General features: G+C 45.9%; 3 protein-coding genes and 1 pseudogene across 3 annotated transcripts; all 4 read left to right on the top strand.

The window, feature by feature from the left end:
- Window positions 1–42,196: 42,196 nt before the first annotated feature.
- On the top strand, window positions 42,197–43,938 carry Slc18a3 (solute carrier family 18 member A3). The gene has a single exon (XM_090347044.1). It carries the CDS (start codon window positions 42,197–42,199, stop codon window positions 43,799–43,801), a length of 1,605 nt encoding a protein of 534 aa, XP_090203170.1. The 3' UTR covers window positions 43,802–43,938.
- A 4,075-nt stretch (window positions 43,939–48,013) lies between these two features.
- On the top strand, window positions 48,014–97,876 carry Chat (choline O-acetyltransferase). The gene is given in 15 exon segments (XM_090347043.1): window positions 48,014–48,079; window positions 51,667–51,858; window positions 52,464–52,582; window positions 54,865–54,918; window positions 56,410–56,590; window positions 59,009–59,186; window positions 78,344–78,513; window positions 81,591–81,691; window positions 82,684–82,812; window positions 86,067–86,189; window positions 88,095–88,236; window positions 88,390–88,452; window positions 95,036–95,173; window positions 97,594–97,833; window positions 97,835–97,876. Coding segments are annotated over 15 exon segments (1,938 nt in total).
- A 6,643-nt stretch (window positions 97,877–104,519) lies between these two features.
- LOC150054474 (putative RNA-binding protein EIF1AD pseudogene) lies at window positions 104,520–105,010 on the top strand (annotated as a pseudogene).
- Window positions 105,011–107,231: 2,221 nt separating this feature from the next.
- C15H10orf53 (chromosome 15 C10orf53 homolog) lies at window positions 107,232–125,671 on the top strand. Its single transcript, XM_090347042.1, has 3 exons — window positions 107,232–107,429; window positions 123,786–123,905; window positions 125,348–125,671. The coding sequence occupies exons 1-3, from the start codon at window positions 107,333–107,335 to the stop codon at window positions 125,410–125,412; spliced, it is 282 nt and encodes a 93-aa protein (XP_090203168.1). The 5' UTR covers window positions 107,232–107,332; the 3' UTR covers window positions 125,413–125,671.
- Window positions 125,672–130,510: the final 4,839 nt, after the last annotated feature.

The following is a 130,510-nucleotide window of genomic DNA, read 5'->3' as shown; positions in this document are numbered from 1 at the left end:
TTCAGGAGTTGTTCTTTTGAACGTGGTCATTTCTTTGACCACAAGCCAATTCAATGTATCTTGTGTTACTTCTTTGAGGATTTCATCCAGTGTAATTGATACTGGATTTTGCCATTGAGCTTCCTATGGCTTAGTTCGATCTGCTAAGATCGTTTTTATATAAGCGGGGAATTGTATTTTCCCCCCTGCACCTTCAGTGTATCTGCTTTTATTTCAGCGTGGTGCTTCATCAAGTACAACGGAGACTGAACTACCATTGTCATTACTCTATCTAGTATGATTTGTTCTGTGTAAACCTGGTCATTTCTTCTACCACAAGTAACTTCAATGTATCTCGTTTCACTTCCTGGAGGTTTTCACAGAGTGTCATGGATACTGGATTTTGCTGTTGCACTCCATACGGCATTGCTCTTTTTGCTAAGAACCTTCTTGTCTAGGCGGGGTATTTTATTCTTCCTCTTTCAAATTCAGTGTACCTGCTTTTAATTCGTCGTGGTGTCTGAGCACGTACAACGAACAGTCCACTCCCACAACGACATGGCTCTATCTGCTAGCTGTTCGGTTAACGTGGTCGTTTATGCTTTCCACAAGCAACTTAAACGTATCTGGTTTTACTTCTTGGAGGATTTCGTCCAGTGTAATGGATACTGTATTTTGCCGTTGAACCTCCTATGGCATTGCTCTTTCTGCCGAGTACCCTGTTGTCTAATCGGGTTATTTTATACTTCCTCGTTGAACTTCAGTGTACCTGCTTTTATTTCTGCGTGGTGCTTCATCCAGTACAACCGAGACAGTCCTACCACTCATATAGCTCTATCTACTAAGAGCTGTTCTGTGTATGCATGGTCATTTCTTCTACCACAAGCAACTTCAATGTATCTGGTTTTAGTTCTTGGACGTTTTCATCCAGTGTAATGTTTACTGGATTTGCCGTTCAAATTTCTACAGCATTGCTCTTTCTGCTAAGAACCTATTTGCTAAGTGGGGAATTATATGCTTCCTCGTTCAAATTCAGTGCACCAGCTTTTATTTCGTCGTGGTCTCGGAGCAGGTACAAGGGAGACTGTACTTCCACCGAGATTGCTCAATCTCCTAGAGTTGTTCTTTTGAACGTGGTCATTTCTTTGACCAGAGGCAACTTCAATGTATCTTGTGTTACTTCTTCGAGGATTTCATCCAGTGTAATTGATACTGGATTTTGCCGTTGAACTTCCTATGGCATAGTTCGATCTGCTAAGATCGTTTTTATATAAGCGGATAATTTTATTTTCCCCCCTGCACCTTCAGTGTATCTGCTTTTTTTTCAGCGTGGTGCTTCATCTTGTACAACGGAGACCGAACTACCATTGACAATGCTCTATCTAGTATGATTTGTTCTGCGTAAACCTGGTCATTTCTTCTACCACAAGTAACTTCAATGTATCTCATTTCACTTCCTGGATGTTTTCATAGAGTGTCATGGACACTAGATTTTGCCGGTACAGTCAATACGGCATTGCTCTTTCTGCTAGGAAACTTCTTGTGTAAGCGGGGTATTTTCTTCTTCCTCGTTCAACTTCAGTGTACCTGCTTTAATTTCTGCGTGGTCTCTGAGCAAGTACAATGGGGACTCTACTGCCTCCGGCAGTGCTCTATCTGCTAGGAGTTGTTCGGTTAACGTGGTCGTTCATTGTCCCCTAAGCAGCTTCAAGGTGTTTGCTTTTACTTCTTGGAGGATTTCATCCAGTGTAATGGATACTGTATTTTGCCGCTGAACCTCCTACGGCATTGCTCTTTCTGCCGAGGACCCTGTTGTCTAATCGGGTTATTTTATACTTCCTCGTTCAACTTCAGTGTACCTGCTTTTATTTCTGTGTGGTGCTTCATCAAGTACAACCAAGATAGTAGTAGCACTCATATAGCTCTATCTACTAAGAGTTGTTCTGTGTATGCGTGGTCAGGAGTTGTTCTTTTGAACGTGGTCATTTCTTGACCACAAGCCAATTCAATGTATCTTGTGTTACTTCTTTGAGGATTTCATCCAGTGTAATTGATACTGGATTTTGCCATTGAGCTTCCTACGGCATAGTTCGATCTGCTAAGATCGTTTTTATATAAGCGGGGAATTGTATTTTCCCCCGTGCACCTTCAGTGTATCTGCTTTTATTTCAGCGTGGTGCTTCATCAAGTACAACGGAGACTGAACTACCATTGACATTGCTCTATCTAGTATGATTTGTTCTGTGTAAACCTGGTCATTTCTTCTACCACAAGTAACTTCAATGTATCTCGTTTCACTTCCTGGAGGTTTTCACAGAGTGTCATGGATACTGGATTTTGCTGTTGCACTCCCTACGGCATTGCTCTTTCTGCTAAGAACTTTCTTGTCTAAGCGGGGTATTTTATTCTTCCTCTTTCAAATTCAGTGTACCTGCTTTTAATTCGTCGTGGTGTCTGAGCACGTACAACGAACAGTCCACTCCCACAACGACATGGCTCTATCTGCTAGGAGTTGTTCGGTTAACGTGGTCGTTTATGCTTCCCACAAGCAACTTAAATGCATCTGGTTTTACTTCTTGGAAGATTTCATCCTGTGTAATGGATACTGTATTTTGCGGTTGAACCTCCTACGACATTGCTCTTTCTTCTGAGGACCCTCTTGTCTCATCGGGATATTCTAACCTTCCTTGTTCAACTTCAGTGTACCTGCTTTTATTTCTGCATGGTGCTTCATCCAGTACAACCGAGAGAGTAGTAGCACTCATATAGCTCCATCTACTAAGAGTTGTTCTGTGTATGCGTGGTCATGAGGGATAGGATGAGGGTGAGGGTGAGGGTTAGGGTTAGGGTGAGGATGAGGGTCAGTTACACTGAAGGATAGGGTTAAGTTTAGGGTTAGCGTTAGGTTTAGGGTTAGGGTTAAGGTTATGTTTATGGTTAGGGTTGGGGCTAGGACTAGGGTTAGGTTTAGGGTTAGGATAAGTTTTATGGTTAGGGACCCCTAGGGTTAGGGTTAGGGTTAGTGTTAGCAGTTAGTAGTTATGTTTAGGGTTTGGCTTAGGGTTAGGTTTAGGGTTAGGGTGAGGGTGAGGGATAGGGTTACTGTGATGGCGAGGTTGAGGTTCAGGGTTAGTGTGAGAGTGAGGGTTAGGATTATTTTTAGGTATAGGGTTTGGGTTAGTGTTAGTGTTAAGGTGAGGGTGAGGGTGAGGCTGAGGGTGAGGGTTAGGGTTATGATTTAGGTGAAGGTGAGGTTTTGGTTCAGTGTTAGGGTGAGGGTTAGGATTAAGGTTAGGGTGAAGGTGAGAATTAGGGTGAGTTTTTTGGGTTAGGGTTAGGGTTAGGTTGAGGGAGAGGGTGAGGGTGTCAGTTAGGGTAAGGGTGAGGTTTAGTTTTAGGGTGAGGTTTAGGGTGATGGTGAGGTGAGGGTTAGGATGAGGGGGAGGGATAGGGTTAAGGTTATGTATAGGTTTAGAGTTTGGGGTAGCATTACTGTTAGGGTTAGGTTTAGTGTTAGCATGAGGGCGAGGGTTAGAGTGAGGGAGAAGGTGAGGGTTAGGGTGAGCTTTAGGGCTAGGGTTATGGTTAGGGTTAGGGTTAGGATTAGGCACCCTTAGGGTTAGGTTTAGGGTTAGAGTTAAGGTTAGGGTTAGCATTAGGTTTAGGGTAGGGTTAGGTTTATGGTTAGGGTTAGATCTAGGTGTTGGGTTAGGGTTAGGATTTGTGTTTGGGTTAGGGTTACGTATAGGGTTAAGTCTAGGGCAATGTTTAGGGTTTGGGTTAGGGTTAGGGCTAGGTTTAGGTTTGGGTTTAGGGTGAGGGTTACAGTGAGGGTGAGGTTTAGTTTTAGGGTTAGGGTTAGGGTGAGGGTGAGGGTGAGTGTGTTGGTTAGGGTTAGGTGGATTGTGAGGGTGTCGGTGAGGGTGGGGGATAGTGTTATGGTTAGGGGTAGGGTGAGGGTGAGGGTTAGGGTTAGGGTTATGTTTAGTTTTAGGTTTAGGGTTTGGGTGAGGGTTAGGTTTAGGGTTACGGTTAGGGTAAGAGTTAGGTTGAGGGTTAGGGTTGGTGTGAGGTTTAGAGTTAGGGTGAGGTTTAGTGTGATAGAGTTAGGGTGAGTGTTAGCGTGAGGGTTAGGGTTAGGGTTAGTGTGCGGGTTAAGGTTAGGGTGAGGTTTAGGGTGATAGTTAGGGTTAGGGCAAGGGTTAGGGTTAGGGTTCGGGTTAGGGTGTGGGTTAGGGTGAGTGTAAGGGTTAGGGTTAGGGTTACAGTGAAGGTTAGGTTTAGGGTTAGGGTTAGGATTAGAGTTAGGGTTATGTATAGGGTTAGGGCTAGGGTTAGGGTTAGGGTGAGGGTTAGGGTTAGGTTTATGGTGAAGTTTAGGGTTAGGGTTAGGGGTATGTTTAGGATTAGGTTTAGGGTTAGAGTTAAGGTTATGTATTGGGTTAGGTCGAGGGCTAGGTTTAGTGTTTGGTTTAGGGTTAGGGTAAGGTTTAGCGTTAGGGTTAGGGTTAGGTTTAAGGTTAAGGATTAGTTTTAGGGTGAGGGTGAGGGTGAAGGTTAGGGTTAGGGTGAGGGTTAGGGTGAGAGTGAGGTTTAGTTTTAGGGTTAGGGTGAGGGTGAAGGTGATGGTTAGGGTTAGGTGGAGTGTGAGGGTGAGTGTGAGTGTGAGGGATAGTGTTAGGTTTAGAGTTAGGGTGAGGGTGAGGGTTAGGGTTAGCGTTAGAGTGAGAGTGAGGGTGAGGGTTAGTATAAATGTGATGGTGAGGGTTAGGGTGAGGTTTAGGGTGATAGGGTTAGCGTGAGTGTTAGGGTTAGAGTTAGGGTTAGGGTGAGGTTTAGGGTTAGGGTTAGGTTTAGGGTGAGGATGAGGGTTACGTTTAGGGTTAGGGTTAGGTTTAGGGTGAGGGTTAGTGTGAGCGTTAGGGTGAGTGTTAGGGTTAGGGTTAAGGTTAGGGTTAGGGTTAAGATGAAGGTTAGGGTGAGGTTAAGGATTAGGGTTAGGGTTAGGGTGAGATTGAGGGTTAGGGTAGGGTAAGGGTTAGGGTTAGGGTTAGGATGAGGTTTAGGGTGAGGGTTAGGTTTAGAGTTAGTGTGAGGGTTAGGGGGAGTTTTACCATGTCGGTTAGGGTTAGGGTTAGTTTTAGTTTTAAGGTTAGGGTTAGGGTTAGGTTGAGAGTTAAGGTGAGAGTTAGGGTTAGGATGAGGTTTAGGTTTAGGGTTAGGGTTAGGATTACGGTAATGGTTTAGGTTAGGGTTAGGGTTAGGGTTAGGGTTAGGTTTTGGGTAAGGGTTAGGGTTAGGGTTGGGGTTAGTGTCAGGGTTTGGGTGATGGTCAGGGTGAGGCTGAGGGTGAGGGTGACGGTTAGGTTTAGGATTAGGGTTAGGGTTTGGGGTAAGGTTACGGTTAGTGTTAAAGTGAGGGTTAGAGTGAGGGTTAGGGGTAGGGTTAGCCTTATGGTTAGGGTAAGGGTTAGGGTTAGGGTGAGAGTTGGTTACGTTTAGGGTGAGTGCTAGAATTAGGGTTAGGGTTAAGGTGAGAGTGAAGGTGAGGGTGAGAGTGAGGATTATTGTTAGCGTTTCGGCTAGGGTTAGGGTTAGGGTTAGGAGTAGGATTAGGGTGAGGGTGAGGGTGAGTTTTAGGGTTAGGGTTAGGGTGAGGATGAGGATGAGGATTAGGGTGAGTGTTAGGGTTAGGATTAGGCTTAGGGTTAGGGTTAGGGTGAGAGTGAGAGTGAGGGTTAGGGTGAGGTTGAGTGTTATCGTTACGGTTAGGTTTAGGGTTAGGGTTAGAGTTAGGGTGAGGGATAGGGTGAGGGTGAGGGTTAGGGTTAGGGTTAGGGTTAGGGTGAGGGTGAGGGTTCGAAATAGGGTTAGTTACACTTAAGGATAGGGTGAAGGTTAGGGTTAGCGTTAGGTTTAGGGTTAGGGTTAGAGTTAGGGTTATGTTTATGGTTAGGGTTGGGGCTAGGACTAGGGTTAGGTTTAGGGTTAGGATAAGTTTTAGGGTTAGGGACCCCTAGGGTTAGGGTTAGGGTTAGGGTTAGTGTTAGCAGTTAGTAGTTATGTTTAGGGTTTGGCTTAGGGTTAGGTTTAGGGTTAGGGTGAGGGTGAGGGATAGGGTTACTGTGAGGGTGAGGTTGAGTGTCAGGGTTAGTGTGAGAGTGAGGGTTAGGATTAGGTTTAGGTATAGGGTTTGGGTTAGTGTTAGTGTTAGTGTTAAGGTGAGGGTGAGGGTGAGGGTGAGGGTGAGGGTTAGGGTTTAGGTGAGGGTGATGGTGAAGGTGAGGTTTTGGTTCAGTGTTAGGGTGAGGGTTAGGATTAGAGTTAGGGTGAGGGTGAGAATTAGGGTGAGTTTTTTTAGTTAGGGTTAGGGTTAGGGTTAGGTTGAGGGAGAGGGTGAGGGTGTCAGTTAGGGTAAGGATGAGTGTGAGGGTTAGGTTGAAGGTTAGGGTTAGGTTTAGTGTGAGGGTTAGGGTTAGGGTTAGGTATAGGGTGAGGGTTCGGTGAGATTAGGGTTAGGGTTAGGGTGAGGGTGAGGGTAAGGGTAAGGTTTAGTGTTAGGGTTAGGGTTAGGGTGAGGGTGAGAGTGAGGGTTAGAGATAGGGTGAGGGGTGAGGGTTAGGGTTAGGGTTAGGGTTAGGGTTAGGTTGAGGGTGAGGGTGAGGTTTAGGGTTAGGGTTAGGATTAGGGTGTGTGTGAGGGTGAGGTTTAGGGCTGGGCTAGGGTTAGGGTTAGGTTGAGGACTAGAGTGAGGGTTAGGGTGAGGGTTTGGGTTACTTTAGGTTTAGGGTTAGGGACACTTAGAGTTAGGTTTAGGGTTAGGGTTAAGGTTAGGGATAGCGTTAGGGTTAAGGTTAGGGTTAGGGTTATTCATAGGGTTTGGGCTAGGGTTAGGTTTAGGGTTTGGGTTAGGGTTAGGGTTAGGATAAGGGTGAGGGTGAGGGTGAGGGTTAGGTTAAGGGTTAGGGTTAGGTTTAGCGTGAGAGTGAGGCTTACGGTTAGGGTTAAGGTTGGGGTAGGGTTTGGGTTATGTTTATGGTTAGGGTTAGGGTTAGGATTACCGTGAGGGTTAGGTTTAGGATTAGAGTTAGGGTTAGTGTTAGGGTGAGTGTTAGGTTGAGGGTTAGGGTTTTGGTTAGGGTTAGGTTGAGGGTTAGGGTTACGGTGAGATTTAGGTTGATTGTTAGAGTTAGGGTGAGAGTTAGGGTGCGGGTTAGGGTTAGGGTTAGGGTGAGGGTTAGAGTTAGGGTGAGAGTTGGTTAGCTTTAGGGTGAGGGCTAGGGTTAGGGTTAGTGTTAGGGTTAAGGTTTCGCTTAGGGTTAGGGTTAGGGTTATGGTTAGGGTTAGGGTTATGTTGAGGATGATGGTATAGGTTAGAGTTAGGGTTAGGTTTTGGGTTAGGTTTAGGGTGAGGGAGAGGATTATGGTGTGGATTAAGGTTAGGATTAGGGTTAGGGTTTGAGTTAGGGTTAGGGTTAGGATTAGCGTGAGGGTGAGGTTTAGGGTGAGGGTCAGGGTTAGACTTAGACTTAGGGTTAGGTTTAGGAGAGTTATGGTTAGGGTTACAATTAGGGTTAGGGTTAGGGTGAGGGTGAGGGTTAGGATGCCGTTTATTGTTAGGGTTAGGGTTAGGGTTAGGGTTGGCATGAGGGTTAGGGTTAGGGTGAGGTTTAGTTTTAGGGTTAGGGTTAGGGTGATGGTGAGGTGAGGGTTAGGGTGATGGGGAGGTGGAGAGGGAGGGATAGGCTTAGGGTTATGTATAGGTTTAGAGTTTGGGGTAGCGTTACTGTTAGGGTTAGGTTTACTGTTAGCGTGAGGGCAAGGGTTAGAGTGAGGGAGAAGGTGAGGGTTAGGGTTAGGATTAGGGTTAGGGTTAGGGTGAGCTTTAGAGTTAGGGTTATGGTTAGGGTTAGGGTAGGATTAGGGACCCTTAGGGTTAGGTTTAGGGTTAGGGTTAAGATTAGGGTTAGCATTAGGTTTAGGGTAGGGTTAGGTTTATGGTTAGGGTTAGGTCTAGGTGTAGGGTTAGGTCTAGGTGTAGGGTTAGGGTTAGGGTTAGGATTTGTGTTTGGGTTAGGGTTACGTATAGGGTTAATGCTAGGGCTAGGTTTAGGGTTTGCGTTAGGGTTAGGGCTAGGTTCAGGTTTGGGTTTAGGGTGAGGGTTAGAGTGAGGGTGAGGTTTAGTGTTAGGGTTAGGGTTAGGGTTAGGGTGAAGGTGAGTGTGTTGGTTAAGGTTAGGTGGGTGGTGAGGGTGTTGGTGAGGGTGAGGGATAGTGTTATGGTTAGGGATAGGGTGAAGGGGAGGGTGAGAGTTAGGGTTATGTTTAGTTTTAGGTTTAGGGTTTGGGTGAGGGTTAGGTTTAGGGTTACGGTTAGGGTGAGGGTTAGGTTGAGGGTTAGGGTTGGAGTGAGGGTTAGAGTTAGGGTGAGGTTTAGTGTGATAGTTAGAGTTAGGGTGAGGATTAGCGTGAGGGTTAGGGTTAGGGCTAGCGTGCAGGTTAGGTTTAGGGTTTGGGTTAGGGCTAGGGTTAGGGTTAGGGTTGGGGTTGGGGCTAGGGCTAGGGTTAGGGGTAGGGTTAGGGTTAGTGTTAGGGTTAGGGTTAATGTTAGGGCTAAGGCTAGGGTTAGTATTAGGGTTAGGGCTAGGGATAGGGATAGGGTGAGAGTTAGGGATAGAGTTACGGCTAGGGCTAGGGTTAGGGTTAGGTTTAGGGCTAGGGCTAGGGTTAGGGTTAGGGTTAGGGTTAGGATTAGGTTTGGGGGAAGGGTTAGGGGTAGGGTTAGGGTTAGGGTTAGGGCTAGGGTTTGGGTTAGGGTTTGCGTTAGGTTTAGGGGTAGGGGTAGGGGTAGGGGTAGGGTTAAGGTTAAGATTAGATTTAGGGTTAGGGGTAGGGGTAGGTTTAGGGATAGGGCTAGGGCGAGGGCTAGGGTTAGGGTTAGGGTTAGGGCTACGGCTAGGGTTAGGTTTAGGGTTAGGGTTGGGGCTAGGGCTAGGGTTAGGGTTAGGGGTAGGGTTAGGGTTATGGTTAGGGTTAGGGGTAGGGGTAGGGTTAGGGTTAGGCTTAGGTTTAGAGGTAGGGTTAGGGTTAGGGTTAGAGGTAGGGTTAGGGGTAGTGTTAGGGTTAGGGTTAGGGTTAGGTTTAGGGGTAGGGTTAGGGTTAGGTTTAGGGGTAGGGGTAGGGTTAGGAGTAGGGTTAGTGTTAGGGTTAGGGTTAGGGGTAGGGGTAGGGTTAGGGTTAGGTGTAGGGGTAGGTTTAGGAGTAGGATAGGGTTAGGGGTAGGGTTATGGTTAGGGTTAGGGCTAGGGGTAGGGTTAGGGTTAAGGTTATGGTTAGGGGTAGGGGTAGGGGTAGGGTTATGGTTAGGGTTAGGGTTATGGTTAGGGGTAAGGTTAGGGTTAGGGTTAGGGGCAGAGTTACTGTTAGGGGTAGGGTTAGGTTTAGGGTTAAGGTTAAAGTTAAGGGTAGAGTTAGGGGTAGGGGTAGGGGTAGGGTTAGGGGTAGGTGTAGGGGTAAGGGTAGGGGTAGGGTTAGGGTAAGGGTTAGTGTTAGGGTTGGGGTTAGGGTTAGGGGTAGGGTTAGGTTAGGTTTAGGGGTAGGGGTAGGGGTAGGGGTAGGTGTAGGGTTAAGGTTAGGGTTAGGATTAGGGTTAGGGATAGAGTTAGGTTTAGGGTTAGGGTTAGGGGTAGGGTTAGGGTTAGGGTTAGGATTAGGGTTAGGGTTAGCATTAGTGCTAGGGCTAGGGTTAGGTTTAGGGTTAGGGTTAGGGTTAGGGTTAGCGGTAGGTTTAGGGTTATGGTTAGGGTTAGGGGAAGGGTTACGGGTAGGGGTAGGGTTAGGGTTAGTGTTAGGGGTAGGAGTAGGGATAGGGTTTGGGTTAGGGTTAGGGTTAGGTTTAGGGTTAGGGGTAAGGTTAGGATTGGGGTTAGGTTTAGGGTTAGGGGTAGGTTTAGGGGTAGGGGTAGGGGTAGGGTTAGGGTTTTAGGATTAGGGATAGGGTTAGGGTTAGGGGTAGTGGTAGGGTTAGTGTTAGGGGTAGGGGTAGAGTTAGGGTTAGGGTTAGGGTTAGGGTTATGGTTAGGGTTAGGGTTAGGGTTGGGGTTAGGTTTAGGGTTAGGGGTAGGTTTAGGGTTATGGTTAGGTTTAGGGTTAGGGTTAGGTGTAGGGGTAGGGTTAGGAGTAGGATAGGGTTAGGGGTAGGGTTATGGTTAGGGTTAGGGCTAGGGGTAGGGTTAGGGTTAAGGTTATGGTTAGGGGTAGGGTTAGGGGTAGGGTTATGGTTAGGGTTAGGGTTATGGTTAGGGGTAGGGTTAGGGTTAGGGTTAGGGGCAGAGTTACTGTTAGTGATAGGGTTAGATTTAGGGGTAGGGTTAGGTTTAGGGTTAAGGTTAAAGTTAAGGGTAGAGTTAGGGATAGGGGTAGGGGCAGGGTTAGGGTTAGGGTTAGGGCTAGGGCTAGGGTTCGGGTTAGGGTTAGGGTTAGCATTAGTGTTAGGGTTTTAGGGTTAGGGTTAGTGTTAGGGGTAGGGTTAGGGGTAGGGGTAGAGTTTTAGGAATAGGGTTAGGGGTAGGGGTAGAGTTAGGGTTAGGGGCAGAGTTACTGTTAGGGTTGGGTTAGGTTTAGGGGTAGGGTTAGGTTTAGGGTTAAGGTTAAAGTTAAGGATAGGGTTAGGGGTAGGGGTAGGGGTAGGGGTAGGGGTAGGGGTAGGGGTAAAGGTAGGGGTAGGGGTAGGGTAAGGGTTAGTGTTAGGGTTGGGGTTAGGGTTAGGTGTAGGGTTAGGTTAGGTTTAGGGGTAGGGTTAGGGGTAGGGGTAGGGGTAGGGGTAGCATTACGGTTAGGGGTAGGATTAGGTTTAGGGATAGAGTTAGGGTTAGGGTTAGGGTCAGGGGTAGGGTTAGGGTTAAGGTTAGGGTTAGGGTTAGGATTAGGGTAGGGTTAGGGTTAGGATTAGGGTTAGGGTTAGAGTTAGGGCTAGGGCTAGGGTTAGGCTTAGGATTAGGGTTAGGGTTAGGGATAGGGGTAGAGGTAGGTTTAGGGTTATGGTTAGGGTTAGGGTTAGGGTTAGGGGTAGGGTTAGGGTTATGGTTAGTGTTAGAGGTAGGGTTAGGTGTAGGGGTAGGGGTAGGGTTACAGTTAGGGGTAGGTTTAGAGTTAGGGTTAGGGTTAGGGATAGGGTTAGGGGTAGGGGTAGGGTTAGGGTTAGGTTAGGGTTAGGGGTAGGGTTAGGGTTAGGGGTAGGTTTAGGTTTAGGGTTAGGGATAGCGTTAGGGCTAGGGCTAGGGTTAGGTTTAGGGTTAGGGTCAGGCATAGGTGTAGGGGTAGGGTTAGGTTTAGGGCTATGGTTAGGGTTAAGTTTAGGGTTAGGGGTAGAGTTAGGTTTAGGGTTAGTGTTAGGGCTAGGGTTAGGTGTAGGGGTAGGGTTAGAGTTACGGTTAGGGTTAGGGTTACAGTTAAGGTTAGGGTTAGGGGTAGCGTTAGGGTTAGGGGTAGGGTTAGGGGTAGGGTTAGGGGTAGGGTTAGTTTTAGGGGTAGGTTTAGGGTAAGGGTTAGGGTTAGGGTTAGGTGTAGGGTTAGAGGTAGGGTTAGGGGTAGCGTTAGGGTTAGGGTTAGGGGTAGGGGTAGGAGTAGGGTTAGGGTTTGGGTTAGGGTTAGGCTTAGGTGTTGGGGTAGGGGTAGGGTTAGGGTTGAGGTTAAGTTTAAGGTTGGGGTAGTTTTAGGGTTAGGGTTAGGGGTAGGAGTAGGGGTAGGGGTAGGGGTAGGGTTAGGATTTTAGAATTAGGGATAGGGTTAGGGTTAGGGGTAGGTGTAGGGTTAGGGTTAGGGTTAGGGGTAGAGTTAGGGTTAGGGTTAGGGTTATGGTTATGGTTAGGGGTAGGGTTAGGGTTGGAGTTAGGTTTAGGGTTAGGGGTAGGTTTAGGGTTAGGGTTAGGGGTAGGGGTAGGGGTAGGGGTCTGGTTAGGGTTGTAGAATTAGGGTTAGGGTTAGGGTTAGTGGTATGGGTAGGGTTAGGGTTAGGATTAGGGGTAGAGTTACTGTTAAGGCTAAGGTTAAGGTTAGGGTTAGGGCTAGGGCTAGGGATAGGGTTAGGTTTAGGGTTCGGGTTAGGGCTAGGGTTAGGGTTAGGGTTAGGGTTAGGATTAGTGTTAGGGTTTTAAGGTTATGGTTAGGGTTAGGATTAGGGGTAGGGTTAGGGGTAGGGGTAGGGTTAGGGTTAGGGTTTGGGGCAGAGTTACTGTTAGGGGTAGGGTTAAGTTTAGGGGTAGGGGTAGGTTCAGGGTTAAGGTTAAAGTTAAGGGTAGGGTTAGGGTTAGGGGTAGGGGTAGGGTTAGGGGTAGGGGTAAAGGTAGGGGTAGGGTTAAGGTAACGGTTAGTGTTAGGGTTGGGGTTAGGTTTAGGGGTAGGGTTAGGTTAGGTTTAGGGGTAGGGTTCGGGGTAGGGGTAGGGGTAGGGGTAGCATTAGGGTTAGGGATAGGATTAGGTTTAGGGATAGAGTTAGGGTTAGGGTCAGGGGTAGGGTTAGGGTTAGGGGTAGGAGTAGGGGTAGGGGTAGGGCTATGGTTAGGTTAGGGGTAGTGTTAGGTTTAGGGTTAAGGTTAATGTTAAGGATAGGGTTAGGGGTAGGGGTAGGGGTAGGGGTAGGGTTAGGGGTAGGGGTAAGGGTAGGGTTTTAGGATTAGGGTTATGTTTAGGGGTAGGGGTAGGATTAGGGTTAGGGTTAGGGTTAGGTGCAGAGTTACTGTTAGGGGTAGGGTTAGGTTTAGGGGTAGGGTTAGGTTAAGGGTTAAAGTTAAAGTTAAGGGTAGGATTAGGGTTAGGGGTAGGGGTACGGTTAGGGGTAGGGGTAAAGGTAGGGGTAGGGGTAGGGTAAGGGTTAGTGGTAGGGTTTGGGTTAGGAGTAGGGGTAGGGTTAGGTTAGGTTTAGGGGTAGAGTTTGGGTTAAGGATAGGGGTAGGGGTAGGGGTATGGGTAGCATTAGGGTTAGGGTTAGGGTTAGGGTTAGGGATAGAGTTAGGGTTAGGGTTAGGGTCAGGGGTAGGGTTAGGGTTAGGGATAGGATTAGGGTTAGGGTTAGGGTTAGGATTAGGGTTAGGGTTTGGGTTAGGGCTAGGGCTAGGGTTAGGTTTAGGGTTAGGGTTAGGGTTAGGTGTAGGGGTAGGTTTAGGGTTATGGTTAGGGGTAGGGGTAGGGTTTGGGGTAGGGGTAGGGTTAGGGTTAGTGGTAGGGGTAGGGTTAGGTGTAGGGGTAGGGTTTGTGTTACAGTTAGGGGTAGGGTTAGAGTTAGGGTTAGGGTTAGGGATGCGGTTAGGGTTAGGGGTAGGGTTAGGCTTAGGTTAGGGTTAGGGTTAGTGGTAGGGGTAGGTTTAGGGTTAGGGTTAGGGTTAGGCTTAGGGTTAGGGCTAGGGCTAGGGTTAGGTTTAGGGTTAGGGTTAGGGTTAGGTTAAGGGCTAGGGCTAAGGTTAGGTTAGGGTTAGTGTTAGGGGTAGGTTAGGTGTAGGGGTAGGGTTAGAGTTACGGTTAGGTTTAGGGTTACAGTTAGGGTTAGGGTTATGGGTAGAGTAAGGGTTAGGGGTAGGGTTAGGGTTAGGGTTAGGGGTAGGGTTAGGGTTAGGGGTAGGTTTAGGTTTAGGGTTAGGGTTAGGTGTAGGGTTAGAGTTAGGGGTAGGGGTAGTGTTAGGGTTAGGGTTAGGGGTAGGGGTAGGAGTAGGGTTAGGGTTTGGGTTAGGGTTAGGGGTAGGGTTAGGGTTAGGGGTAGGTTTAGGGTTAGGGTTCGGGTTAGGGGTAGGGTTAGGGGTAGGGTTTTAGGATTAGGGATAGGGTTAGTATTAGGGGTAGGTGTACAGTTAGGGTTAGGGTTAGGGGTAGAGTTAGGGTTTGGGTTAGGGTTAGGGTTATGGTTAGGGGTAGGGTTAGGTTTAGGGTTAGGGGTAGGTTTAGGGGTAGGTTTAGGGTTAGGGTTAGATTTAGGGTTAGGGTTAGGGGTAGGGGTAGGGTTAGGGTTTTAGAATTAGGGTTAGGGTTAGGGTTAGGGGTAAAGTTAAAGTTAGGGCTAGGTTTAGGGATAGGGTTAGGGCTAGGGCTAGGGATGGGGTTAGGGTTAGGGTTAGGGCTTGGGCTAGGGTTAGGGTTAGGGTTAGGGTTAGGATTAGTGTTAGGGTTTTAGGGTTATGGTTAGGGTTATGGTTAGGGGTAGAGTTAGGGGTAGGGGTAGGGTTTTAAGATTAGGGTTAGGGTTAGGGGTAGGGGTAGGGTTAGGGTTAGGGTTAGGGGCAGAGTTACTGTTAGCGGTAGGGGTAGGTTTAGTGGTAGGGTTAGATTTAGGTTAAGGTTAAAGTTAAGGGTAGGGTTAGGGTTAGGGGTAGGGGTAGGGTTAGCGGTAGGGGTAAAGGTAGGGGTAGGGTTAGGGTAAGGCTTAGTGTTAGGGTTGGGGTTAGGGTTAGGGGTAGGGTTAGGTTAGGTTTAGGGGTAGAGTTAGGGTTAGGGGTAGGGGTAGGGGTAGGAGTAGCATTAGGATTAGGGTTAGGATTAGGGTTAGGGATAGAGTTAGGGTTAGGCTTAGGGACAGGGGTAGGGTTAGGGTGAGGGTTAGTGTTAGGGGTAGGGTTAGTTGTAGGGGTAGGTGTTGGGAGCCAGAGTGGAATCAAACTGTACCTTGACTTGCATCAGACGATGGCTATATTGTCTTATTGCTTTCTGGCCCTATTCTATGTAAATGACCTGAGAATTACCATATGAATGTAACACCTGGAGGTTCCCTGGGAGAGGAGGAGGGAAGAAGGGGGAGTGGAAAATAAACGCGGCAGTCTCGGCAGTCTTTGCCTGGACTGCGGACATCCCGGACCCGGTGTGTCTGTCTCTCTCTTTTTCTTCCTAGTCCTTGTCCCCTATTTCAGGAACCCCAATCTGCGAACCCTGGTTTGCTGCCGGTTGGCCCCGGCATCTGGCGCCCGAACAGGGACCCTGAAAATCTGGGACGAAGGTGAAGGACCCCTCCCTGTGGTGAGTAACACATCGTAGGACTATTAAGAGAGTATAGTCAGGAGTAAAAATTATGGGTCAAGCTAATAGCCATGGGTTATTTCTACCGATCTTAACAGGCCTATTTGAAGTCCACGGAACGTGGGTGGAAAAATGGGTGCTTCAGAGCTTCCTACAGTTTGTCGAGGAGGCATGCCCGAGGTCTATAGAGGAGGAATTCCAAAAAGCCTGGCAGCGGATAGGAAAAAGAATTCAAGATTATTATGATGTATATGGCCCCGAAAAGACCCCAGTAGAGGCTACTACTGTATGGAATTTAGTAAGTGAATACATAGATCCTCTACATGAAGATGCTGAACTTAATCTTGAATTAAGGGAACTTTATGAGTTAAAGGACCCTTCTGAAGAACCTGAGGCTGAGCCATATGCCGCAGCCCAAGAGAGTCTAAGTGAGATCTTGAAAAGGGAACAACAACCAGTAGATATTGAGTATCAGAATTCAGGTTTGAATACCAAGGAGGAAAGTTATGATGAGTCATTGGAGGGCCGGGTGGCTACGATAGAGAAGAAGTTAGAAGAAATGCTACACCTTCTATCGAAAATGGGGACAGAGCAGAGAGCCCCCCCAGAAGTAGGAAAGAAATATGACCCTCAGGCCACTATGGTGTCTGATTCTAAACCTTACCCCTCACACCCACCGCCTCCGGCTGCAGCCTTACGGCCTCAATCCCTTTTTCAACCTTTAGGCAAGCCTAAAGGCCCTAGCAACAAGTCCCTTTTAACAGGCACTACAACCAGGCACAGTGCATCGCAATTAAACCTGACTCAGGCTGCTAGAGAGAGGGAAGGTATTTCAGGGCCTCGATGCTTCCCTAGTTCAGTTGATCATGATGAACAAGTATACCATCAACCTGTTCCTGTTAAACTATTAAAGGATTTAAAAAATGCCTGCTCCCAATATGGGCCAACTGCCCCTTTTACTCAAGTAATATTGGAGGCCGCATGTGTTGGTATTGCATGCCCAAATGACTGGAAGCGGCTTGCCAGAGCATGCCTTAGTGCAGGAGAGTACTTATTATGGGAGACAGAGTTCACTGCACAGTGTCGGGCTAAAATTGAAACAAATAGGTCTAAGAACCTGCCTTACACTGTTGATCAGTTGTTAGGAGAGGGAACCTATAAAAACACCGAAGATCAATTGGGTTATGCAAAGGAGGCCTATTTACAAATAAATGCTGCGGCGAGAGAGGCTTGGAAAAAGTTATGCAATTCCAATCGTACAAAAAATCTAGTAGAAGTTAAACAGGGACCGAATGAACCTTATCTAGAATTTTTGTCTCGATGAATGGAGACTGCAGACTGCCTAGTACAAGATGAGAATGCAAGGAAGAGTATAGTTAGACACATAGCCTATGAAAATGCCAACGCCACCTGTCAGGCGGCTATCAGACCCCATAGGAATAAGGGAGGAATCACGGACTTTATTTCACTGTGTGCTGATATTGGACCCTCCCATGTACAAGGCCTTACTTTAGCTGCCGCTCCTCAAGGAAAGACTGTTACTGAGTCTCTAAAATATAGAGGTCAGCAGCATTCTCGGGATGCTAGACCCCCAGGGCGTTGCTTTTCTTGTGGACAAATAGGACATTGGATGACGCAATGCCCACGCTTGGCCAGGCAAAAGAGAGAAAAATCACCTGGCACATGTCCACGCTGTGGTAAAGGGAAGCACTGGGCTAAAGATTGCAAGTCAGCAACAAATCGCAATGGCCGCCCGTATTTGGGAAACTGGAGAAGGGGCCAGCCCCTGGCACCACAAAACCATGGGGCAGTCCCTCCCTCTTCTCGGCCACAAGTGCATCTTCTAACAACCCCCCAAGATCAGTCTCCGGCCTCCTCCGTGCCACCCCAGGCAGTGCAGGATTGGACCTCTGTTCCTCCACCTGCTCAGTATTGAGCCCAGAGATGGGGACACAAGCTCTCCCCACGGGGGTCTTCGGCCCCCTTCCCCCGGGAGTGGCTGGATTGCTGTTAGGGCGAAGTAGCTCAGCCCTTAAAGGGATACAGATTACACCTGGCAAAATTGACCAGGATTTTACTGGAGAAATCAAAGTTATGGCCTCTGCCCCGAAACACGTGATATCGATCCCAGCCGGTCAAAAATTAGCACAATTAATACTTGTGCCTTTACCTCCCGGGGAGACTGCTAATTCCCCATGTGGACAGAGAGGATTTAGATCTTCTGATATCTATTGGGTACAAAGCATAAAACAAGAGAGGCCTGAGATGACTATATTTATACAAGAAAAGCCCTTTAAAGGAATATTAGACACTGGAGCAGATGTGTCTGTGATATCTAAAAAACATTGGCCAGCCCAATGGCGCCTGACAACCTCTATGACTTCCCTACAGGGGGTTGGGCAAGCAACTGACCCACAGCAGAGCAGTGCGATCCTTGTTTGGAGAGATGAGGAAGGGCACTCTGGTCATTTTCAGCCATTTGTCTTGGATCATCTGCCAATTAATTTATGGGGTCGTGATATCATGGAAAAAATGGGAGTGTATATGTTTAGTCCTAGTGCTGCGGTCACTAAGCAGTTACTTGATCAAGGCCTCCTCCCCTTTAGGGGACTAGGCCGAGCAGCACAGGGGGAGCTAGAGCCACTCCAACCCCAGTCTCACCCTACGAGACAAGGATTAGGGTATTCTCTAACGGGGGCTGTAGTTTGTCCTGCCCCTCATGCCGATCCCATAAATTGGCTCTCTGAACAACCGGTATGGGTCGAACAGTGGCCTCTTTCACTAGAAAAGATCATTGCAGTACAGCAGCTGGTACAGGAACAGCTGGACTTGGGACATGTGGCCCCTTCTAACTCGCCATGGAATTCTCCAGTTTTTGTTATAAAGAAAAAATCAGGTAAATGGAGGCTGTTACAGGATTTGAGAAAAGTCAACGCCACTATGGAACTGATGGGGGCCCTACAGCCTGGCTTGCCTTCACCCATGGCAATCCCAAAGGATACTTATAAGATTATTATAGATTTGAAGGATTGTTTCTATACTATACCCCTGGCGCCTCAAGACTGTAAGCGCTTTGCCTTCAGCGTCCCCTCTGTTAATTTTAAAGAACCCATGAAGCGATATTACTGGCTTGTGCTCCCACAGGGCATGGCAAATAGCCCAACTTTATGTCAAAGTTTTGTAGCTAGAGCCATTTCTTCCACTCGTGAAAAATTTTCTTCTGTTTATATTGTTCATTATATGGATGACATCTTGTTGGCTTGTTCTGACCCTATCGTCATACGACAAGCCTTTGGACAACTAAAGCAAGATCTGAGCCTCTTTGGCCTTATAATAGCAGCTGAAAAGGTTCAGGAACACCCCCCTTTTACATATCTAGGCCATATATTAGGCCCACACTATTTTAAAAGCCAAAAAATACAATTAAAAACTTCACACTTAAGAACTCTTCATGATTTTCAGCAATTCTTAGGAGATATAAATTGGCTTCGGCCTTATCTAAAGCTCTCCACAGGAGAGTTAAAACCCCTCTTTGATCTCTTAAAAGGAGATACCAACCCTACATCCTTGCGCGAATTAAATCCTGATGCCAGGAGGGCCATCCAAATTGTAGAAAAGGCAATTTCCCAGCAACAAGTGACCTATTGTGACTATTCTAAACCATGGGGAGTTTACATTTTAGCTACTTCTCACTCCCCAACTGCTGTATTGTGGCAGGATGGCCCACTTTTATGGCTTTATCTACCATCAACACCCGGCAAAGTGCTGACCCCCTACTACGAATTGGTAGCTAATCTGATACATATGTGCCGAGTGGATTCCTGTAAATATTTAGGTCAGGAACCTCATTTTATCTGTGTCCCATATAATCTACAACAACAAGATTGGCTATTCGCCCATTGCGATTCTTGGGCCATTGCTTGGGCCAATTATACGGGGAAAATTTTGCATCACTACCCGTCTAACAAACTTCTCCAATTTGCTGCGTGTCATACGTTTCTATTTCCTTCCATAGTACAGGCCTCGCCTTTATCTTCTGCTGCTTTGGTATTTACAGATGGATCCTCTAATGGAACGGCTGCTTTGACCATTAATGGGAAAACTCAATCTTGGGTTACGGGTTTTTCCTCCACCCAAGAGGGGGAATTAGAGGCTGTTTTACAAGCACTCGTCCTGTTACAAGACGAGCCCTTTAACTTATACTCAGACAGTCAATATATAATTCGTGCTCTTCAAGTCATAGAAACTGTTCCCTTTATTGGAACTACTAACTCCAATATTCAGACCCAATTTCGCCAAGTACAAACTTTGCTTTGTTCTCGCAACCACCCCTGTTTTTTTGGCTTTGTTCGAGCTCACACTAATCTTCCTGGCCCTTTAAGTGAGGGCAATGCGGTTACTGACTCCGCCACCAGAGTTTACTTAACTCAGGTTGAACTTGCTAAGCAGTCACATGCCATCCATCATCAAAACAGTCGAGCCTTGCACCGACAGTTTAAATTATCTAGAGAAGCAGCATGACAAATAGTTAAGACTTGCTCCAACTGTGTCCCTTTTTCACCAGCCCCCCATTTAGGCATAAATCCATGAGGACTGCTTTCTAATCACATTTGGCAGATGGATGTCACACATGTTCCATCATTTGGCCGATTAAAATATGTTCATGTTACTGTAGATACTTATTCTAATTTTATCTTGGCCACCCCCCTTGCTGGGGAAGCCACTAAACATTGTATCTCTCACTGCATTCGATGCTTTGCTGAGATGGGGATTCCCTCGCAAATAAAAACAGATAATGGCCCTGGCTATGCAAGCCGAGCATTTCAATCCTTCTGCCATTCCTATAATATCACTCATATTACAGGCATTCCTTACAATCCTCAAGGTCAAGGCATCGTGGAGAGAGCTAATGGATTATTAAAACATCAAATTGCTAAAATACAGAAAGGAGAGTCATATCCCGCTACCCCTGTGAATATACTTAATCGTGCTTTATTTGTTTTAAATTTTTTGAATTTGGATTCAAATAATTTATCTGCTGCTCAGCGATTCTGGGAAAAAAGAGCGCAGCGTCCTTTTGCCTTAGTAAAATGGAAGGATCCCCTAACTGGTGCTTGGCATGGACCCGATCCTGTTCTAACCTGGGGTCGAGGGCATGTATGTGTTTTTTCACAAGGAGAAAATGACGCCCGCTGGCTGCCTGAACGCTGCGTTCGGATCGTGGAGAGTGACAGTGGCCATCCAAGCAGCGACTCACTGGGCCTACACCCCCAACCCTCCAGTGGTGCATCCTGCGACGTGGGAAGGACCTGAGTTATTTGTGCATGTCAATCGGGACTGCTACTGATCCACTTGTTCCACACATTCATATGAGCTGTGTTTCTCCTCCTTTTACTATTATGTAGGGACCTTTTAACATATTTATTGACTCTACACAATTTAATATGTGACATTATTTTGTCTTTACCAGCCCTCTTCTTAATAACCTTTTTTGTAAAAGATGCCCAGGTGAAAAGCAAAGGCCTCCAGAGGTAAGTAGAAGTCGGCCGACCCCCTTGTATGTCTGCGTTTTATTTTATTTTATTTTTGTTTGTTTGTTTGAAAAGGTGCACTGTGGGCCTAAAACAGAGGCCTGGGTGGTCAAGGGACGCCTTGACCCCCCCTCCCCTTCTGAGTTTCTTGTCGATAACAAGGCATACCTGAGAGTCCCACCAGCAAGACATGTCTAAATCTAAAAATAACTGTTTGGTGAAAACATTCATTTGAGCTCATGTTTTTTGTGTTAAGTGTATCTGATTGAGTCCAATTTTCTTGTTATATGTCAATGTCTGATTATTTAAAAGTCTCCGTTTCTCTGTCTTGTTCGTGTTACATATTTTTTCTTGTCCAGTTTTGTCTTTAAAATTGGTACCATTTCTAAGTATGGATCCTTATGGTTTTTCTGTGCGTACTCAAGCACACATCCTTGTTATTTATTTGAACATTTCTGGGCCTAGCATGGCCGCTCCCCCATGTCTGCAGTTGTGACAAGCCCTGGAAAAATAAATTCCAGCTAAGTTGCCTTGCAAAAAGTTTTGTTTTGAACCTGGTTCTCACCTGTAAGAGTAAAATTGGCAAAACTCTCTTGACACAAACTTCCGGAAAACGAACGGCCGATATTAATTTTGCGCGCTTTATGATCTTTGAGTATGAATGTGTGTGAATGAGTGAGTGAACATGTTCAAGGTTAAATTGTCAGCATGCTGTATAAAACAATGGTTGAGCTCATTTGAAACAAAGGCAATTGGGTAAATCTAAGTCTAAACTTCAAGAAAATTATTATGCTTGAATGTTTCCTATGTCTTAAAAGTATTATTGCATTGTTTTAAAGAAAAACTGGTAAAAAGTATTTTTCTAAAGATCCTGAAATCTGCATTTTAAAAAATCTGGTATTGCAATACATACAGCTGTTTACATTGTAAACATTGTATCCTGTTCAGCACAGAGGTGTTAGGGAATTTGGGATTTATTACTTTAAGTTAAAGTTTGGAAACATGTATTAGAGATTTAAATGTAAAATTGTTCATTAACGTCAGAAATTTTGCCTGTCCTTTCTTGCAAACTGACACTAGAAATCTGATGGTAAAATGTGGATAATGTGACTAGTATTTTAAAGGAATGTTTAAAGGTTTATCTCCATGCTATTGGGTGTATTAAAAAAAAAAAAAAGGAGAGGAAACTAAGTCCAGACTTAGACTTTTGGTGCACTGATGTCTATAGTTCTTGAATTAGGAAAAAACTGTTATTTGAGTTTAAACTGTTGTTGGAGTTCTAGACAGTAATCTAAACTGCAAAAGAGCCCTTTTTTCTAAAAGGCAAGAGGAGTGCCTTGAGCCTTAGGGGGCCTGAAGGCAGAAGGAGTTCTTTGTGCCCTTAAAGGTTTTTCAATTGCAAATAAAGGCTAAGGTGTTAATTGTTTAAGCCAGTATCAGTAAAAGTTATTAAGAACATTGGAAATGGGTTTCTAAACAATATTTGAAAGTGAAGTTGTCTTAAATGTTTAAAGGAAGAGAAAAAAGGAAAATTAGGACTACCAAAGTAATTGCTTAATTGCTATTTCAGCTTGCTCTTGTAAGTTACCTTATAGCAACTTCCAGCTAGCCCATGGAGAAGGACAGCAATCCTTATTCAGATGTAACTTTGGCTTTTACCAGGTTCTAGGTAAGCTCATGCTGAGAGACTATTTCTGTGTTGACCACCTTGTTGCTTTAATTGGGAGTAACGTGGCCTTTTGTAGGACTCATTGATCTGAAAGCCACAGCTTTGAGCCTGCCCGGGCAAAGCAAAGTCCCTGTGAGACTATGGTGTCTAATCTGCCAGCAGGATGCTAGGACAGAGTTGTTTTGGAGCTTGAAGTGGCAGAGTGCTAGCTCTGAGCTGAAAAGCTGGGGGGAAGCACTCAAGCACCAAGCCCGGGACTCATAGTGGTAGGGTGCTAGCCTTGAGCTGGAGAGCTGAGAGACAGTACCCAGGCCCCGAGTTCAAGTACAGCAACCAACAAAGTGAAATGCCAATGGCATGTTTATCCCTGTGTGGAGAGACACTACTGGGACACGAAAGCCTCTGCTTGGATGGCAGAGATGGTGTCAGATCTTAGTCACTTGTGCTTGGCCAATCAAATTAATCAGAGCTGGGAGGTCATAGAATAGTTTGTAAGCATGCCTTACTAATGCCCGTGCCTTTCATAACTGGGCAGGAACTTGTCAATCTTCTGTGATAGCGGGTAGTTTAAAGTCCTAATTGAGTAAAATTTTTATTTTTTATTTTTGACACCAGCCATAAATTCAGGAAAAGTTTGTGGATCTGAGGCTTGTGTCTCTATTAATCTGTTTAGATCTGACAACTGAAGCATTGTTAAGGTTGCAGAAATTTAGTTCCCCAGACAATCAAGAAAAAGCCTTTGCAAATGGGTGCTAGGTAGGCTGCGCTGTTGTGGCCAAGGATGGTTTGTGCAGTTGTTGAATGTCAAGTATGATCTCTAGTTTGGAGTAGATTGTTGTTCCTGGTGTCTAATCCTTGCAACCCCTTGATAAAACAGGCTGGGCTTCTTAAGGTCCCTGGTCAAGCGTGGAGACGGCGCCCCTGAGTCAGCTTGAAGAAGTCACGGAAGTTGAATCTCCGCCCATCAAATCCCCGTTGGACCAAGGGACCAAAGTCATTTTTGGAAAATGTGACAGGATAAATTAGGGGTATAGAAAAGAGTAAAAATTGCACTTGTGTTTCTTTTAAAATAAAAAACGGGGGACATGTTGGGAGCCAGAGTGGAATCAAACTGTACCTTGACTTGCATCAGAGGATGGCTTTATTGTCTTATTGCTTTCTGGCCCTATTCTATGTAAATGACCTGAGAATTACCATATGAATGTAACACCTGGAGGTTCCCTGGGTCAGGAGGAGGGAAGAAGGGGGAGTGGAAAATAAACGCGGCAGTCTCGGCAGTCTTTGCCTGGACTGCGGACATCCCGGACCCGGTGTGTCTGTCTCTCTTCTTTTTCTTCCTAGTCCTTGTCCCCTATTTCAGGAACCCCAATTTGCGAACCCTGGTTTGCTGCCGGTTGGCCCCGGCACTAGCAGAGATTTACAATAGAACAAAACCTAGATACATAAGACCATATAGTATGACGCTAAATGTAAGAACCTCCAGGATATAGAAACAAAAGCCATACAATGAGTGATTGTTGTCCTTGATGTACTATTTTATCTCTCATCTCTTTTACTGTCCCTTGGTTATCTCATATTGTTACAATATTTCACCTTGTTAGCTGATATATTTTATATATGCTTAATTGGTTGTTTGAAATAGGAGAGGGAAGGGGGAAATCAAGTTGCGGGGGAGGGAAATGGGAAACAGGACATGAGAAAGGATATCAATATTTGTGAAGTAATGTACCTTCTATCTGATGAATATAATGTAACCCTTTTATTAATTACAATAAAAATATATGAAAAAAATTCATGTCAATATTTTGTGGCCTGGGGTGGGGACGGGGGGGTGGGGCATGGCCCACCTGCCAGGAGAAAATCAAGGTGGCTGGGGACTGGGTGAAGAATCACATAATAGAGTGAATTTTTCATTTGGCGTTGATTTGGATTTTGTTGTTGTTGTTTTTGGTTTGGATTGGTTTGGTTTTTGCCAGTCCTGGGGCTTGAACTCAAGGCCTGAGCACTGTCCTTGGGCTTTCCTCAAGTGAGCACTCTACCACTTGAGCCACAGCACAACTGCTGGCTTTTTCTGTGTAATTGATACTGAGGAATCAAACCCAGGGTTTTATACATGCTAGGCAAGCACTCTATCACTAAACCATATTCCTAATCTGTTGTTGAGTGATAGGGAAGTTTCTGGTCCTAGATCTTCCAGGAATAATCATGCCAAACTCTAATCTCTGGGTGCTTATGATCCCAGAGAACAAGGTTTCCTCCTTTTCCTTCAAAGGTGGTGGGCTGATGGGTGTAGAACCTGTCCGTGCACTTGAAACCTAGTCCTGAGCTACCAAGCTGGGTCTGGCTCATATAGACGTCCAATCCTCTCACTGGCACAGAAATACCAAAGATTTCTTGTGATTCTTATGGCTCCAGAACCATCTCTGGCAGTCAGTGGCCAAATTTCACCTGAAATGACATGAGTCAACTTGTGGTCTTAATGGAGCTTGCAAAAAAATAGGATAGTTGTACATCTCTCTGCTGCAAATATTACTTAATTTGATCATGGGATGTTACCAAGGCCCTGAGGGGAGCCATAAAAGATATACTCTATGTGATACAGTATATTCCCACCAACTGGTTAACCCCAAAAGATCACAGGTTTTCTACTCTGAGAGCCAAGAGGACCTGGACATCAGGCATGAACTGCCTGCATCTATGGTACTCCTTATGAGGTGCTCAACAGGACCTGTGATGCTGTGTCATGCTGAGCAAAGGCACAAGGCGAGTGAGTACTCAGGACACCAGCATTGACCAGGCCTCCACTTGTGTGAAGAATCATGTGATCAGGCTATATTGAAGGTGTTACGCCCATGGGAGCCCCATCTTTGGCATCAGGTGCAGGGCTTGGAGCATGAAGGGGAAAGTTACAGAGCCAAGTTAGTTTGGCCTTGCTCTGAAGTGGGAGAGACAGGAGGCATGCCAGATCCAGGCCGGGGCAGCTGAGGGCAGGCAGTGGGATGAAGGTACCACCTCCAGGATGGTTATAGGAAAGGGGAACCCCATAAGGACTAGAAGAACTAGAAATGCCCGAGGAAGCCTGAAGGCTGGAGAGAAGGCAGAATGCACAGGAGTCCTGGAAGTAGAGAATGGCACAGAGCCATAATCCTTACTGCTGGTGTCCTGAGTACTCACTCGCCTTGTGCCTTTGCTCAGCATGACACAGCATCACAGGTCCTGTTGAGCACCTCATAAGGAGTACCATAGATGGTACAGGAATGAGCCTCTACTGAGATCAGCCTGCCTACGACCCTCTTACTACCACCCACGACTGCAGGCCAGTGGTGATCGACACTTCAAAAATGAGGACCCGTGCTCTTTCAGATTTGTACTCCTGCGTCCCCAGCGCCTGGCACTGCACCTGGCATATATGGGATAGGCAATAGGAAGCAGCCCACTCTGAAGGCTCTCACAGGGAGCAAAGTGCCCAGGTCCTAGATCCTGTCCTCATTGACATCCAGACATATGAAATCATCTCTAAGCTGGGTACCAGTGGTTCACACCTATGATCCTAGCTACTTGGAAGGCTGAGATATGAGGATCATGATTCAAAGTCAGCCTGGACATGAAAGTCCATAAGATTCTTATCTCCAATTAACCACCCAAAAGCTGGAAGTGGAGCTTTGGTTCAAATGGTAGAGACTACACTTGAGTGAAAAAGCTCAGAGACAATGCCCAGGCCCTCAGTTCAAACTTCTGGACTGGCACAATCTCTCTCTCTCTCTCTCTCTCTCTCTCTCTCTCTCTCTCTCTCTCTCTCTCTCTCTCTCTCTCTCTCTCTGTCTGTCTGTCTCTCTGTCTCTCTGTCTCTCTCTGTCACTCTCTGTCTCTCTCTCTGTCTCTCTCTCTCACACACACACACACATACACACATACACACACACACACACACACAGTGACATCTGTCTCCCAAACTCCTGATAACATGTGGGGGGGCACTAAAGAAATGGCCGTCCCACATTGAACATGGGGATGTGCCAGACACCCCTGGCAGACCCCAACTGCTAAGACTGAACATCTAGGTCAAGTTGGACAACAAGGTTTGACCCATGCTTGTCTGAACAGGCCAGGGGAGCCTCCTGATTGGTTCTAGAGTTCCAGATGGTGACACGATGGGGACTTGGAGACAGAGACCCACAGCATAACTCAGGGAAGATCACCTGGAGCCATGGATTAAGATGTAAACATGAGAAAACTTACAAGAAGGAATAGGAAACATACTAGGCCTCCTTAGTACAGGTCAAAACTTTCTTAATAAGGACCAAGAAACACAACAAATCAGAGAAAGGCTGGATAAATGGGACTGCATTAAACTGCAGAGCTTCTGTATGGCAAAGGACATAGCTAGTAAATTAATTAGGAAGCCTACAGAATGGGAAAAGATCTTCACTAACCATACAACAGACAATCTCCAAAGTAACAACCATCCCATCAAAAGATGGGCCAAAGATTTAAAGAGTCTTCTCTGAAGAAGAAATAAGAATGGCCTATAGACACATGAAGAAATGCTCCACATCTCTGGTCATAAAAGAAATGCAAATCAAAACAACTCTAAGATTCCACCTCACTCCAGTTAGAAGGGCCAGGATCAGGAAAACAAATAATAACAGATGCTGGAGGGGATGTGGCCAGGAGAGATCACTACTACACTGTTGGTGGGAGTGCAAACTCGTTCAACCACTATGGAAAGCAGTGTGGCAGTGCCTCAAAAGGCTAAACATAGAACCTCGTTCAACCACTATGGAAAGCAGTGTGGCAGTGCCTCAAAAGGCTAAACATAGAACTCCCCTATGATCCAGCAATTCCACTACTTGGCATTTACCCAATCGTCCAGAAACAAGGACATACTAAATCCACTAGCACAACGATGTTCATTGTAGCACTATTTACCATAGCAAAGATATGGAACCAACCCAGATGTCCCTCAGTTGATGAGTGGATCAACAAGATGTGGTATTTGTACACAATGGAATTCTATGCTGCTATCAGAAAGAATGACATCTCCCCATTTGTAAGGAAATGTAAAGACTTAGGAAAAATCATACTAAGTGAAGTAAGCCAGACTCAAAGGAACATAGGCTCAATGGTTTCCCTCATTTGCCATAATCAGTAGAAACCTTGGTCTCTCCTAGCAGAGATTTGCAATAGAGTAAAACCTAGATACATAAGGCCATATAGTATGATGCTAAATGAAAGGACCTCTAGGATATAGAAACAAAAGCCATATAATGAGTGATTGTTGTCCTTAATGTACTATGTTATCTCTCATCTCTTTTACTGTTCCTTGGTTATCTCATATTGTTACAGTATTTCACTTTGTTACCTGATATATCGCATATATATGTATTTGGTTATTTGAAATTGGATAGGGAAGGGGGGAAAACAAGATGAGGGGTGAGGGTGGGGGGGAGGGAAATGGGGACCAAGACATGAGAAAGGGTATCAATGTGTGTGAATTAATGCACCTTCTATCTGACAAATATAATGTAACCCTTCTATTAATTACAATAAAAATATATGAAAAAAAGAAAAAAAAGATGTAAACATGATCTTCTTTGAGTGTCAAGAAGAAACAGGCCAGGTGCTGGTGGCTCATGCCTTTCGTCCTAGCTACTCAGGATACTGCAATCTGAGGATCACACTTCAACACCAGCCTGATCAGGTGAATCTAAAAGACTCTGGTATCTAATTAACCAGCAAAAAAAAGCCAGAAGTGGAGTTGTGGCTCAAGTGGTTGAGGAAAAAAGCCAGTGAGAGAGTGAAGCTTTGAATTCAAGCCCCCAAATGGGCCAAAACAACAAACAAACAAACAAACAAAACCAAAAAAAAACAGAATAATTGTGATGCAGCTTATTAAGCTGCGTTTACAGTGAGTGTCAAGCTGGTTCTTGGTGACATATACATACCTCCCTCAGAATAGAGCATGTGGTCCCAGTCCAGGTAGCTAGCTAGGGCATTTGTAACAGCAGGTGCTGTTTCTTGACTTGAACTCCTTAGAGGTCATCTGGTAGACTGTATGACCTAGAACGATGTCATCAGACCAGGACTATAGAGTCTGTTGTAGACTCCCTTGTGGAGCATTCAGTCCACGAAGTTATTGACTTAGAAAGCCTCTGCTGTCCCTTGGTGGAAAGGAGAACAGCAGGGCTGCATCCTGGAGAGAACTTGTCAGCCATTCCCAGCTAGGGAATACCACCACTGAGTATGGCCTACACATCAAAAGGGCTGCCAACTGGCCATCTATGGTTAAGCAAAGAGAATAACACAAGGGTTACATGTTAGGAAATTTTACTAAGGATACTGTCCCAGATTCAGGATGATTGTGCCAGTCCTGGAGCTTACACTCAGGACCTGGGTGCTGTCCCTGAGCTTTTGTGCTCAAGACTAGTGCTCTATCACTGGACACACAGTTTCACTTACAGCTTTTTGCTGGCTAATTGAAAATTCATAGTCTTCTAGATTTTCTTGTTGGGGATTGCCTTTGAAACTCAGTCCTCAGATCTCAGCCTCCTGAGTAGCTAGGGTTACAAGTGTGAGCCACCACTAAAAAGGGAGCCCAGCTTAAAAAGGTAGGAATGTTTTAATATCTCATATAAACCTAAATGCCCTCTAGAAGCCTGGCCTTGGATCCCACTGTACCCACTGTGAAAGGTGCTTCTTTAAGGGAAGAAGAAGATGAAGCAGAAGAAAGGAGGCGGAGGAGGAGGAAGAGATCAGCAGAAGATGGCAGCAGTTCAGGGATTCAACAAAATCTAAATGCACCAGTTCTAAAAACAAACTATGTATAGATTCAACCTCATGCGATAATCTGCATTTACTCTGCAAATGAAAATTACGCCCTTTTAAGCACATTTTACTGTTTCATTCTATTATGACCACTTGTATATTTTTCCTGCAATAGAATTTCTTCATGGAAAAATTTTACCCAAATTGTTTTGATGGAATGGAAAGCTTGTCCTAGTTTCAAGCACTTGTTTAGTGTTCAGCAAAATTGCCTGCCTGGAGAAGTCTTACGTATTTGGGGTTTATTTCTAAGATTTTTTACAATTTCATTTTGAAGATCGCATGATTTTTTGACATTTTCAACTGATAACTTTATATTAATCTCTTATATGTTGTTGAGTTTTCCAAAAATATCTCTAATGATTATTTTGTGCAGAGTATTTGCACAAAAAGATGATTTCTGAAAATAGGGATTTATGTTTTTGTTTTGTTTTTATTGTTTTTAACATTTTGGATGTGAATTAGTCAGATATTTCATTTCTGTGACTCAAAGGCCTGACAGAAACCACTTTAATGAGGAAGGAATAATTTTTGCTCATGGTCTGAGTTCAAAGATTCTTCCAAAACTCTAGATACTCTCTTAAGTGTGACCCTTACAAGATTAAAAAAATAATTTATACACTTCTAACTTATAACACATATTTCCCCACTACAAATAAAATGAAGGAGGATCAAGGGAATAACAAGGAAGAGTCAGACCAAACATAGATTGAAACCCAGCAGAGAAAACATTACATTTTTTAGCCTCATGTCTGATATCTGTAACATAGATGTCATGATGGCAGCTCAAAAGATTTGGGGCTGCTATACTTTGTCTTTTGCAACTCACATATCCTCTCTCTTCATCTGGTTCCCACAATTCCCTATGGCTTTTGTTGGGAGATGTTACATGTTTGTAGCACACTGGGTTTTCCTTTGTACCTGAAAACTTTGCACTCTTAGCTTTGTTACTTGGGCTGCCTGAAGGGATCCTGCCTTTTCTGCTTAATTGTTTGTCTCCAAGGCTTTCCTTTGAAATCTTGGGGGAAGCCCTCCAATCTCCACAATTTTTGCATTTTTCATTCTTGCCAAAGAAGCATCAAATGGATGACTCTAAGGTCTCACACCAGCTCAAGCTGTTGCTATGCCTCCTTGAGAAAACAATTCAATTGTATTGCATATATATCTTATTAAAAGTTACTTATAATTACAGAAGAAGGAGAAGAAGATGGAGGAGGAGGGAAGAAGGAGAGGAGGAGGAGGAGGAGGAGGAGGAGGAGGAGGAGAAGAAGGACAGGAGGAGGAAGCAGAGGAGGAGGAGGAGGAGGAGGAGGAGCAGGAGGAGGAGGAGAAGGAGGAGAGGAGGAAGAAATGAACAAACAAGATAGCAAGTTAGTTAATTGGGAATTTTTGCCACCATAGATATATAGGTAGATAGGTAGGTAGATAGATAGATATAGATAGATAGATAGATAGATAGATAGATAGATAGATAGATAGATAGATAGATAGATAGATAGATAGGTGATGTGTGTGTTTGTGTGGGTATCTGGGGTCTGGGTGCTGTCCCTGAGCTTCTGTGCTCAAGGCTAGTGCTCTACCACTTTGAGACATAGCTCCACTTCCAGTTTTCTGGTGGTTAATTATGGATAAGAGTCTAAAGATCTCTCCTGCTCCAGCTGGCTTTGAACTGAGATTATCAGATCTCAGCCTCCTGAGTCTCTAGGATTACAAGTGTAAGTCACCAGAGCCCAGCAGTGTGCCATCTTATTTAATTACTGCTCTTTGGTGACAACTGAAGTGGGCATGACGCTCTTTCAGGCCCCACTGATGCAAAGTCCACCCTCCCCCTCCTCAGCATGCCTGAACCCCTCATCTCAGGTTCCTTGCAACCTTCACACACCAAGCATTGACTGTGGTGTCATTGCCTCATCACCAGGATGTCTGCACAGGCCCAAGAACCTTCTCAGACCCTCTTACTTAAACCCTACCTCCACTTGGTGCCAGTGGATCACACCTATAATCCTAACTACTTAAGAATCTGAGACCTGGGGATTATAGTTCTAAGCCAGCTTGAGCATGAGAGTCAGTGAGACTCTTATTTCCAATAATCACCAAAAAGCCAGAAGTGGAGCTGTGGCTCAAGTGCCAAGTAGCTTTGAATAAAACAGCTCAGGAACAATGCAAAAGGCCTGAATTCAAGCCCTGAGACTAGTGCATGTGCACACACACATATATGTACATAAATAAAACTCCACCTCCAGTGTGTGTGTCCTATCTGACATTCAATGTAGCTTCCATGAACTGTTTGTGAACCTGTCTGTAAACCTCGTCATTTGCAGTCTCCAAGAGGCATGAGTAGGACACAAAGTTGAATCTCAGATGGAAAGAGGAGAGAATGTACCCACTCAGGCTTTGGGGGTGGGGTGGGAGTGGGGAAAAGACTACATGAGAGTAGGGAGCCTCTGTGTCTGAGTTTGGTTGGCAGTGAATTCCAGAGTCCTGGGGTGGCAGGGGATAGCATTCAGCCTCATCAAGGAACTGTTGAATTAATACAGAAGGAAGATGGGTTGTACGTAGCATTTCACATAGTGATGAGAACCTCTACGTTAGAGGGGTTGGCACATGGACATGTGTGGCTCACACCAACCCAGACAGCTCCCAGCCTGGCACCTAGCAGCATGTGAGGAGCCCTAGTAGGGGTGGTGCAGACACTCAAGCCTAGCTGAGCTTATGAATTTTACTCCAGGAAATTGAAATTTGAAATCAGAGTCTGACTAATTTAACAACTCTGTTGTGTGCCTACTCTGGGCAAGATTCATGTTTTTAAAAGTTGACTCTGGCCAGGCACTAGTGGCTCATGCCACTAGCTACTAGTAATCCAAGCTACTCGGGAGGCTGAGACCTGAGGATCATGGTTCAAAGCCAGCCTGGCCAGAAAAGTCCGTGCAACTCTTATCTCCAATTAATCATCAAAAAATCTGGAAGTGGAGCTGTGACTCAAGTGGAAAAGCACTAAGCTAGAGTGCCCAATGCCCTAAATTCAAATGCCAGGACTGCTATATACCCCCCCACACACACATACGCACACACACGCACGCACACACACACACACACACACACACACACACACACACACATGCGCGTGTGTAAGTTGACTCTGAGCAGTTTTGGAGGTCATGGCTTAGTAGGGTGATGTCAACATCACTACCAGGGGAACTACCAGTCAACACTGCTACAATCACTCCATCAAGAGCTAAGAAAGGTCTCTACCTTGTCCTTTGTCTGCTTGTCCTTTGTGTCAGGGATGGACAGTCCTTAGGACTTGGGGACAATAGCAGCATCCATCCTGCATGGACTGTGGGAGTAGGGGTGGAGGTTATGGAAAGGACAAGGCTTTGAAGTCACAGAAGAATCACAGCCAAGAACCAAAGCCACGTGCCAAGCAGTTGAGCACCCAAGAGTGAACCAGTGGCCTTGGCATATGAGTTCACTTCTTTCTGCAGATCTTTAATTAATAAAATGGACCAGACAGGACCTATGTCCAAGGATGTGAAAAGATAGAAAGTTACTAATGTAATAGCTGGCACTGGGCCGAGACTGTAATTGTGATTGCTCCTGGCCTCTCTGTCCACCACCACAGCCTAGAAAAGGGCAGACAGACTGCAACCACACAAGACAGATTGTTACTGAAACCAGCTGGCCACAGACTGCGGTTTCTGCAGCCCACAGCTCTGCAGGGAGGCTGGTGAGTGTAGAAGGCAGGCGCTGCAAAGCTTGACTTTGCCACTAGAGGGCAGCTCCTCCTTGCAGCTTCACCATCCACTTCCACACACTGAAGCCTATTTTCAGAGGCTTCCAGGCAGATGATCTTGACTATCACTTGTTACCACCAACCATGTGCTTGGAGGAGATGGTCACCATATACCCATTGAGAGTGACTGGCTCCACCATAGCGCCTCCATCATATTGTCACAGAAGTGTGGCCTGGACCACACCACACAATACGGTAACCCATTCCAAAGCCACAGGGCAGATGGCTCCTCCTCCCAAGGCAGTCTCCTGCCAGGACCCTCTCACAGTTCCTGTCATACTGCCAGTTCCTGGCATACTGGGGGGGTACGTGTTAAGGTGGAGCTTAAACCCAGGACCAGAGCACTGTCAAGGACCAACATTTTTACTCAAGGTTGGTACTCTACCACTTGAGTCTACTTTTATTTTTACCTTTTCTGGTTAATTGGAGATAAAAGACTCAGAAACTTTTCTGCTTGGTGTGGTTTTGATCTTAGCCTCCTAGGTAGCTAGGATTACAGGTAAGCATCACCAGCACCTGGCATCAAACCTATACTTTTAAAGTCTGATAATGGAAGTAGCTGGTTAATCACATTTCCAATCACTGCAGGCCTCAATTTGAAGGAGGGATGGCTGGTAGTATTCATCTATCTTCCTGGCTTTCTCAACAAAATGAACTCTGACAGTAAACTGCAGTCTCCCTTCAATACCTTCGCCTGCCTGTTTTGGGGGCTCTCCCAGGGGCTCAGGACCACATCAACTTCCCATTAAAGGCTTCCCACTAAAGGCAGGCTTTTCAAAACTAACCAACAAGCCAGGTGTATGCCTATAATCCTAATCTAGGCAGGAAGCTGAGATCTGAGGACCACAGTCCAAAACCAGTCAAGGGCAGGAAAGTCTATGAGGCTCTTATCTCCAATTAACCAGTTAAAAGCCAGAAGTGGAGCTATGGCTCAAAGTGGTAGAGTGTTAGCCTTGGGAGGTAGTCTTGATAAAACTTGACAACAACTTCCATTCTGCCACCATCTCTTCATAGAGTACAAGCCAGGGACCCAACTCCACACCCTGAGCCAGGCTTCTATTGTTCAGCACCTCACCCTGGCCTTGTCCACACACCAGTTTTGTGGATGTGAATAAGGTTTAGAGATCTACTAGTACAAAGTCAGCATTAGAAACTTGCAAAGGAAGGATATATTGTAGACCCAAAACATTTGGGTAAATTTTCTCAAGTTTAAAGAGACAGAATCAAATCTAGATATCACATTAGTCCACAGTGATGGATGGATGAGAGAGGACCTTTCATGTCAAGCTAAAGGACTTGGACTCTCTCCCACTGCTGATGAAGATGCTCTGAAGGGTTTTAATTGATGCAGTAACCTCACCTCTACACTAATTTATCTTGCCCAGTAAGTACAAGTCTTCAGATGTAGTGAAGAAGTAGCAATAATTTTCATCTCAGTGGACAATTCTGGAGCAAAGATATTCCTTTTTAAAATGTGAAGAATGCTTCCAACTCAGAAAGAAAAGAGTGATGATCTAATTTAAAGACAAGCAAACAAGCAGAAATAAAGAAACAAGAGAAACAAAGAAACATGCAATTTACATACACACACAAAGGGAAGGAGGAGGGTGGAGGGGGAAATAGATGGGGGAGGGGAGGGAAACAAATGGCCAATAAACATATGAAAAGATCCGCAGCCAATTAAGCTACTAAGTGTTTGAAATGACTGAGGATACAAGTTTTCTCCCTTTATCTGAGCCAAGAGGAAATGGCAGTGTTGGAACGGGCAGGGGTATACATTTATGCAACTACTCCAGAAGGCAATTTCAAAACTTCTTTTAAAATGTGCAATACATTGAGATTGTTGAGCCTGTGATTGTGAGTTGTTGTGAATGACTTGGGGAAGCAGCTCACACAAGTGCAACATTGTAAACCCTGCAAATCAGAAATAACCCAGATGTCCATCCATAAACAGAATGGGAAATACTGGGCTGTCCATCAACAAACAACAACAAAACTCCACTACACAGCGGCTAAGAAAATCCTCAACTGTTGTTTATTCTGTGTGTACCAGTGCTGGTGTTCCAACCCACAGGCTAGCACTCTATCACTTGAGACAAAGCTCCACTTCTGGCTCTCCTCCCCTCCCCCCCACCCCATTAATTAAGCCTCACAGACTTTTCTGCTCAGGCCAGCTTGTAACTGAGCTCCCCAAACCTCAACCTCCTGAGTAATTAGGATTACAGGCATAAAACAATTCAGTCATTTTTTAAATACACTTAAGTGGTTATAATGTTGAATGGAGAAAGAGAGCACTTCAAAAGTATGCATATATACACACATGTAACATGTACATTAAAATATACCTGATTAAACATAATGATAGTTAAATTTCATCTGAGCTCATATTTGTATATATGAAAAAGTTCAGTAATGGCTTGTAAAACAGTTACATTGGTAGAGGGGACCAAACAACTAAACATCATCATGCTCTAATTTCCATGAGAGAATGCATTTCAATGTTACTCATGTGATGAATTTTTATTTTAATAAATGCAGAGATGAATTTGAACTGATAGACCAGTTCCCATGCAAACTACCACTGCTGATGCCATGAAGAATGTGCAACAAGCAAACACAGACTTTGTATCTGAGAAATCCCCAGGCCCAATGGGAAGATAGGTCCAAGGACATGTGGAATAAATTCCACAGAACTAGAGAACCCAACAGGATTTGGAGATTGAGGATGCTGTTCATGTATGTTCATGTATGTTAGGATCAAGGGGAGGTGGAGCCAGGCAGGACACAAGAGAACACTGATTCATAGGTGGGCAGGTGGGAGCTCTGAAGCATGTTAGGGGAAACTACAATATTCAGGAGAGGGGAAAGGGGAGCCAAGCAGCAGGCTGAGATGACTAAAACCTTGTATAGAACTTTGTGGAGTAAACAAGCTTGGTAGCCATGTAAAGCCAGGTGACAGTTTCAGAGACAGAGGCAGAGTCTGGATTGGGATAGGCAAGGTGTGGTCTCAGAAGATGGAGATTCCTGGATAGGGATGGGAAGGGGTAGAGGGGCGGAAGGGGATTTTCAGGCCCTGATTCCAGCCAGTGATTCAGAATAAGTGTCTCCAAGTCAGAAGGACAGCAGCAGGTGGGAGCTGCAGAGAGGGGCTGGAGGTCCTGTTAGTGCAGGACAGGAGCCACCATCCTTGTTTCCTCATTCTGTTTTGTACAAGGCAGGCTTGAGCCCTCTGGACTAGCTAGACAAGGACAGCCAGGCAGGCACGTAGGCCTCTGGCTTCCAGCCATCAGACTCACAGGTTTATGTAAAAGGCCGACCCAAGCCACTCTGTTCCTTTGGCTCTGAGGCTATATGACTGTTGAAGCCTTAATTAATTAAGTGCACACAGGCAACAGGGAGTGGGGCCTGAGCAAACTGCTCCCGGGCCCTGCCCAGTGCTGGAATCCAGATGCTCATGAGCTTCATTTTCCAATGAAGCCTACACTGAAGTGCTCCCAGAAGAAACAAAGAATAAGGCACCCTGCTTCCCTGAAGCCTTCATTACACCAACCAGTTTGGTTGATGAGCCTGTCACCTCTCAGAAAGATGTCTCCAAGAAGGGACAAATGAAGAAGCTCTGATGGATGTGGACCCATGACCTTCTTAGAAATGAGGTCAGGTCAGACTGGTATCCCCTTCCATCTCCCACCCCAGAGCTCTCCATAGGTGCACATCAGACATCCTTGTCCATACACTGGTGCAGGACATCTGTCCTTCTGCCCCCTTCCCAAACTCCATGTGCCAGGATTGTAGTGTCACCACCAAGCTCCCCTGTAATGCTAGTCTGGTGTGAAATAGCCTTTGTTCTTTCCTATCAGACTGCACTAGCTGTATCCACTGAATAAAACAAGAGGAAAACTTGAGTCCTCCAAATCGCCAGCCCAACTCCAGCTATAAAAAGTTTCACTTAGGGCCGGGAGTTTGGCCTAGAGGTAGAGTGCTTGCCTAGCATGCACGAAGCTCTGGGTTCGATTCTTCTGTGCCACATACATAGAAAAAAGCTGAAAGTGGTGCTGAGGCTCAAGTTCTAGCCTTAAGAAAATTCAAGGACAGGCCAGGAGTTTGGCCTAGTGGTAGAGTGCTTGCCTAGCATGCATGAAGACCCGGGTTCGATTCCTTGGTACCACATACATAGCAAAAAAGTCGGAAGTGGTGCTGAGGCTGGTAGAGCTCTAGCCTTGAGAAAGACCAAGGACAGTGCTCAGGCCCTGAGCCCAAGCCCAGGACTGGCAAAAAAAAAAAGAAAGAAAGAAAATTCAAGGACAGTGCTTAAGCCCAGGACTGGCAAAAAAACAACAACAACAAAAATTTCTCCTAAGAGCCAGGAGCGGTGGCTCATGCCTATAATCCTAGTAGGAGGCTGAGATCTGAGGATCAAGGCTCAAAGCCAGCCTGGGCACAGAAGCACCTGAGACTCTTATCTCTGCTTAACCTCTAGAAAACAGGAAGAGGGGCTTGGCTCAAGGGTAGGGTGGTATCCTTAAGCTGAAGAGCTCAGGGACAGCTCCCAAGCCCAGGGGTAGAGTGGTAGCCTTGAGCTGAAGAGCTCAGGGACAGTGCCCAGGCTCAATGCAAGCCCCATGACCCCCCCCCAAAAAAAAAGTTTTTCCTAAGGATTACATAGAGTCACGTGTCCCATATATCCAGAACAGTAATGGTGGCAGAAACTTGTCCCCTTGTACTCTTCAGCTTCTGCAGCAGAACAGCAATAGCAGCAAAGAAGCAGATGCTGGAGATAGATGGCCTGTACTAGAATTTTTGCCAACAGCTTGTGAACTCTCTGCTAATGAAAAATTTCCTTAACCTCCATGACCTTGAGCTTGAACTCAGAGACTCTTAATTTCACTTGATGTTTTTTTCTCAAGACTGATTCTCTGCCACTTGAGTCATGCCTCCACTTCTAGATTTTTGCTGGTTACTTGGGCATAAGATTCTCACAAACTTTCCTGCTTGGGTCAGCTTTGAACTTTGATCCTTAGATCTCAGCCTCCAGAGTAGCTAGGATTACAGGTGTGAGCACCGGCACCTGGCTTGATGAGAGGATTAAGTGAGGTGATATTTGTAAAAGGCATAAAGCAGTGCCTGGCACAGTGTAAGTCCCTCTGTGTGCCTAACAACTTCCTTCCTTTATGCATTCAACTTATACTGATTACCAGCTATGTTATCTTGTACCAATAATTGAGAGAGGAGAAACAAAATGTCTTTGTTTTCTTCCATAGGGTTGAATAGGAAGTTATGCTCAGATGGAGGCATCTTGGAAAAGGAAGCCAGGGTGGGAGAAGACAGGGGGTGAGGTGCCTTGGAAGCTGGCTTGCAAGCAGCAGACCTAGAGGCCAGTACCTCGGACAGCTCCCCTCCAACCTAGGAAAGGAGGCAAGCCCTGCCAAAGCTCAGGGAGGCTCTTCCAGAGCCTTCTTTTCAACCTTGCTGAAAGGTTGGGGAGTAGGGGGGTGATTCCTTCTGATAGGGAAGATGAGAGATGAAATGAAATTTAGTGTCCCTGAGAGCTTATGAGGGAGCCAGCCAGGGAGTGCCTTCTCTCTTGGATGTTTATCATCCCAATCCCCTGTACTGTCAGGGTATGCTACCCTCCTGCAAATGGAGGGCACACATATGATGAGGTGCAGGAAATATGGGGGCAGCATAGGGCCACATGGCAGGTCCCACAGCCTGGGTTTACATCCAGGTTCCGAGGTTGGTCTCTCAGGAAAGTGACACAGTTCTCATCACAGCCAGTTTGCTAGCAGCAGGGGAATAGCACCTAGCTGTACTAGGATGGAGGAAGATGTAATTCAACAGCACTGTAATGCTCCTGGCACAGAACTAGAGCTTAATAAATGAGTGTTCTTTCTGCCCAATAGGGATGTGAATAGGAGGATATTAGGTATGAGCGGGAGGGAGTGGGGGGCTTCTCTTCACTCTTGTGAGCCAATATATGAGCCAGAGAGCTGAGAAGGGGGATCTGCACCTTTATGGCAAGTAGAAAGCTCTTCTAGAAGATTCCATTGTTCTTCAGCCATTAGGAAACTGCTTTCCTACCTCCTATTTTTCAGACAGGTCAACAACATATGCAGAAACAATCACTTTTCTGCAATCTATCCTTTTCAGTGTCTCAGAAGGAGAGAGTCAGGAAAACCCAGTCTAAAACTCAAGAGCCAGGCAGGTGACATATACATGTGACTCTATGGCGGGGGGGGGGGGGGGGAGGGGGCTGACACTAAAGGCTAAAGTGCTCATGTGTGGGGGTGGGGTATCTGAGTCAGACAAAATTTAATTCTCCTACACTCCAAAGAGTCCTTCCTCTCTCAGTTACTAGATAGGCTCCCTAAGGAGAGGTCCAGAGGAGGGATGGTGACTTACCCAAGGTCATGCAGGTCCTGTCACCATATTTGACTCTTTCCCTCTCTTGGATGGAACATGTAAGCCACATTAGAGCGTGTGCAGGCAGAATGAATGTTTCCCCCTTTCCAGTGCTGGGCTGGGTGGAGAGACCAGGCAACAGATGGCAAGGCTGTGGCCTCTCATCCTGATGCTTTAGTGGTCCTCACCTCATCCCTTTACTGGCTCAGGGACAGAAAACAACTTCCCAGAACATACTGCACCAGTCTCCACAGAGCCTGGACTCCGATCCAGAGTACTCCCCAAACCAGAAGGAATAGTCAATTTTCTTAGGAGGGGAAACACAAAGGCACACTGCCTCTGTGCCTCTGATCATATAAAATAATATTTATCAAAATGAACTCCAGGAAATGGAAACAAGGGGAGTTTTCTTTGTTAATGCTTTAGTTGTCTTTTCTTCTTTTTATTATTGTATTTTATTGTCCAGGTGATGTATACAGGGGTTACAGTTACATGCATCATCAGGTAGTGAATACATTACTTCTTGAACGTTGATACCCCTTCTCATGTTTTTCTCCCACTTTCCCTTCTCCCACCCTGCTTTTCTTTTCTTTTTTGTCATGTTTGTTCATTTATCTGTCTTTTGGAGGGTAAAGGGAGGGACAAGGAGTGAACACATGCAGCAATAGTACTCACTGGAAACTATGTTGAAAATGGACTATAGAACTTCTGGGTGGGGATGGGAGGCAAAAACTGGGAGAGAACAAAGAAAGGGGTGATGCTGACCAAGAAAAAATGTACTCAATGCAACTATAACCTCTCTGTACATCATTTATAATAACAATAACCCCCTCAAAAAAAAGGACCAGTCAGGTAGCCAGGACTCTCTTGTTCCTTTTATTTGTTTTTATTTGTTCTTCACAAGTCCCTCAACTGTGACAAAAGATAGCACATATGCCAAAAGCTGGTGGGTCACACCTGTAATCTTAGCTACTGAGGAGGCTGAGATCTGAGGATCTGAGGCAGCAAAGATAGAGAAGTCTGTGAAACTCTTGTCTCCAAGTAATGAGCAAAAAGAGCCAGAGGAATGGAGGTGCAGTTCAAGTGGTAGAGTGCCAGCCTTGAGCAAATTTAAAAAAATGCCAAGCCTCAGGCCTTGAGTTGAGACCCAGGAACAGCACCAAAAAAGTGCAGCATGTTACAATAACAACGTAAGTATTTACATTACTATGTGTTGGGCACTTTACAGACACAAAGAGAGAAGGACAGAGAAGGAATTACTTCCCCATAGATACCTTTATCATCTAATAAGTGGCCAGGCTGGGAGCAGTTCTAGTTGTTTGCATCTAGGGCCCAGATATGACGATGCCCGCAGCAGAGAATCTGGAAGACAAAATAATGGTCTACTCCTGTCAGTCTCCACAATCCTAGCTGCCCTGAATGCTCTCTGCTGCCAGCCGGAGCACTGAAGCACTGGCTCTGTGTGCATCCAGGGGCAAGGCTCTTCTGAGGAGGACACGTCAGCCCCTCCCCCCACTCTCCCGTGCCTGGCCTTCAGCTGAGAACAGGCACTTCAGCTCCCCGAAGGTGAGCCTATCCTAGCTTGGGCAGTCAGCAAAGCTGTCAGGCCCTCCCCAGTGAATGAGTGCAAGGCCCTTGAGGGGCATCTCAGCTCCAGGAGAGGATGTGGACCACTCCACTCCAATGCCCACCTAGGGCCTAGCTCTGGAGAAGGTGGAGGAAGGGTCTGTAGAAATGTGGGCGGAGGTTCAGAAGCAAAAGGAGGGCTTGGAGGAGGAGGAAGGAAGGGAGAAGAGGCGGAGCTGAGATTCCCGTGCTGGGAAAAACAGAGTCCTGGACTGGGAAGAAGGTACCGAGGCACTGCAGGCGATCCCCAGGGGCTGCCCTGATACTTGGGAGCCCGCGTGGGGTCGAGGGGACGTCTCGCTTTCCGTCCCCATACGCTCACAGTTGAGATTTCCCCGCGTGACATTCTCCTGAAGGGCCGCTGGTGGATTTGAACCCGGCCCTGCAGTCTCTGAGCTCTCCCTCCCTTCCTCCGGGGGTGGAAGGGGCAGTGGGCGGGGCTAGAGAAAGGGTTAGGGGTCCACACCCGGCCCCCTCGAAGCGAGACTCTGCATTCCACCTGCGAGAGCAGAGGGACGCCGCCAGCTCACCTCGGGGGTTCTCCGCCCGCCGCGCGCTCCGATTCAGACTGTGGCGGAGGACTCCGAACCCCGGCAATCCCCAATCCCTCCCGGCCGCGGAAAACGGGCTGGCGTGCTCCTCTTCCCCGGGAGAGCCTAGCGGGCGCTCGCCCTGTAGGTGCTGTGACCGGGAGGGGGGGGCGGGGGAGGGGGCGCGGAAGGTCCGCTCCCCTCCCTGCGCCCTGCTCCCCTCGGGCTTCTCCAGGACTCTTCCTCTCAAAGACCACTTCCCAGGGCTTTGCGCCCCGGCGCGCCCGCCGAGCGGACCCCCGCCCGGCCCCGCCCCGCCCGCGGACCCCGCCCCGCGGACGTCGCATTAGCATGAGCGACGCAAGTGGCCGGGGCACCACTCGGGGGCTGAGACTCGCCGCGTCACAGCCCCGAGTGGAAGGGAAAAAAGAGGAGGCGGCGGAGGAGGAGGCAAGCGCCGGCGTGAGGGGCGGGAGCGCGGCGGGAGGGGGCGGGCGGCGGCGGGCGCCCCTCGGGCGGGCGGGCGGGCTCTCTGCTCGGCTGGGGCTGCTAGAGCGTCCCAAGGACACTGCGCGCCCGGTCTGCGTCCCCGGCCGCCCCGGAGCTCGGGGCCGGCGGCGGGCGGCGGGTCTGGGTCGGCTGGGAGCCGCGGCGGCATCGCGGGACGGAGCCCTTTCCTTTCTCTAGGCGCAGGGGAGCATGAGTCCCGCGGCCACCTGAGGAAAGGAGGTGCTGCGCGGCGAGAACCGCGCCTCCCCCCCCCCCAAGCCTCGCACCCCAGTCTCTGCACTGCGGGACGCCCTCGCCGGGCTGTGGCGGAGGCGTCCTCGGAAGAGCGGCGGGTGGGGGCATGGAACCCACGGCATCCGCGGGCCAGGCCCGGGCGGCGGCCGCCAAGCTGTCGGAAGCGGTGGGCGCGGCGTTGCAAGAGCCACAGCGGCAGCGGCGCCTGGTGCTGGTCATCGTGTGCGTGGCCCTGTTGCTGGACAACATGTTGTACATGGTCATCGTGCCCATCGTGCCCGACTACATCGCCCATATGCGCGGGGGCAGCGAGAGCCCCACCCCGACCCCCGAGGTCTGGGAGCCCACGCCGCCGCCGCCGCCCACCCCGGCGAACGCCAGCGCCGACTGGGCCAACGTCTCGGCGTCCCCGACGGCCACCGAGCCTACCCGGCCGATCCTGAGGCCCCGCTACCCCACGGAGAGTGAAGACGTGAAGATCGGGGTGCTGTTTGCCTCCAAGGCCATCCTACAGCTGCTGGTGAACCCCTTGAGCGGGCCCTTCATCGACCGCATGAGCTACGACGTGCCTCTGCTGATCGGCCTGGGCGTCATGTTCGCCTCCACGGTCCTGTTCGCCTTCGCCGAGGACTACGCCACGCTGTTCGCGGCACGCAGCCTCCAGGGCCTGGGCTCGGCCTTTGCGGACACGTCCGGCATTGCCATGATCGCCGACAAGTACCCGGAGGAGCCGGAGCGCAGTCGCGCACTGGGCGTGGCGCTGGCCTTCATCAGCTTCGGGAGTCTGGTGGCACCGCCCTTCGGGGGCATCCTCTACGAGTTCGCAGGCAAGCGCGTGCCCTTCCTGGTGCTGGCCGCCGTGTCCCTCTTCGACGCGCTGTTGCTGCTAGCGGTGGCCAGGCCCTTCTCGGACGCAGCGCGCGCGCGGGCCAACCTGCCGGTGGGCACGCCCATCCACCGTCTCATGCTGGACCCGTACATCGCCGTAGTAGCCGGCGCACTGACCACCTGCAACATCCCCCTCGCCTTCCTGGAACCCACGATCGCCACGTGGATGAAGCACACGATGGCGGCGTCCGAGTGGGAAATGGGCATGGTCTGGCTGCCGGCCTTCTTGCCGCACGTGCTGGGCGTCTACCTCACCGTGCGCCTGGCAGCGCGGTACCCGCACCTGCAGTGGCTATACGGGGCGCTTGGCCTGGTAGTGATCGGAGCCAGCTCGTGCCTTGTGCCTGCCTGCAGCTCTTTTGCCCCCCTAGTGGTCTCCCTCTGCGGCCTCTGCTTCGGCATCGCTCTGGTCGACACCGCGCTGCTACCCACGCTCGCTTTCCTGGTGGACGTGCGCCACGTCTCTGTCTATGGCAGCGTCTATGCCATCGCCGACATCTCCTATTCCGTGGCCTACGCGCTCGGGCCCATAGTGGCAGGCCATATCGTGCACTCGCTTGGCTTTGAGCAGCTCAGTCTCGGCATGGGCTTGGCCAACCTACTCTATGCGCCGGTGCTCCTGCTCTTGCGCAACGTGGGTCTCCTGACGCGCTCCCGCTCCGAGCGGGACGTGCTGCTGGACGAACCGCCGCAGGGTCTCTACGACGCGGTGCGCCTACGCCAGCGGTCCACACCGGGCCCCGACGGCGACACTTGCAGCCCGCCCCCTGGCCCCTTTGAAATGTGCGAGGAAGACTACAACTATTACTACACCCGTAGCTAGCAACCCCGCTCCCCACCCCAGACCACCCACCCTCCCCACTTGGCTCTGGGTGGCTGCTCCCCGCGCGCACCAGCCAACTCAGGCTTAGGTGCCACTTTCTCCAGCGAGTACCGAGTACCGCAGTCCCTGCCCGGTCTTCATTTTCCTTGCCAGTACCCCCTCTCTGCAAGCCATTCTCTCCTCTCTCTAATCCAAGTGAGCAGGGAGCCTGGAAACACTGCGAAGCGCCTGCGCTCCTAGCAGAGGTGAGAGCTGTGCGGGCCTTCACCTCAGCTCCCCAAAGTAGAGCTGGGTGTCTCCGTCCTTCCGTCCTGTCCTTCCGTTTCTTCAAGTTGCCGATCGTGGCCTGCTGCACCGCAGTGCCTCCCGCCCCAACTAATAAACCTTGTCTGTCTGAAGAGGCCAAGTCTTTTTACTAGTGAAGGGTGGGTGGCTTGGTGCAGACCTAGAGGAGAAGGGAGGGTGAACTGGGTCTCAAGGCCTAAGTCGGAAGAACCTGGGGGAGGCTGTGGCTGCTTTGCTACTGGCGTGGGGAGGTGCATGGATGGAAGCATAATCAGCAGGGGATCTCACCCAAAGACACCCTGCAGCAACCAAAAATAATCCCTCCTTTCCCGTCCCTGCGCAGCACAGCACCCGAGGGTGCTGCCCTGGGGAGCTTGGGAATCCTCTCCAGCATTTGCCAGCCCAGCCTTTTAAAGACACGTCCAGACCACAAATCTGAGGGGAGCCTGGACTGGACTTCCTTTCCTAGGAGATCCCGCCCCATCCAGGCTTCCAAAAAGATGGGGGGCCGAGTTGTTCCCTATTGAGAAAGAAAAATGAGGCCCATCTTCCAGAGACCGATTTTGGACAGTGTGTGTCCCTTAGAGAGCTAGAGTGTATCGCAGAAGGCGACTGCTGGGTCACAGCCAAGGTGCTGTGAGTACCAAAAGGAAGGAATGGGGAGGTAGGACGGGTACCCATCCCCGCCCCAGTCATCTCGAAGGGGAGGTAGCTACTCAAGATTGTCCAGGAAGCTTCCCACTCCCAAGTCCCCATCCTGTGGGTGCCTTCAGTCTTGGAACCGATCACAGCTACTGCCACCAAATTCTCCTCTGCCAGGGAGGGGTTGGGGTTGGGGTGGCCTGCTCTTGTGTTTGTCCTGGTTCTGCAACCTGACTGGGGGAGGGGAGTCATGTCTGTCTTTGTGGGTCTGTCCGTGTGTATTCTTAAGGGGGGGGGGTACTTTAGGAAGTGTTTTCTGGCCAAATGTCCCCAAGCAAGATTTGGTCTGCAGTCAGAGTGGGCCCAGGTCTGTTTCTTCCTCTCCACCTCCCACCTCAAAGATCCAGCTCAAGAGAGCCACCGGGCAGAGGGGGAGTGGTTACAATGATCAACCAGTTTATTATTGTTGTTGCTGATATTATTTTTTATAAGGACAGTAGTAGGGTTTAGCCCTCCTCTGGGGGAGGGGGGACAATATGCAGTGATTTCCTGTGACCCAACATGTCCCAGGGCTCTGTAAATATTGCTGCAGAGGGGACAATGGTATTGGGGATTCCAGGGACTGGGGAAGGCTGGGCAGAAGGGCAACAGCACGGGAGGGACAGGATTCCGTGCCCCTTCTAGGTGCCAATGAAGGAGCTAGTCCTGGAATCCATCAGGGCTTCCTGGGGATGGAGACCGGAGGTGGGGTGGCCAGGCGGGGCGAGGCGGGGGTGGGGACAGAAGATGGAAAGGAAAGGGAGGAGGGAGGGGAAAGGGGAGGAAGCAGGAGCGGGAGGAAGGAGACTAAAGACATGGCCCTTTTGGCTCGCTGCTAGTCCGGCGGGCGGCCGCTGGGACCCCGCGACGTCGGAGGCTCCCCCAAGGACTCCGGCGGCTGCCCCCACACCTACGCTGCTGACGCGCCCCCCTTGCCAGCCCTTCCTGTCCACACCCCCATCCCCAGACCTGCTTAGTTCTAACCAGCCGCAGCCGAGAGAAGGGAGCTAACCCAGGAGAGCAGGTGAGAAGGCTTGGGCGGGTGGAGCGCGGCGCGGGGAGCAGAGCTCAGGGACGGAGGCGCCAGGGACCAAGGCGCCCCGGAGGTGTGGGCTGTTTACCGAAGGGCACTGCCCAGGCTGAGGGGCCGCAGTGTGGGGTTCACCGCGTTGAAGTGGCAGCAGCGGCCGTCGGGGGACACGCTCTGTGCTGCGGGATGCCGCAGCTTGGATGTCTGGGCTTGAAGAGCTTTGAACACCAGGGCTGGCGGACTCCCCGCACGGGCTCTGATTCCACTTCGCCTAGAGCGACGACTGCAGAACGCTGAGGTCTGCGCTTTGTGTGTGTGAGTCCGAGGGTCGGTGGGGACGCATTCCTGAAGTACCCGGTGGGTGCCCAGCTCTCTCCAGTCCTTGCAGGAAGATGGGGGGGCGGGTAGGGAGGGAGCGGCTTCAGTCTGAGCCAAGTGGCAGCACAGAGATCAGAGACAGACCATGATGCTGGGCCAGACAAGAGCTGGACTTCCAGGATAGAACAGAGACCCTTCCCAGTAGCCTTGTAAGGCCAGGCTAGTGAAGCACCATAACAAAGCACCAGAAAAACGCATATGCAAAACCCTGTGGGTGTTGGTCCAAGAGTAAAGAAGGAAGAGAAAGAATCATCAGGAAACCATCTGTCTGGGTATTGTGCCTCTCTCTCTCTCTGAGGCCTGGCCCATGTCTCCCACATTTCCCATAGCTGCCTCCCATGGCTCTTGAACCAGTGCAAGAGGACACAGCAGCTGTGCTGTCAGTTGGACCTTTCCTAATTTGACTTTGTCTTAGCACCCCTGTTCAAGCAGCACAGCACTAAGGTGGACTCGCACCCAAGGACCACACCCTAATTCTGCAGGCCAGGGCAGTCCCGGAAGTCTCAAGTCCAGGGCCTGGGCTTGAGGTTCAGGGAGCACCCTGTGCCTGCCTGCAGGGCTTTACATTTTCTCTTCAGATGGGCCATCCTTGGGCCTGGTTCATCCAGCTTTCTGAATGTTGTGTAACTTGGGTATTCTGAGTCTGAGCCTTGACCCTGAGTAGGGATGGTGGTATGGGTAAAACAGTCTTCGGCTCTTGAGAGAAGTGGGTTGATAGTTGATCTGAGGAGTACACCTCACAGCTTTGTTTTTGTTTTTTGCCAGTTTCAGGGCTTGAAATCAAGGACCGAGTATTGTCCTTGGGCTTTCTCAAGGCTAGAGTTCTATCACTTGAGCCAGAACACCACTTCCAGCTTTTTCTATGTATGTGGTACTGAGGAATCAAACCTGGGTCTTTGTGCATGCTGGGTAAGCACTTCCACCACTAGACCAGACTTCCAGCCCACACCTCACAGCTTTTAAAAGTAGCCTGTGCCCTTCCTGACCTGGCTGACTTCTCTTGCATATTTCAAGTTAACTTGTCCCTGAGTGTTGAGGGGGCTCTTAGGGACTCTGACTACCCAGCTTCCTGCATCATCTCTCTCTACATTCCAATGGCACTTATACTTGGATCCTGCTGACCTAAATAACACCCCCCTCCCCCCAGTAAGCCCAGGACCTTCATTTCCCTGGCCACAGATCAGATCCCACGCAGCCTGGGGTGCTACCAGAGCTCAGGTCTTAGAGGCAAGGGCTCTTTCACATATGCGTGCATTCCTTTCCTTAGCTGACCCACCTCCCCCTTCTCTATGCATGCCCAGGCCAACTGAGCACATGAGCCAAGCATATGTTGTCCTTAGGAAGCTTGTAGTCTAGTGGGATAAAGGATTTGAAACCGGGTGTTGGTGTAATTCTAGCTACTCAGGAGGGTGAGATGTGAGAGTCCTGGTTCAAAGCCAGCCCAGGCACAAAGTCCATGAGACTCTTATCTCCAATTAACCACCAGAAAACCATAAGTGGTGCATTAGCTCAAGTAGTAGAGTGCTAGCCTTGAGCTGAAGAGCTCAGGAACAGGGCCCAGGCCCAGAGTTTAAGGCCCACAACTGAAAAAAAAAAAGATATTTGAATGATCTACTCTCTCCCATCTTGTCTCTGTGGGACAGGAGTAGGGTCCAAGATTAGAGCCCCACCTGCCGTGAGGCTCCTGTACACTCTTGTTAGGCTCTGGCCTCCTCATGGGGCAAGGCCAGTCTATGGGGTAAGGGACTGTGGTTGGGCCTCCATGATTCTCATATGATGCTGCTACTTCTTGGTCCCTAGGTCTACACCTCTGCTACTCTAGACCAGGAGTCACCACGATGCCCATCCTGGAAAAAGTCCCCCATAAGACTGCTGTTAAAACTGCCAGCATGGAGGAGGAATCTGTGAGTGGCATTGAAGTCCTCCATCTTATCCCCATTCTCCCTACACCCATGCCCTTGCATCCAAAACAATCTTGAGTGCAAATGGCCCTCAGCATTCTCTTGTTCCTCAGCCCAGCCTTCTCTAGGAGACACTGTAGCCCTGCCCTGGAGGGATTGGGATGGTATCCATAACCACACTTACCAAGCCAAGTCCAGGGAGAGCCTTTGTTTTCCACAGGTACTATCCTCCTCAATACCCCCATCTGATGCTTCTCTGACCACTCTACTTCCCACTACCCCAACATCTGTTTCCATGGCTTCAGTCCCAGTGGGGTAGCCTAGGGTGAGACTGAATTCCTTATCCAAACCTTGCCACATTTCAGCCCCAGCTGCCATCACTGATTCAGGCCTGGAGCATTAAGACATTATCTTTCCCACCAGTCTGAGACTATGCTGCCCTCCCTGGGCAGCCTCTCCGGACAGATGTTCTCCTTCCCACCTGAGCAGCCCAGGAGTGATCTGACCATAAGTTGTTGCACATGCCTGTCCCTCTGCCACATGCTTTCCATCCCCTAGCCTCTCCTGAATTTGAAACCCTTATAAGAACTTCCTGGCCTTCACCTGTGAAGTTGCTCACTGCACTGCCCTGATCTATACTGCTCACCTATGCTGTTTTCCCACCCATGGACTTCCCATATTCCCCTGCATTGGACTGCAGTGCAAGTTCTGTCTCTCCATTATATCTGAGTCTAGCCTTGGGCTGACTCACATGAAAGCCACAGGGAATATAGATGGGACAGAGACTCCGGGACTTCAAGGCCTGTAGTTCCGGAGAGTCTGAGGAGGAACTTCTCCACCACTAAGATGTCCTGCTGCCTTGTTACTCAGGCTGAGCCTCAGTCCCTCTGAGAGCCTGAAAAAGGATAGCTTTTCAGAGGCCTGTGGCACTTTTGTTCACTAACTGGGATGGGTTTTCTGTATAAAACCAGGGGCCACCCAGGCAGCCTACAAATCCAAGAGAGGAGAGAGCAGAATGGCTGGGTGGGAAGGCAGGACTTGACTGGAAATGGATTGAGCAACCTGGGATGTGGCCTAGACCTGTCCTGGCATGGTTCCCCAGGGCAGAAGCAGCCTGTAGTTGGTGCCGACACCTCTGGCAGAGCAATGAACTCTAGAGACAGGATGAGACAAGCAGGGGACTGTCATATTCCCATGTTCCCCCTCAGCCCAAGCCAGCAGCGAGAACAGGTAGGGGGTGCTTTTGTGCATACTAGGGCAGAATGAATCTTTGGCTGCCTCACTACTCCCCCCCAGAAGTCCCTGAAGGAAAACATCTACAATTTAAGCAGTCATTTTAAAATTCTTGTTTTCCCACTTTTGGAGCTGAGTAGGAAGAGCAGAAGGATAAATGGGGAAAAAGAGCAAGGCAAAAAAGATGTTGGACGAAGAGAGGCTTCTGTGTGACCTAGGACTAGTTTCTACATTCTGGGCCTTGGGTTTTTGTTTGTTCATTTTTGTTTTGGACTTCTTCTTCTTCTTCTTCTTCTTCTTCTTCTTCTTCTTCTTCTTCTTCTTCTTCTTCTGTATTTTATTGTCAGGGTAATGTATAGAGGGGCTACAGTTTCATTTAGGTAATGGATGCATTACTCCTCAAACGTTGATAACCCTTCTTATGTTTTTGTCCCCCTTTCCATCCTCCCACTCCCTCCCAATCATCTTGTTTTCCTCCTTCCCTTCCCTATTTCAAATAAAGAAATAAATGGATATACACTATATGGGTAACACGTCAGATACGTAACCACATGAGATTAACCATAAGGGGAAAAAAGAGAAAAGAAATAATTCCATATAGTATATTAAAAACAACAATCACAAAGATAAACCTCTTGCTTCCATATCCTAGAGTTCATTTCATTTAGTCTCATCCTATATGACCATATGTATATAATTTTTGAGGTATTGTGATCCTCTGCTAGGAGAATCCTAGATGTGTACTAATTATTACAAATGAGGGAAACTATGGAGCCTATGTTCCTTTGGATCTGGCTTACTACACTGAGGGTGTAAACTTGTTCAACCACTCTGGAAAGCATGGCAGTTCCTCAAAAAACTAAACATAGACGTCCCCTATGACCCAGCAATCCCACTCCTTGGCATTTACCCAAATGTCCAGAAAGGCCATACTAAAGCGACTAGCACAACAATGTTCATTGGAGCATTATTTACCATAGCTAGGATATGTAACCAACCCAGATACCCCTCAGTAGATGAATGGATCAAGAAGATGTAGTTCTTATATACAATGGAATTCTATGCTGCCATCAGAAAGAATGATATCACTCCATTTGCAAGAAAATGAAAAGACTTGGAAAAAATTATACTAAGTGAAGATTTTTCTTTTTTAAATGGGATAGAAATCTCTCCCCAGGCTGTGATAAAATTGAGTATATACATGGTTCCTGGGTAAATGTGGCTGATTGGCTAGGAGAAGCACTGCCCATGGAGGAGGGGGATGGGCTAGGAGGAGCACTGCCCATGGAGGAGGGGGATGGGCTAGGAGGAGCACTGCCCATGGAGGAGGGGGATGGGCTAGGAGGAGCACTGCCCATGGAGGAGAATGGTGCATGGCTCCTTTCTGACCCCCCAAAGATTTCAGATTTTCTCTTGGGATTTCCTTTGGAGGAATAAAGCTGCTAAGTTCCTAACACTTAATAAGGTACCTTGCTGGGATTAGTTATTTTTCTCACTGGGTTCTCTGGGGTCCCCCTCAGGTAAGAGTTTGTATCTATATCCTATCAATGAAGAGATGATGCTTGGGGAGATCTGGATAGGAAGAACTTCCATACCCACCTTTCCCCCCTACACACACACACACACACACACACACACACACACACACACACACATACACACACACACAAACACACCAGTAGGTGGGGGTATTATGACACATCCCTATAATCTCTCCTATTAAGAAATAGGAAGATCACACGTTGAAGCTAACCTGAAACCAAAACTCAATACACAGGTCAGGCACGGTGCTTGTGATCCTAACCCCTCAGAAGGCTGTAGGAAAGAGGGTCATAGTCTGAAACAAGCTATGAGCAAAATCTTGAAACCTTATCCACAGAAGGGTGAGGATGAAGAGCTAGAATACCCATCTAGTAAACACAAGACCTTGAGTCTTGTGTCAAAAATAAGAAAATAATCAGCACCCAACAATATCAATAACAATGTCAATTATAGTATCAATAATCTTTTCAATTTAGGCCCAACCTTTCAGTTTGTAAGGATTCTTCCTTGATCCTACGAGAAGATCATTTTACATGGGAGACTGGGTCAACATCATCACAAAGTCAGGGTACTGAATCAGGTCTATTGGATGCCAAGATTAAGGTCTTTTCTTCTGTATGGTGTGCCTTCTTGGGACCTGAGCATGGCAAAGACAGGGAAAGCAAACAGGAAGATCTTTCATTCCTAATTCTGCTGAGCTATGGCCTATAAATAAATAGTCCCAGGATAAGACACATTCAGAATCAACTTTAGGACAGACATGAACCTCCCCTGGGGGATAAGCACAATGAATGCTTGTGGATCCACCCTTCCAGGGACTGCCCAAATTACCAGTACCCCCACTGCAGCAAACGCTGGCCACCTACCTGCAATGCATGGGGCACCTGGTGCCAGCGGAGCAGTTCAGGAAGAGCCAGGCCATTGTGCAACAGTTCGGCGCCCCTGGTGGCCTTGGTGAGATGCTGCAGCAGAAACTTCTGGAGCGGCGGGAGAAGACAGCCAACTGGGTAAGGGTTTATGACAACAAGCTGACAAGGAACTCACAGGAGATGGGCAGGAGTAGATTGAAGACTAATGGAGGAGTTTAGGTGACAGTCAGATAGATGACATAGATGGGGCAGAGGGGATGGCACAGGGACAACAGGAAGCTAACAGCATAGGTTGACGGGCAGCAAAAGGTGAGAGGGGCAGGCAAGATGAGAGATAGGATTGGAGAAGAGTCGGGGGCAGAGATGAGAGGCAATGAGAATAAAGATGAGGTTGGGAAAGCAGAGAGAGAGAGACCCTGGCAAGGATAGTCAAGGGACAGGAAGGAGATATATCCTTAAAGATCTGGGTTGGGAAAAAAGAGGTGAAGGAGGAGGAGGAGAAGGAGGAGGAGGGTGGGGGGGAATAGGAGGGGAGGGGGAGGGGATGAGAAGGGGAGGGAGAGGAGGAGGAAAGAAAGGAAATAGATTAGGAAGCACATAGGCTCAGTATACATCTGTGAAAGAAAAGTGAATGAAATGAAGAATCCATCATCCTTCAGAGTAGCCAGGATGGAAGACTGGCCACCTCCACTGGCCAGGTGCCCTGTGTGGGGTGATGGGGCTTCTCCTGTGCTACCCTGCAGGTATCTGAGTACTGGCTGAATGACATGTATCTCAATAACCGCCTGGCCCTGCCAGTCAACTCCAGCCCAGCTGTGATCTTTGCTCGCCAGCACTTCCAAGACACGAACGATCAGCTAAGGTGAGGTGGAGCAACAGGTGCCTGTAGCATGGGAGCTATCCAAGCTATGGGGCAGGTCCCAGAACCAGAGAGGAGAAGCGGAAGCTATGTGTTGGCTGGTTTCTCAGTAAAATGTCTTGAAGCAATAGCCATCTAGGCCATCAAGGCAAGAAGTGACCATGGTCATCTTCTAAATATTTGTTTCGTAAGTGACAATACGGAGCTTGAACATGGGCCTTGGGAACTGTCCCTTAGCTGGCTCAAGTTGGGCCCTCTACCACTTGAGAAGAACTCTACTTCTGGCTTTTGGGTGGTTAACTGGAGTTAAGAGTCTCATGAACTTTCCTGTCATGGGCGGCTTCAAACCCTGTTCTTCAGATCTCAGTCTCCTGAGTAGCTAGGGTTACAGGTGTGAGCCACAAGCACCCAAAAAAATACATTTGAGGTAAAAGGCATACAGCAAAATATTGACTAGATTGAGATCCTGTGTTCTGCAGCCTCAACACACTGCCTAGGTGCATAAAAGCAATTCTGTACCTCCAGAGTCCAGCTTGAACAGGCTCCACAGGCAGGGGACTGTCCCTCCTTCCCAGCCCCACTGCCAGCCCTGCTGCCATCTGTTGCAATTTCAGAGCTCACTGAGCCGCTGGAATGGGCCTCTGGACCCACAGAGGATGATGGCAATGGAGGCGAAGTAGAAGAGGGAAGGTCTCTCTGCTGGCATCTTTTAAAAGTTCCTGCTCTGAAGATCTGAATGGGGACAAAGATGGCTTCTCTTCCTTTCAACCCCAAATTCCCTTCCAGCAGGGCTTAGTTGAAAAAAACAGCACCCCTGGGCCAGTTTCTCAGACCCCCCCCCGAGACCACCCGCCTAAGCAGTACAGCTCCCCAACATCCAGACCTCCTCCAGACAGAAGGAATTGTGTGGATGGATGCATTTCTGCAAGCATGTCTTCAAATTGCATCTGAGGGGGCATTCTCCTTCCCCCTTGCAATTAAGCCAAGCCTCATCAGCCATGGCCAGTTTAGAAGGTTTGATCCCCTGGCACAGTTCTCTGGGGCTCTTTTCCCACCAGAAATTGCTTTCCTCTTCAAGGGGACCTCATTACAGACTTTTCCCAGAAGAGTGAATTTCCTGAAACACCTAGTATCCAGATCCGCACAGCCCCGGGACTGGGCTATTCCAGGCAGCACTTGACCCTCCCCATCTTCCAGCTCTTTTCTGACATTCTGGGACCTCTCTGGCTCTCTTTTCCTCCTCCTCCTCCTCCTCCTCCTCCTCCTCCTCCTCCTCTTCCTCCCCCCTCCTCTTTTTCCTCTTCCCTCCTCCTTTTCTATTCATGTTTTCTCTCCTTCTCTCAGTTCTGACCAAAAGATGTGTGTGTGTGTGTGTGTGTGTGTGTGTGTGTGTGTGTGTGTGTGTGTGTGTGTGCTGGCTGGGGCTTGAACTCATAGCCTAAGCACTGTCCCTGAGCTTTTTAGCATATGCATTACAGACAACATATGTAAGCAAAGAGCAAAGTTTCACAGCCACAGGCAGTGCAGTTGAACCTGACTGTCTACATCCTCCACGTATACACACCAGATCCCTTTTGGAAACTGAGATCCTATGGCATATGTCATGTTTTTCCAAATGTTATGTGTTCTTGAGCTTTTGTGCCCCATGCTAGTTACTCTACCCTTGGAGCCATTGCTGAAAAAGTATCAAAAAATACTTAATTGGATATAAGAGTTTAAACTGTGACCCTCAGATCTCAGCCTCCTAAGTAGCTAGGATTACTGTCTTGAACCAACAGCAGTCTGCTTAAAGGACCATTTTTAATCCAAAAGCTTTTGGTGGGCTGACAGTACTGGGGGGGGGGGGCGGGATGGATAGCCGGTACCACATACTATTTATAAGAGGCCTGGCATATGATGAGTTTGGAACAGAGGTACGGTAAGGAAAGCTGAGGAGAAAGGTAGGGAAGGGGAGAACATTAGAAGAATAAAAAGGAAGCAGGGCCTGTAATTCCAGTAATTCTAGTTACTCAGGAGGCTGAGATCCAAGGATCACAGTTCAAAGCCAGCCCAGGCAGGAGAAGTCTGTGAGACTCTTACCTCCAGTTAACCATCAAAAAGTCAGAAGTGGAGCTGTGACTCGAGTGATGGAACAATAGCCTTGAGTAAAAAAAAAAAATGTTCAGAGGCAACACCCTGACCCTGAGCTCAAGGATAGGACTGGCACAATAAAAACTGAGAGATGGAAGGGAAGTAGAGAATTAGGACAGGAAGGACCCTTGAGTTCTGGCATATCTCCTCTGCAGGTTTGCAGCCAGCCTCATCTCTGGTGTGCTCAGCTACAAGGCTCTGCTGGACAGGTAAGAGTTCCCCTGCCTGAGCAAGCAGAGCTTTAGCTCTGAACAATCTAGTCTGTTCGTACATCTGTCTCCATGCCTGGCTAAAACAGGAACATGGAAGGCAGAAACTTTGTCTTTTTCTAGTTGTGTGTTCTGGCTCTAGTCACAAAGCCACTATCCACTCTCTAGAGATAGGATGGCCTTTAGGTCATCTGTAAGCACCAGCTTTCCCTGACATTGCTTGAATACTTCCTTCCATACCTCCTGTGTTTTCTGGTGGTGTGGATTAAATTGTCTGGAACCCAGAGAACTCACAGGAAGTAGAGAAGGAAGAGGAGCAAGGCCATAGAGAGCTCCACTGTGCCTCGCTGGAAAGGGGATGTCTCACTTTCTCATTCCCATGAAACTCATTGGACACACAAGCCTACAATCCTGGCAGAGAACTGCTTAGGCAGAGTGGCTTATCTCTAGTTCTAAGAAGGCCCATCTCCTGACCAAAGTTCTTAGAATCAACAGAAAGAATGGAAGGGTCTGAAGGAACTTTTTCCTTCCTTATTGCTCCTCCCTTTTCCTTTTCCTCTCCTCTCACATGTGTGTGCCAGTTTTGGGGCCTGAACTCAGAGCCTGGGCACTGCCCCTGAGCTGTTTTGCTCAAGTCTAACTCTCTACTACTTAAGCCACATATTAATTTCTGACATTTTGCTGGTTAAATGGAGATGAAAGTCTGTCTCTTACACTTTTCTGCCCATGCTGGCTTGGAACAGAGATCTTCAAATCTCAGTTTCCTGAGTAGCTAGGATTACAGGCATGGGCCACCAGTCACTGGATGGGGAAGAACTTTTTTCCATGAAATTTTATAACATTTTTGCAAAGAACAAGAAAAATAAATTTCTAGAACAATGTTATCAAGGTACCATCAATTTTGTTACAGGTATCAGCAGACCTAAAATTATCATCTAATTGTCAGAAATGATGCTAGATTCTGAAATTCATTTTGTCATGGCTCAATCATGAAAGTTTAGTATAATGACCTGACCTTGAGTGTCAGTGTCATGGGCTATTCCATCCTTTGAATCTGGATGGCAGCCTATTAGCCTTAGGGCTAGCTCGACCAGCCAGGCCTCAATTAAACTGCACACACACACACACACACACACACACACACACACACACACACATATGCTAAATGACAAGATATAGGGTGAGCATGGAGTAGTGGTGGTTTGAGAAAAGCCTGAGGATCTGAGCCATAGAAATAGGGGAGTTTTGCAGTACTGCAAGTGTCATGGTAATGTAGTTCTGGGCTTGAGTGTCCCATTTTAACTAATCATCTTGCAATAGAGGATTTGAGATTCAGTTCAGTTGTAGAACACTTGCTCAGCATGCATATGGCTTTGGATTTGATCTACAGCACATAAGCAAATAGTTACTTGGAACCAATTCCAGTTCCCTCCTTTGCCTGCCATCCTTCTCATGGCTGCCTGCCTCTTGTCTGCTCTCCTCCTCCTCCAGCCACTCCATCCCCTCAGACTGTGCCAAGGGCCAGCTATCAGGGCAACTGCTCTGTATGAAGCAGTACTATGGCCTGTTCTCTTCTTACCGGCTCCCTGGCCACACGCAGGACACACTGGTGGCCCAGAAGAGCAGCGTCATGCCTGAGCCTGAGCATGTCATTGTGGCCTGCTGCAACCAGGTAAGTAGCCTTGTGTCCCCTCTATGACCCCTTGGACTCAGAGTGTGTGAGGCATGCAGTACAGGTGTGTTCCCCATACCTGCTTCCTCAGAGGTATTCAGGCCAGTTGTCCAAGTTACATGAACCGAGGCACAGTAGCCCCAAAAGTGGCATCTTCTCTATTGCCTTATTGCCTATTGCCTTAAGAAGAGGGAGAACCTGAGCTCTGACTTCAGTTCTGAGGCACCAGAGCTAGCCTTCCTGAGGCCACATCCAGATGGACCAGTCAAGAACAGAGAACAAGACTTCTCCTGCGCTATGCACCCCGTGGCTCATGCCTATAATACCAGCTATAAGGACACTGAGATGTGGGGATTCATCCAGTTCGAAGCCAAACTGGACAGAAAAATCTATGAAACCCCTATCTTCAACTAACCACCAAAAAGCTAGTAAGTGGAGTTGTGGATCACTCAAGTGCCAGCCTTGGGCAAAAAAAGTTTGGGGGCAGTGCTCACACACTCTGAGTTCAAGTTCCCAAACCAACATAAAAAAAATAGCATCTCCTCCCCAAACTTCTATGTCAGGCTATGTGCCCAGGATTGCACTCATTTCATCTTCACCAGTGGCCCTGAAGAGAGGCATTTGATACCTCACTTAACAGATGAGACTGAGACTCGGGCAAATTCAGTGGTTTTTCCAAGAATGACAAAGACTTGAGATCTGACTAATGTCCCCACACCATGCTCTGTGCTCAGCAACTCAGATCTTCAGCCATGGTTCCACAGGGCAAGTGAGGACGCATGGTGGGGGAACAGGCTGAACATGAGGGCTCCTGACCCCTCCTGAGGGCTCACCCACCACATATTCTGCATAGTGAGACTTCACAAAGATGCCTCATTGGACAAGTAGTTTTATTTTGTTTTCTTATTTTGTTTTGTTTGCCAAACCCAAATTTGACAATAATCCCAAGAGGATATCTCTCTTCCCCCATACTTGTCCCATCATGTTCTCTTGTTGGGCTCATCTCATGTTTCCAGTAAATTGGAGTTCATGGGAAAACCTGTCATATGAGGTCATCTGTAACCCATGTGGTCCAGGATTGAACACCTTAATTTGTTCAACAAGACACAAAATAAAAACTTTTCTCAGTCTTCATTCAAAAGTCAAATCCAACTTTTCTCACCTCTACTGGGTTGCATAGCATATAGCCCCAGCTTCCAGAAACAGTCTTGGGACTCCTGCTCTGGACCAGGCCACGTGGACACAGCTTAGGGCAGAGGTCAGATACTCACCTTAACCAGCTGAAAAGGACACTTCAGCCTGTGTTAAGAAAGACACCCTTAGCTAGTGCCCATGGTTTATGTCTATCATCCTAGCAACTCAGGAGGCTGAGGTCTAAGGATTATAGTTCAAAGCCAGCCTGTGAAGGAAAGTCTGAGAGAACTTTATCTCTGATAACTAGCAAAAAGCTAGAAGTAGAGCCGGCACACATAAATACACACACACACACACACACACACACACACACACACACACACACCTTTACAAAGCACAGAGCTCTGGCTTTCAAAGGCTCAGAATGACAGCACCACAGAGCTTACATAGAAAGCACGTTTGCACATGTGCATATGGGTACAGTGTGTTTTGTGTTTTGGTTTTAATGATTTACATATCTTAACAGCTGGTTGTCTTTTTTTCTATTCCCCAGTGTGTTTGAGGGCTATCCTCATAGTTCTTTTTTTTAATATCAGTACTGGGGCTTGAACTCAGAGTCTGGGTGCTATCCCTTAGCTTTTTTGATCAAAGCTGGCACTCTACCACTTGAACCACAGCTCCTCTTCCGGCTCTTTGCTGCTTAATTGGAGATAAGAATCTCACAGAATTTTTAGCCCAGACTGGCTTTGGACTATGATCCTCAGATCTCAGCCTCCTGAGTAGCTGAGATGCCAGGTGTGAGTCATCAAGTCCCATAGTTCTATGGAGCTAGTTCAGTCTAGTTCATTCTGCACTGCATAAATACACTTTATTTTACTTAGCTATATTCTTTTGAAAGTCTTCCTGTGAACATGGGTGTGTTTTCCTAGGCTAAACTATGCATCCATAACTGAAATTGCTGATTCATATTCACATTTGTTAGAAGACAGCCTTCAACAATGGTTGTACCAATTTATAATCACAGTTTCTGCAAACATGAAACGTTTCTCATGAACTAGGAACTACAAAAGCAAGCTTTCTTTTGCCTCAGTTTAATCTGGATTTCTTTCACTGGGGAGGGACAACCTGGGTACAGCATACTTAAAGCCTTGGGTTGCTTCCCACCCTGGGGTGAATCAGAACCCACCAAATTCCCTGGGAACCATGGTCCTGAGCTCAACTATGAAGGCCTGGCTCTTTGGGACGGTGGCCATGAGTGACCTATTTGACCTGTTTCCCCCACAGTTCTTTGTCTTGGATGTTGTCATTAATTTCCGCCGTCTCAGTGAGGGGGATCTGTTCACTCAGTTGAGAAAGATAGTCAAAATGGCTTCCAACGAGGATGAACGCTTGCCTCCAATCGGCCTGCTGACATCAGACGGGAGGAGCGAGTGGGCCGAGGCCAGGACGGTCCTCGTGAAAGGTTAGCTGCAGTGTCCATGCTCATCTCATCCTCATGCCCATTGGCTTTTCCTCCTCCCGGCATGGGCACCAGAGCCTCATCCCCATCAGCCACAGCCCTGGGGGCCCTCTGAGCAGCCTCGGACTCAGGGTGGGTCAGAGGGGGTCTTGAAAGCTGAAGGCCCCTGTTGTACTCTCATTCTCTGCTGGATGATTTTCAAGCTTTCTGGGTGAGACTAAAGAGCAATGGAATTGTGGGGCTGTGGGAATTGTGCTGGAAGGAAGTAAATGAGAAGCAACACTAGTGGGCTAGACTGGTGCTTATCTGAGTATCTCAGGAAACGGTTGGTTAAGGGATGATGGGGGGCATGGGATCCACCACTGGCAGGATAGTTGGTCAACTCTTTTGCTTGTTTTCTTGCTTCTGATGCTGACCCTCATCCCTCTGGCTGGTCACTGTTCCTATGAAAGTTTGTCCAAACTTCCCAAAGAAGCCAGTAATAATTCTTGTGTTTATGCGTGTACAAGTCCTAGGGCTTGAACTCGGGGCCTGAGTGCTGTCCCTGAATTTTTTAGCTCAAGGCTAATGCTCTACCACTTGTGCCACACCTCCACTTTGGGCTCTTTTTTTGTGGAGGGGGTGGTTAATTGAAGCTACGGGTCTTTCAGACTTTCCTACTCAAGCTGGCTTCAAACTACAATCTTCAGATCTCAGCCGCCTGATTAACTAGGGTTATAGGTATGAGCCACAGGTGCCCAGCAGTAATTACATTTTTATTCATCCCCTGGAAACGGCTTTTCAGACCAAAAGCCAGTCCTCACTGGAGCTGGGTGGTATCTTCACTTCTTATCTTGGAATGAGAAGTGGAATTTTGAGGTATTGTCATCAGCCCTGGGGATTTTCTCGGGGCCTGGCAATCTGTCCAGACTCCCTGCATGTATTTAATTGAGAGCTTTAGACCGAGCCTGGGATGTAAGACAGAAAGGATAAGATTCTGCTCCTGAGCAGTGATAAGGAACTAGGCCTGTAATCTAGCTACTCAAGAGGATCTGAGGATCACAGTTCGAACCCAGCCTGAGCAGGAAAGTCCATGAGAATCTTATCTCCAGTTAACTACAAATAGACAGGAAATGGAGGTGTGGCTCAAGTGGTAGAGTGCTAGCCTTGAGCAAAAAGAACTCAGGGACAGCACCTAGACCCTGAGTTCAAGCCCAGGACTGGCCCAAAAAAGATGTTGAGTGAAAGGAATTGGAGGGCTCGAGACACTTCATCCCAGCAGTCAGACAATACAGGCAAGTCTCCTCCTCAGCAGGGACTTGCAGGTCCTGGGGACCACAAGAAAAGCAGCTTGTTGGCAAAAATGACTGAGTTATGGGGCACGTAGGTGTATGGAGCCTGGCTCTTTCACAACAGACACCCTCATTTTCTGACGCCTCTCTCTAGCTAGTTCTTCACTCATTAAGCAGAGTTCAGTTCAAGTAAACCTAATCCCCTCTCTGAGAAATACTTTATTCAGGTTTCACTCTGTTGCCCGGCCCTTTACCTTGTCTTGACTTACTTTCTGGCTCTCTGTGGGAAGCTCTGTACCCACTGAATTAGTGATGTCCCTCTGTCCCTCCCACAATCTATAAGAACTGGAGAGGACCGGACCTGTTTGGTTCAGCTTTTGCCTCTTCTGTGTCTACAATGGCAACAGCCCAGTTACATCTATTAAAATGAAAGAGTGAAGTCAGGCATTGGTAGCTCATGTCTGTAATCCTGGCTAGTGAGAAGCTGAAATCTGAGGATCACAGTTCAAAGCCAGCCTGGTCAGAAAGTCCAAGAAACTCTTATCTCCAATTAATCATCAATGAAGCTGTGGCTCAAGTGGTAGTGTCCTACCACTTGAGCAAAAAAACAATACCAGGTCCCTGACTTATTTCCCATTTGCCCATTGTTATTCTTTCACCTGATTATTGGGACCTGCTGAATGTTTGGCCCTAAATAGAGGGCTGCAGGGGCCACGGGGAGGTATGAGACAAGTCTGTTCTCAAGGACAGACAACCACTTTGGGACATTGATAATTTATCATTTGGAAGTGAGTTAATTCCCTCAGGAGACTGTAGTGAAATCACATCACACTCTTCTGCCCTCGAGGGACCAAGACAGGCATCAAAATAATCACCTCAGCTTCCAGCACAGTTTCCACTTTATTAGCAGACCAGGCCTGAGACAACTGTCCAGAATTGCCCTGAGGTCTGAGTGCTTAGGCCATGTTAATCGGAATTAATTTGTTAATGGCACTTTATCTGGCTTTCTGAATGAAAGTACATATCTGAGGGAAGTTCAGCAGAAAGAGGGGAACACACATACCTCCCCCTGGACAAACCAATTAATCTAATTAGCACCACTGACTGTCATGAGCACAGAGGAATGCAGTCCCTCAGGGAGGAGCTTTGCTCCCCTGGAACAGCTGCTGCCTGCTGCCAGCGACAGGAAATAAGAAGACCATTTCCGAAATGAGTTCAGTTCCAAATGAGGGACAAGGGCAGTGTGGGTGAGGCTGAGAGTTAAGATGGAAAGATGAGCTGAGGGCTTGTGGTTCAAGATTATAGAATCCTAGCAACTCAGGTGGCTAAGCTCTGAGGGTTGTGGTTCAAAGTCACTTAGGGAAAGGAAAACCCAAGAGACTCTTATCTCCAATTAACTGACAAAAAAGCTGGAAGAAGAGGTGTGGTTCAAGTGGTAGAGTGCTAGCCTTGAGCAAAAATGAAGCTCAGGGACAGTGCTCAGGCCTAGAGATCTAGCCCCAGGACTGATACACACACACACACACACACACACACACACACACACACACAATGGAAAGATATATGTTATGTAGGACTGTATAGAACTCAACATGCAGAGGCATAAGTGAAGTGAGAGAGATCCCTAGGCCTTTTTTTTCTTTGGGTCACCAAAGAATGGTGTACCATTTACTGAGAAGAAAACAAGATGAGGAGTGGGCTGGGAATGAAAGACCCTGTCAGAGCATGTTTGATTTGAGGTGCTTTGAGTCGTCTAAATGGAGATGTCAGGTTAGATCTATGTGTCTGGAGCTCCAGGGAGAGGTCAGTAGAGAGATATAAATTTGAGAGCCACAGCGCCTAAATGATATTTAGTCTTGGGCCTAGATGAGATCATCTAGAAATCGTAGAACAGGGTCCCAGAGGTCAGACAGAGAGGAGATGCAAAAGAGAGTAAGAAAACAGCAGCCTGTGGAGTACAGGAAAACAGAGGGCTGAGTCATTGATTAAAGAGGGAGGAAGACACAGGAGAAGCACCAGGTCTGGGGACATGCCTGTCATCCCCAGTGACACAGGGAAACACAAACAGGAGGATCATAACCCAGGATGACCTGGGCATAAGGCTAAATGCTACCTTAAAAATAACAGGAGAAGGAAAGGAAAGGAAAACGGGCTCTGTGTGGAGAGGGGAGCAGATCAGAAGGTGAATGAGGATAAACATGACCCAGCTTGTTTATTTGCGTATATTAGAATAGAACAATGAAACCTGTTGAAATTGCTTTAAGAAAGGAGATAAGGGAGAGAGGTAGAAGGGTAAGGTTGATTTGGATACATTGTTTTCAGGTGTGGAATTGTCATAAAGAAAATCCTCCTTGTACAACAAATGCATGCTAATAAAAATAGTAAAAAAAAAAACAACAACAAAAAACATGTTTAATGTAATCCAAAATAGAAAGATCTGGTGATGTGGCTCAGGTGGCAAAGCATTAGCCTAGGAGGCATGAGGTCCTGAGTTCAAACCCCAATATTGCCGAAAAGAAAAAGATAATTCTTTGCACTCTGCTTTTGTGCTATCTCTCATAGCTACTGTGAGCTACACAGTACAACTGAAAATTAGTTGAAGTACAATAAAACAAATTTCTTTTTCTAGACCCTCACCCCCCCCCAAAAAAAGAGGGAGAAAGACAATAGTCAGCTACATGGAAAAAAATATTGGGCTCGACAACCTTTACCTTGACTATGAGCTTTACAAGATGTGAGTTGCAGTATCAGGAAGAATAAACGTTTGTGTGGGGATGATAATGGTCATTTCAGCAAGAAGTTCTGGACGAAGTGTGGCCATGGAATGCCAGCAGACATTTTATTTTCTTTTTAGTGCTGGGCCTTGAACTCAGGGTCTAGGTGCTGTCTTTGAGAATCTTTTTTTTTTTTTTTTGCCAGTCCTAGGCTTGAGCTCAGGGCCTGAGCACTGTCCTTGGACTTTCTCAAGGCTAGAGCTCTACCACTTGAGCCTCAGCACCACTTCTGGCTTTTTTCTATGTATGTGGTACCGAGGAATCGAACCTGGGTTTTCATGCATGCTAGGCAAGCACTTTAACCACTAGGCCAAACTCCGGCCCCTGTCTTTGAGAATCTTTTGCTTAAGGTTAACACTTTACTACTTGAGCCACAGCTCCACTTCCAGCTTTCTGGTGATTAGTTGTAGATAAGAGTCTCATAGACTTTCCTGCCTGGGCTAGCTTTGAACTAAGAGCCTCGGATTTCAGTCTCCTATGTAGCTAGGATTGCAGATGTAAGCTATCAGCACCTGGTCAGACATTTTGTTATTAAAAGGAGAAAAAAAGCTGAGCACCAGTGACTCAACCTGGGTACTGTTCCTGAGCTTTTTATACCAAAGTCTAGTGTTCTACCACTTGAATTACAGCTCCATTTCTAGCTTTTTGGTAGTTTATTGAAGATAAGAATCTTATGGACTTTCCTACCTGGGTTAGCCAGATCTCACCCACCTAGTAGCTAAGATTACAAATGTGAGACACAGATGCCCAGCTAAAATGTCGTTCTTGAGAACCCAGCTGGAGCCTTTTGCTTTAAAAGAAGCTCATGGGCACTGTTATAGGATTTCTTCCCAAACACCTTCCTCCCAGTACCCACTCAGTTTCAGGTGAGAAGAAAATGGATTACAGGGTTCTGACAGAGAGTTGGTAAATGGAATATGCCAGAAAGAAGTTGGCCAGGCAAGGAGTAGAACTGCCCATGCAAGTACCATGAGGGGCTCAGGAAGGAGGAAAGGATAGGAGGTGTGAGCACAGTGCACTTAGGGGACACATGGGGGTGGAGACATGGCTCTTAATGTCTGGTTAGTGGTTCTCTCCTGGCCTGGGGTTCTTTCTGGCCAACAGCAGTGTTAACACCATGGAGTGATTCCAAGGCATCATAGGGCCCAACTCTCCTGGCTGGAGGCCTAAGCTTCTGTCTCCCTCCTTGGGACAGGGGCAGAGCTAGGTAGGCACTGTCCAGCAGAAGGTCAAGTCAGACCAGCTCCTCTCACCTTGGAAGAGGGCTGGATCTGGAGACTGTTCAGACAACATGTGACTCAGTTTCTCCTGCAGTTAACTGAGTTCTGGAGGGCCAGGGTCTGTTTCAGACCTTCATCTCATCTATACTCTCTTTGCAAGTAGCTATTCTAGTCTTCCATCAGTCTCCACATAGGTCAGCTCCCAGGCTGTCGAGCTTAAATCCCTACTCTGTCAATGTTGGGTAGGACTTAGGGTGCAGAGGGGTCTAGAGATATCCAGATATCCTGGCACATGAGAGGATATATGTGGTCATTTGCCAACACCCATTCATGTCCTCCCTGTTAAAAATGGCTTGGGATGTCCTTACATAGGAGTAAGGACATCAACTTGAAAGGAATTCAGCAAGGCAAATCTTACTTCTACAGAGGGGTACAAGATAACCCCAAATCTGGCAAGCAGAGCAGGCAAGTTGCTCTCTCTTTATTCCTAACACAGCAGGCCCCACCCGCCCTGCTCACAGGTGATGAGCTCAGGTTCACAACCAGCTCATGATTGGCTCATTTGAAGAGGATAGAGTGTCTTGATTACTCACACCCTCTGCTATGTTCTTTACTTACTAAGAATGTTATAGCTGAATAATCAGCAAGAGCTAGACCATGAGGCCCAGGGAGGAACTTTAAGCAACCCACTTTGATAGAAAAGAAAACTTTTCTCATATTCCCCTCCCTGACCCAGAGTCCCACTATAGCCATGCTAGCATGTGTTTTCCTCACTCTAGATAGCGCCAGCAGGTCAATGCCAAGCACTCTCCTAGGGGCACATGGTGCCAAAACAGACAACTAAAACCAAAGGAGCACTGAGTCCTGCGTCTTACACTAGCCTGGGAGGAAGTGAAACCTGCAGCTCAGATCAGGTGAGCTAAGGTCAGTGTGACTCAGCTCTCACTGCAAATAAGGTGAGCTGGACAGAGAAGCATCATCCAGAGCATCCATTAAATACAAAATATTCCTGAGCCCTGGACATTTCCCAGAAGGACAGGAGTGGACAGACAAATCTATTTTTAATCACCCTTCTGACTTCATGTGCAACTCACTGGGGACTCAGTCACACTGGAGGCAACAACGCAATGTTGTTCTGGGTGTTTCCTGGCCCTTACAAGGTGATTACTCCTCCAGGGAGAGTTTGTCTTTGCATAGTAGGGGTGACCACATCTCCTATGGATTAAGTCATTCCCCACCCTGAGAGGTAGTGGCTGGGGACCCATAGGTCACCAGTGACCTGGCCTGAGATCTGCAGGGTCCAGTGGGTGAAACGGGGCTCTGAAGACAATTATGAGAACTCTGTGGGGTCTACACACATCCTTTCTGGACTGCCCTCCCCACCTAGCTGTGAAGCTGTGGCCTCCTGAACCCAGAAGAAGCTAACCCCGTTATCTTGGTCTGGAAATTTAATTAGACATTCGGCCTTGAGTCTGGAAGACTACAGTACTTGTCAATTTGTAGGAAAAGGATGGGCAGCTTGGAGAGTCTCCCCCGCCTCCCAGCCCATGGCTTTCCTGGACACGGCATGGAAATTCTATGGACAGATCGCACAAGCAGATGCTCTCTGTCTGCACAGTCCTGTAAATATGTGTCCCCAGCAGCCAATTAGAGCTGAGCCACTGCTTCTGAGGAGGGAACTGACAGAAGGAGGATGCAGCTGTGGAAGGCCATGGTTATGCTTTCACAAGAACCACTCAGGATTGAGTGGGGAGGGGCCAGCATTTTACTGCTTAAATATTGTCATCCAGAGCTAGGCAAGTCTGCTGATTTGAAAACCAATTACACATTACCAATAACAGCCTCCCTGATTTAATTGGCCCAGAAATACCTCCTGTGTTCTCCATCTTGAGGCAGAATGTGATTTTCTTTCTCTGAGGAGGGCCCGAGGCCAGGTCTATCCCAACAGTAGAGGCATGATGGTGTTTATGAATGAGGCTATCCAGACAGGAGAAATCGAGAGGTCCAGGGCTAGGGGCCTGGGCAAGGCCTGCCTCTGTCATGTCTCCTGCAGCCTGGTCTTCCTGGCCTGTGGCATGGAAGCTATCCCATGGGTCAGATCAGGGCATTGGCTGCTAAGCAGATGGATGCCTGGTGTGTCGAGGGTCTTCAGTAAATGTCAGGTCTTATTAGATTTGGGAAAATGCTCTAAGGACACAGCCCCAGTGCCACAACCTCTGGAAAAATCCAGTGAATTTGGACTTTGGAATCTGCTGAATAAACACTGCTCTTCTGGTCACAGACAGTGGCCCCCTGGCCATAAACTTCATGGCCTTTATTTCTTATATGCAACCCCAATCTATATTAACCTTATTCTGGGGGCAACTTTTGCCTCTCCTATCTTTCACTGGTCACATGCTATGGATTCATACACCACATGCCTTTTTTCAAATTCTCCCTAGTCACTCAGTCTTCTGGTCCTTATTTCACATTAGATAGCACAATGGTATTTGTAGTACAAGGCACCTGGAAAATGCATTGTGTGTGTGTGTGTGTGTGTGTGTGTGTGTGTGTGTGTGTGTGTGTGTGTGTGTGTGTGTCCGTCCTGAGATTTGAACTCATGGCCAGGGCACTGTCCCTGAGTTTCTTTGCTCAGGGCAAGTACTCTACAACTAGATACACTGCTCCACTTCTGGCTTTTTTTGGTGGGTAACTGGAGATGTGGGTCTTACAGACTTTCCTGCCAGCTAGCTTGAAACCACAATCCTCAGATCTCAGCCTCCTGAGTAGCTAGGATGACATGCATGAGCCACTGGTGCTCATCTAAGAAAATACCTTCTTTTTATATATCCACTCTTCTCAGCCTGCACCTTCTTCCCAGTACTAGAAGCACAAAATTTCTTTGTGGAGACATTGGGTAGAACTAGTAAAAAAGAAACTTTGGGGTTCCTGAGCTCTTTTTTCCTCAGTGTGGATAACATAGACACATGTACAGTTGTCTGAAGTACTAGAAAGCACTCATGTGTCCCTGTTTCTGGTCCATGATAGCATGTCACAAACTGTAATAAGTATCACATCCAGAATGTTGGCATAGTCACACTCAAGAGACAGCATTTTTATCAAAGGATTCCCCATCTTTAAATACATGCATATTTCTCCCACTGCAACTACTCCTTAGTTCCTGGAAACCTCTGCTTACTATTTCTGTAATTTTGCTGTTTTAAGACTATCATGGGCCAGATGCTAAAGGCTCATAGCTGTAACCCTAGCTACTCAGGAGGCTGACATCTGAGGATCGCAGTTCAAAGCCAGACTGGATACGAAAGCCCGTGAGACTCTTAATCTCCAATTAACCACCAGAAAATTGGAAGTGGTGCTGTGGCTCAAAGTGGTAGAGCACTAGACTTGAGTTGAAGAGCTCAGGGACAGTTCCCAGGCCTAGAGTTCAAGCCCAATGACAAAAAAAAAAAAAAAAAAAAACCATAGGCCAGCCAAGTATTGGTGGTTCATACCTGTAGTCCTGGTTTCAGTGGGAGCAGGAAAGAGTTTCACAGATTCTTATCTCCGATTAACCAGCAAAAAGATGGAAGTAGAGTTATGGCTCAAGCAATAGAGCATCAGTCTTAAGTAAGTAAGCCAAGTGAGACTAAGAAGTCCTGAGTTTAAATCCCAGAAGAAAAGGAAGAAAGGCTGGGAATGTAGCCTAGTGGTAGAGTGCTTGCCTAGCATGCATGAAACCCTGGGTTTGATTCTTCAGTACCACAAACACAGAAAAAGCTGGAAGTGATGCTGTGGCTAAAGTGTAGAGAGGCTCAGGCAGAGCTAGGCAAGTCTGCTGATTTGAAAACCAATTACACATTACCAATAACAGCCTCCCTGACTTAATTGGCCCAGAAATACCTCCTGTGTTCTCCATCTTGAGGCAGAATGTGATTTTCTTTCTCTGAGGAGGGCCCGAGGCCAGGTCTATCCCAACAGTAGAGGCATGATGGTGTTTATGAATGAGGCTATCCAGACAGGAAAAATCAAGAGGTCCAGGGCCAGGGGCCTGGGCAAGGCCTGCCTCTGTCATGTCTCTTGCAGCCTGGTCTTCCTGGCCTGTGGCATGGAAGCTATCCTATGGGTCAAATCAGGGCATGGCTTGTGACCAGATGGATGCCTGGTGTGCCAAGGGTCTTAAGTAAATGGTGAGTCTAGATTTTTAGGGACAAGCTCCAGGACTGGCAAAAAAAAAGAAAAGAAAGGAAAACATATCCCAGGCCAGGTGTGGTTGTTCATACCTGTACACCTGTAATCCCAGCACTTAGAGGTGGAGGCAAGAGGAGTGAGAATTCAAGGTCAACCTGAGCTACACAATGAGACTTTGTCTCAACAAAAGAAAATATTGGGTTCTGCACTGATGACTGGTGCCTGTGATTCTAGTACTCAGGAGGCTGAGATCTGGGAATCACAGGAAAATCTGTAAGGCTCTTTTCTCCAATTCACCACCAAAAGTTAGAAGTCTAGCTACAGCTCAAATGATAGAATGCTAGCCTTGAGCAAAAACCTCAGGGGTAGCACTCAGGACCTACATACTACCTGCACACACACACACACACACACACACACACACACACACACACGCACGCACGCACAAAGTAATATTATATAAATGAAATCATACAGTGTGTAGGATACTATGGTTAACTTTTTTTAACTCCGTAAAATGCTTAAAGATTCATTCAAATTGTTGCATTTGTCGGTATTTCATTCCTTTTTATTGCTGAACAGAATTCCGTGGTGTGAAGTACAAGTTTCTTTAATTATTTACTAATCAAAGAAGAGCTGGATTGTATGCACTTTCAGGTAATTTCCTATAAAGCTATAACAGATAGTTATGTTTTATGGAAAGGCAAATTTTCATTTCTGGAATAATATCCAAAAATGAAGTTAGTACTAGTGCTTGAACTCAGGACCTGGATGCTGTCCCTTAACTATTTCATTCAAGCTGCTCTACGGCTTCAGCCTTACCTCCAGTTCAAGCTTTCACTGGTTAGATGAAGGTAAGAGTGTCAGACATTTCTGCTGATCTGGCATCAAATCACAATCCTCAGATCTCGGCCTCCTGAGCAGCTAGGATTAGAGGCCTGAGCTACCAGTTTCCAGTTCATTCATGTTTTATATAGTCAATATACAAATTCTATATATTCTTTATTGATTTGCACTAAGTGTTTAGTTCCTTTTGATAGTTACGGTTGGTGTAATACTTTTAATTTTGGTATCCATGTATCTGTCTTATCTCTTGTCTCTTATCTTTATCTTATAACTTCCTGAGTTTATTTATTAGTTTAGTTTGCTTGATTTTACAGATTACTTAGGACAGCCTAAGCATTACTTAGGATGAACAGGTTTTATGAAAACAGGAACTATTTTTTTTCTTTTTTGTCTGTAAGCTTTTTTCTTAGATGACTCGACAACCAAAACTTAGAGTACCATGTTGAGCAGAGGTGAAGAGGGACAAGGTTTGGATTTTTTGTCTTGTTCCTGATCTTAAAGAAAGTAGTCTTGGGGCCAGGAGTTTGGCCTAGTGGTAGGGTGCTTGCCTCGATTCCTCAGTACCACATACGTAGAGAAAAGCTGGAAATGGTGCTGTGGCTAAAGTGGTAGAGCTCTAGCCTTGAGAAAGCCCAAGGAGAGCACGCAGGCCCAGAGTTCAAGCCCCAGGACTGGCAAAACAAAAACAAAAACCACACGCACACACACACAAAAAAACCCCAGAATGATTTAGTGGTAGAGTGCTTGCTTAGCATGCACAAAACCCTTGGTTCAATTCCCCAGTACGACATACACAGAAAAAGCCAGAAGTGGTGCTATGGCTCAAGTGGCATTGAGGAAAAAGCCCGAGGACAGTGCTCAAGCCCTGAGTTCAGCCCCAGGACTGGCAAAAAAAAATTTTTTTGCTTTGTACTGAAATTTACTGGTTGTAAATATTGTGATTCCTCTTTTCTTTTGATTAACGTTTGCATGATAGTCTTTTCCTTTCTTTTACTGAAAACAAAACTGTATTACTATTATTACAAGTGTCTTACAGAATAATTTAATACATTCTGTCAATATTTCTGTTGTTATTGTTGTTGCTGATACTAAATTTTGAACTTAGAATCTTACCCTTGCTTGGCTTATTTACTTAGCTGGCATTCTACCACGTTAGCCACTAGAGGATCCAGCAGGCCAGCAAAGCTTTTACCTGATTGTTTTGGAGAGGGAGTCTTGAGAACTTTTATGCCCAAACTGGCCTCAAATCATGATCCTTTGGGTCTCAGACTCCTGAATAGCTATGATTACAGGTGTGAGCCACTAGCACTGGATCAATATTTGTTTTTTTTCTTTTTCTTTGCTTTGTTTGTGCTAGTTCTGGGGCCTAAGAACTATATCTGAGCTTTTGTCCTCAAAGCTACTACTCTACCACTTTGAGCCACAGATATATTTCTGGCATTTCGGTAGTCAGTTGGAGCTAAGCTGGTTTTGAATCATGATCCTCAGAGCTCAGCCTTCTCAGTGGCTAGGATTATAGGAGTGAGCTACTAGTGCCCAGCTTAGTATCTATTTTTATTTTTATTTATTTAATTATTTTTGCCAGTCCTGGGGCGTGATCTTAGGGCCTGAGAGCTGTTCTTGGGCTTTCTCAAGGCTAAAGCTCTACCACATGAGCCACAGCACCACTTTGGCTTTTTTCTATGGATGTGGTACCAAAGAATTGAATGTTATGTTAGGCAATCACTCTACCACTAGGCCAAACTCCCAGCCCTTTCTGTTTTATTTTTTTAATATTTAAATGCTTATTGATATATTTTTTTGGTTAGTAAGTTTAAAATATGTGTTATATCATCCAATCATTTCTATCATCTCTGTGCTATTATCTACTATGTTTTGAAATTGAAGTCAAGATTTTCCTAGTTCTTAGTATAATGTTTGATTTCCTATGGAAATTGGGATGTAGTATGTTATGAGACTCTAGACCTTACTTAAACTTATTGCTTTAACTGGTCTACTGCCAGTATTGCAGGTGGAAGAATGTGTGGCTATAACTACAGGTAAAGGTTGAAATGCACTTTGTCACTGAGCTTCAGTGAGTTCTAGGAGAGAGTGCACCCAATGACTGCTGCATACAGTGGGGCATTCAAGTTTCCTACATTGTCTTTTTTTTTCCTATTTTTTTATTGTAATTAGTAAAAGGGTTACATGATGTTTGCCAGATAGAAGGTGCATTAATTCACATACATTGATACCCTTTCACATGTCTTGGTACCCATTTCCCTCCCCCCCCCCACACCCCACACCCGTCTTGGTTTTCCCCCCTTCTCTATCAAATTTCAAATATCCAAATACAAATAAATTCAATATATCAGATAACAAAGTCAGATACTATACCAATATGAGATAACCAAGGGACAGCAAAGGAGATGAGAGACAACATAGTACATTAAGGACAACAATCATTCATTATATGGCTTTTGTTTCAATATCCTGGAGGTCCTTTCAATTAGCTTCACATTATAGGCCTTATGTATCCAGATTTTGCTCTATTGCAGATCTCTGCTAGTAGAGCCCAAGGTTTCTACTGATTATGACGAATGAGGGAAACCATTGAGCCTAAGTTCCTTTGAGTCACTTAATATGATTGAGTCACTTAATATGATTTTTTTCTAAGTCTTTCCATTTCCTAACAATTGGGGCGAGGCGATGTCATTCTTTCTGACAGCAGCATAGAATTGCATTGTGTACAAATACCACAACTTGTTGATCCACTCATCAACTGAGGGACATCTGGGTTGGTTCCATATCTTTGCTATGGTGAATAGTGCTGCAATGAACATTGTTGTGCTAGTGGATTTAGTATGTCCTTGTTTCTGGATGGTTGGGTAAATGCCAAGTAGTGGAATTGCTGGGTCATAGGGGAGTTCTATGTTTAGCCTTTTGAGGCACTGCCACACTGCTTTCCATAGTGGTTGAACGAGTTTGCACTCCCACCAACAGTGTAGTAGTGATCCCTCCTGGCCACATCCCCTCCAGCATCTGTTGTTATTCGTTTTCCTGATCCTGGCCATTCTAACTGGAGTGAGGTGGAATCTTAGAGTTGTTTTGATTTGCATTTCTTTTATGACCAGAGATGTGAAGCATTTCTTCATGTGTCTATAGGCCATTTTTGTTTCTTCTTCAGAGAAGACTCTCTTTAAGTCTTTGGCCCATTTTTTAATGGGATGGTTGTTACTTTGGAGGTTAGTTTTGGAGTGATTCAATTTTTTGAGTTGTTGATATATTTTAGATATGAGGCCTTTGTCCGTTGTTTGGTTGGTGAAGATCTTCTCCCACTCTGTAGGCTTCCTGATTAGTTTACTAGCTATGTCCTTTGCCATACAAAAGCTCTGCAGTTTAATACAGTCCCACTTATGCAGCCTTTCTCTGATTTGTTGTGATTCTTGGTCCTTATTAAGAAAGTTTCAACCTGTGCCAAGGAGGCCTAGTGTATCTCCTATTCCTTCTTGTAAAGTTTTCAGTGTGTCAGCTTTTACCTCCAGGTCTTTGATCCATTTGGAGTTAATTCTAGTGCAAGGTGACAAAGAAGGATCCAGCTTTAGTTTTGTGCAGGTGCTTAGCCAGTTCTGCCAGCACAACTTGTTGAAGAGGCTGTCTTTCTTCCATTCTATTTTTTTGGCTCCCTTGTCAAAGATTAGGTGGCCATAGGTCTGTGGTTTAATATCTGGGTCCTCAGTTTTATTCCATTGGTCTTCAGGCCTGTTCCTGTGCCAGTACCAAGCTGTTTTGATAATTATAGCTCTGTAATAGAGTCTAAAGTTTGGAATTGAAATTCCTCCAGCACTGTTCTTTCTGATAAGAAGTGTTTTTGCTATACGGGGTCTTTTATTATTCCATATGAAATTTTGGATTGCCTCTTCTATTTCTTTAAAGAATGACATTGGGATGTTGATGGGTATTGCATTGAATTTGTAGATAGCTCTTGGCAAGATTGTCATTTTCACAATGTGGATTCTTCCAATCCAGGAGCATGGGAGGTTTTTCCATTTCCTTAGTTCTGCTTTAATTTCCTTTTTTAGGGTTTTAAAGTTTTCGTCAAAAAGGTCCTTTACATTCTTAGTTAAGCTAATTCCTAGGTACTTTATTTTCTTTGAGGCTATTGTGAAAGGAGTTTCTTTCTACATTGTCTTTTAAGATACTGTCTGAGAAAGTTTAATTATCACCAGTGTAAAGGAAAGTTCCAGGTTCCAGGTGAGACCACACACTTTCTCTGATTCTTCCAAATGTCAAAGCCCCTTATCACAAAAAAAAAATGATGATAGAGGTGTAGGCTCACCACTGAGCCTTGACCAGAGAAAGAGGCAGGTGATGGGAACTTGTGGGGATGGGCCATAGGCAATGGCGGATTTGCCCATGATATGTAGCTTAAGCTGTTTCTGGAAATGGAAACAAAAGTTTTGTCTTTTGCTTTTTAAAATCTTGCTTGTTTATTTATTTGTGTTTGAGATGGTAAGGAGGAACACAGAAATTATTTATTGAAATTATTTATTTTTTCTTTTTTGCATATTGCTTTTTAGCTTTTTAAAAAAATTTACTTTATCATTGGGATGATGTACAGAGGGGTTGCAGTTACGTTCATCGGGTAGTGAATACATTACTTCTTGAACATTGTAATGTTCAAGGAGTACTTTTCATGTTTTCTCCCACTTTCCATCTCCCCATCCCCTCCCACTCATCTTGGTTTTCCCTTACCTTCACATTTTCAAATACACAAATAAATGTAGATACAATATACCAAATACCAAAGTCTCATACAGTAAGAACATGAGATAAACCTTAAGGGGAAAAGAAGAAAAAAGAAATAGCCTCACATAGTACATTAAGAACAACAATTACAAATATAAATCTCTTGTTTCCATATCCTTAGTCTCATCCTATATGGACATATGTACATAGCTCTTGAGCTATTGTGACCCTCTGTTAGAATCCTAAACGAATACTAATTGTTACAAACATGAAGCCTATGTTTCTTTGGGTCTGGCCTACTTCACTTAATATTATTTGTTCCAAGTTTTTCCATTTCCTTACAAATGGGGCAATGTCATTCTTTCTGATGGTGGCATAGAATTCCATGGTGTAAATATATCACATCTTCATGATTCATTCATCTACTGAGGGACATCTGGGTTGGTTCCATATCTTAGCTATGGTGAATAATGCTGTGATAAACAGCTGGTGCTGTTTACCTGACTTATATAATTACCACCCCTCTGTATATCATCCTTACAATAGCAATTAAAATTACTTTTAAGAAAAAAAACAAAATAGGTAGAAAAAAAAAGAAAAATGGCTATTTTCTAAGTTTTAGGTCTTACTAAGCTGCCCTCCCCTTTTCTTTTTTTTTCTTGGAGCTTGAACTCAGGGCCTAGGCTCCCTCCCTGAGCTATTTTGATCAAGGATAGAGCTTTACCACATTAAGTCACAGTGCCACATTCTTTTTTTTTTTTTACAAAACACTTTATTAACATAAAATGGTAACACACAAGACTATCAATGTATGTATAAAAGTGATATGTTTAATGACAACACTTGTATTTTATAATATGAAAGTAACACTTCCTCAACATAATGAAAAAACATCAATTTTTTCTGATTTTTTTTTGGTGTGTCAGGGGGCTTGAACTCGGCCTTGGTGCTATCCCTGAGCTCTTCAGCTCAAGCCTACACAGTGCCACATTCTAAGCTGCCTTTTTCCCCCTTGTTCTCTGGATAAGAGCTCAGGCTTGTGTTACAGTTTGTTTTTTACATGTGCTTAAGATTGAGATGTTACTGGCTTTTTAGAATATCCATATTTGGGATATTCTAGCAGCAGGGAACATCCATAACAAAATACCACAGACTGGCTGGCTTAAATGACAGGTATGTAGTTTTCACAATTCTGCAAACTGGATGTCCAAGGTTAAGGATTGGTTTCTTCTGGGGCCTCTCTCCATGGAATGCAAATTGCTGCCTCACAATCTTGTCCTCACATGGCCTGTTCTCTGTGGGGAATCCTTGGTCTCTTACTTTTTAGACTGGATAGACAGGGTCTCATTATATTATCTCAGATTAGCCTTGAACTCTTGCTCCTCTTGCCTTGGCCTCTCAAGACTTGGATTACATGTTTACACCATCGCCATCCCACCCTACCTGCCTTTTTTTATATCAGTCTTGGAGCTTGAACCCAGAGCCTGGGTGCTGTCCCTGAGCTTCTTTTTGCTCAAGGCTAGTGTTCTACCAATTGACCCTCAGCTCCACTTCTAGCTTATTTGGCAATTTATCAGAAATAAGAGTCTCATGGATTTTTCTGCCTGGGCGGGCTTCAAAATGTGATGCTCAAAGTCTCCTGAGTAGCTAGGATCACAGGCATGAGTCACCTACACCCAGTATCACACCCTTTTTATGAATGCAAGTTCTGTTGACCCCCATCCTTATGCCCTCATTTAGCCTTATATTTCCCCTTTAAAGGTTCTTTTAAGAAATACAGTCACAGGGCTGGGAGTTTAGCCTAGTGGTAGAGTGCTTACCTAGCATGCACAAAGACCCAGATTCAATTCCTTGGTACCACATAAATAGAAAAAAGCCAGAAGTGGTGCTGAGGCTCAAATGGTAGAGCTCTAGCCTCGAGAAAGTCCAAGGACTGGCACCACACACACACACACACACACACACACACACACACAGATAGATATGCATCAAACCCATGCTCACCTGAGATAGTAAGTTTTCAACCTCTAACAGTAGCTTTGCATCTCTGCGAGGCCTTCAGGCCGCTGGAATTTCTGCACCACTATAACTGTCAATCTCCCAGGCATGGGTGTGAGAGCAGGCTCCTCTTATTACTCAACTCCCACTTCTCACAATATTAAGCAGGGGCTCCTTGAGGAAGATTGATTTACCACATTAAATGAGTCCCAAAGTATTCCAGGAGGATGCCACAAGACAAACAGCTACTGCCTCCAGCCTCTAGCCCACCACCCTGCATTTCCATTACATCAAACCAGTCATGGTGAATGAGTTTCAGTGTAGTTCATTTTCTGCCTTACACGATAAACTTGTCAGCATTTGACCGATCAGCACTTGTGTGCAAGGAGTTCATTTGCAAGGCCACCTGACTTCCCAGCTCTGTTGTCCTGCTTCCATCACACTCTGTCTAATGAGCCAGGACCTGGCTCCTGTTGGGTACCGCTGAGCTGCTGGGGCATGCAAGCCTGCATGTATATTGTGGCAAGTGCTCTGTCCTCCTCCAGGATCCTTCTTTCTTCCCTGGTGGTCCTGGTGCTTGGTGTGGGGGTTAGGGGGAGGGCAGAGGTCATCCTTTTTTATTGCCAGCCATGTGTAACTCAGCTGGGAGAAAGTATGCCAAGCCTCCCATACAGAGATTCCATTCCCCAGTCTTGCTCCAGCCCATGGCATGACAGGCTTTTGCTGGGTTTGTTAGAGTTGTAGCCTAATCACTCAAGCCAGTCTTCAAGCTATCTCTAAGAAACTCTGGTGCTGGGGGACCGATGGCTCATGCCTGTAATCCTAGCTATCAGAAGGCTGAGATCTAAGTACACAGTTCAAAGCCAGCCCAGCAAAAAAGTCTGTGAGACTCTTCTCTCCAGTTAACCACCAGAAAACTAGTGTGGCTTAAGTGGTAGAGCTCTAGCCTTGAGCTGAAGAGCTCAGGGACAGCACCCAGACCTAGAGTTTAAGCCCCACAACCAACAAAAAGAACGAAGGAAGGAAGGAAGGAAGGAAGGAAGGAAGGAAGGAAGGAAGGAAGGAAGAAAAGAAGGAAAAGGAAGGAGGGAGGGAGGGAGGGAGGGAAGGAAGGAAGGAAGGAAGGAAGGAAGGAAGGAAGGAAGGAAGGAAGGAAGGAAGACCCTGATGAAGGCAGAGGCAAATCTCAAGCCAGGCTTTCCAGCTCTCCAAGGCATAATTCATAGGCCAGGATGCTAATCACTGGAGCTGCCAGTGGCACACGATGGGCCTATAGGCCCACACTCTTTTCCACACTGCCAAGTATCCTTGACTTTGCAGCAACCTCGGCCCAAGAGTCTTCAATGACTCATTTTCCAGGGTCTGGAATTCAGTGGCTGTCCATGGTCTGCCCCTAACCTGGCCAGGAGAGTTGGATGCCTTGGACCAAAACCAGCTTCCTCTCATTCAGGAATGACTTTTGTCACCCCGTTATCCTTTGTGGTCAAGGCTTCTGTCTGGGGGAGGGAGAGACATGTGTCCTCAGAGAGGGTGCCCTCTGGGGGCAAGTGTGGGGGAGGGCTGCATTAGTCCCCTTGAACCAGGGAATCTTTTGGCCAGGACTGGGGCCCCCAGGGCATGAGTCTCTTGTGTGCCTGCTGGCTTTCTTTTAGTCTTTGTCCTGATGAGTGTGTACCATGGACCTGAAACAACCCCAGCCAGTTCACCCAGCTGGGGTTAGGGTCAGGGTCAGGGTCACTCAGTCACATCTTCTGCTTGCCTTTCTCACTTTTGAACAAGTGGTGGCGTGTTTGTTTGGCCAGTGTCACGTGAAGTTGACAATTCAAAACCTTGAACAATGAATCTAAATATGGGAATGCATAGCTGAGGACTGGAGGTTCAAAGGTATAATTGCGTACCCCAGGGAAGAGGTGTTGTTGGACCAAAGGGCTGAGAGTCCCAGTCAACTCTTTTATCCTGAACGCAGGATCAATGGTAGAGCTGGGCAGTCATGGCAGGGCAGGATTCTGGAGGGCACCACTGGGGTAGGACAGAGGTTCAAGAGAGTCTAGCTGACTGCACTGCCTTCCCAAGGCAGGCTGCTTGCAGTGTGAGGTTGTGTGAGGGCCCAGGCCTGGAGCAGGATAAGCTCTGAGAATTGCTCACCTGTCCTGCAGACTCCACCAATCGAGACTCACTGGACATGATTGAACGCTGCATCTGCCTGGTGTGCTTGGATGCTCCTGGCAGCGGGGATCTCAGTGACACAAACAGGGCACTGCAACTTCTTCATGGTGGAGGCTGCAGCAAGAATGGGGCAAACCGCTGGTATGACAAGTCTCTGCAGGTAAGTAAATAGCATGTGCCATGCACACAGCCATGCACAGAGCCTGCAGGCACACTCCCTGTACTGTGCCTTAGCGGATAGGCTCTGGTAGGATCTGGTGGGGCTGGGAAGACTGAAGGGACCCCCATTCCTACCTACTTCTCTAGATTGGCGAGAATGCTTCCTAGGAGCAAGTGTCTGAGCTGAACTGAATCTAACCATCACACAGCCTGTGTAGGAACATCCGGGCCAAACCTGGATAATTCCCACCATATACGTAAGGTGGTATTGTTTGAGAGGTAGAAAAGAGCCACAGCTCCAGCCAGCCATTTCTTAGTACCATGCACCTGGAGTCAGGTTTGTTGCCTGAGATGTCAACATTTCTGAATATCCACCATCTTGTCTGGCCATCTCAACCCACTGTCCTTAATTCCAGAAGTAGGGCAGCCCAAGCATCTCCACAAAAGTAATCCAGATTTTTATATTCACATGACATTAGTCCAGAAACATGACATCTACATTGGCCTAGAGAAAATTACACAGATGGGAATGCAACTGAGGTCTGGCCATTTGCTCCTTATCTTCCATCCTTCCTTAAACATGCCAATCCTGGATCTAATCTGATTCATTTATTTTACTTTATGCTCTGTACCAGTACAGGAGCTTGAACTCAGATTATGGGCACTGTAGCTTAGCTTTTTCACTCAAGGTTAGTGCTCTTACACCTGACCACAGCGTAATTCCAAGTTTGGGTGGTTAACTGGAGGTAAGAGTCTCACAGACTTTTCTGACTGGGCTGGCTTCAAACCACAATCCTCGGATCTCAGCCTCTACAGTAACTAGAATTACAGGTGAGAGCCCCCGGTGCCTAGTTTGACCTTGCTTGCCTTTTTTTGGTCAGTCCTGAATTTAGAGCTTTCACGCTGTCCATGAGCTTTTTCACTGAAGGCTTGTGCTCTACAGCTGTGAGTCACAGCACCATTTCTGGTTTTCAAGTCTCAAGGACTTTCGTGCTTGGACTGGCTTCAAACCACGATCCTCAGATCTCAGCTTCCTGAGTAGCTTGCTTAATTTATTTATTTGTTTGTTTATTTTGCCAGTCCTGAGGCTTGAACTCAGGGCCTAATCACCATCCTTGGGCTTTTCTCAAGGTTAGCTCTTTACCACTTGAGCCACAGCACCACTTCTGGATTTTCTATGTATATGGTACTGAGGAATCAAACATCAGTCTTCATGCAACCTAGGCAAGTACTCTACCACTAGCCCAAACTCCCAGCCTTCTCACAATGATAATAGGAGAGTTAGCAAACCATCTTTCCATTTTAGCTTGCCATAAGTTCACCTTCCTGGGTATTTGCCTCTCACCTTGTCCTTGCATTCAGCAGGTTGTTCTTTTTTATTGTTTGTAGATTGATTCAGTTATTTCTGATGAGCTCTCCTACAGCTCTGCTGGCTGTTTCACATCCATGGTGGTGCTAACTGCATGTAATCATTTACAGAGCAGCAGCAGGACTGAAATGATGTAATAGATACACAGGACATGGAATATACTAAGCCTTGGGAGAAGTTTAAAAAACTTTAAAAGATACTGTTTTCCCTCTTCCTGAGTGACAGGAACATAAAAGCACTCACGTGGAAGTGGGGCAGTCTGTGTCAGTCCCTCCCCAAGGATAATAAAGAGCCTCCATGCAATTTGAAAAGACAGCAGTCTCCTCCGTGCAGAAAGGCAGAGATTCTGCAGGAGAGATAGAAGCACCAGCAGCCAACGCTGTGTTCAGAGAAGCTCTGTTGGAAGTCTGTTGACTTGTTTGCTGGCTTGTGGGTTTGTTAAATGACAATAAGATTTCAGCACCTGGCCCACAATCATAGAAATTAGGGAAAGACATGCAAACAGACTGTTCAAAATGTGCACAGTGCAGTCCCCTGAAACAGAATTTGGTAGAGACCAGGAAAGCTTGTTTGCTCCTTTTCAAATGGAAGAACATAATGAGTAGGATGTTATGATAGCTTGACTTTCTGCCCAGTCTAATAACTAATCCTGTGATTCATATTATTTTCTCCCAGTCCATTTTGCCCTACGTATATTTCACTTAGTATAAAATCATTTTTTTAAAAAACTATATGCCAGACATTGGTGGCTTATACCTGTAATCCTAGTTACTCAGGATGCTGAGATCTGAGGATCACAGTTCAAAGCCAGCCCAGGTAGGAAAGTCCATGGGATTCTGATCTCCAATTAACCAGCAAAAAGGCCAGAAATGAAGCTGTGACTTAAGTGGTACAAGTTCTCATTAGCCTTGAGAGAAAAAAAAAAAAAAGCTTAGGCACAGTACCCAAGCCCTTAATTCAAGTCCCAGGACTGGCACAAAAAGAAAGAAAAATAAGCTGTGAGAAATCTTTACAGTGTCTACCAATCCTTCAGAGACGTTCTCTAATCCTCAGCTGAGTCCTGGGCTGAGCCTTGCTGGTCTCCCTTTCACATATGAGCAGCCTGAAGTCCAAGGAGTCAGGAGGTCAGGTGACGCTCATCTAGCTGCTGGCAGTGCAGCAGAGCTGGAATCCAGCAATGGTTTATGAAGCACCCTTAATGCAACTTTTCTGCCAAGGGATCTTGTAGGCATTCCCCCCCTCCCAGGAATCTGTTAGCCATCCAAATCAAATCATTGTCTTTCACTCACTTGTTCAACACAATTATCCAGTGTCTGCTCATATGTGGACACTAGTCTAGATCCTGGCAATGAAATCAACAGTGACCAAAATAAACAGTATCTTCCAGGCAAATAACTATAGAAAGCAGTATGGGCTGGTGTCTGCATGGCAAGGGGACTGGGGCTAAGCCAAGTAAAGGGTATATGCTCAATCTGTGCTGTGAGAGTTTCCAGGAAGCTCCTGGCCTGTCTCATCTGTGGAACCAGGATACCCCTTTTACTGCCAGGGCCTTTATGGGATTATTTTGAAGAAGTAATTTGACTTTGCGTTCTTAGACGGGAGGTGCCCAAGAAACCAGGGAGGCCTGATCTGGGGCTCAGGGACTGGTATGCACTACTGACCTCAGAGTCAGCTGTCCTTGATCCTCCCTATTATCCTCCCTGTGGCAGTTCGTGGTGGGCAGAGATGGCACCTGCGGTGTAGTATGTGAGCACTCCCCATTTGATGGCATCGTCCTGGTACAGTGCACGGAGCACCTGCTCAAGCACATGTAAGTCTGGGGCAGGGCACAGGGGAAGACCACCCAAGGCTGCCTTGCCAGGCTCAGAGAAGGTGGAGGGCCATATGGGGGAGGGGAAGGGCCACAGTCTGGACCACGGCTTAGCAAAAGGAGACTATAGAGAGCAGCATGAAGAGCCAGCAGCAAGAGCCACAGAAGAGGTGCAGGCAGAAAGAGACTTAGGACCCTCAAGGAAGAAGTGTGGCTACGCTATTTCAACAATATCAGCTGTGCTCTGGAAGATTTCTGATCAATTCTTGTTGGTCCCGAGTCAGGACTGATGATCCATCACAGAGAAAGTTGAATCTCTGGTTCTCTGGGGGTATTTGTTGTTGTTTATTTATTTGTATGTTTGTTTGCTTGTTTTACTTAGCCTTTTCCCTCAAGGCTGGCATTCTACCACTTAGCCATGCCTTCAATTCTGCCCTTTCACGGGTTCATTGCAAGCTAGGAGTCTGGTGGATTAGTCAGCACAGGAAGGCTTTGAACTGTGATCCTCAGATCTCAGCCTCCTGAGTAGCTAGGATGACAGACTGTGCCACTAGCACCTAGCTCTTCTCTGTCCTTAAGCACTCTGAATTCCCTTCTTCCTTTCGCATTTTTGCTCATTCCCTTCTAGCATCTTCTTCCTGCTCGGTCTCTTTCACAAATCTCTTTTGGGAAGTTGCTGAAACCCAGCTGTTAGAACAGCGCAGCTTGCTGCCACTTTCTCTCCCAGCCTTGTGCAAGTGTTGTCGGTGTGTAATGTGGTCTTTCACCGTGACAAATGAAATTAGGCAATGCACTTTGGAACTGGATAGAATTTGGTACTGCCATTTTCTGATGTGAGTGCCTTTGTTTATTCATCTGCTCAGGGGTTAGGGGATAGCTTAGATCCCTCTAGAGCTTTAGGGCTGCACACAACGACAACTATGATGATTGCAGGATCAGTCAGTGGTAATTCAGAGGCCCAGGCCCTCAGGAGATTGCCTTTGTGCCTACAGGATGAAGAGCAGCAAGAAGCTGGTTCGAGCCGACTCTGTCAGTGAGCTCCCTGCCCCCAGAAGGCTGAGGTGGAAGTGCTCCCCAGAAATTCAAGGCCACCTAGCCTCCTCAGCAGAAAAACTTCAGCGGTGAGGGGAAGCCCAAGTGTCTTCTGGGTGGTCCTCGAAGGCCTGCCAACACCGCCCCCCCACCACCACCACACACACCAGATGCAGAGGCATCTTAGAAGTTTCCAAAGACTACAGCAGCTCTGCTCCCTCTGGCTCTGCCCCATCCCTACCTCTCATGGAAATATAGTCAAACTAGAGGGGAGTTGTAGCTCTTGGATAATAACCTTGCTGAAGTATCTGTCATTTCCATAAAATGCAAACATGAAGCTATTTTTTTTCCCTGTAGGTTTCACCTGACTGAGCAGAGTCAAGGTTGGGAACCCATCCCCTTTTCTCAGAGAGTCATAAACAACTGGTTTGAATAGGTCATTTAAATCCAAGCCATTTTAATTTGCTTGCATTTACTGCAACTTGACAAGCAGGCCTTTCCCCAGGGGGAGGGGCTGGGTTAGGCTGTAGCCTAGCAGGCCAGAGGGCTGGGGTGCAGGAAGACTGGAGAGAAGGAAGGAAGACTGAAAGTTCTTCTGGGTAAGTTGGGAGCAAAGATAGCTGTTGTAGGAAATGTGCTAGTAACCAGTTTGGACCATTGTTGTGACCAAGAATGCATTCATTCATTCACTCATTCATTCATCAGATGTGTGTGTGCATGAACAATGAGGAAAGACTGGCTGTTCAAAGTGGGCCTTAATAGATGAATAGGAGTTCAAGGTATAAGAAGGTAGAGATAAAGCATAAAACAGCACACTCAAGCCTGTGCATTAAGATCCAGGCTAATCTGTAGACCAGTGAGTGAGAGCTGTCTAGATTTAGGGCATAGAAAGCAAGGTGGGAGCCATACTATGAAGAGCTCCAGTGTCTTCATATTATAGCCTAAAGCCCACTCTGCCTCCAGTGAGGAGACTGAGAAGGATTGTGTGCAGTCGCTGAGGGGAATTGGTGTGGAAACTATGATAGCCTGTGAGTAGGATAGGTGTGTCCTGGCTCCATCCCCCTGGGAGTTTGCCACACTTGACTTTAGCAGCCGGTGAAGGGATGGGGTTCAGGTTTTCTGTGGAATGGAAGTGAACATTTCAACTTTACAAGGTCTCAGGTAAGTGGGCTTCCAGAGGGGGGATAAAGAAGGCAGGTGGGTGAGTTCTGGGGAAGGAAGGATTTGTCCCTGTAGAGGACCTGTGCAGGCTGCCCTCCCCCCTAACCTTCACCTCCATGTCTGAGGGCAAGGAGCTGAGTAGGTAGAGCTGTGGAGTCCAGAGCAGCCCTGGGAATGAGAGAGGGCAGAGTGGGTGGAGCTTTGGAGAAGGTTTCCAAGTGGCTGTGGCAACTGCACACAGCCTATCCAAGAAGCCCATCAAAAGGCCAGCAGAGTGGCCTAGTGGCAGAGTGCTCACCTAGCATGCATGAAGCCCTGGGTTCGATTCCTCGGTACCACATCCACAGGAAAAGCCAGAAGTGGTACTGAAACTCAAGTGGTAGAGTGCTAGCCTTGAGAAAGTTCAAGGACAGTGCCCAAGCCCCAGGACTGGCAAAAAAAAAATAGCAGGACTAGGTTGCACCGACACCTGCAGCTCAGTCTATAATCCTAACTACTCAGGAGGCTGAGTCCTGAGGACTGTACCTCAAAGCCAGCCTGGGACTGAAAGTCCATAAAACTCTTATAATTAACTACCAAAAAATCCAGAAGTAGAGAGCTGTGGTTCAAGTAGTAAAGCACTAGCCTTCCACAAAAAGCCCAAAGACAGAACTCAGGCACCAAGGTCAAGCTCTGGGACACACACACACACACACACACACACACTCGCAAAGAAGGGAGGAAGGAAGAGAAGAAGGGAAGGAAAGCAGGACTAACAATTGAATTTTTGCAGGCCCTGAGCTCCTCAGAGTTTCTCTAGGTCCCTAGCACCTGATATGGTCCCAAAGAGCTAAGCTTGTATGAGGCAGGGGTAATAACTCACAGAGAAACAGGAAATGCACATGGAGATCATAAGACAAGGTGCGAATGAAGGTCAGGTCCTTGAGTTCACACAGTGTTGGGCAGAGATGGTCCCTGCTGGTATTATTCCAGTGGGCAGACAACCTAGACCCCTGTATAGAAGCAGCTCAGGCCCAAGAATCTCAGTATAGTTGGGTGCTGGTGGCTCAAACCTGTAATCCTAGCTACTCAGGAGGCTGAGCTCTAAGGACTGCAGTTCAAAACCAGCCCAGAGAAAGAAAGTTCGTGAGACTCTTATCTCCAGTGACCCACCAACAAACTGGAAGTGGAGCAATGGCTCAAAGTGATAAGAGTACTAGCCTTGAGCAAAAAGAGCTCAGGGATAGCACCCAGGGCCTGAGTTCAAGCCCACAACCGCCAAAAAAAAGTGGTTTTTTTGTTTTTTGGGTTTTTTTTTTTTCAGTATAAACACGTTTGTTTCCTATGTCCCCAGTGCCTGGAATGATCCCCTGGGAGTTGCCTTATTCAGACAATGACAGAGACACAGGTGTATCATGAAAGGCCCCACAGAAGTTTCTGAATAAAATGAATTTTTAGATATAAGACTCAGATGAGTAGACTCAACTAGGATAACCATAACAAAGGGCTAAGCTCCAGGGGCCCTCATGCCCCACAACACAAAGAGCTTAGCCCTAGGTGACAGGGACACCAGACATCCTTTTCTGGTGATTCACCTGGATGGCCAAAAGAATATTCTCTTTCAGGCCTACTTTGTGCATAGCAGGCTCCCAGGACTTTGCTTGTGGGCAGGGCTTGCCCTAACCATGCAAATATCCTGTCATGTTGCTCTAGCCAGGCTCATTCTGACCTCCAGAGCGGAGCCAGCCCCACTCAGCACAGTTCACTTTCTGCTCAGTGGAGCCCTGGTCCTGTGTGCCTTCTGCTAAGTGCACAAATGAAGGCATGGCTCTGACACCCCAGTGTACTTCTGGAGGACAAAAAAAAAAGAAACATGACCTCACCTTCTAGAACAGGACATGGACCAGGTTAAGAAATTTGGGTAGGGCTGGGAGTTTGGCCTAGTGGTTAAAGTGCTTGCCTAGCATGCAAAAAGACCCGGGCTCGATTCCTTGGTACCACATACATACAAAAAAGCCAGAAGTGGTGCTGAGGCTCAAGTGGTAGAGCTCTAGCCTTGAGAAAGTCCAAGGACAGTTCTCAGGCCCTGAGCTCAAGCCCAGGACTGGCAAAAAAAAAAAAAAAAGAAATTTGGGTAGGCTCTGCAGTATGTGCTTTCTATTTTGCATGTAATCCAAGTATCTATTCTTTTCTTCTTCTACAGAATAGTAAAGAATCTAGACTTCATTGTTTATAAATTTGATAGCTATGGGAAAACATTCATAAAGAAGCAGAAATGCAGCCCTGATGCCTTCATCCAGGTAGCACTCCAGCTGGCCTTCTACAGGTAAGCAAGGGCAGGCTGAACCTGTGTTCAGGTGGGCTGCCTGTCTAGGTACTTGGGATTCTAGTCTCGAAGAATCCTGGAGAAAGGGGTGGGTTCCTGGGAGAGGCATGGAGTTCTTTGGACTGAGTTAACTTAAACAGGCTGCAAGGACAAGGTGCCATTCCAACAGCACCTTCAGGAAGGAAAAGGAAGAAAGTTGTTAGCTGGGGAGCTGCCTGAGCCATGGAGGTCAGGAAATAAAAGAAAAGTTCAGAGCTAAGGAAAGCCAGATATCTCATTTTATCCAGTCCATCTGAGCCAGTATGACTATGACCTGCTCCTAGATAGTCTTCCCAACCTTGATCAAAGGTTTCCCAGTTAACACAGACATAATTTGAGCTCATCCTTGGTTCATCTCTTCCCTTTCTCTCACTCCCATTCCCCAAGCCAATTATCCTCCAATTTCCCCTCAACTCAGACCTGTATCTTCTTTCTGCCACCACCAACCATTACTTGGCCTCTCTTGCTTAGCCAATATCACACACCCTCTGGCTTTGTGCACCTGCTCCTGCCCCATAATCCTGTCCTCAGGAAGTGTGAGCTTTTAAATATGTAAATCAGACTATCAATTACCAGATGCAGCTTCCCAGGGCCTCCCATCATGCTTTGAGTCACCCTACAAGCTCTTAGGCCTCCTCACCAGTCACTTCCAGGCTAGGCATTGCTCATTAGATGCCTGTCTGAGCTGATTTATTCAATCAGCTGTCTCAGGCTCCCTTGCCATCCAGTTCACTATCAAACTCCATCATCCGCCCAGAAACTCACTTACTGCAGAGGGAACAAGACTTGCTATGTGACTGCCCCCCTCCCATTTCTGAGCTGTCTTTTTCCTACCTCACAATCAACACTAAAGAGTTAATGGCTCTGGTGAGAAAGAAAGTGTGCCAGCCAGGCATGCAAGGCCAGAGATGGTCACCTGATTCTCATGTACCAAGCTCTACTAGAATGACCAGGAGGAGATGCTGGACATACCCAACTAACCGAAATTGCACAAGTGGCCTATCCCTGTGAAGAAGGCCAACATGGTAGGTGTCCACACACCTGGCCATCCTCCAATGGTGGGCCTGGGCAGCCACCACTAGGACCCCTCCACACATCAGCCAGAGATCATGACTAAATTGGCTTAAATAAAACAGGATTCCCTCAACGGCATCATGAGTAGTCAGTTACATGATTATCCTAGTCAGTATTATTAATCCAGCACTCACTGGGTCTCACAGTTCTAGGCTTCCCAACAGATTAGAATTTTTGTGTGTGTGAGTACTGGTATTGGGCCTTGAACTTGGGACCTGAGTGCTAGCTCTTAGGGTTTGTTGTTGTTGTTGTTGTTTGCTTGATTTTGCTCAAGACTGGCACTCTACTACTTGAACTATAACTCCATTTCCAGCTTTATTAGTGGCTAATTGGAGATTACAATTGGAATTTTACAAATCTTCCTGCCTGGACTTGGTTTTAAACCATGATCTCAGCCTCCTGAGTAGCTAGTATTTCAAGCATGATCCACTGGCATGAAGCAGGAATTTTTTTTAAGCAAAGTTCTCTCTTTATATCAGTGTATAAAATCAGTTCCCAGCATAACTACATATGCATAGCTATTCATATTAGAAACACCCTCCCCTACCATTCATCTGGAAATCTGGCTGCACACACATCATGGCAGGCAGCCCTTGGTGGAACAAGATCATTCACCTTCATCACGGAAGTCCAAAGAGGGAGAAGAGGAATCTAGGAACATCGCAATCCTTTTCCATATTAAAATGAAATTCTAAATCAAGTCAGGATTGTAAACAAGAATATTTCTTTTTCAGCATTTATGATTCCCTGTGAATAAATTACCATTTGTCAAGCATCCCTTATCTCATACAGGCTCCACCAGAAACTAGTGCCCACCTATGAGAGCGCATCCATTCGCCGATTCCGGGAGGGGCGGGTGGACAACATCAGGTCAGCCACTCCAGAGGCACTGGCTTTTGTGAGAGCCATGACCAACCACACAGCACCCGTGCCGGTAAGTCTTCTGTGTCCTGACAGACAGCAGGAGACCAGAGAGGCCACTGTGCGCTGACCAACTTCTCAGCTCTTTGACAAAAGCTTCCTTGTCTTGTTTGATGTTGATCAGCCTCCTAGGTCCCTTGCACTGACCTTCTTACTCTGTCCACAGACTTCTGAGAAGTTGCAGCTCTTGAAGGTGGCCATCCAAGCCCAGACTGAGTACACAGTCATGGTGAGTGACAGTACTGCTGCTGTGTGAGCTCAGAGCCTGTGAGGCTGGGGTCCATAGCATAAGCCCCTCATGACAGGTCAGCCCTCAACAGTCTATTGACCCCCTAAGGCCACCTCCCACTTGGAGATTCCATTTCCTAATTTTAGAATGTAGGTAACACCGTGTTCTTGTTCTTTCCACAAGATTTCACAGGAATGCAATGAGTGGTATTGAAATAGTTCGAACTAACCAGCATGAGAATCACAGCTTGTAATATGTGCTATACAAGAGAAGTCAGATACAAGAGGAGAAACTCTGCCTGACACATGGCTCCCTTGCACAATCCCACCTAAGACTGATTGCCTCTTGTTTTCTGTGAATTTACTTCTGCATCTATGAATGGAAAGACTGTGCTAAAAATTAGTAATAAAATCGAAATTATAAGGAGAACGATTTCCTACTTTAAGGAAAATTTATTCTGGGTGGCTGCAAAGCCATTATTTGTATTTGTATTCCTCTTGGGTCAAGGTGTGAAATTGAAGAGGAAGATGTGAACTTCTGATTCATTGTGGTAGGTTGGATAGAAATATTGTATTGTCTTGTGGAGAATAAGCATCTGCTTGATCAGGTGATCAATGTGCTAATTGCAAATCATTCTAAAATCTTTGAAAGAACATATGGAGAGGTTTGGCCTAATTTCACCCTATGTACTTGAAAGCAAATACAATGTATTTCAGGATTTTAGAAAAAGCCAATGGAGATTTTTCTTTAAATAAGTCCCTAATTCACTTGGATATTCATGATTGTTCAGTTTGGGAGAAATTAAGCTCGCAATGTTAGTCAGCTTTTCATTACTGTAACAAAATGGCTGAGATAAACAATTGGAAGAAGGAAGGGTTAATTGTGGCTAACAGGTTCAAAGGTTCAGTCCAAGGGTAGCCAGTGGCAAGTCTGCATGTAATGGCAGGCAGCCCTTAGTGGAACAAAACCATTTACCTTTGTCAGGGAAGCAGAAAGAAGAAGAGGAATCTGGGATCGGCACAAAGCTCTTTAAAGACAATGCCTTCCTGCTAGAATCCACCTGTTAAATTCCCTGACTCCCAGTAGTGTCAGTCTAGGGACCAAGCCTCAAATTCATATGCCTTTAGGGGACAATTGAGCTTCAAACTACAGCCAAGAATACCTGCACCATACTCAATGTGGTGCTAGGGAACAAAGATAGACATTCATAGCCTTGTCCCAAGGGAGTTAAGCATACATTTTGGAGTAGATCCTTCAAAGTCAAGTGCCATCTCATGTGAAGAGAATCCTCAGAAAGTAATAGAGAATGTGGAGTTAAGAGCTCTTTCCTTTGCTTGGAAAAACCAAGAAGACTTCCTGGATGAAATAGTACTCAAAATGAATGAGACTTCAGATGAAAAGAGGGAAGGGTAATCAAAGAAGAGACTAACACTGCAAAGGCAAAGGGTCCTGAGTGAATAAGACACATCTAAGAAAACCAGTAACTCAGTACTCGTGTCTTACAAAGACAGGGGTTGATGTTGGGTTTCTCACTGCAAAGCTCAACCCAATGTAGAGTAAAAGGACTCAGGACTGGATGTGGCTTTCCTCTTGAGCCAAGCTGGGAGATTGAAGAGGAAGACATGAATTTCTGATTCATCGTGGTGGGTTGAATACAGAACTTGACTATCAATTACACTGATATTCTCAAAGCAATAGTAAGGGACATTTTTTTAAGACATAAATAGGAAAGAACATTTCAACAAAATGTTAGAGCTGGAAATGAGTACTGATGGAAACTGGCTTAGGAGCCAGTGAGAGTAGCTGGCTTAGGGTCAAAGGGCCCCCCCAAAAAGAAGGGTGTCTTAGTCTGTTGGGGCTACTATAACAGAATACCAAAGACTAGGTAATGAAGAGATTTCTTTCTCACCGTTTTGGAGGCTAGACTCCTAATCAAAGGGGCAGCAGCTGAGGACGCTGCTCTGTGCTTCCAAAATGTAGGCTATTGCAGCATCCTTGGAAGGGAACAGGAGAAGCATTGTGCCCACGCGTGGCAGAGGGTGGAATGGCAGTAAAGCTGAAAGCTGTGCCCTCTCCTCTAAAGGCCTTCAGGAAGAAGCCCCTGGGAACTAATTGCCTTAGACTTTATAAAGATGTTTTACAAATAAAACATCCATAAAGAAGAACATAAATCTCAAAGCATATTTGAGACTTGTCAATAAAATTAACTCTGAATGAAAATATAGCAGGAAAAATTCAATAGAAGGTTTAGGAAATGTAAGGTGAGTTGGAGGTGTGGCTAGGTTTGGTACAGTGCTTAGATAATGAGTGAAAGCAGCCAGTACTGAGTTCGAGTCCCTGTCTTGGATCTAAACAAAAATTTTAAAAAGAAAAGAAAAAATATGAGAAGGCAATCTCCTATAAATACCAACAAAACAGAGATTAAAAAAATAGGAAGCAGGGCACAGGTTGTTCATGCCTACATAGTAATCCCAGCTACTCAGAAGGCTGAGATATGAAGCCCTAAGTCTGAAGTAAGAAAGTCCTAGGCAGGAAATTTCATCTCCAAAATAACCAGCCAAAAGCTGGACTGGAGGGATGGCTTAAGCGGTAGAGCACCAGTGGAATAAACAAGCTTAATAAATACAAGGTCCTGAGTTCCAATCCCACTACTACAAAAAAATTGAAAAGATCAATTCAAGGGACCACAAACAAAATCAGTAAGAAAATCTAGTCATAGTGTACTATATAAATCAGCTGTGAATGTTTACAGAATCTTGTATAAACACCACTAGTAGTCAAACAACAAAGTTAAAATGTCGCCTGTTGAGAAGATGGAGAAATGGAAATGTGTCAGGGAAGCAGAATCCTTTTTTTATTAAAGAATTTATTAATATTGATTTTTACATCATATTTTAAATGACAAGTTTAACAAACAAGTGTTCAAGGAGGGAATCTCTAGAAGCCTTTTAAAAAGCAAAAGTTTTGCAAGGCACCCATGGCTCACACCTGTAATCCTAGCTACTCAGAAGGCTGAAATCTGAGGATCATGGTTCAAAGCCAGCCCTGGCATGAAAGTCTCATGAGACTCTTGTCTCCAAAAATCAATAAAAACTCTGAAAGTAGAGCTGTGACTCAAGTGGTAGAGTGCTAGCCTTGAGCAAAAGCAGCCCAAGCCCAGGCTCTGAGTTCACGCCCTGAGACCAGGAAAAAAAGCTAAAGTTTTTTTTTCCTCTATAACAAGGAGATACAGGTAAAACTGGACAATGAAATCATGGCGTTTTAAGCAAGCATTTGGTAAATAACATAAGAGATAATTAGAAGCGAGAACATAAGTCTCAGCCAAGTGATATAATCCTTTAGCTTATTTGGATTGTAAAACCATAAATATATATATATATATATATATAATCATCACAAATTTAAATTCATCAAAAATGTTGGAGAATATTTTCATGGGATTCTGTTGTGTTTTCCTCACAGTTGAGACGGAGATAGGGATGGGGAGGAGAAAAGGGGATGAGCTAGGAAAGCTGGACTCCAGCTGGCTTTGGATCTTAAGGAAGGGGGAGAGAAGAAAGAAGAAACCTTCCTGACAGTTGGTAGTGAGAGGAAAGCGGCAGCTCTATAGCCCAGCTCCCTTTTCCCCCACTCACTTCCCTTCTATCACGTTACATTTTTGCTGCTTGGCTCTTATCTCAGCTGATGGTCATATGCTGGTGATTTTTCCCACCATACCTCACGAGCTTCAGCAGGGATCAATCTTGGTCATTCTGTTCTCCAGTCTTACCACAAGCACCTAGCAGTACCAGGCATTCACAAGATCTGGGGAGTTCCCCGAATGTGAGCAGGATGGAGTGACCCAGAATCCCTTTACATATGACTCCCTGTGGCTTCCATCCAAACAATTCCTCATCCTCTCACACCATTACTGCTACTCCTCATTCACCCCTCCTGCTGTAGTTGGTGAAAACATAGGTGGGCTGGCTGCTCTACAGAGCATCTGCTTACTATGGATTTACACAAAGCAAAGATTAAATAGAGGCACCTAAGAAAAGAAAGACATCATCTACCAAATGGATGAGTTATCATAGTCCCTCTCTCTCCTGGTGGACTGTGGGGATGGGTAGAGAGCATGGATAGAGCAGGTGCGAGCATGCATGAGGCCCTAGATTGAGTTCCTGACACAGCCAGAGATGAATAAATGAATGAAAATTAAAGTACACTATGGTTTTGGAACTCGCCTTTTCAGCCTATAATTAGGTGCCTTCAGAGAGACTGCATTTTTATGTATTTGATCTCAAGTAAACGAGACCAGCTGTCAGATCCCAAACGTGCTTTGTAAACCCAAACAAAGAGAATTTTCCTCCTGTGTGGGGCTCTAACAACTAAATGACTATCTTATATAACTTGGAATCCCCAAGAGTTACGAAGATTAATGTTTACCTGAAGTTCGTTGCCACAGACAGCCATAGCCTCCTGAGTCTCCAACACTCAAAATTGTCCCAAATACATAATCAGAAAACCATATAAAATGGTGGCATATACCCCCAGCCTCATGTGGGAGAAATGCAATGTCTTGGCCCCATTTCCATCCATAAAGTTCTGAGATTCTGATTTTTTTTAAAAAAAAATTAAAAACTTTTCACTACTCAACTAGCTCTTTCCTCATACCAGTGTCAGCTGAGCCAGGTACCACTGGCTCATACCTATAATCTTAGCTATTTGGAGGCTGAGATCTGAGAATCATGGTTCAAAAAGCCATCCCAAGCAGGAAAGTCCTTGAAACATTTAGCTCAGTTAACCAGCAAAAAGCCAGAAGAGGAGCTGTGGCTCAAGTGATAGAGTACCACCTGTCTTGTGCAAAAAGTTGAGGGGCAGCACCCAGGCCCTGAGTTCATGCCCTACTACCAGCACATGCACACAAAGGTAACAGCTGAGCCTCTGTTTAGATATCAAGTTCCTGACTCAAAATGAATCTATCCAAGTTTGGATGGCTCACTCTGCAATCCTAGCTACTCAGGAGGCTGAGATCTGAGGGTTGTGGTTCAGAGCTAGCTTGGGCAAGAATGTTTGTAAAACTCTTTTCTCTAGCCACCAGAAAATTGGATGTAGAGCTGTGGCTCAAAGTGCTTGTGTACTAGCCTTGAGCAAAAAGAGCTCAGGGACAGAGCCCAGTCCCTGAATTCAAATGCCATAGATGACCAAAGGGGGAGGGTCATGGGTCTTGAACTCTGGGCCTGGGGGCTGTCCCTGAGCTCTCAAGGCCACCATCCTACCCTTGAGCCACAGCCCCACTTCCTGTTTTCTAGAGATTTGCCGGAGCTGGCAGCAAGGTAGGATACCTGATTAGGGGGTGAGGATGAGAAAAGAAAAGACAATATTTGCATCCCCAATGCTATGGACATGGTATTGGAAATATAAACACAACTACATAGACATAAAAACCTATGGCTCTATAGACATAATGTTTTATTACATAAATTAATTTTGATTATGTTCTAAAAACTAAGTGCCAGTGATTGTATATAGAGATTCCCTTCTTGAACACTCGTTTATTAAACATGTCATTTGAAATATGATGTAAAAATCAATGTTAATAAATTCTTTAATAAAAAGAAAAGACAAGTAATAGATGGAGTCGGTAGGACTACAGCCCAAGACTACAGTCTAAGGGTGTAAGCTTAGGACCGCAGCGGTTGTTTATTTCCCGTTAGGTCTTATGTAGTCGGTTCTGGTCTTATAAAGTCGCTATAAAGCAAGAGCCTGTCAGATGTTATATTGATAATCAAGTTTCAGCAGAGAATGATAAAGCAATAACACATTTGTATGTAATGATAATCAAGTCTCAGCAGAAAATGATTCACAATACTGACGATATAGCTCAAAGTTCATAGGCAAGGCATCATACAAGACAGCTCATTTCTTTGTGTGGTTATTTTACTCAGTGATGCAGATTGGGCCAGCCTGACCCTGCATTCGGCTCCCAACATTGGTTAATTAGAGATAAGAGTCTCATGTTCTTTAGTACTAGGGCTGGCTTTGAACTGAGAGCCTCAGATCTCAGCCTCCTGAGTATCTAGGATTACAGGCATGAGCCACTGTGCCCAGCTTAGTTTAAGTGAATTCTTATGGGTCCCACAAATGGCCATGACTAAGGGACAGGCCTCATGTTCTCTACCCCTTTTCTCTCCATTTCTCTTGGGAAGCATTGGTGGTAGTAAGAGTCTGCCTCCCTGACAGCCACATTCCCTTCAGCATTCTTAGAGAGGCACTGCAATCCCTTGACCCAGACTCTTTCCCCACCTGGAACCGGCTGATACTTGGGATGGCCAGGCCAGAGCCACTCTTTCCGTAAGAGCCCCATGTGGGTTTAGATGCATCCTGGAGGCTCAGACACATTGACTATTAAACAAACTTAAGGTGCAACCCAACTTGCTCTTGACTCGTCCTGTACACATAGATAGATGTATGAGCCCAAGTGGCAGACACTGTAGGGTGGAACAGCCTGTCTGCAGCCCTTGCTGGACCAGCAGGAGAGGAGGGGAAAAGGAGACCCAAGGCGTTCATGGCTCATTTCCTGCTCTCTGTCCTTGACTCCCAGGCCATCACAGGAATGGCCATTGACAACCATCTGCTGGCTCTGAGGGAGCTGGCCCAGGAGCTATGTAAGGAGCCGCCTGAGATGTTCACTGATGAAACTTACCTGATGAGCAACCAGTTCATCCTCTCCACCAGTCAGGTAAAATCCCTGCATGCAGCCTGGCCTCCCAAGCCCAGAAGTGTAACCAGTGAGTTTTGTAAAGAGGTTGGTGATAAAAAAAGGAGCTCCTGGCTAAGCTCTGCCTCTGCTGCTTTGTTTTACTTAAAAAAAAAAAATTGTAGCTGAGTGACAGTGGCTCATACCTGTAATCCTACCTACTCAGAAAGCTGAAATCTGATGATTGCGGGTCAAAGATAACCAGTGCAGGAAAGTACGTGAGGCTTGTTTCTCCTATTAATCACCAAAAATCTGGAAGTGAAGCTGTGGCTTAAGTGGTAGAGTGCTAGTGTTAAGTACAAAAGCTCAGGGACAGCACTTATGTCCCAAGTTAAGCCCCCAGATCAGCACAAAAATAACCTATTTTAATTGGCACATAACATACTATCTACTTTTGAGGTGCAGTGTAAGGTTAATATGACAGGGTCGGATATGCTGAAATATCTGTTATCTCAGACACTTATCATTTCTACTAGCTACTTTGAACTATACAAGCAATTATTGTCCATTCTACTTATCCTGCTGCACTACAGAACACTGGAATTGACTCTTCCCAACTGCAGCCCTGTACCCACTGATCATCTTCTCTCCCTCCTCCCTACCCTCTTGGCTCTGTGTGTGTGTGTGTGTGTGTGTGTGTGTGTGTGTGTGTGTGTGTGTGTGTGTGTGTTGGGACTTGAAGTCAGGGCTTCAGCACTGTTACTGAGCTTTTTGGTTCAAAGCCAGCACTCTACCATTTAAACCATAGCTCTACTTCCAGATTTTTGCTGGTTATTTGGAGATGGCAGTGGCATAGACTTTTCTGCCTAGGTTAGCTTCTAACTGCGATCCTCAGATCTCAGCCTAGAGTAGCTAGGCTTACAGGTGTGAGCCACAGTGGCACCGCTTGGCTCTGCTTCTTGTAAATTATGACACCTTGGGGAGAATGATCTGGTTCCCCATCCTCTTGATAGTAGTGATCCCTGACTCCCCTTTAGCCAATGTAGAAACAATATGGAGCACACCCATCCCAAGTACTAACAACCATTATGCATCATTGCCTTCTACCTGTTACCTGAGAGGTTATGACCCACCAGGTCCACATTGGGTCTGAAGTCCCAGAGACCTGAATGGGAGCCCCAAATAAGTCACAGGAATTATTCCAAAGCACAGGCCACCAATGCCAGAGTTGCTGTCAGCACACATCTCCTAGTAGTACCTGTGTGCTTGAGGACCTTTGTTACAAAGACAAGATGGAATGACTGCATTCACAGGAGATCAACATTGATGGAGGAAATATCCCACAAGTGAAATAACTAGGAACTTTACCCTGTGAGTGGCTAATACTAAGCAGAAAAGGGAACTGATCAAACTGTGTTTGAGGATAAAAGCCCACTTAGTAATCTCATGTTTGTCATGACGGCAGTGAACTTGCAGACATGAATAAATGTGGACAGAACACAACAACATAAATCCTTCAGGAAACCATCCATAGGCAAAAGAAGTGCTCTGGAATGGCTTGATGGCCCCTGGCTATTGCACGGCAAATTTATCTGACAATGCAATGGCTCTATTAGCAAGACTAATGGCTTTTTCTGCTCCATTAAAATGGCCAGGGCCACATCTAAAGGTCTGAAAACACAGCACCAAAAACTTGCCCCAACCCCAGACTTGCTCAAGAATTCTATTTGTCTCCTAGGACTATCTAATAAACTTAATGGGGGGGGTGTTTTCTAAGTGGCAAGTGGGGTGTATAGCTTGAATGCCCACAGCAACACATTGTCCTATTGTGATCCTATAAATGCTTAGCACTCTAAAATTTAAAATATCTTAGGTGCAAAACTAAAATTACAGTTGATGAAAACCTTTGAAACACCCCATGCTGAGTAATTGTCCATGACCAGGCTTTGGGGAGAAAAATCAGACCGGCCAGGCAATGCTGACAGTAATTAAGAATCTGGGGGAAAGCAACACAGAAGATGAGCCCGATTTCCTCCAGTTCATAAATTACTGCCTGTGGGAAGCCATCTAGCAGCCGGGTGCCACCAGGGTCTCATTTAGTAAATTACCCTGATTGCCACAGTACCTCAAACGGCCCCTAGGTGAGGAAGAGACTCAGCTCAAACCCTAGCACCAGGACTCCCTGGGAACATGGCATCTGCAGGTAGAACTAACTGTCCTCTGGGGGTAGGTTTGGGGTCCCTCTCCCTCTGAAATCATGCAGTTAGCTGGGTTCATTTTTCTGACTCTCACTGTGTCCATCCATGCTGAAGCAATTGGTTGATTTGGTTTAGTCAGCCAACCCCTCCCAGGCAACCTGGGCAGAAAGTAGAGAAACAAAGGTCCTAGGATGTGGGAACTTTCAAGAAGGTTCATAGGTTGCATTTCAGAGCCAGCTGCTTCTGACCTATGCTCTCCTCCAGGTGCCCACAACCATGGAGATGTTTTGCTGCTATGGCCCTGTGGTTCCCAATGGGTATGGTGCCTGCTACAACCCCCAGCCGGAGACCATCCTCTTCTGTATCTCTAGCTTCCACAGCTGCAAGGAGACCTCTTCCATGAAGTTTGCAGAAGCCATGGGAGCAAGCCTGATTGACATGAAAGACCTCTGCAGCACCGAGCAGCTGGTGGAGAGCAAACCCCTGGTAACAAAGGAAAAAGCCATCAGGCCCAGCCAGGGCCACCAATCTTGACTCCTGCCACTAGGTGTCAACTCCCCAAGCCCAACCCTCTGCAACTACCAGATGCTGTCAGATCCTTGCTCCTGTTCCTGCCCCAGCTTCTCAACTCACAGGCTATATAGGAAGGTGTCATAATGCTGGAGTGTCAGCAGAAAGGGTCTCCCAGTGCACCAAAGTTCCCTTATGCCTCTGCTACATGGAGACACAAAACAAGCCCGGCCTGGCTTGGAGTTGCCTGAGTGGACCAGGGTGCAGGATAATGACTTTTCCCTATAGTCCTATGGATTTGAGTTTCGTGTTTCCTTCTCCAGAAAGACCTAGAATGTCCAGGTGAAGTTTCTGCTCAAGGAAAGAATGAGGCTTCCACATTGGGTACCATGAGCCCACATAAATCACAAAGTGGAGGCCAGCTGTACACCATTACCATTTTTCTTTCAGGAGGAGCAGGGACTTGTTTTCTGATTCAAAGCTCTGGTCATGGCATTATGGGGTCTCCAATGAGCCCTGCAGTCCTGTGAACACATGATCCTCCTTTGCATACACACAAGCGCCCTTCTCATACACACTCACACACACACACACACACACACACAACTTCCCCTCTCACACACAGATACACCACACATATAACCACCCCCTCATACACACACTGACATACTACACACACATTCACACAACTGCCCCTCTCTTACACGCACACTACACACACACAACTGCCCCTTACACACACTGACACACTACACACACTCACACAAGTGCCCTCTCTTTTACACACAAATACACTGCACACATAGCCACCCCTCTCACACAGTCACTGACATATTACACACATGCGCAACTTCCCCTCTCACACATGCACTGACACACTACACAAATACATAAACACCACACACACCTTCCACACATTCCATGCACCCCAACACAGACATGGCACACATGACACACTCCTCCCAATGCATGCACATGCTCACACACACGCACACACATACAACCCAGGTTCATTTAAAATATACTGACCTGTGTCCCACACACAGTTCACACTTCCCCTTTTATCTTCCATCTGCCTTCCTTAAAGTTCAGACATGGTTAGATATTCAGAAAGAAAAACAGCACAGTCTGTGTCTGTCCCAATGGCTTTGCAGTTCTCTGATCCCTGGTGGCACCAGGGACACTCCAGAATGAACAAATGTCACAGCCTGAGCAAGTGACCCTACTCACTTGTCCAGAGCCAGCCCAGCTGGAGGCAGGACACACAGTTAGTCCTGGTAGGTCCCATATGGGATAGAGGGATTGTCTTTAGGGGCATGACCAGAGAGGAGGATCAGAAGGATGGAAGATAGAAACACTTTTCTTATTTGTTTTTGTGCCAGCTCTGATTTGAATTCAGGGCCTTGAGCTCTCTCCTGGCTTCTCCTACCTTTCCCACCTCAAGACTGGCACTCTACCACTTGAGCCACACCTTCATTTCTAGATTTGTTTTCTGGTTAATTGGAAAGAAGAGTCACTCCAATGGGTCAGTTTAGACTGGCTTCAAACTTTGATCCTCAGATCTCAGCCTCCTGAGTGGCGAGGATTACAGATGTGAACCACCGGCCCCTAGCTTGGCACTTTTTATTTTACTTTTAAATTACAGGTCATAATTTACTTACTCCTGCAATCCAATGGGATGTTCTGACATGTGTCTATTGTGTTATGACCAAGTCAAGGTCAGCTGGCAGGTCCATCACTGTCGAACATTTGTCATGTCTTCGTAGTGAGCATGTTAACTGTAGTTGCCTCTCCTGGGCAGTGGAATGCCAGGAACGTCATTCCTGTTAACTAGCTATTAACTCCTATTAACTAGCATTGTACCCATGGACAAGTTTCCCCCTGTCTCCCCTTCCCTCATCAGCCTCTGACAAATCTTATTCTACCGTGTGTGTGTGTGTGTGTGTGTGTGTGTGTGTGTGTGTGTGTGTGTGTGTGTATGTGCTGGTCCTGGGTCTTGAACCCAAGACCTGGGCACTGTCCTTAAGCTTTTTTGCTCATGGCTAGTTCTCTACCAGTTGAGCCACAGCACCACTTCGGGCTTTTTGATGGTTCATTGGAGACTCATGGCCTTTCCAGCCCAGGCTGACTTCAAATTGCCACTCTCAGATCTCACATCTTAACTCTCAGAGCTCTCTTGAGTAGCTAGGATGGCAGATACGAGCCACCAGTACCCACCCTGGGTTGACTTTTTCATGGACAGTGGAGGTAGAGTGGGAGACCCAGAAGTTCAGAACTAAAGAAAGCAGAAAGCTACAGTTTCCACTCTACCCCCCATCTCGTCTGCTTTGCTAGCCCTTACCCCCCTCCCTTACAGGGCTTCTGGAAACATCCTGGTCTCAGTTCCATGAGCCTGCCTCATCCTGGGCACTCCACACGGATCCAGAGACCCTGAACTGTTGTTTCTTCAGGTTATTGTGTAAGCTTTCCACACATTAAATGAGGTTCTTGCACAAGGGCAGGCATGTGGCTTCACTCAGCTTCCCAGAAAGCATGGGGGCTGGAAGGCAGGGAAGTCTTTGAGCCCCTGGCTTTTGACAGAGGATCTTAATGGAATGATGATGAAGACTTGTTACTCTCAATGTGCAAACTTCAGTCTTGGAACTTGGGCTCTTTTTGAAGTGCACAGTCAATTTCCTTTGGAAAGCTGTAGCCCAAAGCTCCCAAAGAGACCTAGGACCCCTGGTCCCCCTGTTCTAAGTCAATTCAGAACCAGTTGGCTGACTTTTCTCTCTGCCCATCAGCATAGACTGAAGTTCTCTATTGATATAGATGTTTTGGCACAGATTTCTGGGCAGGCAATGTTCTGATATGATGTCATTTAGTTTACGTAAGTAGTTGGCTACCTAAAGACTTAGTTTCCCATTGCAAGATAAGGATAGCCTTGCCATGCTAGGTAAAGCCCTTCCCACAGCACTTGCCTTTGAGATGCCACTCCCAGCAGACACTGTTCGAGAGATTTTCCTCTCTCTCTCCCCCCACCCCAACCCCAGGGCTTGTATTCAGGGCCTGAGCTTTTTCCCCTCAAGGCTGACACTCTACCACTTAAGCCACACCTCCACTTCTGACTTTTTGTTGGTTAATTGGAGATAAGAGTTTCTGATTTGTCTACCCAGGTTGGCTTTGAACCACAATCCTCAGATCTCAGCCTCCTGAGTAGCTAGGATTTCCAAGGCATGAGCCACCAATACCTACCCAGCTTGTCTCTGAGAGATTTTCATTTTGACTATTGACTTGCTTGAGAGAACCAAGCTCATTCCTGCTACTCTCTAAGCACAGGGAATAGGAGCTCTCCCTGTTAATTCAAATATGAAGCCATGCACTGCGAGGGCTTCAAGGATCCTGAGAGGTAAATATTTGGTTGGAGGGAATGTCTCTTTTCTCTGAGAAAGAGCTGGAAGCTGGTCTTCCCCCTCTAAGAAGAGATGGCTACACCACCTATTTCTGCAAAGGCAACACTGAGCCAAGACCATGGGTTTCTCAGTGGGGACCCTGGGAAAGGGGACTATTCCTTATGTCCCCAGAGAGATGCACAATGAGATAGTCATTTGGAACAGTGATGCATAATCAACATGGCTGTATTACAATACTTCCTCTAAGTTGCCAAAATGTATAAAGTTAATATTTGAGTTCTATTTTTATAAAATAGTTCTAGATTTATGGCAATATGTACATGTGTATTTATAGCCTTTCCATTTTAATTTATAGTTTGTGCTTTAAAGAAATATATGTATGACTAAAGAATAGTATATTGAGAGCATTCTATTCAAGTTATTTAAAGACTGTAAATCTGTATTCAATAAAATGGAATGACAAGAAAGATGATGTAGATTGTCTTTCCTCCCAATGGTGCTATGAAATATAGTGTTGCAAATGCTGTGAATGGGGTTCAAAATCCATTGACCTGGTTTAGACTCTGCCAGCAGCTAACCAAGGTTGGTAGTGCACACACATAGTCTCAGCCACACAGGAGGCAGAGATGGGCTGGGGGGGGGGGTGTCTTATGCTCTGTCCCAAAGCCAATTGCAACACAGCAAGAATCCATGTCTAAGCATAAAATCAACTGAAAACAAAAGATACAGCAGCTAGAAGAGAAAAGAGGTGGAAACTAAATCTCTCCTGGTGTAGAGAAGGGGAAGAGTACAAGGGATGTCTGATCGGGTTAGGTGTGATCAGATGGGCTTCACCCCTTCCACCTGTCCAAACCTGTAGGCACTGTGAAGTGGAGGTGAAACACCTGGCTCAGGGCCTAGATGCCTGAATAGTGAACCCCAAGGCATCTTTGCAGTGGCCTTGGAGGACATCTCCTTCACCTCTATGGACCTATGTCCACTGTAAAGTGGAGATGGTTGTTGAGATCAACACTGGGCTTGGGAGAGGGGGTGAAGCAAGATGTCTATTTGCTTGACAATGCAGGAAGTGATGGAAACATCTTGTTGCACTCTCTCTTTCTCTCTCTCTCTCTCTCTCTCTCTCTCTCTCTCTCTCTCTCTCACACACACACACACACACACACACACACACACACACACACACACACACACAGAGGCAGGTACCCTCTCCACAGGTGCAGAAATCAAGTCATGCCAGAATGAAGATCCCAGAAAAAAGGGCTTGAGCCACTGTGGTGACTGACAGAAAGAGACACAGACCCCAGGAACACCATCTGGGGCTACAGCCTCACAGCTGAGAAAACATGCCACCACAGAAGGTGGCTGAATTCCTACCCCAGGTCAGGATGCCTAGAAGTGGCCTTGCCCTGAGAAAAGGACAAAAAAAAAATTCCCATCAACCAGGGGAAGTACAAGGAAACCTGGCATCCATTTAGGGCTCTAGCTGGAGAAAAGACGTTCATGAGAAATCAAAACTGCGAACTTGTGCCATACACACAACATCCATCTAAAGCTGGAACTTTAAGTCGACCATTTTAAAAAGCCAGACTGGCTTGTGTAAAACTCAAAGGACTTCAACAAAAATCCCCTGCAGAGCTACTTTCCTTCTGGACATACCAACCACCCACAGGAAAAACACTCCATTGCAAAGAAGCTGACATACATACAACTAATACAAGAGATAACTCAGATAGGTTCATAACAAATGGAATTAATATCACAGCAAATAGAATTGACATCACAAAAGCTTGAGTAAGCAGATGAGTCAAAGAGAAATATGGATAGATAAGCTGAATATTATTAAATAAACTATTAAAAAGATACAAGGAAAATAGAATAAAGATATAGATGTAAAAACTTAAGGAGTGATTTGAAAGAGTAGAAAGCACTAGTCAAAGAGAAAATGCAAATAATATTTTTAGAATTGAAGAAAAATTCTAAAATGCATGAGTCCAAGAAGAGATCATAACACAAACTCTAAAACATTTAGAGAAGAAGAATAAATATACCTTATATCCAAACCTCTGGGGCTAGGAGTGTGGCCTAGTGGTAGAGTGCTTGCCTAGCCTGCATGAAGCCCTGAGTTTTATTCCTCAGTACCACATACACAGAAAAAGCCAGAAGGGGCAAGTGTAGCATCCAGGACCCTGGCTTCGAACTCCACACAGACCTAAAAAAAAAAAAAGCACTATAAAGAGTTTACTGGATTAAGGTCAGAGAGAAAATGGGAGTTGGGGAGCACAACACAAGTGTTGTTTCTACACGCAGGGCCATCTACAGCCCCTGAATAGGCAGCCTGCTGATGGGCTACAAGTTTGGAATCCTTGCAGAACAAGAGCTGGAGTACACTAAGGATCCCAAAGGTCCCGGACCAGCCACAGATATAAGGATTAAATACAGCACCACAGAAGTAAGTAAAATACACAACAATGCCTCTACGCATTGTGGAGCATACCTTAAATCCCAACCACTTGGAAGCTGAGGTAGGAGAATTTTGGTTCAAAACAACCTGGCAAAACTGAAAAGTTCCTATGGATTCTTTTGTTTGTTTGTTTTTCATTTTCCAGTATATTATTTGTGAAACAGTAGCTTTAGCTTTTGTTCCATTTAATTCAGGTTGCATAAAACACTGTGACAGAGAAATTTAAAAAAATAAAATAAAAATTAAAAAAAAACAAAAACAAAAACAAAACTAGCCGGGAGTTTGGCCTAGTGGTAGAGTGCTTGCCTAGCATGCATAAAGACCCGGGTTCGATTCCTCGGTACCACATACATAGAAAAAAAAAAAAGCCAGAGGTGGTACTGAGGCTCAAGTGGTAGAGTTCTAGCCTTGAGAAAGTCCAAGGACAGTGCTCAGGCCCTGAGCTCAAGCCTAAGACTGGCAAAAAAAAAAAAAAAAAAAACTATAAAACTAGTTTGAAACCCTGAGATTTTTTTTTTGCAGCATTTATAATACAGTGGAAGCTCACCACAGTTTTTGATTTGTGCTTTTTAAGTTAAAAGGCTTTTTTTTAGGATTTTTAAAATTGTTATCACATAAATTCAGTTCTTTTCCGTGTCCGCCGCAGGCTCACTTCTGTCTTCCCAGGAACTGGAAACACCGGAGACTTGGGTTCAAGCCAATGCCACCATCCCCAGTCATTGGCTTTGTGTCTTTGTGTCTTCATTGGCTCTGCCTGGAAGCACGTCTTGCACCAGTGGCTCCCAGCGTCAGCCGACCAGACGGTGCCCATGGGACCTGAGCTCAGCATGTCTCAGGTCACCAAGAGGAATCATGTGGTGAACGAGGTGCTGGGGGAACACATGGTGCCCTCTGACCAGCAGCAGATTGTGAGGGTACTCAGAACCCCAGGAAACAATCTGCATGAAGTGGAGACAGCACAGGGGCAGCGCTTCCTGGTGAGCATGCTCTCCAAGTACCATAAGAACATCTGGATCAAGAGAGGAGACTTTCTCATTATTGACCCCATTGAAAAGGGACAGAAAGTGAAGGCTGAGATCTCCTTTGTGCTCTGCAAGGACCATGTGCCCACTCTGCAGAAGGAAGGGCTCTGGCCTGAAGCCTTTTCTGATGTGGCTGAGAAACAGAACAGGAACAGACAGCCTCAGCCAGAGCTCCCAGCTAAGCTGCAGACCTGTAGAGTCTGGCTCTGAAAATGATTCTGACTTCTTCCCTTAACACCAACCACAGACAATATCATGAAAGTGAAGAGGAGAATGAAAAGGAAAAGGCAGCCTGAGACCCAGGGACCCACTTCTCCACTTGCTCAGGGACTAGTCCCTGGGCTTGGACATTCCTGGGGTACCCTGCAGATCTTCTCCCCTGGATGGGGACAAGGCAGGGTCCCCCTTTGAACTGACTTTCTGACCTAAGACAATTAAGCCCCTGGTGGGTAATGACTTGCACTGGTATCTAAGTAAATCTCTGTGTGGAAATGTGGGTGGAAATGAACAAACAAACCAATCAGCCTCTTTTGGAGGACTTAGGAGCCAGTGGGCAGACTGGGGAAAAAATAGGGATGGACTGGTCTTCAGGTAATTTATTCAGAGACTCATTAGGCACTTAGAAAGTGCCAGGCTTAGCCTGTGGTTCACACCTGTAATCCTACCTAGCTACTCTGGAGGATGAGATTGAGGATTGTGGTTCAATACCCGCCCAGGCAGAAAAAGCCCATGATAGGATTATCTCTGTTTAAAAAAAAAAAAAAAAAAAAAAAAAAAAAAGCCATGTGCTGGTGACCTTTGCCTGTAATCCTAGCTACTTGGGGCTAAGATTTCATTTTGGAGCCAGCTTAGGCAGGGAAGTGTGAGACTCTTATCTCCAGTTAAACACCAAAAATTTATGACTCTATAGTCATGTTTTATTATATACATTAATTATGTATCTAAATTATGTTCTAAAATCTAAGTACCAGTGATTGTATAGAGATTCCCTTCTTCAATACTTGTTTAACAAGTCTTTGAAATATGATGTAAAAGTCAATGTTAATAAATTCTTTAAATAAAAAAATTAAAAATGATTATTACAAAGGTAATGTACAGAAGGATCAAAGTTCCATAATTCAGGTAAAGAGCACATTTATTTTTGGACACTGTCACCCTTCCCTCTCTCTCTCCCAGATTTTCCCTCCTGTCTCCACATAGCATCCAGTGAGTACCACTGATGCATTTGTTTGCCCCTTTGTCCATGTTTGTGCCTCCTCTTATCCTCCAAAGATGGATAAATGAACATTCAGCACAAGATGGAAAGGAAAAAGCCAAGTGCTGGTGGCTCATGCTTGTAATCCTAACTTCTCTGGAGGCTGAGATCTGAGGACCAAGGTTCAAAGCTAGCCCTGGCACAAAACTCTGTGAGACTCTTATCTCCAATTAACCTACAGAATACCAGAAGTGGCCCTGTGCCTCAAAGGAGTAGGCAGTAGCCTTGAGCTGAAGAACTCAAAAACAATGCCCAGTCCCAGAATTCAAGTCCCTCCTGTAGTTTTTTTTAGCAAGTAAAAATGTACATTGTAATCAGAAAGAGTGTAATTGCCAGGCTTATTTAGTTGCTGTAGTAAACCACCCCAAAATCTTGGGTGCTGCAAAATAAGTGTTTTCTTCTTTGTCCTGTCACAGACTGCTGTAGGTAGGAAAGCAGCCATTCAGTGCCCTAGATCCCTAGTATGTATGGGTTCCTCCGTGCACTGGGTGAGGGATCTCTGTGACTGAGGACCAATGGAGAGACACAGCAGGTGTGCAGGTGACATTTTACCCCTGAGCCTAGTAGTACTGAAAGTCCTTTTGATCTACATCCCAGAACAGAGCTGAGCCAAGGACACTGAGATTGGTGAATGTGTGATTTTCATTTTTGCGAAGTAGTAAGAGCACTACGAAGAGAGTTGAAAAAAATGAAATTTTAAAAAAAGCTATGCTGAATTCAAAACAGGCAAGAAATAGAAGCAGCACGAGGGTTTCCAGCTCACGCAACACCTCTTCCTGACAGTGGCTTTCCTGAGCCTTTGTTTTGTAAATATAAAATGAAGGAAGGTATTCTGATGAGATTCCTACATCCCAAACTTCCTGCAGCTGATGGTTGACTGTTTTTATTGTTGTTTGTTTTGGGTGCAAGCTCTGGGACTTGAACTCAAGACTTCACTCTCCTGTTTAAGCGTTTTTTACTCAAGGCTGATCCACTTCCACTTTAGCCACACCTCCACTTCCAGCTTTTTGCCAGTTAAAGAGGAGTGTCCACACTGGTTTTGAACTGGGTTTCTGAGATCTCAGCCTCCTGAGCCACCAGCGCCAGTGCTCACTAGCTGTCTGCTTTTGTTCACCTTTACCACTAGCCAGGGAATCTGGCCCTGAGGCTGGAGGGTCGGGAGACCTCCAGCCGTGCTAGCGAGGCCACGCCCACCCCCTCAAGTCCACGCCCATCCCCTGGAGTCCACGCCCACCCCCTCAAGTCCACGCCCATCCCCTGGAGTCCACGCCCGCCCGTCCCCAGAGGCCACGCCTTCCCGGGGGCGGCAGGCGGTTGCTTAGCAGCGCAGGTTGCGGTGCCTGGTCGCGAAGCTCCCGCCGGCATGCCGAGGGACGCCGAGGTCATTCTGTGCTACGGGCCTTACAGCGCGGTGGGGCTGTCGGTGGAGCACCGCACCTTCCGCCTAGAGGGCCTACAAGGTGGGCTACTCGGCAGCGGCCCCACTCTGTGCCCCGGCCCAGGGCCTTCTGCTTCCTTCCCAGCGCCGGCTCCCACGGGCGGGCGGGAGGGTGAGCATCTTCCTCCGCCTCCGCCGCGCCACGTGGGAGCGAGAACACGCAGCAGTGTGGGCCCACCACCTGCCAGCGGATCACACAGATCATCTCGACAGAATAAGCCTAACCGCATCTTAGAAGCAGGGAGACGACCTATTAAGAGCCATTCTCTGGGTCAAATGGCCAGGAACTGACGGTGCTGAGATTCTTATTCTGCGATCACTCAGTCATGCAACCAATGTACTGGACAGCTGGTGTGTGCGAGGCGCTCCCGGCTCGGGGGTGGGAGGCGGGGCTGGCGGTGGGCCGGAGCGGCCTCCTCGCCCTGGAGTGCTGACAGAGGCCTAAGGGCCTGCCCATCGTGACACCCGTGAGGGGCAGGGCAGGCGAGGCCCATTCCATCACAGGGCAGCTGAGTCTAGATAGCTAGAGGCAAGAGCCTGCCTGGCAGGACAGCTGTGTACCAAAGCCGAAGGCCCAGACAAATGTTGAGCTGATGAAGGGGAGGCCTCAGAGCCACAGGGATCACAGTGCTGTGGGCATGGCTGCTCTAAGAGGTGGTGGCAGGGGCGGAGGGTGGTGGTAAGGAGCAACCAGGGCAGCTGCGGCCCAGATGAGAGTCCTTAGGATCAGGACAGCTAAAAAGGATGGATAATGGTTCTAAGGTAAAACAAGTAGACTCCAGGCAGGGTGTGGCAGGTAAGGTAAATGTAAAGAGGGCCCCCCTGGGTCCGACCCGTCGGAACTGGCAAGAGATGGTGCTGATTAATGGAAATGGCAATTTGGAATATGTTCCACTTTGGACATATTTATCTTCAGGTGCTTTTAGCTGCGCATGTTGAGAGGTAGCATCTCTGGAGTTCAGTGGAAAAATGCAAACTGGAGATAGAAAGGGATGAGTGGATAATTTGGGGAGAATCTTCCAAAGAGAGCCCAGAGCTGAGCATTGTTGAGGAACTTCCATTATGACATACTCGCTAAAGATCTTTGAGGAATAGCCCAGGAGACCCCAAAATCAGTGGAGCGATGAGGGTGTTTCCTGGAGGAAGTGGCCTTTGAGTTTGAGTTTGAAGGATGAATAGAAAACACTTGAGAAAGAAAGTTGCTGTCCATGAGAGAACAGTTGATTGAGACATTTTATTATAAACAGCTCTGGGTTGGTATTAGTTGACTTGATTTACAAATGCCACAGATCAAACGATGTAAAGAACAGTTTGCTCACTGCTGGTGCTCTACCATTTGAGACATGCCTCCAGCCTGACATTTTTCTGATTAATCAGAAATGGCATCTCATGAATTTCTCTGCCTGAGCTTCAAACCTCCATCCTCTAGATTTCAGACACCTAAGTAAGGTAGGAAGGACTACAGGAGTAAGCCACTAACACAGAACTTTTTTATTTTTCTTTCTTCTTATTTATTTTGCCCCTGACCTAGGATAGGCAAGCTTCTTTCCACAGCCTATCTCCAGGTTCGCTACTTTATTTCTTGCTTTTTACTTGTGGTAATAGGTATATAAACAAAACTTGCTGGAAGTGGTGCTGTGGCTCAAGTGGTAGATAGCTGGCCTTGAGCTGAAGCGCTCAGGGACAGCATCCAGGCCCAGAGTTCAAGCTCTGTGACCAAAACAAAAATAACAAAACAAAAAACAAAACTTGCTAGGCACCTGCCATCCTACTCAGGATTATCTGCTGATATCTGTGGACCAAGGCTCTTAGCTAGCTTGGGTAGGAAAAATCCATGAGACTCCTATCTTTAGTTAACCACCAAAAGACTGAGAATGGAGCTGAGGCTCCAGTGGTAGGTCTTAAGCCAAAAAGCTGAAGGATAACACCCAGGGCCTGAGTTCAAGTTTTGGTACACACACACACAGTAGAGATAGATAGATAGATAGATAGGTAGATAGATAGATAGATAGATAGATATTTTAACTATTTGAAGTTTCAACTCAATGACATTAATTATATTCAGTGTTATGGAATCACCACCCATTTATTTCTACTTTTTTCAACAGTTTACTTTTTCCATGTGGTAGTATGTCTTCATGCTTCATTCCATTCTTTTTTATGGCTGACTGAAATTCCATGGTATCTAAATAAATACCAAGGAGTTTTTTTTTGGTTGGGTTGGTGCCACCTTTTGGCTATAGTACTGCTAACTGCATGAGCAAACAAATGTCAAGCTCAAGTCCTTTTGTCTCGAAGGATCGGAACTACTGAGTCATCTGGTAGTGATAATAAGATAGAGTGCAATTTTTATATACATTTTTTTTTCAGGCTGGGCACTGGTGGTTCATGCCTGGAATCATAGCTACACATTAAGCTAAGATCCGAGGATCACAGTTCAAAGTCAGCTAGGGAAAGAAAGTCTGTGAGACTCTTATCTCCAATTAACCTCCAGAAAACTGGAAGTATCACTGTGGCTCAAAGTGGTAGAGCAGTAGCCTTGAGCCGAAGAGTTCAGGGACAGCGTCTGGGCCAAGTTCAAGCCCCACAAGAGACAAAATTAAAAATAAAAATTAATTCTTTTGGGACAGGATGTTACTATATAGTTTAAGCAGGCTTGAAACTTGCTTTGTAACTCAGATTCACCTTCAACTCATACTCTCCCTGCCTCAGCCTCCTGAGTTCCTGAGTTCTGAGCTTTTATTTAACATTTTAAACAGTTAAAGCAAAATGTTTTCCAAAGCCATGGTTGCTATTTTACATTCCCACCAGTAATGCATGAGGGTTCCAGTTTCTCTACATTCTCCCCAATTTTAGTATTTTCTGATTTTTTAATTATAGCTGATTTTAGTTGGTGTGAAATTATTGTTCCAGTTCTCATCTACAATGTCCAATTTTTTTTCTTGCCTAATTTCTCCAATGAAGATTCCTAATATTATGGATAGAAATGGCCAAAGAGGATGCCCTCGTTTCATTTCCAATTTCAGAGCAAAACCTTCCACTCATTCTCAGTTGAGTTTTCTAGTGTGGTCATTGATTATGACAAAGAAACTTCCTGGGCTGGGAATGTGGCTTAGTGGTAGAGTGCTTGCCTAGCATGCATGAAGCCCTGGGTTCAAAACCTCAGTACCACATAAACAGTCAGAAGTGGCACTGTGGCACATGTGGTATAGCACTAGCCTTGAGCAAAAGAAGATCAGGGACTCAGGGACAGTGCCTAGGCCCTAAATTCAAATTCCAGCCCTGCCCTCACCCCCTCCCCCAAGAAAAGAAGGTCCCTAGTAGTTTGTTGAGTTTTTATTTGCTTGATTTTGTGAGTGAATGTGTGTGTGTGTGTGTGTGTGTGTGTGTGTGTGTATGTGTGTGTGTACTAGGATTATAGGTGTGAGCCACCAGCACCTGGCCAATTGCTTAGTGAATTTTTTATTATATATATATATATATATATATATATATATATATATATATATATATATATATATATATATATTTGCCAGTCCTGGGCTTGAGCTCAGGGCCTGAGCACTGTCCTTGGACTTTCTCAAGGCTAGAGCTCTACCACTTCCAGCATTTTTTTCTATGTATGTGGTACCAAGGAATCGAACCTGGGTCTTTGTGCATGCTAGGCAAGCACTCTACCACTAGGCCAAACTCCCGGCCATGCTTAGTGAATTTTTTATTTGTTACTCTGACTCTAGAACCTTTGCTTAGTTCCTTTTCAGAAAGAACCTTTTGTCTCTTTCTTGATTTTAGCAGTTTTTTAATATGCCATTTTCCTATTTTAGTTCTTTTTTAAGATTTCCTTAGTTTCTGTGAGAATATTTAAGATGGTTGCTCTAAGGTAAGCTTAATGTCTAAGCTTAATTTCTTGGGGATAGTTACTGCCAATTTTTCCCTTTGAATGTGGCATACTTCTTGGTTTTGTGTGTTTTTGTGATTGTAGTGTTGAATCTACATATTGATGTTAGGTTCTAATGCTAGAATATGTCCTCTGTGGAAAGGAAATTCTTCTGAGTTTGTTCTTCCTGATTTCTGGAGGCTTTGGCAGTATTCTGTCAGTGTTTTCACTAAGGGCGCCTTGGATACCAGGGGCTTTAACATGAGCCCAGCCCCTTGTCCCATGCTTTGTGTATTTTCAGGTTAAGGGACACTCTAACACTTAGTCAGGCTATTCACAATTCTCAGCCTTTATTTACTTTCTGCTTCACTGGTGAAAGCTTTAGGGTCTTCATTGTCTTTTCTGATAATGCATATGCCCTGGGCAATCCTCAACTTCCTAAATCACTCAGTATATGTGAGCGCTTTCCAGTGCCCTAATTTCCCAAAGAAAATCTGAGCTTTATTGTATGGTTCCAATGTTATCTTGCTCAGGCAACTGTGGGTTTTTTTCATTTGCCTTACAATTTTTGTGAGCTGTGTGGGCTTTTACCACCCTGTGTAAATTCTAAGTTAGACAAAGACAAGTGCCTGTGACAGTTTTTTAAGAAGCCCCGGGGAAGGTCAGGACCCACAGACATAAACATTCAGACACAAGCTGTGCTGTGCCTTCTCCAGAACCAAGGACAAATTTCACATTGGGAACAGACTCTCCAGTCTTCAAGGCTACCACAAATCAGGAGCTACTGGGCAGAGGGAGTAATGATGGCACTAAACTTTCCTGCTGTTTGACAGTTGCCTTTTCCTAGATTCAACACTCACTTGGTTTCTGTAGATCTCTCACTGTCTTCTGACGCTCTGACCGCGTTTGTTCTGATAGCTCCTGGTTGTGTTTTGAGGTTTCTATGGAGTACAGGAACTTGATGCTACCTGTTCTGCTTTTTGTTGCTGGCTGCAGACACTCTCAATTGTATGTCTTACTGCTTCCACAATCAACAGATAATACTGATTTAATATGAATTTGATTATATTATTAATAGAATCAGATAACTTGAGGGGATGAGTGGGATTAAGAGAAATGAGAGAAAAAAAACAATGGGAAGGATAACATTGTCCTCAAAAATTGGCATGTTGACTCAAAACCACTTTGTGCAACTACTTAAAGATAATTTTAAAATTTTTAAATAGAAAATCATATCATTAGCTGGATGTCAGTGGCTCACACCTATAATCCTAGCTACTCAGGAGGCTGAGGTCTGAGGTTCAAAGCTAGCTCAGGCCCCAAAGTCCGTGAGACTCTTACCTCCAAGTAACCACCAGAAAACCGGAAGTGGTACTATGGCTCAAGGGGTAGAGTGGTAGCCTTGAGCTGAAGAGCTCAGGGACAGTGCCCCGGCCCAGAGTTCAAGCCCTGTGACGGACAAAAAGAAAAGAAAAGAAAATTACGTCATTTTCAAAGTATACCAAAAATACGATAAAGCAGAAGACGCATAAATAAACCTACTACAGTTTATAAGTGTTGAAGGAAAAAAATCTTTCTTCTAGTTGGCCATAATCCTATCTGCTTTGCCTGACACCCCCTCCCTGGTCATTTGCTTACAGTCCTGGCACTGTTGCTGGAGAGGCTAAGGTCTCTGCGATACAACCAAATTAGTTCTAAAATGTTTTCCAACACTTCGTGACTGTCCACAAAGTCAAAGTCAAAATCAAGACTCAAGATCAAGATAAAAATCAAACCAGGTCTGCACATAGCAAAGACTTAACAAGTGTTAGTTTGTAATATTCCCAAGGGTTCTCCGGGAGAGGAAGATGGGCAGCTTGGAGCCTCTTTGAGGAACAAGAAGAGCAGGCTATGTAGAGGGTAGAGGGAAGCAAGAGAGGCTTACTGTTTACCTCATCAACTTGAACCATGATCCTTCAGATCCCCACCTCTTTCCCAGCTCAGATCACAGGTGTAAGCGACTATGTCTGCTGTCAAACTTCCTTGAGAGGAAGGCAAATTGGACAGTAAGTTTTGGAAGCAACGTGGCAGAGTCTATCAAAATGTACGGCCTACTGTAGGATTTCCTCTCTCTCTCTCTCTCTCTCTCTCTCTCTCTCTCTCTCTCTCTCTCTCTCTCTCTCTCTCGTGTGTGTGTGTGTGTGTGTGTGTGTGTGTGTGTGTGTGTATGCAGGCCTTGAACTCAGGGCTTCATGATCTCTCTCAGATTTTTCCACTCAAGAATGACACTCTATCACTTGAGCATACCTCCAGTTCTGGCTCCTTTCTGGTTAATTAGAAACAAGAATCTCTTAGATCCACCTTTCTGGACTGGCTTCAAACCTTGATCCTCAGATCTCAGACTCCTAAGTAGCTGAATTAATAAGCATGAGTCACCAACTCCCAACTTGTTTCATTTATTAAAGTATTTCTTATTCTAAAAAAATTTATACATTCTCAGGCATGTTATGAAACATTCTTGGTAGAGGCAAAAATTGAGAAGTAATCAGAAACCCAAGTACCCAATTAAACTGCAACACATGCATCATCTGAAACACAATACAATGGGGAAAATGAAGACCACACACCTATGCATATGACAGGCCTGGTTCTCCATAACACAGTGTAAGAGACAGCCAGGCCAAATTGCTGAATCCTTGTACACCCAATCCCTCTTCTGAAAGAAACAGAGCAGAAATAGGGAAGAATGTGGGATGGTTTGGGAAGTTTTGTCCTTTTCTATAATTTCTATGTCTCACAAAAGTCATGAGTCTGCATTTACAATTCGGTAAGAATTTAAAGGTATAAATTTTTTCTTCAGAAAAAAAAAATGTTCTTAAGAAGCAAGAATGAGCCAGGCACCAGTGGCTCACAACTGTAATCCTAGCTACTCAGGAGACTGAGATCTGAGGATCGCCATTCTAAGCCAGATGGAACACTAAAGTCCGTGAGACTCCTATCTCCAAATTAACCACCAAAAAACTGGAAGTGGCACTGTGGCTCAAGTAGTAGAGTGCTAGCCTTGAGCTGAAGAGCTTAGGGACAGTGCCCAGGCCCAGAGTTCAAGCTCCACAACCAACAACAACAAAGCAAGAACAAAGCTGGTGGTGGTACACACCTGTAATCCTAGCATTCTAAGAATGAGGCAGGTGGGGTGCTAGTCTGATGCCAGACTCAGGAGCACTGCAGGACTGTCTCACGAACAAAAGCAAGAGGGAGCATGGGTGGCTCACACCTGTAATTCTAGCTACTCAGGAGGCTAATACCTAAGAATCCCAGTTCAAAGCCAAGCTGGGTCAGCAAAATCTGTGAGACTCCTATCTCCAATGGCCAGAAATAAAGGTGTAGCTCAAGAAATAGAGGTATGGATGGTAAAGAACCAGCCATGAGTGGAAAAAAACCTAAGGAAGCACATGAGGCACTAAATTCAAGCCCCAGTACACAAGCATGCACGTGCGTGTGTACACACACACACACACACACACACACACACACACACACACACACAAGAAAAGAATGCTTCAGCAGGGAGAGGGAAGAGCTGAGTGAGCCATTCAATTTGTGAATGCATCTTTGAGAAGGCTGAGGAACTGGTAAAGGCATAGGTGGAGTCAAAATAGCATGGAGCCAAGGCCCAAGCTGGGGCCCAGGATGGATGTGCAGAAGTACTTAGAGAAGATCAGAGGAATGTGTCTTCTGGTTGGAGGAAGCCCGAAGACTGTAAGGTATCAGCAGGCAGTTGTTTTGTAAAATAAGCTCTCTGTATCCACGTTTGATATTCCTCTAATACCAACTGCCATTGCTCACAGAGGCCCAGTGACCAGGGCCAGTGTGTTTATAGGAACAAAGTAAAGAGCATCTGCTCCCTCTCCTGGCCCCCATCCTATGCCCCCTCTTTACCTCACACCACAACAAGCAAGTCTGTTTGCAAGCCCTCTGTTCTCAAGTTCTCAAGTCTGCCTTTGAGTCCAATGTGTTACTTTAAGAAACCAGAGCAGAGCCTCTAGCACTTATAAAAGCCTTTAGAAAAATGCCTGATCTTTTCTGAATTGACCATGTCTTAAGCAATCTGAAATATCTCATTCCTTTATTACTCAGAATGACAATAGTTCAGCAAATGTCTCCACTTGGACTCAACACCGATTAAGTATTAACTAAGCTTAACTAAGGCTTAACAACAGAGTTTGTCTCAGAAATTGCACTGACCAGGTTGACCCTTGCCTGCTGTACTTGTATCCACCAAACAATCCACTGGAAGCCTTGCACTGGTGGCTTGTGCCTATAATCCTGGTCTGTGGTTCAAAGCCAGACCAGGCAGGAACATCTGTGAAACTATCTCCAAAAAGCCAGAAGTGGAGGTGTAGCTCATGGTAGAATACCAGCCTTGAGCAGAGGAAACCATGGAAGAGAATATGGACCTGAATCCAAGCCCCAGAATCAGGAGAGAGAGAGAGACAGAGAGGCCCACTTAAATGAGTTGGAAGGAATCAAAGACACTTTAAAAAAGAAAGAAAGAAAGAAAGAAAGAAAGAAAGAAAGAAAGAAAGAAAGAAAAAAAAAAAGAATCCTTTCTTTCTTTTCTTTTTCCAGTCCTGGGGCTTGAACTCAGGGCACTATCCCTGAGCCTCTTTTGCTCAAGGCTAACACTCTACCACTTGAGGATCATTTCTGGCTTTTTCTGTTATGTGGTGCTGAGGAATTGGACCCAGGGCTTCATGCATGCTAGGCAAGCACCACTAGGCCACATTCTCAGCCCCAAGAATCTTTTTTTTTTTCAGGGGGGGGTCAGTTGTGGGGCTTGAACTCTGGGCACTGTCCCTGAGCTCTTCAGCTAAGGTTAGTGCTGTACCATTTGAGTGACAGCACCACTTCTGACTTTTTCTGTGTATGTGGTACCAAGGAATTGAATCCAGGGCTTTGGCGGGTTAGGTAAGCACTCTACCACTAGACCATCCTGGCCCCAGTAATTTATTTTTTAATAGATTAAATCTTACTTAGCTGAGACACACAAAGGGCTATTCTGCTAGCTACTAGCTATGCATTACCCATTCTCATTCCCAGATATTCACTTTGGATCTCTGCTACATAGAGAAGAAAGCAATCTGGCTGGGTGCTGGTGGCTACATCTGTAATCCTAGCTACTCAGGAAGCTGACATCTGAGGATCAAAATTCAAAGCCAGCCCAGACAGGAAAGGCCATGAGGCTCTTATCTCCAATGAACCATCAGAAAACCGGAAGTGGAACTGTGGGTCAAAGTGGTAGAGCAAAAAGCTAAGGGACAGCTAGGTGCCGATGGCTCACGCCCATAATCCTAGCTACTTTGGAGGCTGAAACCTGAGAATTGCAGTTCAAAGCCATCCCAGCCACTAAAGTTCCTGAGACTCTACAGAAAACCAGAAGTGCTGTGGCTCAAGGGGTAGCGCAGTAGCCTTGGGCTAAAGAGCTCATGGAAAGCACCCAGGCCCTGAGTTCAAGCCCTACAAAAAAGAAAAAGTGAACTGTCTTTGGTCCTTGACTCTCACTGAGCCTTATTTCAGTCATCCACAGAGAATGGCAGTTCTTCCAGCATCGAGAGGACTGAGTCTCCTATGTCCCTTTACAAAGAATGATGTGGTACTTCAAAGCAGTGAGTGTCCTGTGGGTGGCCTTCCTGCTTCTGGCTGATTTATACTGAAGCTTAGCAACTGCCTTTGTGGACTTGGTTTCAAGCAATATATTTATCTGACCTTTCTTTGAATAGACAAGTCTACAGTAGCTCAGAGAAAAGCAGGATCTTCCATGTAGGGCAGAGCCATATGGATGAGCTGCAGGAATTCCGGAGTGTCTTCATCTTTGATCCCTTAAGTCCTACAACTGGGTTCAGTAAGTCCAAGACTGATGGAAAGCAGACAGGTGTCTTAAGGCTGAATTCATGGTGCAGACTCTTTAGCAAGTCATCCTTCTAATGCCTTAACACAGGATCACTCTGACAGCCCCTCAGGTCAACCAGAGTGCATGATAAGGCCAAGCATTGTGTGAAGTTTGTTGCTAGAAGAAGCCTATGTTGATACGGGGCCTTGGGGAGTAGCAACAATGCAGCAGTGGTAAGTGAGGAGGACACATGCCCTGAAAGGCCAGAGCCTGGATTAGGCACTGGTGGCTCATGCTTGTAATCTTGGCTACTCAGGAGTCTGAAATCTGAGGATTATGGGTGAAAGCCAGCTGGGAAAGGAAAGAAGAGATTCTTATCTCCAGTTTCCACCTGAAAACTGTGGGTCAAAGTGGTAGAGCCCTAGCAGCAAAAGCTCAGGGACAGTGCCTAGGCCCTGAGTTCAAGCCCCATAATGGACAGGAAAATAAATAAATAAATGCCAGAGAGCCTGTGGTTGGCAAGGCCATAAAAGATAGAAAAAATGGGGAGAGACCAGATCTAGGCTGGTTTCTTCCTGTGAGGCTACATTTGCTCTCAGATAAGGGGGGTCCTCATTAGTCAGTAGCCCCAGCTCTGTGTCTTGTATTATTTTGTGGATCAAATCCTATCTCTAAGATACACTGTAATACTACCAGGCTGGTGGCTCACGCCTGTAATCCTGGCTACTCCTGAGGGAGTAGTGTGTGTGTGTGTGTGTGTGTGTGTGTGTGTGCCAGTTGTGATCAGCCCAGAAAGGAAATTCTGTGACACAATTGTCTCCAATTAACCAGCAAAAACCCAGATATGGTGCTCAAGTGGTACAGCACTAGCTTTGAGCAAAAAAAAAAACTAAGGGACATTGCCCAGGCCCATAGTTCAAGCCCCAATAATATCAAAGGAAATAAAAATGCTACTGCCCCCATAATGTAAACTGAAGTGTGACAGGAGGCTCAGTCAGGTGGGACCTGTGGAGAAAATGACAAAAAGCAGGCTGCAGGATCTCTCCTCCTGGAATTTTCTCCTATAAGACTGCCCCCCCAGCAGGAACTCCCCCTTCTCTCCAGAGCCTCTCAAACTTGGACTTGGGTGTTAATAGCACCACCTTGCTCCAATGGTGGGATATGAGGTAAGATGAACGCTGTTTTGCTTCTGATTTCTTCCTCTCAGATGAAGCCTGCTCTCCAGGATGGCTTCAGATTAGGAAAAGCCAGAGTCACAAGGCAAAACTATTATTCCTTAAAGGGTGCTGTTTGGGAGATACAAGAGTTCAGAGGTTTTGCCCCTGGCCTTTGTCTTGTCCCTCTAAATAACCAGCTATGTTCCAAACTGGGCAGCTTCATTGAACGTGTCCTTGTCAAGGTGTCACTTCCAATTTGGATGTGCAGGATGGTGTCTAGATAGTGTTGAGGAATGAGGACTCTGGGCACAAGGACAGGAGCAGTAAAAAGGTGCCAGGTTGGAAGAGCAGGAGGAAACTTCAAGCCTCAGAGAAGGTGAAGTCTAAGAGTGTATAACATTTATTGAAGTGTCCTGATCTTTTACAGGCTGAATAAGTTATGTGATCGGGAGCTTTTTTATTGATCAGTTTTCTTTTCGTGTGTGTGTGTGTGTGTGTGTGTGTGTGTGTGTGTGTGTGTATGAATGAATACTAGAGCAGCTTGAACTCAAGGCCTGGGCACTGTCCCCACTTTTGTGCTCAAAGCTGTCTGTCTACCACTTGAGCTATCGCTCTACTTCTGTCTTCCTGCTAGTTAGCTGGAGATAAGAGTCTCAGGAACTTTCCTGCCCAACCTCAGATCTGTCTCCTGAATAGCTAGGATTACAGGAGTTAGCCACCAATGCCTGGTGTGTGTGTGTGTGTGTGTGTGTGTGTGTGTGTGTGTGTGTGTGTGTGTGTGTGTGTGTGTGTGTGTCTATGTGCATGAACATGTCTACACTGATACTGAGGCTTGAAATCAGGGCCTCATACTCTTGCTTGGCTTTTTCACACAAGATTAGCACTCTACCACTTGAACCATAGCTCTGCTCCTGGCTTTTTGTTAGTTAATTGCAAAGACAAGCCTCATGGACTTTCCTGCCTGAGCTGGTTTTGAACCATGATCCTCAGATCCCAGCCTCCTGAGTATCAATGGCTTTAGCCATTGGTACTGGCTAAAGGATCCATTTTAACATGGAGTTAGCTGCCTGAGAATCTCTCATGCTTTTAACTTTTGGGTCCCTTGTTTTCCTCTCTTAAACTGAGTGCCTTCTTCAAAGATGTTTAAGAGCAAGACACTTAAACAGGATACAGTAACACAAATATGGCAAGGAAAACAATGCAGGAGGTCTCTAGAGAGAAGCATTAGCTAAAATAGGTCAATTAGGGCCACTGTTGGGTGCCAAGGAATGCTGTCTTGTTAATGGACATCCTGGATGAGGCTTTCTGAAGTTTCTCTCCAGAAGTGAAATTAAAATCACACAAGGAAAATGTTCACAGTTGGAGCTCGATGTTCTTGAACTGATTGAAAGATGAAGTGGACACGCCAACATTTTGAAACAGCAATTGTTTCTGTAATTAACTGCAATTAACTGGTATAAATGTCTGTTTTTCTTCACCTAAGACTGATTGAAATGCTAAGACTTTCTGAAAAAAATCTCCATCTGATTTATCTTCACATTATAACTAAAAACCTCACTAATGTATTCAGACTTTGAAGATTATAAACTGGCACAGAAAGTCTAAGTTCAAGGTGACCACATCAGAATAATTGGGAGGAAACCACACCTCTGTAAAATAGAGCCCACTGGGGTCCAGTGTTTACACCTATAAACCTAGCTAGTTAGGGGGCTGAGATCTGAGGATCACGATTGGAAGCCACCCTGGGCAGGAAAGCCTCTGAGACCTTTTTCTTTTGTCAGTCGTGAGGCTTGAACTCTGGGCCTGACCACTGTCCCTGAACTCTTCAGCTCATGCCTAGCACTCTACCACTTGAGCCACAGCACCACTTCTGGGGTTTTTTTAAAATTGTGTTTTGGGATTTTTTTTTTTTTTGCCAGTCCTTGGGCTTGTACTCAGGACCTGAACACTGTCCTTGGGCTTTCTCAAAGCTAGCACTTTGCTACTTGAGCCACAGCACCACTTCCATTTTTTTTTTCTATGTATATGGTATCGAGGAATTGAACCCAGGTCTTTGTGCATGCCAGGCAAGTACTCTGCCACTAGGCCAAACTCTCAGCCCCCCCACTTCTGGTTTCATGGTAGTTAAATGAAGATAAGAGTCTCACAGACTTTTGTGCCGGGGCTGGCTTTGGACCTTGATCCTCAGATCTCAGCCTCCTGGGTAGCTAGGATTACAGGCGTGAGCCACTGGCACCCAGTCTGTGAGTCCCTTAATGCCACTTAACCTCCAAAACAGCTAGAAGTGGGCTGTGGCTCGGCTTTGGTGCTTTGAGCACAAAAGCTCAGAGACAGCACCCAGGCCCTGAGCTAAACCCCAGTACACACACACACACACACACACACACACACTCCACAAAGAAGAAAAAAAAGAGAGCCCAGGGCAGCTCAATGGACATCACTTCTAAACCACATACCTTGCATTTCCACAACAGAAATTACATCTAACAATGGCTTATCCCTGAAAAAAAAAAAAAAGATTGACTGAAAGTGATAACCAACCTGCAGACTCCAAAACTGAGAATGTTAATTAGCTTTTAGCTTTTTTTTTTTTTTTGCTAGTCTTGGGGCTTGAACTCAGGGCTTAATCACTGTCTTTGGACTTTGTCCGTGAGCCACAGCACCACTTCTGGTTTTTTTTCTATGTATGTGGTACCGAGGAGTCAAACTAGGGTCTTTGTGCATGCTAGGAAAGCATTCTACCACAAGGCCAAAGTCCTGGCCTTAACTTTTTTTTTTTTTTAAAAAAAGGACTATAGTTTGAACTCAGAGTCTAGAACTCACTCAGCTAGTGCTCTACCACTTGAGCCATGCCTCTAGTCCAACTTTTTGCTGGGTATTTTGGAGATGGTATCCTTAGACTTTTTTGCCCTTGAATTACAGCCTTCCATGCCTCAGCCTCCTTAGGAGTTAGGATTGAATGAGTGAGCCACTAATGCCTGGCTCTAATGGCTTTTGGGGGGTGGGGCGGAGGACAGTCCTTGGGCTTGAACTCAGGACCTGGGCACATGGGTCCTTGGACACATTTTGCTCATGGCTAGCACTTTGTCACTAGAGCCACAATGCTGCTTCCAGCTTTTTCTGTGTATGTGGTACAGAAGAATCAAATCCAGAGCTTTGTGCATGCTAGGTGAGCACTCTACTACTCAGCTACCTTCCCGGCCCCTCCAATGCCTTTTATTTTAAGTACATTCTTTATGATAATATTATTATGTTTTTAAAATTAATTTTTTGTTTATGTGATACCAAGGAATTGAACCCAGGGCCTCCTGAATGCTAGGCAAGCAGTCTACTACTAGGCCAAGCTCCTGGGCCTTCCATTAGCTTTTGTAAAGAACATTTTTACATGGACTGGGAGTGTGGCCTGGTGGTAGAGTGCTCACCTAGCATGTACAAAGCCCTGGGTTCAATTCCTTGGTACCAATTACACAGAAAATGCCAGAAGTGGTGCTGTGGCCCAAGTGTTAGAGTGCTAGCCTTGAGAAAGCTCAAAGGACAGTGCTCGGGTCCTGAGGTTAACCTCTAGGATTGGCAAAAAGAAAAATATATAAAGGCACGAAGGCTCAGGTTTGATTCCTCAGTTCCACAAACATAGAAAAAAAAAACAAAGGGCTGAAAGTGGTGCTGTGGCTCAAGTGGTAGAGCTCTAGCCTTGAGAAAGCCCAAGGACAGCGCTCAGGGCCTGAGTTCAAGCCCCAGGACTGGCAAAAATAAATAAATAAATAGAACATTTTTACAGATCATAATCAATCTGGAAATAGATAAAAGAATAATAAGAAAAAAAATCTTCAGACCGGGAGCGTGGCCTAGTAGTAGAGAGTTTGCCTAGCACACACAAAGCCCTGGGTTCAATTCCTTGGTACCACATGCATAGGTAAAGCTGGAAATGGAGATGTGGCTCAAATGGTAGAGGACTAACCTTGAGAAAGCTCAAGGACAGTGCCCAGGCCTTGAGTTCCAGCCTCAGGACTGGCAAAAAAAAGGAAAAAAATTTTCATCATATCTCACCATAGAGAGAGAATCATTGGGTTCTTTTTTTGCCTTTCTTACATACAACCTTCAATTCATATTGGATATTCTTTCATCATTCATCTTGTGCCTGTACTGGGGCTTGAACTAGGGCCTGAGCACTGTCCCTGAGCTTTTGTTCTGAAAGTTATCACTCTACTACTTGAGCTACAGCTCCACTTTCAACTTTTTGGTGGTTAATTGGAGAATCTCACAAAATTTCATGCCCAGCCAAGTTTTGCATATAGAGATCCTCAGATTTCAGCCTCCTGAGTACGATTACAGGTGTGAGCCACCAGCTCCTAGCTTTGTATGTTTACTTGTAATGTTGTAATACACGTATTTATAGCCTTGTTTTTCTTTATGATATTCTTAGTATTTAACATTTCATAAACATTTTAAATATTCAGATAAATTCTCATTATATGTACAAACTTCTGCTGACCATCCTTTTATTATTAAGCACATAAGGTAGTCACTGGATTTTGCTGTTATACCAATATGGAAAGGGCAATTTGTTGTAAAAAATTTTCCATGCACGTAAAACTTTATTGGAACTTTAAAATTTATTTTATTTTATTATGTGTTTTTGTGTCAGTACTAGGGCTTCAATCCAGGATGTTGAGCTTTTTCTTGGCTTTTTCACTCAAAGCTGGTGCTCTACCGCTTGAGCCACAGCTCTACTTCTGGCTTTTTGCTAGTTAGTTGGAGATAAAAAGTCTCCTAATTTTCCTGGGCTGGTTTCAAACAGTGATCCTCAGATCTCAGCTTCTTGAGTAGCTATGATTGTATGTGTGAGCCACCAGCCCCTGACTAAAAAACCGTCTTTTTCTCCTCCTCCTCCTCCTCCCCCCTTTCCTCCTCTCCCCCTCCTCTTCCTCCTCCCCCTCCTCCTCCTCCTTTTTCTTCTTTTTTCTGGGAGGGGTGGTCGGTTGTGGGGTTTGAACTCTAGGCCTGGGCGTTGTCCCTGAGCTCTCCAGCTCAAGGTTAGCACTCTACCACTGAGCCACCTTGACACTTCCTGATAAAACTCCCTGTGGGTGAAATATCCTGGGCCAAAGATGAGAATGGTTTTGTGGGCTTTTTTGAAGCTTTTGGCTTATACTGATAATTGCCCTCAAGGAACAGGGCAAGAAACTAACCATCGCAATCTGCAGTCCCCACCAATATGGAACATCAACTCTGAAATTAAACATGTGGAAAGTCCAGTCGACATTTCCTAGAAGAAACAGATCCTCTGGATAAATCTCAAATTCAAGTATCTAACTATACTTCCCAGCCAAGGTGAGAACACATGGAGACCCTTGCCAGGGACAACTCCATCAAGTAGTTCAAGTTTTACCATGAGCACCAGGGAAGAGACAGGCTGCTGTGTCTATGAGGACCTGTACATGCTGGTTAATCTCTCCCTCTCTCTGTGACTTCTAGCTGTGTTGACCAATGATGGACATAAGGTGACCCTAAAGGAGATAGAAGACTGGAATTTAGTGGAACTCATGGTAAATGAAGAAATCGTCTTCCAATGCAACATTAAGGACTTGGAGTTTGGTGCGTGAGATTTGCATACAGCCCTCTGCCTCTGATCAGTGTATCATGCCTGAGGAAGTTGTTTTTGGTTTTTTGTGCTGGTCCTGGGGCTTTAACTCAAGGTCTAGGCTCTGTCCCCAAGTGTTCTTGCTTGACACTAGCACTCTACCACTGGAGCCAAAGTCGTACATCTAGCTTTTTGGTGGTTGGATATAAGAATCTCACAAGCTTCTGTGTTGGGCTGACTTTGAATCTTGAGCCATGATCCTCAGATCTCAGCCTCCTGAGGAGTGAGGGTCAAGGGCATGGGCCACCAGCCCAGGCTTGTTTTAAGTTCATATACAGAGGCTTATGCCCTGTCGCATCTGAAAAAGAGCCTCACAAGCCATAGGTGGCAAAGGGCAGAGCTAATTGCCAGAACTCTGGAAACAGTTGTTTGTTGGTTGTGTTTTATTTTTTATTTGTGTGTGTGTGTGTGTATGTGTGTGTGTGTGTGTGTGTGTGTGTGTGCGCACATACCCATCCTACAGTTTGAGATCAGAGCCGGGGTGCTGTCCTTTAGCGTTTATTTTATCTGCTCAAGACTGAAGCTCTCCTTTTTGAGCAACAGACCCATTTCCTGAATGTTGGAAACAAAAGAGGAAAGAAAATGAAGCTAAGGCTAGATGTCATATGTATGTGCTGAAACTTAAGGACAATTGTTTTTAGTACTTTCGTGTTGTATGTTTTATTTTTCTTTTCTTTTTTTTTTTTTTTTTTTTGCCAGTCCTGGGCTTGGGCTCAGGGCTTGAGCACTGTCCTTGGACTTTCTCAAGGCTAGAGCTCTACCACTTGAGCCTCAGCACCACTTCCGGCTTTTTGCTATGTATGTAGTACCGAGGAATCAAACCCAGGTCTTCATGCATGCTAGGCAAGCACTCTACCACTAGGTCAAACTCCTGGCCCTTTATTTTTATTTTCTTTCAAAGTGATTTTTTTTTTTGTCTAAGACCCAGACTCAAACTCAGCATCTGATGCTTTCACTCCTTGGTTGGCACTCCACCACCTGAGCCATGCCTCCAGTCTGTCAAAGTGATTTTTATTTAGCTTGTACATTCTATCCAGACTTGCTGCCAGCAGTGCAGGACATTATCAGCAATGTTCTAAAGATTTCTTTGCTCTGCAGGGTTTCTGGCCTAGGAGATTGACACAGTGCAATTTGCCTGTGCTCAAGAGTAAGCTTTTGCAATCTACTAAGACTCTTAAAACTAGTTAACATTTTGTATGTCTTTAAAACTCACTACTAGGGGAGAGGGAGGCATGGTGCGGTTGGTAGAGTGCTAACCAGTGAAAGCATCAGGTACCAAGTTTGAGTTCTAGTCTCGAATCTAAAAAAATGCAATGCTGGTAGAAACTAAGGTATATTTCATAGAACATTATATTTTGCATAATATTAGCCAAAAGCAACTTTTACATTTTTCTAGGAGGTGATGGTCAACTGGACCCACTGTGTGAAAAGGCCAGGATCGCAGTGCTAAATGCTTACTGACGTCCTCATGGAGCCAGCAGAGCGGACATCAGCTTCCCTGGCCTTGTGGGCACAAAGACCCTGAGTCCAACCAGCCAAAGCAAGCTGTGCCCTATCTCTGCCTGCACAGCCTCAGGTTGCCACCCGCGCACAGGGGCTCTGAAAACAATAAAACCACATCACTCGCAGCATTTCTCAATCTCGATCCATAGGGAGAGCCCTCTAATATTAGGTACACATTGAGCTGAAGGAAATAATAAAATGTAATCTAATAACAGAACGCCATCCCTTACTAATAATGCGAAGTTGCCAGAAGCATTTGCAATTCCATTCTACAGGAAGTGAAGCTCTAGAATCAGCTACAATTAAAAAGGCCTTTGAAAATCAGAACAGAAAGCCAATGTGAGTACAGTATTTGGAAACCTGGCTATTACTATAAATGTATTTCTTTTCCCCATTGAAATAAATAATTTAAACTGCTAACATAAAATTAACTAAAAAATCAAATCTTCATGGAAGTGGCGCTATTGCTCAAGTGGTAGAACACTAGTCTTGAGCTGAAGAGCTTAGGGCCAGTGCCCAGACCCAGAGTTCAAGCCCTACAACAAAAAAATAACAACAACAACAACAATAATAATAATCAGTTATTCTCATTTAAAATAAGACACACCTGTAATCTTAGTTACTCGGGAGGCTGACATCTAAGGATCTCTCTGCAAACCCAACCCAGGCAGAAAAGTCCAGGTTGTCTTTTTGCTGGTTATCTCCATAACCAGCAAAAGATAGAAGTGGAGCTGTGACTCAAGTAGTAGAGCACATCCTTAATTGAAGAAGCTAAGGTACATTGCCCAGGCCCTGAGTTCAAACAAGCCCCAGAATTGGGGCAAAAGAATAAAATAAATAAAAATAAAGGGCCAGGTTCCACTGGTTCATGCATAATCCTAGGGCTGAAATCTGAGGATCACAGTTCAGCATGAACCTAAAAATTTCTGTTCAAAAGCAACTGGGAGGGCCGGGAACATGGCCTAGTGGTAGAGTGCTTGCCTAGCATACACAAAGCCTTAGGTTCAATTCCTAAGTACCACATACACAGAAAAAGCCAGAAGTGACACTGTTGCTCAAGTGACAGAGAGCTAGCCTTGAGCAAAAAGTGTCCAAGGACAGTGCCCAGGCCCTGAGTTCAATCCCCAGGACTGGCAAAAAAAAAAAAAAAGAAGAAAGAGAGAAAAAAAGAAAGAAAGAAAGAAAGAAAAGAAAAAAGCAGCTAAGGCAGAAAAAGTCCTTGAGACTCTCAAAAAAGAACAAAAAAGAAGTGGAGCTGTGGTGGAGCACTGGCCTTAAGCAAAAATAAATAAATACATAAATAAATAAATAAATAAATAATAAAATCTCAGTAATAGAATGCAGCCCTGAACACACACATTTTTTTATTTTATTTATTTTTTATTTTATTTATTTATTTTTATTGTAATTAGTAAAAGGGTTACATGATATTTGCCAGATAGAAGGTGCATTAGTTCACATACATTGATACCCTTTCACATGTCTTGGTACCCATTTCCCTCCCCCCCCCACACCCCCCACCCGTCTTGGTTTTCCCCCCTTCCCTATCAAATTTCAAATATCCAAATACAAATAAATTCAATATATCAGATAACAAAGTGAGATACTATACCAATATGAGATAACCAAGGGACAGCAAAGGAGATGAGAGACAACATAGTACATTAAGGACAACAATCATTCATTATATGGCTTTTGTTTCAATATCCTGGAGGTCCTTTCAATTAGCTTCACATTATATGGCCTTATGAACACACACATTTTTAAAGAATAGTATGTGCCTTTATTTTTTCTTTCTTTCTGCTTTAGGCAATAATGGGTCGTTCTGAAGAGAACAGGTTTGGTGCCTTCCAGAAAAATGACAGAATCCCAACAGAAGCTGGGCCTGTGCTAACAGAATAGTGTGTGCAGGGTTTGAAGCCTCCAAGCCCTCCCTCCCATTGCCTGGGGCAGCGCAAACCCTCCGGCACCCATATTGCAAAGGCCAACAGGGAGTTCATGAAACCAGTAAGCAACCCAAATTTCTTCTTCGTGTGATCAAGTAGAAGATATCATTCAAAAACCCCAGCCCAGGCTTTGCTTTTCAGAGTTGCTCACTTAGAGCTCTCTGGAATACTCAAGGGAGAGTGTTGTCTGTGTGTGTGCTGGTCCTAAGGCTTAAACTCAGGGCCTGTCTCTGAGCTTTATTTTATTTATTTATTTATTTATTTATTTATTTATTTATTTATTTATTTATTTTTGTGGGTCATGAGGCTTGATCTCAGCCTCTGTAGCTCTATCCTTGAGCCAAGCCCCATTTCCTGCTTTCTAGAGGTTAATTGGAGATAAGAGTCTCAGGTCCTTTTGTGCCCAGGCTGGCTTTGAACCTTGATCCTCAGATCTCAGCCTCCTGAGTAGCTAGGATTACAGGTGTGAGCCACCGTGCCTGGGGCTGTCTCCGAGCTTTTGTGTTCAAAGTTAGCACTGTCGAGGTCCTTCATTCCCAGTCCCTCTTGAGGAGGGATGGGAAAAGCACACCCCAACCAGTCCAAGCCACGAGAGGAGAGGGCCCACTGTCCTCCCGCACTCAGCCTTGCTTCTCCGGAGCATGAACAGAAATGCCACGCAGCTTCATCAAGGCAGGAATCTCTCTCTAAAACTCCCCTCCTTATATTGGGTGCGGGAGCCTATCAGCACAACAGGTGGGCGGGATAAAGAGGTCCACTTGTTTACCCCTACTACAGGTCTCAGCAGAAAGTTATTAGACACGGCATTACTTGGCCCCCAACAAGCACTTTGCCACTTAAACCACATTTCTATTTCTGGATTTTGGGGAGTTAATAGGAGATAAGAGTCATATAGCCTTCTCTATAAGGGGTGGCTTCAAACTATCTGCAATCCTCAGATCTCAGCCTCCTGAGTAGCTAAGATTATATGCATGAGCTGTTGGCGCTGCCACCTAGCTTGACTCTCATTGTTTCTAGTAACCCCAGACTTAGCTCCTTTCATCAGAGGCCAGCTGCAGTTACATGGATGTAGCCTTCCATCTTGATATCAATATGAACATCTAAAAAGAACTACATTTTCATTAAGGGAAAAATATAAGTAGTGGTAAAGTACAAATTTAAAACCATTTGAGTATATTTTGTTTTAGGTTTCTTTTATTTATGCCCAAAAGAAAGCATTTGTAAAAGTTGATGTTAGCCATGCAGAATCACCTTATCTGTACATAATTGTAGATCTTTTTCCTCTCTTTTATTATTTTACTTAGAAGTACTGGGAGTGAATCCAGGACTGCACACTTGCTAAGCAAGAACACTAGCACTTGAGCTATACTCTCAGCCCAAACATCATGTGTTTTTATAATTAGCATATATTACTTTTACAAAGCTTCATTGCAATATCTACACATGCCTATAAGTACTTTGATCAGATTTACCCTGTCTGTTGCTCTTTCTTATCTCTCCTCCATTTTGTCAATGTTAATGGGTTTCACCTTGTATTTTCATATTATACATATAAAACACTTCTATCATAAGCAAATCCCTGTCAGTCTCTCCTGTTGCCCTTCTACTTCCCAATACTCAGCACCGCCTTTTATATTTATGTCACTTGTTCCATTTCTACCTTCTGTTTATGATAGAAAATGTGTCGTCTTTATGGGCCTACTTCATTTTGCTTACCATGATGGTCTCCAGTTCTATCCATTTTCCAACAAATGACGTAAACTCATTCTTCTTGATGGATGAATGGTCCTCCATTGTATATCTATACATTGCATTGCCTATATCCATCCAGCTGATGGACACCTAGCATTTAGTCTTACACCAGAAACGTCTTCCTCCTCATGCATAAATGTGCACAAGGGGCCATCTCAGTCCATTTTGCATTGCTATAACTCAGCGTCTCCCACTAGGTAACACATAAAGAGAAGAAGTTTATTTCACTCACAGTTCTGGGAACTGGTAAATCCCAGTGGCATGTTGCCCTCAGCTGGTAAGGGCCTACCGGTGAGCCACACATGGCAGATGGCCTGGCACTAGGGAGAGGAAGTTAGATACAAAGGAAAGTCCAGGCTTGGGCTTTGGTCACCATCCCCACCCTGAAGGGAACTCCCACCTTCCTGGGAGAGGACCCCCAGTGTCTTCAGTTTGATGTTAGGGTTACCCTCTAACCCTGGCATGACCCAGCCATCCCCACATGCTCTGCCTCCTATAGATCCCATCATCATTCAACACCATTACACTGGGGCCAAGCTCCCAGCACTTGTTCCTTAAGGGGGAAAAAACCATATCCAATCACAGCAGAAGAGATTTTCAAATTGATATTTAAATAAATATTTCATAAATAGATAAATATTTAAAATAAAATGACAACTTGGGGCTAGAGAATGTGGCTTCATGGTAGAGTGCTTGCCTAGCATATATGAGACCCTTGGTCATGATTCCTTGGTACCACATGAATTCTTTTCTTTTTTAAGTTGAAAAAAATAAAATACAACTTTGGCACAGAAGCCATCTACCTATATGATCTAACTCCATAGCTTGAGGAGATGCGCCATCACCCTCTGCCTTTGGTCTCTTTCACCTCCCTTTGTCCTCCCTGAGCTGGCACCCTGTGCAGAAGGAGGCAGGCCAGCTTGCTCCCCAGCAAGACAAAGCAAGCCAGACATCCGGGTGCCTTTTAATGCTTTTAAAACACCACTTAATTAAATCACATTTTAAGTTTTAGAAGATGACAAATGAATGTCACTTGGAGTGGAATTTTTTTTTAACTGTCTTGTTCGAATGACATTAGACGCATAGCTCTGTCTCAATAGCTTTCAAGTGAAATTTAGACTCTCTAAATGTTTATTGTTGTGCTTAAAACTTTTTTTTTTTGCCAGTCCTAGGCTTGAGTCAGGGCCTAAGCATTGTCCTTGGACTTTCTCAAGGCTAGAGCTCTACCTCTTCAGCCTCAGCACCACTTCTGGCTTTTTTTTTTTCTATGTATGTGGTACCGAGGAATCAAACCCAGGTCTTTGTGCATGCTAGGCGAACATTCTACCACTAGGCCAAACTCTCTGCCCCATGCTTAA

This window comes from Megascapheus bottae, chromosome 15 (assembly GCF_031878675.1).
Source record: "Megascapheus bottae isolate mThoBot1 chromosome 15, mThoBot2.hap1, whole genome shotgun sequence".
NCBI lineage: Eukaryota > Metazoa > Chordata > Mammalia > Rodentia > Geomyidae > Megascapheus > Megascapheus bottae.
Note: the sequence above shows the minus strand (reverse complement) of the source record. Positions and strands in the feature narration are given on the sequence as shown.

What these genes read in the sequence shown, in the direction of transcription:
- Slc18a3 (XM_090347044.1), top strand. Translation starts at nt 42,197, where the DNA reads ATGGAACCCACGGCATCCGCGGGCCAGGCCCGGGCGGCGGCCGCCAAG.
- C15H10orf53 (XM_090347042.1), top strand. Translation starts at nt 107,333, where the DNA reads ATGCCGAGGGACGCCGAGGTCATTCTGTGCTACGGGCCTTACAGCGCG. An exon ending in CCGCCTAGAGGGCCTACAAG is followed by an intron (nt 107,430 to 123,785) that starts GTGGGCTACTCG and finishes TGTGACTTCTAG; the next exon opens with CTGTGTTGACCAATGATGGA. An exon ending in CATTAAGGACTTGGAGTTTG is followed by an intron (nt 123,906 to 125,347) that starts GTGCGTGAGATT and finishes ACATTTTTCTAG; the next exon opens with GAGGTGATGGTCAACTGGAC.